Below are 141,966 nucleotides of genomic sequence, written 5' to 3'. Positions count from 1 at the left end.
TGTTTTCGTTGTGTAGGCCAAAGATGTTGCAATGTTTTTGATTTGAGTAAATGTTTCTCTAAAGCAAAAATTAGACCGTTTAAAAGAACAGGGAAACTAAAATAGTCAAGTGAATACTGAATAGTTGATATGTCACTGAGTCTGGACCTTCAATGTGTTTTCATGCCATTAACAGACATCCTGAAAACAAATATTGACACCCCACGTCACAGCCAGCTTACCACAGATATTAAAAAGTAGAACTAAGTAGAATACAAATCCTGGTTAATAAACAATCTGTCCACTTATTTAATTGTTTTATTGATTTTATTGTGCATCATTATTGCGGTTACAGTTCATCCATTGAAATATAAAATATGAAAGTGTGCACTAAAACATAAAGATTCATAAGTTATAGATAAACAGAACATAAATTGACACCACTTCATTAAAGTGTATCCTTAAAGGATATTTAAAGAATAAAAAGTTTCTTAAATTAAGCATAAGGAGGAAAAAAATAAATAAACCTGTTGTGACAATTTCGTGACGAACCTGCACCTTTTAATTACGATCACATGAATGAACTGAAGTGACCAATCAGGAGACAGACAAAGATGACGCAGAAGGTATGAAAAGGAAGCGGTAAGGAAATGGAGCGGGGACGGTAAACGTAAAGACAGCAGGGGACTGACAACAGACAGTCATAGCACACGGTTCTCTTCATTCACTGCATGAATCTTTCGTCTGCTACTAAAGATCTGCGTGGAAGTGAACATTACTAGTAACGCTAATGAGTCAAATCAAGTCAAGTCCGAACGTGGAACTAAACGCACACTGTTTCGAGTTGGTAGCCTACAGTCAACAGAGGGAACGAGCCAAAAGGGATTTAATCGCCGCATTTTTGGAACCTTCAGACACCAGCTGCCGAGCGTTGCCTGTTTTAAAGCCTTACCTCAGGTACTCACTCCAAATCCATTCCACTCAAGCCCGAAAGTCTCCTCTGTGGCGTTGTGCATTCACGTCAGTGATAAACGCACATAACGTTACACACACACACACACACAAACGAACATTCACAATTACTCATTCTAACTCTTTCCAGATACGCTCAGAGCGAGCGCTTTTCTTTTGTTCCTGTTTTGTATGATTATTTTTGAGCGGGACGATTTTTGCATATGGGTGTAAATGTGATATCTTGAGTTATATTTTGCAAATCATGGACTATTGATTACTGCGAGCCTACAACACTCGACCTACAAAGACATTGTGATTCGTTATTGTAACCTCTGTTGTGAGAAATGTTTTGTTTTTTGTTTTTTTTTGGTTTCGTAAAAGAATAATATAAATATTTACACTAAATCTTTCTTGTGGGATGTTTTGTGAAGAAGGTTAATGCTTATACAATTTGTGGTTGTGTAACTGGTGGCTTACGAGCTATCCTGGTATAAATTATTATGTGTGGTAGACCTTAATTCTACCTGGCGCCCGAATTAATTTAAAAATCCTTTTGCAAGGGCGTGCCACCGTTACATAAGTGGCGCCCGAACAGGGACTTTACTGACTTGAATGTATAATACTATATTTTGTTGTACCTTCAGATATTCTTATAATTGTGTGAGTCTATTATTTGATTTTGTGAATATAAATTTGAATGTTTTTGGGAAGATTGCATGACTTCTGTGAATAGTGTTAATGAATTGATAAGCTGAAATTTATTCCTTTAACACTGCATTTAAAAAAAATTTGTTATTATCACTTCTTATAATTTTCATGTAAAGAAATCATTTTTTATTGCTACAACTGTGTGGTGCTGATTTTGGAACCAACTGTTATTTTTGAGGCCTATGATAAGTGTTTTTGATAAGTGACAGACATAAGGGTGTGGCTTCTAAGCTAATGGACAATTGAAGTGATTTTCTATGCTAGAAAATTGAATGTGTAGGCCTATTGGTAATTGCTGTGGGGGATCATTTGAAAATTGTGACTTTTTGTGTGAGGGTGTATGTTAATTTTTGTACTTTTTTATTTTTTTGTGATTTACATACTCACCACACACATTGAAAAACAACACCTTTATTGAGCTTTTATACATTGACTGATATACATATGGCCACAAAACCACCCTCCCCGTCCACTTTGGTGGATATTGATCCTCCTCCGGACATCCCTACTCCAAGTGGGCAACCGGGGCAACTGCAGAATGCACAACGTTTCACTCACCCACTGCCAAGCCCTTCCATTTTCTACTCCACACCCACACTGCCCCACAAACATCCACAGGGATGGAATGTCCGTTTTGCTTCTACACCACCACCACCTGCTGACAACCTCCTTGACCAAGGCCAACCCTGGGAGCAGGTACTAGATCCTATGCATCTGTGCACCCCATCTGAAACCACTTCTCCAGAAATACAACATGGCTTACCTGGTTCCCTACCTGGTTTCTTTCCCACGCCTGGAAAAGAAATGCAACATCTTACTACACAACTACAACGGAATTGGGATCGTCTATTTGAAAGTCAAACAAATCAAGAAAAGACTGTAAGTGAACTTACCTATGAACTAAAACAACTGACTTCTCACACTGGTGGGCAACTGGATGCTTTGACTGTAAAAATGGAGTCCAACCATCAGCAACTCTTCACCACCTTAACTGCAACAAAACAACAAGAAGCAACCGAGACTGATCAATTACAGTTTTTCTCGATTGCTTAAACACTATAACCAGGCTTTTGAACTAAAATTTCAAAACCATAACGCCATTTATCAAAAAGCACACCCATTTCACTAAACTATAAACACTATTCCCTGTTTTGACACATGAGTCAGATTTGTTGAACTGTCACTGCAAAACTCTACACACAAATTCCTTCATTTCTCATTGCATAGACCATGTTGTCATTTAGAAAGCACTAGCATTCAATATTGTTCACTCAAGTCAGCACAGCTTCAGCTCAGTTAGCACACAATTATCCAGGTGGAAACACTAAGAGTCAAAATTTAACACACATCAATCAGAACCTTCAATAGATATATAAAAGGGCCCAAATCAGTTTATTGCGTTTTGGAACAATGGATCCAGAAAGACATGAAGGAAGAGCGATAAGAATGAGGAGGAAGGGCAAGGACAAGAAGACAAGCAGTCTCAGATGAAATTCAAGCCACTCTTGTTGCCCATGTCTTTGTCAATGGTGTGACTATGAGGGAGGCTCGGCTACGAGTAAGGCCAAATTTGAGACGCTTCACCGTCGCCTCGAGAACCTTCATGGTGTGGTGGCAAACAAAATTCTATCACTGAATAAGAGACAAACATTTCCAATAGTCTTTGATGAGGTGTATTTTCTTGCAAGAAAAGGCCAGCAGTCGTACAGTCACACAGTGTGGCTGCAGTGACAGTGAAGGGAGGGCATCCTTTCTCCTTTATAGTCTTGACTCCCAGAATGTTATCTTTCTAGGCAAATGATGGTATTTCAACCATATGTGGAACATTCTTAGACGTATCCATCATATTTTATCCTTGAGTGGAGACCTTCCTGTCACGTCCCAACACTCTTTACCATTCCAATACAATTCGAATTCCATATTAGAATATGGTTTGTGTGTGCTCTTTTACTGTCATATGTTGGTCACACACATCTTACTGTAAGTAAATATAAATAAATAAAAATTAGAGGAGAGAGTACAGTTTTTCTCGATTGTTTACACACATTTTCTGAAAGCATGCCTCATATTCTCAGAACTCTAAACACAAATCCAAAAAAACACACACAATTGGCAAAACCCCTCAATTCTCCTGCAAAATGAAACTTTACATTCAAAACAATGTTATTTCTTCTCAAAATGGTATTTTGTTTTCAAATGACACACACAAACCATCATATGAATAGACATTTATAAGAACCAGTTGAACACTGATGTGCTCAATGTAAAACACTATGATGAATGCAAAACACTTCTTCTCCATTCATCATAATGACTTTTTTGTTCAGTGTTACACTTACTACAGACAGTACATATATAAGTGTGTTGTAAAATATTTGAGAATATTGTTTTTATACTCAGAACACACAAATACACGGTAACAAATATATTTTATTTTTCCCACAAAAACAATGTACACAGTGTACATCCCAACCAACACAAAGTTGTACATACAGTGGTCTACATACAAAACAACAGAAGAATTTACTGTATACAGTTACAGTAAAAAAAAAAAAAAAATCCAATGTTGGCATCCATTGCTCCATTGAAGAGCTCACCTGTTGCTCTTTTATGCTAAAGCTCTGATTGCTAATTGTAAAACTGTGTGACGGGTGTTTGCCCATGTGATGAGTCAGTGTGCATATCTGAATGGCAGTGTGTTCCTTGTGAAAACAAGAGATTTTCTGCATGAAAATTGTGCCAAAAGCAGAGAATTGTGTGTAGTATTTTGAAAAAGGTGTGTTTTAGAACTGCAATTTGAGTGTAAAGCAGGAATTGTGCTTGTAGTTTAGCAGAATTGGTTCAGGCGGTTGGTGAATGAGTTACATGTTGTGGTCATTGTGTCTCAAGTACCAGAAAATGTGTGTAAACAATCGAGAAAAACTGTAAAAAAAAAAGAGTAAAAAAAAAAAAGAGTAAAACAGGAAAAAATATATATTTTTGTGTGTGTGTGTTTTCTGTGTATGAAAAATGTGCCAATGTATCCACTGGTTGTGTCTTTTGTGTTCATCATGTGAAAAGGTTTGTGAGGGGGGGACCACAAGCAACATAACTTACCAGTTTTGGAAATGTTGTTTTGAATTTATTGCACCAGTGTCTTAGACTATGTTGTAGTGTGTGTGATTTTGAGGGCTTGTGTGTCCTGTCTGAGGGCAAAGTTTGGTTTTTCAGCAAGAGTGAATGGTTTTGAGTGTAGAGCTTCATTTTGACCTGAAAATAGGATGTTTGGGGAATTGGGTGAGACGTTATGGATTTGTGTTTATAGTTTTGAGAATACGAGGCATAGTTTCAAGAAATGTGTTTAAGCAATCGAGAAAAACTGTAATTAAAGCCATGAGAATGCTACTAACAGAGAAACTACAAAAAACTGAAGCTACCATGTGTACTGAATTTCGCTTTATGGTGGAACAACTCCAATTGGAGTTACAGCAGGACATCAAGACCACCCAGCGAATTTTTCAAAAGGAGCATGAGCAACTCACTGCAGAAGTTACCAAAGGTAACATCAAGATGAATGAACTAGATAAGAAGATAACTGAACTTCAACTTGAAATGAACAGCCTCAAAACAATCAAGGGGGATATAGAAAGACAAAGTGAGTCCTCATCTACAACCCCACCTGACATACCTGCTGCACCAGTAGTAAGTCCAGCACATCTACTAACTCCTGCCATCAAAAGTGACCATTTAAGACTGACTTTTCCTACTTTTGGAAGATCATCTGATGACACTGACCCACTGCTATATCTAGCACGATGTCAAGAATTCCTAGCATTACACCCTCTTGCCGACATTGACATTTTAGCAACTTTTCGCACAGTCCTACATGGCACAGCACGAGACTGGTGGGAGGTCGCTAGATCTTCCATAAACACGTGGGATGAGTTTAAAACTGCATTTCTTTCTGCTTTTCTATCAGAAGATTATGAAGATGAGTTGGCGGAACGAGTTCGTACCCGAACACAAGGAGAAAAGGAGACAATTCGAGATTTTGCTTTCACATACAGAGCCCTCTGCAAACGGTGGAAACCAACCTTGACAGAAACTGAGGTGGTTAAATTGATTCTCAAGAACATAAAACCTCACCTGGCCAGTCAGTTACGTAGTCGTGTCACCACAGTAGAAGAACACGTAAAGTTGGGTCATCAACTGGAGAAGGACTATGAGCAACAACAGCAGTATGAAACTTGTGTGAGTAAACCATCATTCCCAGATGTGCCACAAAAGCCCACAAACAGAACTGCTGACAAACCATCTTCTGTACGATGCTGGAGATGTAAAGGATATCACGCACCTGGAAACTGTCCACATTATTCATCCACTTCTGAGAATCCACAGCACCCACCTGGTAACAGAAGAGCATTTCAACCTCACAAACATGGCAGCCAACCAACCAGTAATGCTGTAACTGCTACAACCATACCTAAAATGAAAACAACCCCGAAAATACCTTCATCTCCATCTCCAATCATTCCGCCACAGTTAGTAGTGCCTGTCTGCATTGGTGTTTGGGCAGGAAAAGCTATTGTGGACACAGGAGAAAGTTATATTATGGTGCAGGAGGAGGTGTGGAAAAAACTTACCCCACATGAGAAACTGCAACCTTGGACTTTGGGACCTTTGTATCTGGCAAATGGAGAAGCTGAAGTTCCTTTGGGATGGATACATCAACAAATTAATATACATGATCATTCTTTTACTTTACCCATTGCTGTCCTTTCTTCCAAGGCCCTCGCCTATTCAGTAGTTTTGGGTTTGGACCTCATATTCTTTAGTGGCATGCAAATCAACGTCATTGACCGACAATACTTTTTCAAGTCAAATCCAGGAGAACAACATTTGTTTCAACCTGGAAATGCTAATGTGCCTGCAAGTTGCAAATCCCAATGACAAAGAAATGAAAGAAAGCTGCAGAGTCTGTCCTTACTAAGTTCTATACCTCCTCAATCCACACTCATGTTACCATCTCCTGAGATTACAGACTTAACTCTGATTGAAAAGGCTGTGAATGATGCCCACTTACCTCCTGATAGTAAACAGCAATTGCAGGAACTTCTAGAGAGGAACACTCAAGTATGCACACTTCAACTTGGTCGTACTGATGTTCTGAAACATTACATCTACACAAGTCAGCAAGTACCCATTAAACAGAAACCTTACCGCATGTCTCCTGTCAAGCAAGCTCTGGTAAACGAACAACTGGAAGAGATGCTTAAGACAGGAATTGTGGAACCATCACACTCGGGTTGGGCTTCTCCAGTCGTTCTTGTCCCCAAGAAAGATGGCAGCATGAGATTCTGCGTGGATTACAGGAAGTTAAATGCCATAACCGAAACAGATGCTTACCCGTTACCGAACATTACCGAGATTCTCGAATCACTTTCAGGGGCAGCAATTTTTTCCACAATAGATCTCAACAGTGGTTATTGGCAAGTGGCCATGGACCCCTCAAGTAAACCAAAAACTGCCTTCATCACTCCTTCAGGACTTTTCCAATTTAAAGTTATGCCTTTTGGGCTTAGGAACACCCCTGCGACCTTCCAAAGGTTAATGGAGACGGTATTGGGAAAATTGCGAGGAGAACGGTGTTTTGTTTACATAGATGATATAATCATTTATTCATCAGACCTAAATCAGCATCTACAAGACATTCAGACTGTCTTCCATAAGCTACAAGAAGCAGGTTTAACCATCAACTTGAAAAAAAGTAAATTCTGCCTCCAAGAAATTTCATTCCTTGGCCATGTTGTGAACACTAAAGGTATTATGGCAGACCCAAGCAAAGTTGAGGCCATTCGGTCTTATCCAGTACCCACCAACCTTAAAGAGGTACAGCGGTTTCTTGGACTAGCCGGATGGTACCATCGATTTGTGCCGAATTTTTCAAAAATTGCAGAACCCATAAATGCTCTGAAAAAGAAAGGGAAAACATTTCATTGGTCAGATAAGTGTCAACAGGCATTTGAGCAGCTCAAGACATGTTTGTCGTCACCCCCCATTCTTAGTCATCCAAATCTGCAGCATCCTTTCACAGTATACACAGACGCTAGTGGCACGGGTTTAGGAGCTGTGTTAACACAAAGAAAAGAGCAAGGAATGGAAGAAGTTATAGCTTATGCAAGCCGAAGCTTAAACCCAGCAGAAACGAACTACTCCGTCACCGAGAAAGAATGTTTAGCAGTCATTTGGGCGTTAGAGAAGTGGCAACATTATCTTGAGTACAAAATGTTCACAGTTGTGACTGATCACTCAGCCCTTCAGTGGGTAATGTCCTCTACTAAAACCACTGGTCGTCTCATCCGATGGGCCCTGCGTTTACAAAAGTTTGACTTTGTCATCGAATACAGAAAAGGAAAACTAAATGCAGCGCCAGATGCCCTTTCCAGAGTGTCCAACTTACCTGCATGCACCTTGTTCACTAGCCTGAACAACGAAGTACACTTTCCCATTACTGCTATGGACCTGTGGGAAGAACAACATAAGGATCCGGAAATTCAAAAGATTTTCAAAGGAATAGCAGAGAACAAGCAAGCTACCCCTGAACAATTTGAGATTGTTGAAGACAAGTTGTATCTCAAAACGCAACTGGCCAAAGGACAAGTTCAGTACAGAATGTACTTGCCCTAAAAGCCTTATTCCTGAAGTTCTTCAGCATTACCATTCACATCCTCTGAGTGGACATGGAGGTATTTTTAAAACCTACAAACGTTTACAGGATGTTGTCTTCTGGCCTAAGATGTGGACAGATATCAAGAATTACGTTAAATGTTGTAAGAAATGTCAAACCTACAAATATGACAACCACAAACCTGCAGGCAAGTTACAAACTATCACCACCACACGTCCTATGGAAATGTTAGGAGTGGACATTATGGGGCCATTGCCCAGCAGCAGCCCACACCGTCACGAATACCTTCTAGTCTGTGTAGACTATTTCTCTCGGTGGGTTGAAATGTTCCCAATGCGTAAAGCAAATGCACAAAGCATTGCTCTGATTCTCCGCAAGGAAATTCTTACCCGTTGGGGTGTGCCAGACTTCATCTTGTCCGATCGAGGAACCCAATTCGTCTCATCACTTTTCAGAGAATTGTGTTCAAAATGGAACATTGCACAAAAATTAACGACAGCGTACCATCCACAAACGAACATGACGGAGAGAGTGAACCGCACCTTAAAATGTATGATTGCCTCTTACCTGGAGGAAAACCACAAAAAATGGGACCAGTACATACCTGAGCTTCGTTTTGCTGTTAACTCCGCATCCAAGAGAGTATTGGAATGTCACCTGCAGAATTACAACTAGGCCGAAAGCTCCAAGGTCCAATGGACAAGCTGCTCCGACCTCAGGGAAACAACCTCTCACCATGATTTGGAGTTATATGGTAAACAAAGACTCCAGGAAATTTTTCAAGAATCCTCAGATGAGGATACAGAATTCCGGGGATTTTAAAGCATATGACTCTCACAACCTTGTGGTTGTTTTTTTCCAGCGGGGGGGAATGTGACAATTTCGTGACGAACCTGCACCTTTTAATTACGATCACATGAATGAACTGAAGTGACCAATCAGGAGACAGACAAAGGATGACGCAGAAGGTATGAAAAGGAAGCGGTAAGGAAATGGAGCGGGGACGGTAAACGTAAAGACAGCAGGGGACTGACAACAGACAGTCATAGCACACGGTTCTCTTCATTCACTGCATGAATCTTTCGTCTGCTACTAAAGATCTGCGTGGAAGTGAACATTACTAGTAACGCTAATGAGTCAAATCAAGTCAAGTCCAAACGTGGAACTTTACCAAACACACACTGTTTCGAGTTGGTAGCCTACAGTCAACAGAGGGAACGAGCCAAAAAAGAAATTTAATCGCCGCATTTTTGGAACCTTCAGACACCAGCTGCCGAGCGTTGCCTGTTTTAAAGCCTTACCTCAGGTACTCACTCCAAATCCATTCCACTCAAGCCCGAAAGTCTCCTCTGTGGCGTTGTGCATTCACGTCAGTGATAAACGCACATAACGTCACACACACACACACACACACACAAACACAAACACAAACACACACACACACACACACACACACAAACGAACATTCACAATTACTCATTCTAACTCTTTCCAGATACGCTCAGAGCGAGCACTTTTCTTTTGTTCCTGTTTTGTATGATTATTTTTGAGCGGGACGATTTTTGCATATGGGTGTAAATGTGATATCTTGAGTTATATTTTGCAAATCATGGACTATTGATTACTGCGAGCCTACAACACTCGACCTACATCAAAGACATTGTGATTCGTTATTGTAACCTCTGTTGTGAGAAATGTTTTTTTTGTTTTTTGTTTTTTTTTGGTTTCGTAAAAGAATAATATAAATATTTACACTAAATCTTTCTTGTGGGATGTTTTGTGAAGAAGGTTAATGCTTATACAATTTGTGGTTGTGTAACTGGTGGCTTACGAGCTATCCTGGTATAAATTATTATGTGTGGTAGACCTTAATTCTACCTGGCGCCCGAATAATTTAAAAATCCTTTTGCAAGGGCGTGCCACCGTTACACTGTACTATCGTTTTGTTTGATTATGAAAACTGGGCAGTCATTGATAGGTTACTGTATATGACATCACTGTATCACTGATGTCACTGTTGATAGCTCTGACTGTTGCTAGGTGATGATCTCACAATGGAAGAACACAATGACATCATCACTCCACCAGCTCTGATGGACAGACAGCAGATGAACAGATGTGGAACATCAGATTCTGAGACAGACAAATAGAAAGACATAAAATACATTCACAGTGTTTATCAATGCATGTCTTATAGCAGATTCTCTATATACATCATTTCTCACCTTCACTTTTGTCTTCCATTTGATTTTAAGATTAGATGCATTCTGATGAAAAACCTGTTGAATCATAATTCACATTCTTATAATCATATACAGTAACAGTCATATACAGTAACTCCAAAATGTTAAATACCTTTTGACTAGTAACCAAAAGTCCAAATCATAGTCTCTGCTGCACCAAATTAACTGATATAAATACTAGTGTAGAACATTGCATAGAAATTGTGTCTATTCCTCGTTTAGTGCGATCAAATCATAAATCTACTGCAGGAACTAGGAAAAATCTAACTGTTATTAAAACAGAAAATGTTGCTATTAGTAAACAAAAACAATTTCTAAAGCTAGGTCTTTTAAACATTAGATCACTCACACCTAAGGCAGTTATTGTAAATGAAATAGTCACAGATAATAGCATCGATGTACTTTGCCTTACTGAAACCTGGCTTAAACCAAATGATTATTTCGGTCTAAATGAGTCTACTCCATCTGGATACTCCTATAAACACGAGCCCCGTCTGATTGGTCGTGGCGGCGGTATTGCAACAATCTATAGAGATTTTCTTAGTGTTACTCAGAAAATGGGTTATAAGTTTATTTCATTTGAAGTACTTGTACTAAATGTTACGCTCTTAGATGCTAAAAAAACATCCCTATTATCTTTAGCCTTGGCTACCGTATATAGACCGCCAGGGCCTTACGCTGATTTCCTAAAAGAATTTGCAGATTTTCTCTAAGACCTATTGGTCAATGTCGATAAAGCATTAATTGTTGGAGATTTTAACATACACGTAGATAATCAAAATGATGCGTTAGGGGCTGCGTTTATAGATTTATTAAACTCCTTTGGGGTTAAGCAAAACGTTACCGGACCAACTCATCGTTTTAATCATACACTCGATTTAATTATATCACATGGAACCGATCCAACCGATATAGATATCATTCCACAAAGTGATGATGTCACTGACCATTACATGGTCACTTGCATATTACGTACCCCTGTAATATATCATGCTGCGCCGCGTTATCGATTAGGCAGAACAATCCTTCCATCCACCATAGATAATTTTTCAAATTGCTTATCGGATCTGTCTCAGATGCTGCCTGAACCCAAACAAACAGATGAACTAGAGGAACTAACTAGCACTATGAGCACCATTCTCTCTGGAACACTGGATATTGTTGCACCTATTAGACTAAAAAAGGTCAGAGAGAAAATTAAAGCACCATGGTACAACAATACTACGCGTGTTCTAAAGAGAGAAACCCGTAATTTAGAGCGTAAATGGAAACAAACTAATTTAGAGGTTTTTAGAATCGCTTGGAAAGACAGTACGTCACGTTACAAAAAGACCCTAAAAGCGGCCAGGGCTGAGCACCTCCGCAAACTAATAGAAAATAACCAAAACAATCCTAGGTTTTTATTTAACACCGTGGCTAGACTAACAAATAAACAAGCGTCACCTGAACAAAATATTCCGTTACAGTTTAGTAGTAATGATTTCATGAATTTTTTCACTGAGAAAATAGAAAACATCAGAACCACAATTGTAAACGTTCAATCCTCAATCGTGCCTTATAACTCAGCCTCGATTATCACCCCGCAAGAACAATTACAGTGCTTTACAACTGTAGAACAAATAGAGTTAAATAAACTTATCACTTCCTCTAAAACAACAACATGTTTATTAGATCCCATACCAACTAAACTACTGAAAGAAGTGTTACCTATAGTGGAAGAGCCTCTCCTCAATATTATTAACTCATCTTTAACTTTAGGTCATGTTCCAAGAACATTTAAACTGGCAGTTATAAAACCACTCATTAAGAAACCACAATTAGACCCAAATAACCTAGCAAATTATAGACCCATTTCAAATCTTCCTTTTATGTCTAAAATACTAGAAAAAGTTGTGTCTGCCCAACTAGGCTCTTTCTTACAAGAAAATGACATCTATGAAAAGTTTCAGTCTGGATTCAGGCCGCACCATAGCACTGAAACTGCGCTCGTTAAAATCACAAATGATTTACTCTTAGCTTCTGACCAAGGCTGTATCTCAATACTAGTTTTACTTGATCTTAGTGCTGCGTTCGATACTATAGATCACACAATACTCTTAGATCGACTACAAAATTATACTGGTGTTCAAGGACAAGCATTAAGCTGGTTCAGATCATACTTATCTGACCGCTACCATTTTGTCTATTTAAATGGAGAAAAATCGATCATAACTCCAGTAAACTATGGAGTGCCGCAGGGATCTGTGTTAGGCCCTCTATTATTCTCAATATATATGATGCCACTTGGAAATATTATAAGGAAACATGGAATTAGTTTCCATTGTTATGCTGATGACACTCAAATATATATTTCATCACGGCCGGATGAAAACGCTAAATTATCCAAATTGACAGAGTGTGTTAAAGATATAAAAGATTGGATGACGCGCAATTTTGTTTTATTAAATCCAGACAAGACAGAGGTAATACTTATCGGTTCAAAAAACCACCCACAAAACCTCTCACAATACAACTTTAACATAGTAGGATGTCCTGTTACTTTATCATCTACAGTAAAAGACCTGGGTGTTATACTTGACTGCAACCTGTCTTTTGAAAATCATATTTCATATGTTACAAAAACATCCTTTTTCCACCTTAGAAACATTGCTAAGCTACGTAATATGCTATCTGTTTCTGATGCAGAAAAGTTAGTTCATGCATTCATGACCTCGAGTCTAGATTACTGTAATGCTTTATTAGCTGGTTGTCCTGCATCCTCAATAAACAAGCTACAGTTAGTCCAAAATGCAGCCGCTAGAGTTCTTACTAGATCAAGAAAATTTGACCATATAACACCAATTTTATCATCACTGCATTGGTTACCTATAAAGTTCCGTATTAATTACAAGGTATTGCTACTGACTTATAAAGCCCTAAACGGCTTAGCTCCAGTCTATTTAACGGATCTTCTATCGCCCTATAATCCATCGCGCTCTTTAAGATCACTAAATTCAAGGCTTTTGGTCATACCTAGGATATCCAGATCCACCAAAGGAGGGAGAGCATTTTCACATTTAGCTCCAAAACTCTGGAATAGCCTTCCTGATACTGTTCGTTGCTCAGACTCGCTCTCCCAGTTTAAAACTAGATTAAAGACGCATCTCTTCAGCCAGGCATTTATGTAATATTTTTAATCTTACAGTTAAATCCGGTCTCTAGTTCATAAATGCCAGAGGAGAACTGGCCCCCGACTGAGCCTGGGTTCTCCCAAGGTTTTTTTTTTCTCCATTAGGTCACCTGATGGAGTTTTTCGGTTCCTTGCCACTGTTTTACTGCTTGCTCAGTTGGGGATATTTGGGGATATTTAATTTAATTAATCAATCAACAATACTATTGATCAGCATTACCAAACGTGGACGTTTTACACTAGAAACAAACACTGATGTACTATTTTATTTAATACTGTGAAGCTGCTTTGATACAATCTGTATTGTGAAAAGCGCTATATAAATAAAGTTGACTTGACTTGACTTATATTTATTATACTTATTCACTTAATTGTATTCACTGTTCATCATTCAATTGTGAATTTCACTGGATGTTTTACTCACCACATCCACAGAGCCGCTATAATGAGAAACTGAGGTAAAAACACCAGCAGAATGACTGTATAATGGCTGAACACTGTGCTGTCCACTGGATCTTCACAACACAAAGAAGTGAATCATGACTATCAGAGAAACAATCATTTCAGACTAAAGCACACGTATCATGAGAGATGTGTCACCTTCTACAGCACAGGAATACTCTTGAAGCTCTTCATTGCTGACTGAGTCCAGGTACAGCTTGTTGGCTTTAGTGAATCCATCCGTTACCTGCCGTCCGTTCTTGTACCAGATGTAAGTATGTTTGTTGTTCAGAGTGCATTTAGTTGAACAGCTTAATATCACTTCTTGTCCCTCTGATATAATGTTTGGGCTGCTTATCACCTGCGTATCTGAAGAAAGCACACACACATACACACAAAGGCATATTAGAAATTATACAGGAAACATTTTGAACTCTATAATGTTTAAACTCTTTGAATTTTGCATAAGCAGTTACCTGTAACAGTTAGAATGACTCCAGGTGATCGAGTATTTTCCTTCTGTCCTGTCAGTGATGATCCTGAACTGATATTCTCCAGAGTCGTTCATCTTGAGCTCTTTGATTCTCAGTGTGTTTCCCTCATACTCCACACGACCAGCGAACTGATGCTCCTCACGCAGATCCGTGTAGTGACCAGGAGGACCGTAATGCCAGAATGTTTTATTTACAGTATAACCAGAGGGATGTGAGTATGTGCTGGAAATATCTACTGTTGAGCCCATCAAAGCACAGACTCTTCTAGAGGAGTAAGACACATCCCAGCAGCCACTCTTAGAAATACCTGAAAGAGACACAGAGTCCTGCTGTGAAAGTCATAATTAAGGCTTTATTAAGGCTTGATCACAAGAAGATGAATGTTTGTCACAAATTCAAGAAAAACATCATGCAAACAGATGAGGGGTCAAGTGCAAAGTCTGCAAGTGTGGGTATTGGGACAGACCCAAATGTCTCAAATGCACATTTTGATTTGAACAGACAAATTGCATGAGAAAATCGCAAAGAATTTTCATAATGAACAATCATCTTGATATGAAAAAACCTTTAAACGTGTCCACATAGACTCATGTATGAACACTGATATTATATGTGTGTTTATTAATAAGCATATTAAGTGTCACACTCACACACAGGAGAGGAGGAATTCTTAAGATCTGCAGTAAGAAAACAGGCGTAACTGCCATCAGCTTCGTTGGGTCGAACAGAAATGCTTCTGGAATTAATATTTATATATTGTCCATTTTTTTTCCAGAAGTAATTCTGCGGTCTGGACGTCAAATTACAGGAAGAATCACAGGTCAGTTTTACTCTCTGATCGCTCTGGTCTGTAGATTCAGGATTCATCCTCACTTGTAGGTCTAAATTAAAATAAAGAATTACAAAATAATTGATCCCATTACAAATGAAAACTCAAATGAGACTCAGTTTCACCTGTGACTGTTAGATTGACGGCGGCTGAGCTGAGACGTTTAACTCCGTCCTTCATGATGAACATGAGCTGATATTCTCCAGAGTCTCTCTCTCTCAGGTCTGATATTGTGAGAGTTGAATAGTCGTTTATGAACTCCTGCTTCACCCGTCCTGAGTAGTCCGAGTCTAAAGTCAAATCTTCAGGTTCATCACTCTTTCTCCAGTTTGAACTCTGTTTCCGGCTGAACCAGAACACAGTTTTGATGTTGGTGTTGGAATGAGAACATCTCAGCTGCACAGGGCTTTCACTCAGAGCACAAACATCTTCACGGGTCACCGAGAGGCAGTCCAGTGTTAGAGAACCTGATGAAAAAGGTAACACTTAGACCAAAGATTTTGATGAAGGAAAGATCCTCATATGACAAACCACATGACAGCAGTGAGGCAACTCTCCTTCATGTCTAAAATGTCTAAAGTATATTGATATTTTAATTTTGATAAGACATTGATACACTACAATCCATTAACACAATAATCTTACCCGAGATGTGTATAAGTAGGATCAGTGATATGAGTCTGAAGTCCATGCTTAAACTTTGAAAATAATTCACTTGTTTGTCCAGAATAAAAAAAAAATGTGGAGAGAGAGGCACACAATAATTTCAAATCATTTATCTCAATAACTCCTACATGAATTGTATTTGTTGAACATGGTTAAGACAATTTTCTTGAAACAAATTGAAATGATTGATTCACATACTTACATGTTGCAGATTTCTCCAGCTATGAAGAAGTTGTGTGCCGTTGCAAAAGTGCTGTCAGCGTCTGAAGTTGACCAGGCGAACAGATGATAATATTTCCTTCCTTTTTCTGAAGCAGAAAAAACCTCTTTACCCATTTGTTGTTGGGCAGCGACAGTTAACTCTCCACTACATGAGCATCTTCATGTTTTGTAGCTTCAAGTTCACTTTTAGGCTTTACGCTTCCCAAATGTTACATTACGTTTTCAAGTTAATTCACTGATTTAATGACACGTCATGTGATGAAACTATTAATTCACAAACATACAGTTTTGGAGGAGTCGCACCACATGACATTTTACAACCTAAAATAATCTTCCTTTGTCATAAACAGATCAAAGTTTCTGATATTTAGACATCGGTAGATATTTTATTAAAATCTGTTGACTTTAGCAAGCCTTGTTGCATTATACGGTATACGCCAACGGTGATAGTTCAGAAATGGGAAAAAGCACTTTACATTTTTTTCCCAAAGTTTGCATACCTGTAACTCAAGAATTATTAAAGATATTGCAATAGTGCCGTCAATTGACTAAAAATATGAACTAATTCATTGCAAACTTTTCTGTTATTAACATTAAAGTTTTTTAATATATTTTTATATTGCAATACTTACACATTGAATTTCATAAACAACATAAAGACTGTATATTTTAAATATTTGATTAATGGCATCTTTTTACTAAGCACTTGTCAGGGATATCTGGTTATGTTTATTCTTAGTTTTCACCACATGGACTCTGTTTAGTCCATGTTTGTTCCATGTTCCATTGTTCCTGGTCCATCCTGCAAGAAACTGTTTACTCAAGTTAAGTCATTCCAGTGCCTGATTGACACTCTGTGATATTACCTGTGTTTCCTGAGAATCCTCTTAAAAGTCCTGTGAACTGTCGTCCTGTTGCCTGTGCTTCAGTGTGGTGTGACAGGGATCTCAATGTGGCTCCATGAGTAAATTGTTAAATTGTAGACTTTATCAGAGGTCAAAAACCAATGTGGGTCACTTTGCATACTGTTGAGACTTTTTTCTTTTAAAGAGGAATATCGGAAAAGACATATATAATGTTGAAATTAAAAAATAGATATCTCGTTTCCCTCTATTGAAAGAATTGCATAGATTTGTAAAAATACAAAAATCATGCTGCAATCTTTATAAAGTCATTGTCCTCCTCATGTAATTTAGCTCCAAATCTCAGGTGAAATCTTTCATTTTGACCCCATTCCAAAAAATAGTTGATAACTCTGAAAATATTCATCTAGGACATAGTATAGTTTGGCTTTCATCACTATTTATGTCTTCAGAAAACATATTAACAAAATCAAAAATTTTAGCCAGGGAAGTTTCTGAAATCTGGTTGATTTGACACAGAACGACCCAGCAGTTTTGATTATAGTATTTTGTTTATTAGTATGTTCTATATTATCTTTTCAAGAATTTTAGGCATTTTCTTCATTATAATATCAGGGCAGTTAATATCATTTCAAAAAAAATATTTTCAGAAATTAAAAACAAATAATTATAGTGTAAATGATTACACAATACAACCAGATAGATAGGCAGTTTATGTACCTTTACATAAATGTTTTGCCATTCGGGTGCATGATTGAAGATTGCCAGTCTAATATAATTGGAAAACTAGTTGATCTGACTGTCCAAAATTTGATGCATATATGCACTGTAAATCAGTTAACAAATACCAGACTTAATCTAAAACCTCAATGGTGTCTTGCACACTTAAGTTATTAAAGGGATAGTTTACACAAAAATTTAAATTCTGTAATTGACTCACCCTCACGTCGTTCCAAACCCGTAAGGCTTTTGTACATCTTCGGAACACAAATTAAGTTATTTTTAATGAAATCTGAGATATTTCTGTCCCTCCATTGACAACCTTGGCAACTACCACTTGTGTGCGTTGATCAATGTTTATATGAATAAAAGCCTAAATTAAGTCTGTTCATCATATATAGTGATCGTGTCTCTTCAGAAAATTTGAACTAAACTGCTCTATTCAAATGGGTTAGTTTATGATCTCTTTATGAACTTTTTGAATGGACAAAATCTCTCAGATTTCCTCAAAAAGATCTTCATTTGTGTTCCAAAGATGAACTAAAGTCTTACGGGGTTCGGAAAATTTTTTTGGGGTGAATTTAACCCTTTAAAAGTGATCACTTAATATCAATCTTAAGCCTTAAAGGACCGTCTTATGACCAGTATTTAAGAAATTGTCTTATAAGAAATGAATTCTAAGAAACATAGATTTTTGTTACTTTAATTTTGTATTTTGCTCAGGTAATGCCAGGCTACAAAGAGATTATGTTGTATACCAGAATGTAATGTTTTCCCCAAAAATGAAGCTTACACCTTCTACTATTACTTTACTAGTCCAGATAGTGTTTGTTATATTTTGTTTATTTGACTGCTGATGCTACTGTTTTCTTTGTGTAGACCAAAGATGTTGCAATGTTTTTGATTTGAGTAAATGTTTCTCTAAAGCAAAAATTAGACCGTTTAAAAGAACAGGGAAACTAAAATAGTCAAGTGAATACTGAATAGTTGATATGTCACTGAGTCTGGACCTTCAATGTGTTTTCATGCCATTAACAGACTTTAAACAAATATTGACACCCCACGTCACAGCCAGCTTACCACAGATATTAAAAAGTAGAATTAAGTAGAATACAAATCCTGGTTAATAAACAATCTGTCCACTTATTTAATTGTTTTATTGATTTTGTTGTGCATCATTACTGCGGTTACAGTTCATCCATTGAAATATAAAATATGAAAGTGTGCACTAAAACATAAAGATTCATAAGTTATAGATAAACAGAACATAAATTGACACCACTTCATTAAAGTGTATCCTTAAAGGATATTTAAAGAATAAAAAGTTTCTTAAATTAAGCATAAGGAGGAAAAAAATAAATAAACCTGTACTATCGTTTTGTTTGATTATGAAAACTGGGCAGTCATTGATAGGTTACTGTATATGACATCACTGTATCACTGTGTCACTGTTGATAGTTCTGACTGTTGCTAGGTGATGATCTCACAATGGAAGAACACAATGACATCATCACTCCACCAGATCTGATGGACAGACAGCAGATGAACAGATGTGGAACATCAGATTCTGAGACAGACAAATAGAAAGACATTAAATACATTCACAGTGTTTATCAATGCATGTCTTATAGCAGATTCTTTATATACATCATTTCTCACCTTCACTTTTGTCTTCCATTTGATTTTAAGATTAGATGCATTCTGATGAAAAACCTGTTGAATCATAATTCACATTCTTATAATCTGAATTAATTTCATTATATTCACTGTTCATCATTCAATTGTGAATTTCACTGGATGTTTTTACTCACCACATCCACAGAGCCGCTATTATGAGAAACTGAGGTAAAAACACCAGCAGAATGACTGTATAATGGCTGAACACTGTGCTGTCCACTGGATCTTCACAACACAAAGAAGTGAATCATGACTATCAGAGAAACAATCATTTCAGACTAAAGCACACGTATCATGAGAGATGTGTCACCTTCTACAGCACAGGAATACTCTTGAAGCTCTTCATTGCTGACTGAGTCCAGGTACAGCTTGTTGGCTTTAGTGAATCCATCCGTTACCAGCCGTCCGTTCTTGTACCAGATGTAAGTATGTTTGTTGTTCAGAGTGCATTTAGTTGAACAGCTTAATATCACTTCTTGTCCCTCTGATATAATGTTTGGGCTGCTTATCACCTGCGTATCTGAAAAACAGAGTTGAAGTAAGATGAAATGTTAGGGCCTATCATTACAACAAGTCATGTAAAAAAAATTATTTATTTTTTATTTATTTTTTTACAATAGTTTTGGCTTGTGAAAAGCTTTAAAAGTGGCATTAAAATGTTGATCAAATCCATCATGATCAGTTACCTGTAACAGTTAGAATGACTCCAGGTGATCCAGAGTATATTCCTTCTGTCCTGTCAGTGATGATCCTGAACTGATATTCTCCAGAGTCGTTCATCTTGAGCTCTTTGATTCTCAGTGTGTTTCCCTCATACTCCACACGACCAGCGAACTGATGCTCCTCACGCAGATCCTTGAAGTGACCAGGCTTAAAGTAATGCCAGAATGTTTTACTTACAGTATAACCAGAGGGATGTGAGTATGTGCTGGAAATATCTACTGTTGAGCCCATCAAAGCACAGACTCTTCTAGAGGAGTAAGACACATCCCAGCAGCCGCTCTTAGAAATACCTGAAAGAGACACAGAGTCCTGTTGTGAAAGTCATAATTAAGGCTTTATTAAGGCTTGATCACAACAAGATGAATGTTTGCCACAAATTCAGGAAAAGTCACACAAACAGATGAGGGGTCAAGTGCAAATTCTGTAAGTGTGGGTATTGGGACAGACCCCATGTGTCAGGATTCAAATAGGGGAGACCCAGACACAGACTGAGCAAGGGAGTGATATTTATTAATAAACGACAGTACAAGAGAGTGTGAGGCAGGAACAGTCCAAACAGAAGGGTCAACAGGATACAACGACAGGACAGCTGTGGGTGACTGCTGGAACCAACTCCAGAGGACAACAGGTCGAAGAACTGCTGAGGACGTGACCAGGCCAGGCAGATGGTTGTGGTGAAGACAGGGCAAGGAACCATGAAGCAGAGAACTTATACTTGCTGCACACAGACCCTAAACCAGTCTAACTGTCAGGCAGAAGGAACCAGCACACAAGACAAGACTCAAGAGATAACAAAAACAAGACCAAAATAAAAACTGTCAAGAACTAGAACACAAGAAAACAATAAGAAACTAAATATAACTGGAGCTATAGCAAAGGGAAAATAAAATGTTATAAATTAATAACTGGAACTAGTAAACAAAGAAATGAAACAAGACTGCAACCTTGAAGGCAAGCTAAAGAGAAGATAATTAAAATATTATTTAATAAAAGCAAAAACAAGAGATGAAATAAAGCTTGGGAGAACTAGAGCAAAATAAAGACTAGGACTCGACTAAAAATCAGCAACAAAGAAAAGAATATCCATCAAAAAAAAATAATACAAAGGTAGACCTGACAGAAACACTAACTGTAGTACTGACTGACATGATGAGCAATAACACACGCACATAACAAACCAGCAAACACATGAGGGAAAGAGGCACAGTATAAAGGGAAAAGCACATGAGGATCAGGTGAAAACAATCAAGCTAGACAAGGACTAAACAAGGGAGCATGGTAACGGGAAACAAGGAGGCGAAACAAGAAGAGCACATGGCAAACACAAACAAAGACAAAGCCATGTGCTTACACACAACACAAACATAGAGACATGAAACAAAGACAACACAGACAAGGCTTCCAGGGCAGAACCCTGACACCATGTACACTTTGATTTGAACAGACAAATTGCATGAGAAAATTGCAAAGAATTTTCATAATGAACAATCATCTTGATATGAAAAAAACTTTAAACGTGTCCACATACACTCATGTATGAACACTGATATTATATGAGTGCTTATTAATAAACATATCAAGTGTCACACTCACACACAGGAGAGGAGGAATTCTTATGATCTGCAGTAAGAAAACAGGCGTAACTGCCATCAGCTTCGTTGGGTGGAACAGAAATGCTTCTGGAATTAATATTTAAATATTGTCCATTTTTTTTCCAGAAGTAATTATGCGGTCTGGACGTCAAATCACAGGAAAAATCACAGGTCAAATTTACTCTCTGATTGCTCGGGTCTGTAGATTCAGGATTCATCCTCACTTGCAGGTCTAAATTAAAATAAAGAATTACAAAATAATTGATCCCATTACAAATGAAAACTCAAATGAGACTCAGTTTCACCTGTGACTGTTAGATTGAAGGCGGCTGAGCTGAGACGTTTAACTCCGTCCTTCATGATGAACATGAGCTGATATTCTCCAGAGTCTCTCTTTCTCAGGTCTGATATTGTGAGAGTTGAATAGTCGTTTCTGAACTCCTGCTTCACCCGTCCTGAGTAGTCCGAGTCTAAAGTCAAATCTTCAGGTTCATCACTCTTTCTCCAGTTTGAACTCTGTTTCCGGCTGAACCAGAACACAGTTTTGATGTTGGTGTTGGAATGAGAACATCTCAGCTGCACAGGGCTTTCGCTCAGAGCACAAACATCTTCACGGGTCACCGAGAGGCAGTCCAGTGTTAGAGAACCTGATGAAAGCTTTCCTGGGGAAAGATCCTCATATGACAAACCACATGACAGCAGAGAGGCAACTCTCCTTCATGTCTAAAATGTCTAAAATGTCTAAAGTATATTGATAATGCTAATTTTGATAAGACATTTCTACACTACAATCCATTAACACAATAATCTTACCCGAGATGTGTATAAGTAGGATCAGTGATATGAGTCTGAAGTCCATGCTTAAACTTTGAAAATAATTCACTTGTTTGTCCAGAATAAAAAAAAAAAAAATGTGGAGAGAGAGGCACACAATAATTTAAAATCATTTATCTCAATAACTCCTTAATGAATTGTATTTGTTAGAACATGGTTAAGGAAATGTCAATTTAACAATTTTCTTAAAACAAATTGAAATGATTGATTCACATACTTACATGTTGCAGATTTCTCCACCTATGAAGAAGTTGTGTGCTGTTGCAAAAGTGCTGTCAGCGTCTGAAGTTGACCAGGCGAACAGATGATGGTATTTCCTTCCTTTTTCTGAAGAAGAAAAAACCTCTTTACCCACTTGTTGTTGGTGTAAAGACCACCCATTGGCCCAATGATGAAAATCCAACGGTGTGGGCGAAGGGATAATGTGTGTATGTCTTTTCAGCGCTCCAGTGAAGTTCACTTAATTTATTAGAATTTAGTTTCAATATTACTTTAGCTCTACGCTTAATCTGACTCCAATTTCACATGATAATCAAATTTAGATTGTGTTTCTTATTAGAAAATAATCATAAATATTGATTATGATTTAATTTAGATCTTTGATTATTCTGAGTATCCATATTTTCAATTATTCTTTCATTATGGACCCAATGCCGCACAGAGTCACACACCCCGGGTTTAAATGGATCTCACGGACACAAACTTGTAGTAGTTGATATAGGGGACCATGTGTCACTTTTGATTTATGACCCTTGATTTATGGTTAATGTTTATGTTGTTAATGTAATGTTTTTGTTATGTTGGCATGTTTATTACCGGATATGTCCAAATATGGGGGTTTTATGATGCCCCTATGGTATGTGAAATTTGACCCATGTGTGGTTCCCATTGGTTTATGTGTGTGTGTTTTATGCAACCCTGTATCACATGAAATACATTCTGAGGAAACTATTTTGCAAATCGCAATTACGTTACATGCCAACATATAAGCAGTGCTATTACGTTGGTCCTTAACCTAATATAAGCAGTGCTATTACGTTGGTCCTTAACCTAATATAGCCAATCTATTGCAGTGCTATTACGTTTGTCCTGAACATAATACATCCAAAGCAGGTTTCTTTTCACACGCAGCAGCTAATGCTGTTCATTTTGTTTAAATTATTTACTCCCTTTTTTCTCATTGGGCTACAAAATATTATCTATGCCAGGGCGAGTCAAATGGCGGCACCCAGATCATTTTTATCTGGCCCTCCAACTGGTTTTTGATGTTTAAAACCCCTCGCAATCTGATATCAAAGTCCCCGCAAAGGTTTAGCGCGTTCAGCGGTGAGTTTAACAACGCACGTGATCACTCAGTGGTGAGTTTAACAACGCAGCGGTGAATTTAACAACACTCAACTGCAGTTACCTGGAGTTAACGGCAGTTACCTGCAGTTAACGGCATTCAGAGGTGAGTTTGACCAAAGCAACCCTCAACTGCAGGCAAAACGACATTAAAAGGTGAGTTTAACAACGCTCTAAGACGCTTGCAAGTAATTGCAGTTTTAGCGTTTTCTTGTCATAGACACTGCTTTAAGAAGCTGGATAACGTATTTTTATCGGAGGTTTGATTAAAAACTGTTGAGTCAGGACAATAAGTTGTGTTTAGAAACTTTAGATTTGTAAGGTGGCCATTTCTTATGACGATAAATTATAGAAGAAATTATAAAAATATAGCTTTCTGCACATTTGGTGCAGAAAGCTATATTTTTATAATTTCTTCAATCATTTATCGAGAAGAGAAGCTGTTTAATCAACATTTATTCACGAGATCATATGTATTTTTATGTATTTTTTTTAATGTTATTATTTCGGTCTTATTGCCAGGGAAGCTGGATTGCTTTGCTGTTTATTGATATTTTTAAAATTATATTTTATCAGTAGGAAATCGCGCTGAAGAAGTCTCATTCCGAACCCTTTGCGATATTCGGCATCAGTTCACGTGTGTCAGATGTTGGTAAGTAAATACCTAAATACGCTGTCCTAATAATGTGTGATATAATGTCTTTTCTGTTTGTCAATATTAATCTGCCATTATATCTGCCATCTCCACGGAGACTTTGCGTTTCATTGCTTTCTAATTCAAAACAGGGTGATTAACACTGCCTGTCACGTGACGTGCATAGGCCTAGATAATCATATCAGATTAAAAATAGTACAATTAGTTCCAAAGTTGTATTTGTAGTAGAATCACAGTAAAAACAACACTTACCATGCTTTTACCACAGTAACATTAGTTTTACTGTGATAAGTGTAGTAAAAAGACAGTAATCACAAAACTTGCCATGCTTTTACCACACTATTTGTAGTTTTAATGTGGTACTTATTGTAAATGCACAGTAACCACAACACTTACCATGCTTTTACCACAGTAACCATAGTTTTACTGTGATTTGTTTAGTAAAGGACAGTAATCACAAAACTTACCATGCTTTTACCTCAGTATTGATATATAAGTGATATTTGTTGTAAATGCATATTAACCACAACACTTGCCATGCTTGTAAGGCTTTATAATGTAACATCCAATATTTGTAAGGTATATCAGTACTTTTTCCTTTAAATAATCCTATATATTATACATAATGATATTTTCTTTTCTCTTTTTTCAGCTGAAAAGACCAAAAGGGCCTTTCGGACCATTATTGTTGGAGGAGAAGTAAACGGAGGAGACGGACAGCTGCAAAGGCAAATATTCGCAATGGTATGTATCTGTTGGTTTTAACCCTAAATCAAACATTTTATCAAGCATTTGTTGTTTCTTAAAACTTTTCTCACAAAACCCATAGCCCAATCAGTACAAACATAGACTGAAAGTCTTAATAATTCACAAGATTTAACAAGTTGTCAAATTCGTACGATACTCGTACATATTTGTATACTCGTACACAATCCTGCAGCTTTTACTCTTAGTGCTGTCATTGGCTACTGCCTCAATTCCTGTACATATTTATCGCGATATTTGTAAATCAGTTGCGCCACTTCTTGGAAAGTTGTCGGATGTCACACACACTGTCAGAAAGTTTATATTAATTGCAAATTGGTCCCCGTCTGTTTATGTTCCAGTGATACATGATGTCTCTCCACACCTCATAACCTACCTCTGTTTGCAAGAGTGGAAAAGCTTATCTGACTTGTCACATGACATCAGATACTCGATTATTTTGTCATAATCAGATCAGTTACACTGCTGATAACTGTCCCGTTTGCATGTAAATCATTTTCATGATTATTGCTTGCTATTAAAGACATACTTTTATTCATAGAAATGCCCACATTTCAGTGAACTTAATACATAAAAATGCTTTTAACATTTAATTATGCAACACTCTTTACAGAAAACATATCCCACAGTTATGGATAAACTCACAACGTCATCAAGTGCCGTGCTGGGCACATTGGGCAACAAGTGTCCTCCAACGTATTCAATCCGTGGCCAAGTTCTCCACATCTTCCCATGGGACACTGACATTCTTCAGATCTTCGTGAAACATCTGTCTCCGTGTCTTCCTTGGTCTTCCCTGTCTCCTGCATCCTCCTGGCGGTGTCCTCTTCATCACTGTCTTTGGGTGTTGTTGTTTGGGCATGCGTAGGATGTGTCCAGCGAAGTGCACCCTTTGCTTTGTCACAGTTTCTGAAAGTCTTCATGTGGAGTCCCACTCCTCCTCTCTTTGATATATGCAGAACCAATATTGAAAATAGTGATTTATCTTTTTCCATATTGTTAAAGCATTTTGTTTTCTCTTTCAGCTTCATAAACTGTACTTGATTTCTGCCTAATGCCTTTATAAAAAAGGGTCAGTGCTCATCAGGTGTTTTGCTAAAGGACATATTCATTGCATAGTTACAATAAAAGTGACCAAATAATCACAAGGATATAGAATGAAAGTTGAGATTGTAAAATGTTGTGCTTATGTTTTTGCCTATTTGTTCTTTAAAGCAAAGAAACAAATGTATGTTCACATAACAAAGTTGAATCTTATCTCTTGGTTAGTAAATATATAACTTCATCATAGCAATTTTTTAACGTTAATGTATGTGTCACTATAATAGATTGTAGATAATTGATTTTTATACTTTTGTGCTGTAGTTTTGGCGCTACATTTGTCTTTAAACAGTTTGACATTAAATATTGGAATAAGCTTTCAAAATGGTGTACATTCATTGTGCTTTTGCTACATTTATTTGAATATAATTGATATACCTTTAATATACTATACATACACTGTAAATGTTAGAAGCACTTTAGTACATGTAATTATTTTTAATTAAAATACTGCAAAACTACCCCTGCTGTAGGACATTGCTTAGAAAAAAGTTTCCCTTTCAAATGTATTTATGCATCAGTCTAAGCAAATTTGTGTCATTGATCATGTGAACTCGTTTTTGGATGGTAACCACACAAAGGAGTCATTTGTTTTTAAATATGAGTTTTATAAATTAATTAGAAGGAATGCATGTTTAACAGCCTAAATATAAAATATTTATGGTATCTATTCCTGCAGGCGGAACCAGAAGAGATCTGTCATCATTTACCATAAATGGGCATGTAAGTGTGACGCATCTGTTCAGCTGGGTTTATATTGGCTGTGACTTTATCGCAGAACTGGCTGTGATTGGACAATCGTTTAACCCATATAAAACGGCGCTTCATGTTACAAAGTATGTTTTGGTGTTATTATTACGTTAGTTATACATTAAGCTAACTATACAGTGTCTCTATGTTGTGAGAAATTACTCCTTTACCGAGATCCTAACCCTAACCCTAAGCATGTCTGCACATTTCAATGAACTACAGTACAATGCTTCCTGCTCCACTGATAGAATGACAGAGATATGTGGGTAATGTAGTTTAAAACGTTTAGTAATTAAACAATAAATGTTAAATAAATAATATATTTAATGGACAACTGGATATCTAAATTTTTTATTGTGCAAACCTTTATGACATATATGAGGGACAGGCTGAAATTTGATATTTTACTGTGAGCACTTTAAAAATAACCTTTATGCCAGCTTTCCATATATGTCTGAAAACTGTGGCCAACATTATTTATTAAACATAGTATAAGCAGTTGTCCAGCCAATTTTCTCTTTGATAACCGGACTTTGAGTTACAGCCATTTGAAATGTGCATTTGTTTGCTCTTCTGGGGGCCCTTGCGGGGGCCTGGGGGTGGAAGGACAGTATAATCTACACAGATCTACACATACTATTACTATTACACAAGGATAATGCACCATTCAGTAAAACAACAAAAAAACAGTGCCAACATTTCCTTTTCACCGCCTCTTGCTGCTTATATTCCTGACATCAGTGATATATAGAGTATACTATATAGAGTATACTAGAATGATCAACATGGATCATCTTCAATTAAGCTTTAAGTATTTATAGCAAGATAGCCCACTGCAGCCTCTTGTTATTCACATAGCTTCCTTTTATTTCACTGCAAACTGGCATACATGCAAGTATGTGCAACTTTTGTTGCATTGTTGTCCCAAATATCATTAACCCTTGTGTGGGGTTCATATTTTTGTTACTCAGCCAGTGTTCGTGGGTCTGGTGGACCCGCTGCATTTTTGGGTTTTTAATTCAACACAATCAAAAATGTTATGTTAAAATACTCAACAGATGTTTACTTCATCCCAATTACAAGCAATATAAACAGCATATATGGTTAATATTTAGGGCCCAAGCCCTGAAAGGGCGAAGGCCCTATTGTTTTCGTAAGGATTATTATTTTTTATTTTTTATTTTTTATTTTTTATTTTTTTTCTTCATTATTTTTTTTTTTTTGCCTTTTTGCCACTTTTGGGGCCCTTAACATGCTCAAAAACTCTTGAAACTTTGCACACAGGTCAGAACCTGCGGCCATCAGGGCCGGACTTAAGCTGGTACCCGGGCGTGGCAGGGGGGCGTGGCAGGGGGGCTCGACAGCGCCCCCTGGAATGGGGTCCGAAATCTTGGTCCATATATCAAACACGCTTGCATGTAATAATATGAAACTCAGTACACATATAGATCTCATCGGGCCGCACAACTTTCGTGCTCTAAGTTTTACAAAAGCCCAACAGGAAGTCGGTTATTATACGTTGTTTGGAAAACGCATACAATGGAATGTGAAATACTCCTCCTAGGGAATTCATCCGATCGCCGCCAAACTCGGTGTGAATGAAGTCAAGACATTGAGGATGAATTCTTGCGAACAGATTTTTGATATCTCGAACGGTTTGGCCGTGGCGAGGAAACGAATTTATGGCAAATAATGGGACACAGGAAGTGTGTTATAACTTCTGCATACATTATCTGATCTTGCTGAAACTTCAGCAGTGTATTCGTTGTAAGAGGCCGATCACATGGATGTGACCTTTGTGAGTCAAAGTTATAGCGCCACCAACTGGCAACAGGAAGTGTGTCACTTTCAAAATGCTTTGAAATCACTTTCTTATTTTTACCCGATTTGCTTAATACTTTATGTGTATAATGTAGACACACGGCAGATGTAGACCTGTGAAAGGATTATTGATATCTTAGATACTGTTGCCGTGGCAACGCATCAAACTTTAATATTCTTTTCGGATGCTTTTGAGACTCTTCACATGCTTGAAAATGCATGAAACTCGACAGACACATCACATTTATTATACAGTAGACATGTGCAAAGTTTCAGAAACGGGCGTGGTGGAATGGCTCAGTAGCGCCACCTTTAGTCAAAAATGGGGGCTTAGTTTTTCCTAGAATCACAAAACTTGGTAGGTGTATTGTTCTCATCAAGCAGGACACCTTTCTAATTTACAGTCATAACCTCAGACCCACAGGAAGTCAGATATTTTGGTTTGAATGTGGATTTTCTGGAGAATTTTCTCTCTCTCTGTGTGTGTCTGTGTGTGTGTGTGTGTGTGTGGGGGGGGGGGGGGGGGGGGATTTGTCTATTCCATTTAATCTTTGTTTTTCAAGGTTTCAGGGGCTTTTGGGGCCCTTAACGTGCTCAAAAACTCTTGAAACTTTCCACACAGGTCAGAACCCACGGTCATCAGAGCCGGGCTGAAGCTGGTACCCGGGCGTGGCAGGGGGGCTCAACAGCGCCTCCTTGGACACGGTCTGAAAACTTGGTCCATATATCAAACACGCTTGCATGAATTAATATGAAACTCGGTCAAAGAGTATAGAAGCCCAAGAGGCGAAACTCTGTTGTGTTATGGGTAACAGTCTGTAGATGGCGCTGCGGAGGCGCGTCCGCCATTATGGACTGAAAGCTGCTGAAATCGTTAGCGCCAGTCAATGGCAAAATCCATTTTAGTAGGTGTTTATAGTTCATGTGTGCACTTGCTAGATTGCACATCTTTTTTGTACCTTTCTGCCTGTAATAGGACATTCACAGATTGTTTTTGTTCTTGCCATTGAAACGTTCACTGTGTGCACTTTCATTGAAGATGTTGAAAAGACAAGTTGTTCATATTTTTGTGATATTCTATGTAAAATATTAACTGTCTTTAGAAATGTTCATTTATAATTTTATTTATTTTTCCAAATCATATATATGGTGATGTTCACTAATTTCAAAATCAACATTTGAATAAATATCTTATTACTTATATCTAATTACTGTGTGTCTGCCTATAGCCTATATTATTTCTTGAATTTCTGTTATTCATATAACAAGGAAAATGCATAATAGAACATAAATATTGATAGATTAAAGTTTTGCAATAATTTTATAATTGTATCTTTGCAAACCGTAAGTGGTAGGCTAATGAAGCCGATTCGGTGGGGGACATACTCTTACTAAAAAGTACTATAGGAATCTTATAGTATTTTGGGACAAAATATTGTAGTAATCTTATAGGAATACTATAGTAATTTGGGACATACTACAGAAGTACGATAAGACTACTATATAAATACTATAGCAGCTTTAAAATATTATAGAGGTATTACAGAACATCACAGAAGTATGTTATGTTCTGTTATGTTCTGTAATACCTCTATAATATCCTAGAGCCGCTATAGTATTTCTATAGTAGTCTTATAGTACTTCTACTATTTTCCTAAGGGTAATTAGGCCATGCATAACCAACACATAGACGTATATTTTCTGTCATTTAACGTCATTTAACGTTGGTCATCCTCATTAATGTATTTTAAATTGTTTTCATATTTAGATATGACGGCCAGAAAAAATTAAGTTATGTTAAGTTTTTGTTTTGTTAAGTTTTTTAGTGCCATTGACTCCCATTATTTTTCGGCGTTTTCCTTCAGTTTTCAGTCCATAATGGCGGCCGCGCCGTCACGTCATGGGGGCAACTGTTGCTATGGAGCGTTCTATTGCGTTTCGCCTCTTGGGCTTCTATACTCTTTGACTCGGTACACATATAGATCTCATCGGGCCGAACAACTTCCGCATTCTAAGTTATTAGCTCCGCCCAACAGGAAGTCGGCTATTATGGGTTGTTTGAAAAGCGCATGCTGTGGAATTTAATGTACTCATCCTAGAGAATTCATCCAATCGCCTCCAAACTCGGTCAGCATGAATTCAAGACATTGAGGATGATAAATTCCGGACGGATTTTTGATATCTCGAACGGTTTGGCTGTGGCGAGGAAACAATGGCGAGAAAAGAGAAACACGAAGTAATATAACTTCTGCATACGTTAACTGATCTTGATGAAACTTCAGCAGTGTGTTCGTGGTAAGAGGCCGATCAGATGGATGTAACTATTGTGAGTCAAAGTTATAGCGCCACCAACTGGCATATATATATATATATATATATATATATATGCCAGTTAAATATATATGCCAGTAAATATAGCTGCGAGCAGCGATGGAGGGCCCAAGCCGGTGACACCGCCACCCCGGTGGCTTTAGTGTAATTAAAGGCACCAGGGTGGCGGTGCCACCGGCTTGGGCCCGCAATCGCTGCTCGCAGCTATATTTTCTCTTTACCTTTGTTAGATCACATTTAAGAATTGCAACCTCGTGTGGGAATGGCAGGAGTAGAAACACAAAACTCACTCTTGACTCTTTCACACTTACACACAATCTCTCTCTCTCTCTCACACACACACACACACACACTCATGCACACACATACACACACCCACAACACACACACACACACAAACACTCACTTGGATATGTGGTGTACGGTCACTCTCCATAGGCATAATGGTTTTTCTAATTTACAAACTGTATAATCTATTCCCCTACACTAACCCTACCCCTAAACCTACCAATCACAGAAAACTTTTGGCATTTTTTGAATTTCAAAAAACACCATTTAGTATGTTTTAGTATGAGGACACAGATGTCATAAACCATATACAAGAACATACACACACTAACAGCAAGCCCTGACAGGAGGAGGACAGAGTAAAGGTACACAGGACCTACAATTTCCACACTTTTATTAGCCCCGGGTCCAGTGGACCCGAACATCCTGTGTGTAATATAAATGTGTTGGGGGGGCGTACAGTGTGTTTTCATTGAAAATGTGTTCTGATATATATTCCTCACAGAAAATGAGCCAAGGCCAATGGGTCTCAGTTTGAAAAAATAATTAATTGTATCATTTTTCTTTTGATAAAAAATGAAAAAGGGTCCAACAGACCTGAACACCATACAAGGGTTAACCAGATCTGAAATTTTTTGTCCCAAGTAAAAGAATCATGGTCATTAATTATATGTAATTATTTATAAGTTATTAATTATATGTAGTTATTTTTAAAGAAATAAGAAATTAAAATTTCTCAAATAAAAATGTATATTTACTGTACCAAACACCACTTTCAATACACAATAGTCACTATACTTTATTAAACAACACTTTATTGGAGAACAAAGCATAAAGTTGATAAAGTAGCATAAAGACAAATGAGATTCAAGATAAATAAAAATGTGTCTTCAAAAATACATTAACATCATATGAATCCATTCACAGCTGCTGAAGCCACAAAACGAGTGCCAGATAATCATATTCAGTCACCTACAGAAAACAGATTTGATATTGTGTTGGAAAATAATGATTCATTATCACAGCTAAACTGGTTTCTTGCTCTTCCCTGTATGTCTCTATCGTGTTCTTCTTCCTCGTCTAAATAGTTTGTTCAGTTGAAGAACAGAAGATGTGATCACTGATGTGGTGTAGCTTTTTCTCAACCAGAAGAAGTCTCAATATCCCATTGTCAGGCGTTCTCCAGTCCTGGTCTGAAAGTAAAACAAAAAAACAGAAACCATTCAAATAAAGTTGTTTAATGGACAGTCGGGTCAGCTTATGTTCTGCGATATTTAAAGCAGTGATGGTTTACTCTGGCCCTCAGCGTCCACTGTCCTGCACATTTAGCTCCGACCTCAAACCCTCCTGCCTATTGTCTAGAAGTAAACCTGAAGACTTTGGTTAAAATTTTCAGATGTGCTCGATTAGGGTTGGAGGTTAACTCTTAACTAACCTCAAAAAGTAGAATGCAAAGGGCCAGAGTTGCCTGTTCCTTACAGAAATTTACAAAGCAGCAGTCAGTACATTATATAATATACACATTTAAGTATATATATATATTATATATATATATATATAATATTGCAGCACATAATATAAGCTAAGTACTGAACAAAAACAGTTTTACCCATATCAACAGCAACATATTTTAAAAGATTTTTAAGAAAGGCATGGTCTCTTTTGAGCCTTTGCCAGTGATGCTTGATTTCTTTCCAGACAACATACTCTTCTGTCAATTGTTTCAAGAGCTTCACTTGGTCAAAAACCAAGTGATAACCTGTACAATGTAAAATTGTCAACATCAAATTATGTACTACATATTACAGCATTGTTTCAATACAAGACATACCAATGGACTCGCGCACTTTTCTGTCGTCTTTGGGCACCAGATGTTCCTTCCTCACCCGAAACAAAAGACTTATTTGATTAGCTTGCGTTGATATAGGGACTGGTCTTCCTTCTCGGCTGTAAAACAAGAAAGTCTCGACTTACTCTATGTGCAATTACTATTGTTCTTGAAACATAAATTAAGACAGTTATAAATAAGTTAATTTACCATATGATTCAGGGGAGAACATTTGATGAGTAAATACTGATATATTTAGAAACTTTACCTGGGAAGGGCTGATCACGGCAAGATTCGCTGCGACTCACTAGTAGCTCTTGTGAGGGTTGAGTTTGATATTGGTAGAGCTTTAAAAAAAAAGGACTAAGTAATCCTGCAAAACACAAAGGAAGGTAATTTTAATACATTACTTGCAAATAGTCAGTTTATAACTGTAGGATATGTTTTCTGTAAAGAGTGTTGCATAATTAAATGTTAAAAGCATTTTTATGTATTAAGTTCACTGAAATGTGGGCATTTCTATGAATAAAAGTATGTCTTTAATAGCAAGCAATAATCATGAAAATGATTTACATGCAAACGGGACAGTTATCAGCAGTGTAACTGATCTGATTATGACAAAATAATCGAGTATCTGATGTCATGTGACAAGTCAGATAAGCTTTTCCACTCTTGCAAACAGAGGTAGGTTATGAGGTGTGGAGAGACATCATGTATCACTGGAACATAAACAGACAGGGACCAATTTGCAATTAATATAAACTTTCTGGCAGTGTGTGTGACATCCGACAACTTTCCAAGAAGTGGCGCAACTGATTTACAAATATCGCGATAAATATGTACAGGAATTGAGGCAGTAGCCAATGACAGCACTAGGAGTAAAAGCTGCAGGATTGTGTACGAGTATACAAATATGTACGAGTATCGTACGAATTTGACAACTTGTTAAATCTTGTGAATTATTAAGACTTTCAGTCTATGTTTGTACTGATTGGGCTATGGGTTTTGTGAGAAAAGTTTTAAGAAACAACAAATGCTTGATAAAATGTTTGATTTAGGGTTAAAACCAACAGATACATACCATTGCGAATATTTGCCTTTGCAGCTGTCCGTCTCCTCCGTTTACTTCTCCTCCAACAATAATGGGCTGACTGAGTCCGAAAGGCCCTTTTGGTCTTTTCAGCTGAAAAAAGAGAAAAGAAAATATCATTATGTATAATATATAGGATTATTTAAAGGAAAAAGTACTGATATACCTTACAAATATTGGATGTTACATTATAAAGCCTTACAAGCATGGCAAGTGTTGTGGTTAATATGCATTTACAACAAATATCACTTATATATCAATACTGAGGTAAAAGCATGGTAAGTTTTGTGATTACTGTCCTTTACTAAACCAATCACAGTAAAACTATGGTTACTGTGGTAAAAGCATGGTAAGTGTTGTGGTTACTGTGCATTTACAATAAGTACCACATTAAAACTACAAATAGTGTGGTAAAAGCATGGCAAGTTTTGTGATTACTGTCTTTTTACTACACTTATCACAGTAAAACTAATGTTACTGTGGTAAAAGCATGGTAAGTGTTGTTTTTACTGTGATTCTACTACAAATACAACTTTGGAACTAATTGTAGGCTACTATTTTTAATCTGATATGATTATCTAGGCCTATGCACGTCACGTGACAGGCAGTGTTAATCACCCTGTTTTGAATTAGAAAGCAATGAAACGCAAAGTCTCCGTGGAGATGGCAGATATAATGGCAGATTAATATTGACAAACAGAAAAGACATTATATCACACATCATTAGGACAGCGTATTTAGGTATTTACTTACCAACATCTGACACACGTGAACTGATGCCAAATATCGCGATGGGTTCGGAATGAGACTTCTTCAGCGCGATTTCCTACTGATAAAATATAATTTAAAAAATATCAATAAACAGCAAAGCAATCCAGCTTCCCTGGCAATAAGACCGAAATAATAACATTAAAAAAAAATACATAAAAATACATATGATCTCGTGAATAAATGTTGATTAAACAGCTTCTCTTCTCGATAAATGATAGAAGAAATTATAAAAATATAGCTTTCTGCACAAATGTGCAGAAAGCTATATTTTTATAATTTCTTCTATCATTTATTGTCATAAGAAATGGCCACCTTACAAATCAAAAAGTTTCTAAACACAACTTATTGTCCTGACTCAACAGTTTTTAATCAAACCTCCGATAAAAATACGTTATCCAGCTTCTTAAAGCAGTGTCTATGACAAGAAAACGCTAAAACTGCAATTACTTGCAAGCGTCTTAGAGCGTTGTTAAACTCACCTTTTAATGTCGTTTTGCCTGCAGTTGAGGGTTGCTTTGGTCAAACTCACCTCTGAATGCCGTTAACTGCAGGTAACTGCAGTTGAGTGTTGTTAAATTCAACGCTGCGTTGTTAAACTCACCACTGAGTGATCACGTGCGTTGTTAAACTCACCGCTGAACGCGCTAAACCTTTGCGGGGACTTTGATATCAGATTGCGAGGGGTTTTAAACATCAAAAACCAGTTGGAGGGCCAGATAAAAATGATCTGGGTGCCGCCATTTGACTCGCCCTGGCATAGATAATATTTTGTAGCCCAATGAGAAAAAAGGGAGTAAATAATTTAAACAAAATGAACAGCATTAGCTGCTACGTGTGAAAAGAAACCTGCTTTGGATGTATTATGTTCAGGACAAACGTAATAGCACTGCAATAGATTGGCTATATTAGGTTAAGGACCAACGTAATAGCACTGCTTATATTAGGTTAAGGACCAACGTAATAGCACTGCTTATATGTTGGCATGTAACGTAGGCTAATTGCGATTTGCAAAATAGTTTCCTCAGAATGTATTTCATGTGATACAGGGTTGCATAAAACACACACACATAAACCAATGGGAACCACACATGGGTCAAATTTCACATACCATAGGGGCATCATAAAACCCCCATATTTGGATATATCCGGTAATAAACATGCCAACATAACAAAAACATTACATTAACAACCAAAACATTAACCATAAAACCATAAATTGTGTCCGTGAGACCCATGTAAACCCGGGGTGTGTGACTCTGTGCGGCATTGGGTCCATAATGAAAGAATAATTGAAAATATGGATACTCAGAATAATCAAATATCTAAATTAAATCATAATCAATATTTATGATTATTTTCTAATAAGAAACACAATCTAAATTTGATTATCATGTGAAATTGGAGTCAGATTAAGCGTAGAGCTAAAGTAATATTGAAACTAAATTCTAATAAATTAAGTGAACTTCACTGGAGCGCTGAAAAGACATACACACATTATCCCTTCGCCCACACCGTTGGATTTTCATCATTGGGTCAATGGGTGGTCTTTACACCAACAACAAGTGGGTAAAAGAGGTTTTTTCTTCTTCAGAAAAAGGAAGGAAATACCATCATCTGTTCGCCTGGTCAACTTCAGACGCTGACAGCACTTTTGCAACAGCACACAACTTCTTCATAGGTGGAGAAATCTGCAACATGTAAGTATGTGAATCAATCATTTCAATTTGTTTTAAGAAAATTGTTAAATTGACATTTCCTTAACCATGTTCTAACAAATACAATTCATTAAGGAGTTATTGAGATAAATGATTTTAAATTATTGTGTGCCTCTCTCTCCACATTTTTTTTTTTTATTCTGGACAAACAAGTGAATTATTTTCAAAGTTTAAGCATGGACTTCAGACTCATATCACTGATCCTACTTATACACATCTCGGGTAAGATTATTGTGTTAATGGATTGTAGTGTATAAATGTCTTATCAAAATTAGCATTATCAATATACTTTAGACATTTTAGACATTTTAGACATGAAGGAGAGTTGCCTCTCTGCTGTCATGTGGTTTGTCATATGAGGATCTTTCCTCAGGAAAGCTTTCATCAGGTTCTCTAACACTGGACTGCCTCTCGGTGACCCGTGAAGATGTTTGTGCTCTGAGCGAAAGCCCTGTGCAGCTGAGATGTTCTCATTCCAACACCAACATCAAAACTGTGTTCTGGTTCAGCCGGAAACAGAGTTCAAACTGGAGAAAGAGTGATGAACCTGAAGATTTGACTTTAGACTCGGACTACTCAGGACGGGTGAAGCAGGAGTTCAGAAACGACTATTCAACTCTCACAATATCAGACCTGAGAGAGAGAGACTCTGGAGAATATCAGCTCATGTTCATCATGAAGGACGGAGTTAAACGTCTCAGCTCAGCCGCCTTCAATCTAACAGTCACAGGTGAAACTGAGTCTCATTTGAGTTTTCATTTGTAATGGGATCAATTATTTTGTAATTCTTTATTTTAATTTAGACCTGCAAGTGAGGATGAATCCTGAATCTACAGACCCGAGCAATCAGAGAGTAAATTTGACCTGTGATTTTTCCTGTGATTTGACGTCCAGACCGCATAATTACTTCTGGAAAAAAAATGGACAATATTTAAATATTAATTCCAGAATCATTTCTGTTCCACCCAACGAAGCTGATGGCAGTTACGCCTGTTTTCTTACTGCAGATCTTAAGAGTTCCTCCTCTCCTGTGTGTGAGTGTGACACTTGATATGTTTATTAATAAGCACTCATATAATATCAGTGTTCATACATGAGTGTATGTGGACACGTTTAAAGTTTTTTTCATATCAAGATGATTGTTCATTATGAAAATTCTTTGCAATTTTCTCATGCAACTTGTCTGTTCAAATCAAAGTGTACATGGTGTCAGGGTTCTGCCCTGGCAGCCTTGTCTGTGTTGTCTTTGTTTCATGTCTCTATGTTTGTGTTGTGTGTAAGCACATGGCTTTGTCTTTGTTTGTGTTTGCCATGTGCTCTTCTTGTTTCGCATCCTTGTTTCCCGTTACCATGCTCCCTTGTTTAGTCCTTGTCTAGCTTGATTGTTTTCACCTGATCCTCATGTGCTTTTCCCTTTATACTGTGCCTCTTTCCCTCATGTGTTTGCTGGTTTGTTATGTGCGTGTGTTATTGCTCATCATGTCAGTCAGTACTACAGTTAGTGTTTCTGTCAGGTCTACCTTTGTATTATTTTTTTTGATGGATATTCTTTTCTTTGTTGCTGATTTTTAGTCGAGTCCTAGTCTTTATTTTGCTCTAGTTCTCCCAAGCTTTATTTCATCTCTTGTTTTTGCTTTTATTAAATAATATTTTAATTATCTTCTCTTTAGCTTGCCTTCAAGGTTGCAGTCTTGTTTCATTTCTTTGTTTACTAGTTCCAGTTATTAATTTATAACATTTTATTTTCCCTTTGCTATAGCTCCAGTTATATTTAGTTTCTTATTGTTTTCTTGTGTTCTAGTTTTTGACAGTTTTTATTTTGGTCTTGTTTTTGTTATCTCTTGAGTCTTGTCTTGTGTGCTGGTTCCTTCTGCCTGACAGTTAGACTGGTTTAGGGTCTGTGTGCAGCAAGTATAAGTTCTCTGCTTCATGGTTCCTTGCCCTGTCTTCACCACAACCATCTGCCTGGCCTGGTCACGTCCTCAGCAGTTCTTCGACCTGTTGTCCTCTGGAGTTGGTTCCAGCAGTCACCCACAGCTGTCCTGTCGTTGTATCCTGTTGACCCTTCTGTTTGGACTGTTCCTGCCTCACCCTCTCTTGTACTGTCGTCTATTAATAAATATCACTCCCTTGCTCAGTCTGTGTCTGGGTCTCCCCTATTTGAATCCTGACACATGGGGTCTGTCCCAATACCCACACTTACAGAATTTGCACTTGACCCCTCATCTGTTTGTGTGACTTTTCCTGAATTTGTGGCAAACATTCATCTTGTTGTGATCAAGCCTTAATAAAGCCTTAATTATGACTTTCACAACAGGACTCTGTGTCTCTTTCAGGTATTTCTAAGAGCGGCTGCTGGGATGTGTCTTACTCCTCTAGAAGAGTCTGTGCTTTGATGGGATCAACAGTAGATATTTCCAGCACATACTCACATCCCTCTGGTTATACTGTAAGTAAAACATTCTGGCATTACTTTAAGCCTGGTCACTTCAAGGATCTGCGTGAGGAGCATCAGTTCGCTGGTCGTGTGGAGTATGAGGGAAACACACTGAGAATCAAAGAGCTCAAGATGAACGACTCTGGAGAATATCAGTTCAGGATCATCACTGACAGGACAGAAGGAATATACTCTGGATCACCTGGAGTCATTCTAACTGTTACAGGTAACTGATCATGATGGATTTGATCAACATTTTAATGCCACTTTTAAAGCTTTTCACAAGCCAAAACTATTGTAAAAAAATAAATAAAAAATAAATAATTTTTTTTACATGACTTGTTGTAATGATAGGCCCTAACATTTCATCTTACTTCAACTCTGTTTTTCAGATACGCAGGTGATAAGCAGCCCAAACATTATATCAGAGGGACAAGAAGTGATATTAAGCTGTTCAACTAAATGCACTCTGAACAACAAACATACTTACATCTGGTACAAGAACGGACGGCTGGTAACGGATGGATTCACTAAAGCCAACAAGCTGTACCTGGACTCAGTCAGCAATGAAGAGCTTCAAGAGTATTCCTGTGCTGTAGAAGGTGACACATCTCTCATGATACGTGTGCTTTAGTCTGAAATGATTGTTTCTCTGATAGTCATGATTCACTTCTTTGTGTTGTGAAGATCCAGTGGACAGCACAGCGTTCAGCCATTATACAGTCATTCTGCTGGTGTTTTTACCTCAGTTTCTCATAATAGCGGCTCTGTGGATGTGGTGAGTAAAAACATCCAGTGAAATTCACAATTGAATGATGAACAGTGAATACAATTAAGTGAATTCATATTATAAGAATGTGAATTATGATTCAACAGGTTTTTCATTAGAATGCATCTAATCTTAAAATCAAATGGAAGACAAAAGTGAAGGTGAGAAATGATGTATATAGAGAATCTGCTATAAGACATGCATTGATAAACACTGTGAATGTATTTAATGTCTTTCTATTTGTCTGTCTCAGAATCTGATGTTCCACATCTGTTCATCTGCTGTCTGTCCATCAGAGCTGGTGGAGTGATGATGTAATTGTGTTCTTCCATTGTGAGATCATCACCTAGCAACAGTCAGAACTATCAACAGCGACACAGTGATACAGTGATGTCATATACAGTAACCTATCAGTGACTGCCCAGTTTTCATAATCAAACAAAACGATAGTACAGGTTTATTTATTTTTTTCCTCCTTATGCTTAATTTAAGAAACTTTTTATTCTTTAAATATCCTTTAAGGATACACTTTAATGAAGTGGTGTCAATTTATGTTCTGTTTATCTATAACTTATGAATCTTTATGTTTTAGTGCACACTTTCATATTTTATATTTCAATGGATGAACTGTAACCGCAGTAATGATGCACAACAAAATCAATAAAACAATTAAATAAGTGGACAGATTGTTTATTAACCAGGATTTGTATTCTACTTAATTCTACTTTTTAATATCTGTGGTAAGCTGGCTGTGACGTGGGGTGTCAATATTTGTTTTCAGGATGTCTGTTAATGGCATGAAAACACATTGAAGGTCCAGACTCAGTGACATATCAACTATTCAGTATTCACTTGACTATTTTAGTTTCCCTGTTCTTTTAAACAGTCTAATTTTTGCTTTAGAGAAACATTTACTCAAATCAAAAACATTGCAACATCTTTGGTCTACACAAAGAAAACAGTAGCATCAGCAGTCAAATAAACAAAATATAACAAACACTATCTGGACTAGTAAAGTAATAGTAGAAGGTGTAAGCTTCATTTTTGGGGAAAAACATGCACTACATTCTGGTATACAACATAATCTCTTTGTAGCCTGGCATTACCTGAGCAAAATACAAAATCAAAGTGACAAAAATCTATGTTTCTTAGAATTCAGTTCTTATAAGACAGTTTCTTAAATACTGGTCATAAGACGATCCTTTAAGGCTTAAGATTGATATTAAGTGATCACTTTTAAAGGGTTAAATTCACCCAAAAAACTTTTCCAAACCCCGTAAGACTTTAGTTCGTCTTTGGAACACAAATGAAGATCTTTTTGAGGAAATCTGAGAGATTTTTGTCCATTCAAAAAGTTCATAAAGAGATCATAAACTAACCCATTTGAATAGAGCGGTTTAGTTCAAATTTTCTGAAAAGACACGATCGCTAGATATGATGAACAGACTTAATTTAGGCTTTTATTCATATAAACATTGATCAACACACACAAGTGGTAGTTGCCTAGGCTGTCAATGGAGGGACAGAAATATCTCAGATTTCATTAAAAATAACTTAATTTGTGTTCCGAAGATGTACAAAAGCCTTACGGGTTTGGAACGACGTGAGGGTGAGTCAATTACAGAATTTCAATTTTTGTGTAAACTATCCCTTTAATAACTTAAGTGTGCAGTAACTTAACACCATTGAGGTTTTAGATTAGGTCTGGTATTTGTTAACTGATTTACAGTGCATATATGCATCAAATTTTGGACAGTCAGATCAACAGCTATTCCTTAAAAACATTGCGTCAGGCATATTTATCATATTTTTTTACTTTATACTTGCTAGGAAATGAATTGAAATTGAAACTTTGTAGATATAAGAAAAGTACATTTTATAAAAGAAAAAGTACCAATTAATGACATTGTGTCAGAACACAACAAAAAGTGTAATACAAATTGTATACACTATTTGATTTTGGTAGGGAACACTGGAAACTAGTGTCTTTTAGCTTAATCTTTGGTTTTAAGGGAAATTAAATATTCTCGGGATCCCCACTGACCCCTGAAGTTATGACTTCTGAAGACCTTAAGACGAGTACAATTAAATATCCACTCAAGACAACTTTACTTATGCTGCGTCATGGACTACAGAGGCTTATGTGTGCTGATTTTCTAAAAGATACACTGTAAACCCTAACGCTCAAAATAATTAATTGGTTGAGTAGGGCCAACTTAAATTATACAAATTAGTTCAATCAAATGAACTTTTATGAGTATTTAGAACTTTCTTTTCTTTTGAGTTCACAAAACTTACACATTTTAATTATGTTGAATTGTTTAATTGTTTTGAGTTCTATGAACTTGTTTCTTTTAATTTAGACAAACTTAAATTGAACTGAAACTGGGCTGGGATCTCTATTCCCCAGCATGCTTTGCCATGACACTTAAAAGGGAGAGTAAATGCTAAAATTGTTTTGTAAGATTAATGTTAAGTGGGAGATTTAGTAATGTTTAATGTTTTGTTTTCTCCTCCTTGAACTGCCACCTTAACGTGGTGGAGGGGTTTGAGTACCCGAATGACCCTAGGAGCTATGTTGTCCGGGGCTATATGCCCCTGGTAGGGTCTCCCAAGGCAAACAGGTCCTAGGCGACGGGTCAGACTAAGAGCGGTTCAAAAACCCCTTATGAGAAAAATTAAACTGAGGACCGTGACGTCGCCCGGTATGGCGCAGCCGGGGCCCCACCCTGGAGACAGGCCCGGGGTTGGGGCTCGTATGCGAGTGCCTGGTGGCCGGGCCTCCCCCCACGGGGTCCGGCCGGGCTCAGCCCGAAGGAGCGACGTGGGGCCACCTTCCCGTGGGCTCACCACCTGTAGGAGGGACCGTAAGGGGCCGGTGCTGAGAGGATCGGGCGGCAGTCGAAGGCGGGGGCCTCGACAACCCGATCCCTGGACACGGAAGCTAGCTCTAGGGGTCGGGCGCTCGCTGGCGGGGAAAGAGCCTGAGATTGTGCGTGAGGTTGAGAGGTTCCGACTAGAGATAGTCGGGATCACCTCTACGCACGGCTTGGGCTCTGGAACCACACTCCTCGAGAGAGGATGGACTGGCGGGCTGGTGTGGGTTTGCTTATAGCCCCCCAGCTCAGCCGCCATGTGTTGGAGTTCACCCCGGTGAACGAGAGGGTCGTTTCCCTGCGCCTACGGGTCGGGGATAGGTCTCTCACTGTCGTGTGTGCCTACGGGCCAAACGGCAGTGCAGAGTACCCGGCCTTCTTGGAGTCTCTGGGAGGGGTGCTGGAAAGTGCTCCAACTGGGGACTCCGTCGTTCTACTGGGGGACTTCAATGCCCACGTGGGCAGCGACAGTGACACCTGGAGGGGCGTGATTGGGAGGAACAGCCCCCCTGATCTGAACCCGAGCAGTGTTCAGTTATTGGACTTCTGTGCTAGTTACAGTTTGTCCATAACGAACACCATGTTCAAGCATAAGGGTGTCCATCAGTGCACGTGGCACCATGACACCCTAGGCCGTAGGTCGATGATCGACTTTGTGGTCGTTTCATCTGACCTGCGGCCGTATGTCTTGGACACTCGGGTAAAGAGAGGGGCGGAGCTGTCAACTGATCACCACCTGGTGGTGAGTTGGATCCGATGGCGGGGGAGGAAGCTGGACAGACTCGGCAGTCTCCTGTCAGAGAGATCTTCAACTCCCACCTCCGGCGGAGCTTCGACCGGATCCCGAGGGAGGCTGGAGATACTGAGTCCGAGTGGACCATGTTCTCCACCTCCATTGTCGAAGCGGCCACTCGGAGCTGTGGCCGTAAGGTCTCCGGTGCCTGTCGAGGCGGCAATCCCCGAACCCGGTGGTGGACACCGGAAGTAAGGGATGCCGTCAAGCTGAAGAAGGAGTCCTATTGGGCCTGGTTGGCTTGCGGGACTCCTGAGGCAGCTGACGGGTACCGGCAGGCCAAGCGAACTGCAGCCCGGGTGGTTGTGGAGGCAAAAACTCGGGCCTGGGAGGAGTTCGGTGAGGCCATGGAGAAGGACTATCGGCTGGCCTCGAAGAGATTCTGGCAAACCGTCCGGCGCCTCAGGAGAGGGAAGCAGTGCCCTACCAACGCTGTCTACAGTAGAGGTGGGGAGCTGTTGACCTCAACTGGGGTTGTTGTTGGACGGTGGAAGGAATACTTCGAGGATCTCCTCAATCCCGCCGTCACGTCTTCCATTGAGGAAGCAGAGGCTGAGGGCTCAGAGGTGGACTCGTCCATCACCCAAGCTGAAGTCACCGAGGTAGTCAAGAAACTCCTCGGTGGCAAGGCACCGGGGTGGATGAGATCCGCCCTGAGTACCTCAAGTCTCTGGATGTTGTGGGGCTGTCTTGGTTGACACGCCTCTGAAGCATCGCGTGGCGGTCGGGGACAGTGCCTCTGGGATGGCAGACCGGGGTGGTGGTCCCTCTTTTTAAGAAGGGGGACCGGAGGGTGTGTTCCAACTACAGGGATCACACTTCTCAGCCTCCCTGGGAAAGTCTATGCCAGGGTACTGGAGAGGAGAATACGGCCGATAGTAGAACCTCGGATTCAGGAGGAACAGTGTGGTTTTCGTCCGGACCGTGGAACACTGGATCAGCTCTATACCCTCTACAGGGTGCTGGAGGGTTCATGGGAGTTTACCCAACCAGTCCACATGTGCTTTGTGGATTTGGAGAAGGCATTCGACTGTATCCCTCGCGGCGGCCTGTGGAGGGTGTTCCGGGAGTATGGGGTCCGGGGTCCTTTACTAAGGGCTGTCCGGTCCCTGTACGACCGAAGCAGGAGCTTGGTTCGCATTGCCGGCAGTAAGTCAGACTTGTTCCCGGTGTGTGTTGGACTCCGGCAGGGCTGCCCTTTGTTTGCCGGTTCTGTTCATAATTTTTATGGACAGAATTTCTAGGCGCAGCCAGGGGCCGGAGGGTGTCAGGTTTGGTGACAACACGATTTCGTCTCTGCTCTTTGCAGATGATGTTGTCGTGTTGGCCTCATCAAACCAGGACCTTCAGCATGCACTGGGACGGTTTGCAGCCGAGTGTGAAGCGGCTGGGATGAGAATCAGCACCTCCAAATCCGAGGTCGGAAAAGGGTGGCTTGCCCACTTCAGGTTGGTGGAGAGTTCCTGCCTCAAGTGGAGGAGTTTAAGTATCTTGGGGTTTTGTTCACGAGTGAGGGAAGGATGGAACGGGAGATTGACAGACGGATCGGTGCAGCTTCTGCAGTAATGCGGTCGATGTACCGGTCTGTCGTGGTGAAGAAAGAGCTGAGCCGAAAGGCAAAGCTCTCGATTTACCGGTCAATCTACGTTCCTACTCTCACCTATGGTCATGAGCTTTGGGTCATGACCGAAAGGACAAGATCCCGGATACAGGCGGCCGAAATGAGCTTTCTCCGCAGGGTGGCTGGGCGATCCCTTAGAGATAGGGTGAGAAGCTCGGTCACTCGGGAGGAGCTCAGAGTAGAGCCGCTGCTCCTCCACATCGAGAGGGGTCAGCTGAGGTGGCTCGGGCATCTGTTCCGGATGCCTCCTGGACGCCTTCTCGGGAAGGTGTTCCGGGCGCGTCCCACTGGGAGGAGGCTCCGGGGAAGACCTAGGACACGCTGGAGAGACTATGTCTCCCGGCTGACCTGGGAACGCCTCGGTGTCCCCCCGGAAGAGCTGGAGGAAGTGTCTAGGGAGAGGGAAGTCTGGGCATCTCTGCTTAGACTGCTGTCCCCGCGACCCGGCCCCGGATAAGCGGAAGAAGATGGATGGATAGATTAATGTTAAGTGGGAGATTTAGTAATGTTTAATGTTTTGTTTTGCTATAGTTTAGAAAAGTTTCTGGTATTTTGGTTTTTGGGGGATTACCACCATTGTGACGAGTGGAGCAATGAGCTTGGTTTGAGAACAGTGAATTAACCCTTTAGAACCTGAAGCTACAATTGGTGATTTTCACATAATTTGTTTTTTGACTGTAAAATTCTAAAACAATGTGTGCTCTTCAAGTGTAAGAATAGAAATAATATTTCATAAAAATCTTTAATATTGCCAAAGAAGTAAGGTAACACAAGTATCAAAAATGGTAGGCCTACATGCAGTCTTTAAATAAATGCACAAAATATAAAAAATCATTAAGCTGTCATTTTTGTGTATTCATAAAGTCAAAGGGTGTTCTAATGATGTGTTCTAAGTTTAAATGTTAGAAAAAGAAATCTGATCTTCAAAAGGTGTCAGAATTGTGGTGTCATTTTTGGGTTTCATCTTTCTTTCACGCGTTCTCCAAGAACAACAGGATGGGGGACAGCTCCCCCAGGAAGAGGACGATTTAGCTTATCAGAACAATCACTGGATAAGAGTAGGCTTTATAAAATGTAACTTCCTGGCTCTTTTGACCCCTGACTTTTTCCTGAAGACACTGGTATAAACACCTAATTATACTGATCTTACAGCCTGGTCCCTGTGAAGTGTCAAAATGGGCACATTTTGGGGTCTCCCTTCCTGACAGGAATGCTTCAGATAGGAGATTTTATGATAGGAGTCTGTGGCATCTTTGATTGTAAAACACCAGGTGACTGGCCTATCTTTTAATTGCTTGATGTTTTCTGAAACAAACTGTATATGTTAATACATAGCAACTACACAGAGAGTATGGGGAGGGCCTGTGCCCCTGCCATGATGGAAACAATCTTCATTTTCAATTTAGCAAACGGAGAGCAAACATCTCTGCACAGAAATTCAAGGATCTATGATTTTAACCAGAGACAAAAAGATGGTAAGTTCACTTCAACACATGTTTAAACCTACCTTTAAAATACTTGATAATTTAACGACTTATTTCAAACAAAACTATTATACACTATTTTATGTTTTATTTATCTATGCAAGTCAGTATATTGTGGTGTCCGCATGATGACTCTATATCACTGATGCAATGGATTAAAATACTTATACTTGATAATTTAACATCTTATTTAGTTTATTATATGTTTTGTTAATCTGTGTAAAACAGTATATTGCGGCGTCCACATGATGATCCTATATCACTGATGTAATTAGACTAAAATGCTTATACTTGATAATTCAACATCTTATTTCAAATAATATGAACTAATATTAACTATTTCATGTTTTATTTATCTGCGTAAGTCGGTATATTGCGGCGTCCACATGATGACCCTATATCACTGACGTATTAGATTAAAATGCCTATACTTGATAATTTAACATTTCAAATAATATGAACTAATATTCACTATTTGTTTTATCTATGTAAGGCAGTGTTTCGCTGTGTATTAGATTAAAATACTTATACTTGATAATTTAACATTTAAAATAATATGAACTATTATTCACTATTTTATGTTTTATCTATGTAAGTCGGTATTTCGTTGTGTATTAGATTAAAATACTTATACTTGATCATTTAACATCTTGTTTTATATAATCTCTATTGTTTATTTATGGATGTGACTGTGTAATCTGAAAACAATTCACTCTGACATACTTCTTCGACGCAGAAAAAAAACACGATCGGCTATTTATACACTCATGAGAGACTATCAGACAGACATTTGTATTCTTAACTCATATAATGTGGTGTTTAAAAGGTTAAAACTTACTTTTAGAAATAGTTATGCTTAAATAAATTTCATCTTATTTCACATTTCTGTTATTTTATATGCTTTTTAATTTGTTAATGCTATTTCTTAATTTCATTCACCCCGTTTTTTATTCTCCCACAGACATTATGGACGCTGCATCGTCATCTGAAAAACAAATCCATGACAGATTTGTTCATAATTTCACCAATCTGTGGACTTTATTATTAATTCCACCAATAATAAAAACATTCCTGAAAAAACATTCACTTCCTTGTCACACCAAACAGCTTACAGTCATAAAACCAACGCTGTATCACATGAAATAGCCTACGTTCTGAGGAAACTATTTTGCAAATCGCAATTACGTTACATGCCAACATATAAGCAGTGCTATTACGTTGGTCCTTAACCTAATATAAGCAGTGCTATTACGTTGGTCCTTAACCTAATATAGCCAATCTATTGCAGTGCTATTACGTTTGTCCTGAACATAATACATCCAAAGCATGTTTCTTTTCACACGTAGCAGCTAATGCTGTTCATTTTGTTTAAATTATTTACTCCCTTTTTTCTCATTGGGCTACAAAATATTATCTATGCCAGGGCGAGTCAAATGGCAGCACCCAGATAATTTTTATCTGGCCCTCCAACTGGTTTTTGATGTTTAAAACCCCTCGCAATCTGATATCAAAGTCCCCGCAAAGGTTTAGCGCGTTCAGCGGTGAGTTTAACAACGCACGTGATCACTCAGCGGTGAGTTTAACAACGCAGCGGTGAATTTAACAACACTCAACTGCAGGTAAAACGGCATTCAGAGGTGAGTTTGACCAAAGCAACCCTCAACTGCAGGCAAAACGACATTAAAAGGTGAGTTTAACAACGCTCTAAGACGCTTGCAAGTAATTGCAGTTTTAGCGTTTTCTTGTCATAGACAAGAAGCTGGATAACAATAGGTTACTTTCGTAACCCCGGTTCTCTGAAACATCGAGTGGAGAGATCCACCTATGGGAAGGGCATCCGTACCTGACCTCTGCAGAAGCATCCAATTGCACCAAGTCTGGCTAGACAGACAGAAGCGCGCAGCCAATGCCAAGTAAGGCCACACCCCTTACCCAGGCATATATAACTTCTCTGCGCGCTGCTATTCCTCAGTAAGTATATTCGCTTCTCGTGCGGCAAGCGGGGCAACGCTGGTGGATCTCTCCACTCGATGTTTCAGAGACCCGGGGTTACGAAAGTAACCTATTGTTCTCTTTCATCATCTCGTTTCGAGATCCACCTATGGGAGAGACATGGACAGCTCCCCGATTGCCCAATACACTCACAGAGAGGTTCTGAAGCCAGAGAAGGACGGTCACCTCAGAGAGGCGGTGCCTGACACGTCCCACAATCATGAACCTGCAGGGGTGACTCCACACCTAACTGCTGTAGATAAGCAGGGCATGAAACATGCATGTGACACATACACGATAACCCCAGCACACCAACGCATATAATTACACCTTTATGAATGAATAAAAAATGCTTGGTGACAGGAATGAGCATGGCCAACCAGCCCATTCATTCCTTATTGGTTCTACCCAACGAGGTTACAGGAAAGGGTTAAGAAGACCCCACTCCTAAAACCGAATGTGCTACCGAGGTTCTGGTGACATCCAGCCGGTAGTAACGCACAAAGGTATGAGGAGATGCCCAACTAGCAGCGGAGCAGATGTCCTGCAGTGACACTCCCCTAAACAAGGCCCAAGAGGCGGCTAAGCCCCTTGTGGAATGCGCCCTGATGCCCCTAGGGGGCTGCACTCCCTTTGCTTCATAAGCCATAGTTATAGCGCCCACAAGCCAATGTGAGAGGTGTTGCTTCGATATGGGACTCCCTCTGTGCGGGGGGGCCCATGAAACAAAGAGCTGGTCGCTCTTCCGGAAAGCACTGGTCCTAGTCACATATGTCTGTAAAGCGCGGACTGGACACAGAGCATTCAGCCTCTGATCCTCCGAGGAGGCAAAGGGTGGAGGGTGAAAAGCGGACAGCTCCAACACCTCCGAAGTGAACGCAGGAAAGCACTTCGGCATGAAGGCCGGGTTAGGCTTGAGGGAAACCTTATCTCCACTGAGGGAGAATTTAGTGCACGAGGGATGAACCGAGAGTGCATGTAGCTCACTGACCCGTTTAGCAGATGCCAAAGCCAAGAGCAAAGCTGTCTTGAAGGACAGCAACTTAAGGGAAATACTCCCCAGAGGCTCAAAAGGATATTGAGACAGCGCTTCCAGCACCATGGAGAGGTCCCACTCCGGAACAGTTTTCCTGGTGACTGGCAGAGAGCGGCGCGCACCCTTCATAAATCTGCGGATTAGAGGGTGCTGCCCGACAGTAGAGCCCTCAAAACCCACATGACAAGCTGAAATAGCAGCTAGGTAGACCTTAATAGTGGAAAAAGACCTCCCTTTTTCCATAAGGCCTTGAAGGAAACACAAAATATCAGGCACAGAGCACTGATAAGACGTGAGACCACGCCCATCGCACCACCCTTCGAACACTTGCCACTTACAGCCATATAGGGATCGTGTGGAAACGGCCCTAGCATTCTGAATAGTGGCAATGACACTCAGCGAGAGCCCCAGTGCATTTAGGTTCGTCCTCTCACGGGCCAGGCCCAGAGAGCCACCCTGTCCGGGTGGGGGTGGAAAATCTCCCCGTTGGCTTGGGACAGTAGGTCCGTGCGAAGGGGGAGGCGCCACGGCTCGGCGTGTAACAGAGAAATTATCTCCGCCAGCCAAGGAGCTTTGGGCCACCTGGGTGCTATCAGAATGAGAGACAGGCCCTGCTCTCTCACCCTGGCCAGTGTAGGCATTATCAGGCACAGGGGAGCAAAGGCATACAGGAGCACTTTGGGCCATGGGTGGGCCCAGTGCATCTATCCCGAGGGGCGCGTCCACGTCCCTTAGCGAGAAGAACATAGGACACTGGTAGTTTTCGCGCGAGGCGAATAGATCTACGGTCGCCCGTCCGAATCTCATCCATAGCATCTCCACTATCTGCGGGTGAAGACGCCAATCTCCGTAGATTGGGTTTCCCCTCGATAGAAGATCCGCACCTCTGTTCAGAATGCCCGGAACATGCGTTGCGCGTAACGACAGGAAAACTCGCCTGCTCCACACCAAAAGCTTGTAGGCTAGAGCGTGAAGTTTCGACGAGCGTAAACCGCCCTGACGGTTGATATAAGCCACGGCCGTGGTATTGTCGCACCGTACGAGAACGTGATGTCCCTGCAGGCGAGGCAGAAAATGATTCAGAGCTTTCCAGATGGTCAAAAGCTCTAAATAATTTATGTGTGCTGAACGCAGTCTGCTTGGCCACAGACCGTTCACCGTTCTGCCCTCCTGGGTGGCACCCCAGCCTGTTAAGGACGCATCCGTCGTCACAACTTTCCGCATTGTAACCGCCCCCAGAGGGGTTCCCCGTGCGTAAAAGTCTTCGCTCTCCCAGTGACGCACCGCTGCCATGCAAGCGTGTGTCACTGTTACAAAGCGGCAAAGATCGCGAAGCGGGCTGAAATGTAGTGACAAAACCCATTTCATGAACGCTCGCATTCTCAGAAGTCCCAATGGCACAACTTGGATGGATGAAGCCATGAGACCCTGCAGCCTGAGGCATGTGCGATATTGTACTCTCGCCCCTTCTCTGAACTGAGACAGACAGTCCATCAGAGAGCGAACGCGTTCTTGGGAGAGACGCGCTCGCATGGAGACTGAGTTCAGCTCCAAGCCCAGGAAAATGACATTTTGACTGGGCGTAAGATTGCTCTTGCTCACATTCACTCTGAACCCGAGGGATGTGATGTGCGCGAGCACACGACCGGTGTCCTGCAACACCTTCTCCTTCGATTCGGCTATGATAAGCCAATCGTCTATGTACGTCAGAATTCTCAGCCCTGATATTCTCAGCGGTGCCAAGCCCGCCTCCACACACAGACAGAATGACCGGGGGCTTAGACTGAGTCCAAACGGAAGAACTGTGAATTCGTAACATATGCCTTGGTAGGCGAAACGAAGATATTTTCTGTGTGGAGGATAGATGCTTATGTGAAAGAAGGCATCTTTCAGATCGACTGATGTGAACCAGTCGTTCTGTTTTATGGCACGGGCGAGTGAGCCCTGTGTCAGCATTCTGAAATTGTATTTCCTCAAATGTTTGTTCAACACTCGCAGGTCCATGATAGGGCGGAGAGAGCCGCATTTCTTTGGGACTAGGAAATAACGGTAATAAAAACCCTGATTCATCAGATTGGGGGGCACCACCTGAATCGCTCCCTTGTTTAGGAGAGAGGATATCTCCTCTTTCAGAATGTGTGAGGCATTTTCTTCTGTGTGAGAAAAGAGAACGCTGTTGAAAAGCGGGGGTTTCATTGTAAACTGCAGCCTGTAACCCTTGGTTACGGTACGCATCACCCACTCGGGAGCTGAAACGGTTTGCCAAGCCGCTTCGTGACTCGCGAGCGCCCCCGCCCGGGCCGGAGCGGAGCTGTGTGGACCTAGCTGGTTTATTAGTGATGCCATGGCGCCATCTAGTGGACACACTAGGGGCGGCATGCATGGGTTCGGAGAGAATTCCGCTCTCTGCAATGAGATGAGATCTCTTTGCGGAGAGAGGGCTTCTCTCCGAAACAAATTCATTTGATTCGTATTTTTTTGTGTTTTGTGTGTTTTTTGTATTTGTGCGAACACTGGGGCCGAAGCCTTTATAGACAGAGTGAGGGGAACAGAATGAGAGCGGTGTGGTGCCACTGTACTTAAACATTCCCTCACAATGCGTCCCCTGAACATGGGGGGAAAAAACACATTTCTTGAACACATAAACTGGGCAGTCTCGAGAGGCGGTGAGCTGACCCAGCCTCGGGAACCCCTGAGTCTTTTGGACGGGGGTCCTGAGCAAAGAGGGGAGTCCGGGGGGCTCGCGGCCCGTGAACATGGACTCAATGCCCCCATCCGGTGAACATCAGGCAGGCCGCTTTCGTTTCGCGTCGGTGGGGGTGGGATTAGTTGGTCTCCCGGTCGCGGCCGCGGCGGGAGTGGATTTCCCCCAGTGCTTGTTAGTAGGCGCTGGGCTGTTGTGCCGTGGGGGGGGTTTGTTACGGGGCCTTTCTTTGCCCTGACGAAACTGTCGTCCCGTGGCAGGTGGGTTAGGCAAACGCGCAGGGGGTGCCTGGCGTGGGGCCGCCTTCCGAGGAAGGCACAGCTTGAAAGCTTCATCCTCCTTTTTCTTATCGTCGCATCTTTGTTGCATCAGTGCGACGGCGGGACCAAAGAGAGCCCGGCCGGGCTCTACCGGTGCGCCCGCGATGCGCCGCTTCTCACTGTCAGGGAGTCCCGACAGGTTAAGCCAAAGCGCGCGCTCTCCCACCACGGAGAGCGCCATAGAGCGCCCGCAAGCTTGGACGGCCTGCCGGGCGTTACGGAGGACGAGATCGTTCACAGTAAGGATCTCCTTCCACAGCACTTCGGAAGGATTTCCCTTATCTAGCTGTTGCCCTAATTCGTCCAGGATCTCCGCCTGGTAGGCGGAGAGGAGAGACGAGACATTTAGGGCTCTGACGGCCAAAGCCGAGGACTTGTACGCTGCCTGGTGAACGGAAGCAGCAAAACGGTCCATTTTGCTAGGCAAGACCGGCTTAGGGGGAGCGAGCAGCCCACCCTGAGCGGGGTTAAGGTGCCTGGCGATGGAAGGTTCAACAGCGGGGGGGTCACCCATACCGTGAACTGCCATATCCTTGACTTCGAGTCCCATGAGGCCGTGTTTAAAGTCGAGCGGGTCGCTCCAGTAGTGCCTCATGTGCTTCGCACACGCCGGGAGGATGGGGAAGAGTTGTCTCCTCGGGCCGGGAGGGGGTCCCAGCACTTTCCCATCATAAATATCTCTCTCCTGGTCGGTGGCACTCTGCGGTGCCGGCCAATCGATGTTGAGACGAGCGGCCGCTCGCTCACACACTTCCAGGAGGATGGTTTGAGGCAGCGCCGCGTGGGCGCTAGCCTGGGGAACACCAGAGGGCGGGATGGCCTCCTCGTCCTCTGAGACCCCGAGAATGGCCGCATCCTCCTCTTCCACCGAACCGGGCGGTTCGAGGGCGAGAGCGAGGTTACCCGCGAAGATGTCCTCTTCGGGGAAAGCGGGATTGGGCTGGTCAGCCCAAACAAGAGAGGTGGCGCCCCGGGAGGCCCCCGGTAGCGCATCGTCGTCATCACCGTGTCCACCGTCCGAGTCAGACGGGCTGAGCTCGGAGCACTGAGTGACTGCTACCTTAAGACGGCGTTTTAGCAACTTCCTAGGCAGCATGAGACAAAATGTGCAGTTCTCCGGGTTCTCCAGGGCTTCCTGAGCATGCTTGAGACCCAAGCAGACCACGCAGAACTCGTGAAGGTCCTTTGCGGCAATAAGTGCACCACACGCGGCCGGGCAGGCCCGTGATAGGTTGTCACCTAGAGAGGCGGTAGGCTTAGATAGCGACATACCGGAGAAGAAGTCGGAGAAATCCGTAGCTGGCAGTTTCAGTGAGCGGAGGAACGGTGAATAGCGAGAGCGTGGGCGGCTCCGATGCAAAAACAGCAGGATTGAAAAGACAACTGTCACGTCTGGCGGAGGCTGATCTAGCTGATATTTCCTCCTGAAGACACGAGGTGAGCAGTGAAAAGAACAACCGAGCTGTGAGACGCAGAGATCGCGAGAAGCGAATGTCAACTGAGGAATAGCAGCGCGCAGAGAAGTTATATATGCCTGGGTAAGGGGTGTGGCCTTACTTGGCATTGGCTGCGCGCTTCTGTCTGTCTAGCCAGACTTGGTGCAATTGGATGCTTCTGCAGAGGTCAGGTACGGATGCCCTTCCCATAGGTGGATCTCGAAACGAGATGATGAAAGAGAACGTATTTTTATCGGAGGTTTGATTAAAAACTGTTGAGTCAGGACAATAAGTTGTGTTTAGAAACTTTAGATTTGTAAGGTGGCCATTTCTTATGACGATAAATGATAGAAGAAATTATAAAAATATAGCTTTCTGCACATTTGGTGCAGAAAGCTATTTTTATAATTTCTTCTATCATTTATCGAGAAGAGAAGCTGTTTAATCAACATTTATTCACGAGATCATATGTATTTTTATGTATTTTTTGTAATGTTATTATTTCGGTCTTATTGCCAGGGAAGCTGGATTGCTTTGCTGTTTATTGATATTTTTAAAATTATATTTTATCAGTAGGAAATCGCGCTGAAGAAGTCTCATTCCGAACACATCGCGATATTTGGCATCAGTTCACGTGTGTCAGATGTTAGTAAGTAAATACCTAAATACGCTGTCCTAATAATAATGTGTGATATAATGTCTTTTCTGTTTGTCGATATTAATCTGCCATTATATCTGCCATCTCCACGGAGACTTTGCGTTTCATTGCTTTCTAATTCAAAACAGGGTGATATCGCCTGCTCCATATCCTATCCACCAATCACAGCGTTTCTCGGATGAAAAGCCTCTTTAGTGACCCTGCTCTGTACGCAGCTGCAGCGCAGTTCTTTTAATTCTGTTCCTTCTGAAGAATTAACCGCAATGGTGAGTTAACTAATCTAATTTTTACTGTGTGGACTTGTGTGACAGAGTCCTGCGCGGGTTCGGGTAGCCTAACCGCAAATTTTGCTCAAACGGGTGCGGGTCGGGTCGGGTCGGACACGGGGGAAACACGGGTCTAAACACGGGTTTAAAACAATCATGTGCAAACGTAAAAATATATGCACATCTTTAGGAACACATCTACAAAAATATGCCCGTATTTCAAGTTTAAAAAAATAATTTAAAATCCACATCAGTTTATTTGTGCCCACGCCCTCCCAGGAGTCTCTAGTAGTCTATACCTACGTACTTTCACTTTTAAAAAGTCATCATAACCGCGCGCGCGCGCGATCTGATTGCAGTCGTCGAGATGGATGCTGAGGAGTTGAAGAAAAGAATAGCTAGTGGAGATGATAAAGTTGTCGACAAAACTGAAGAAAACAATGTTGTGAAAGGCTTTGCTGCATGCATTTTCGTGTTGGATAGCCGCAAATGTGGAACTTTATCGCGGAGGAAGCACGCAGATAACTGTTACTGTGGTAACAAACCAAGCAGTTCTATCGAACAGTATTTTTCAAATTTAACACTGTTAAGTGTCGGCCGCTGTCCATTTCCTAAGGTTCTGAAGTGCAAAAAAAATTTGACTTTTTTTTTATTTTATTTTTTTTAAAGGGCGTACGCCCATGAACACCCACGGAGGAAAACATAAATCGGCGCCTATGATCACAAAACTTGCCATGCTTTTACCACACTATTTGTAGTTTTAATGTGGTACTTATTGTAAATGCACAGTAACCACAACACTTACCATGCTTTTACCACAGTAACCATAGTTTTACTGTGATTGGTTTAGTAAAGGACAGTAATCACAAAACTTACCATGCTTTTACCTCAGTATTGATATATAAGTGATATTTGTTGTAAATGCATATTAACCACAACACTTGCCATGCTTGTAAGGCTTTATAATGTAACATCCAATATTTGTAAGGTATATCAGTACTTTTTCCTTTAAATCATCCTATATATTATACATAATGATATTTTCTTTTCTCTTTTTTCAGCTGAAAAGACCAAAAGGGCCTTTCGGACTCAGTCAGCCCATTATTGTTGGAGGAGAAGTAAACGGAGGAGACGGACAGCTGCAAAGGCAAATATTCGCAATGGTATGTATCTGTTGGTTTTAACCCTAAATCAAACATTTTATCAAGCATTTGTTGTTTCTTAAAACTTTTCTCACAAAACCCATAGCCCAATCAGTACAAACATAGACTGAAAGTCTTAATAATTCACAAGATTTAACAAGTTGTCAAATTCGTACGATACTCGTACATATTTGTATACTCGTACACAATCCTGCAGCTTTTACTCCTAGTGCTGTCATTGGCTACTGCCTCAATTCCTGTACATATTTATCGCGATATTTGTAAATCAGTTGCGCCACTTCTTGAAAAGTTGTCGGATGTCACACACACTGCCAGAAAGTTTATATTAATTGCAAATTGGTCCCCGTCTGTTTATGTTCCAGTGATACATGATGTCTCTCCACACCTCATAGCCTACCTCTGTTTGCAAGAGTGGAAAAGCTTATCTGACTTGTCACATGACATCAGATACTCGATTATTTTGTCATAATCAGATCAGTTACACTGCTGATAACTGTCCCGTTTGCATGTAAATCATTTTCATGATTATTGCTTGCTATTAAAGACATACTTTTATTCATAGAAATGCCCACATTTCAGTGAACTTAATACATAAAAATGCTTTTAACATTTAATTATGCAACACTCTTTACAGAAAACATATCCTACAGTTATAAACTGACTATTTGCAAGTAATGTATTAAAATTACCTTCCTCTCTGTTTTGCAGGATTACTTAGTCCTTTTTTTTTAAAGCTCTACCAATATCAAACTCAACCCTCACAAGAGCTACTAGTGAGTCGCAGCAAATCTTGCCGTGATCAGCCCTTCCCAGGTGAAGTTTCTAAATATATCAGTATTTACTCATCAAATGTTCTCTCCTGAATCATATAGTAAATTAACTTATTTATAACTGTCTTAATTTATGTTTCAAGAACAATAGTAATTGCACATAGAGTAAGTCGAGACTTTCTTGTTTTACAGCCGAGAAGGAAGACCAGTCCCTATATCAACGCAAGCTAATCAAATAAGTCCTTTGTTTCGGGTGAGGAAGGAACATCTGTTGCCCAAAGACGACAGAAAAGTGCGCGAGTCCATTGGTATGTCTTGTATTGAAACAATGCTGTAATATGTAGTACATAATTTGATGTTGACAATTTTACATTGTACAGGTTATCACTTGGTTTTTGACCAAGTGAAGCTCTTGAAACAATTGACAGAAGAGTATGTTGTCTGGAAAGAAATCAAGCATCACTGGCAAAGGCTCAAAAGTATGGAAGCCCGTTTCCGCCACGTTGAGTAAAAAAAAAAAGATTCTTTAAGTCATAATAATGAGAAACTTTCTCATAATAATGACTTAACATCTCATAATAATGAGAAACTTTCTCATAATAATGAGAAACTTTCTCGTAATAATGACTTAACATCTCGTAATAATGAGAAACTTTCTCGTAATTATGACTTAAACATCTCGTAATAATGAGAAACTTTCTCATAATAATGACTTAACATCTCGTAATAATGAGAAACTTTCTCATAATAATGACTTAACATCTCGTAATAATGAGAAACTTTCTCGAAATAATGACTTAACATCTCGTAATAATGAGAAACTTTCTCATAATAATGACTTAACATCTCGTAATAATGAGAAACTTTCTCGAAATAATGACTTAACATCTCGTAATAATGAGAAACTTTCTCATAATAATGACTTAACATCTCATAATAATGAGAAACTTTCTCGTAATTATGACTTAAACATCTCGTAATAATGAGAAACTTTCTCATAATAATGACTTAACATCTCGTAATAATGAGAAACTTTCTCATAATAATGACTTAACATCTCGTAATAATGAGAAACTTTCTCGAAATAATGACTTAACATCTCGTAATAATGAGAAACTTTCTCATAATAATGACTTAACATCTCGTAATAATGAGAAACTTTCTCGAAATAATGACTTAACATCTCGTAATAATGAGAAACTTTCTCATAATAATGACTTAACATCTCGTAATAATGAGAAACTTTCTCGAAATAATGACTTAACATCTCGTAATAATGAGAAACTTTCTCATAATAATGACTTAACATCTCGTAATAATGAGAAACTTTCTCGAAATAATGACTTAACATCTCGTAATAATGAGAAACTTTCTCATAATAATGACTTAACATCTCGTAATAATGAGAAACTTTCTCGAAATAATGACTTAACATCTCGTAATAATGAGAAACTTTCTCATAATAATGACTTAACATCTCGTAATAATGAGAAACTTTCTCGAAATAATGACTTAACATCTCGTAATAATGAGAAACTTTCTCATAATAATGACTTAACATCTCATAATAATGAGAAACTTTCTCGTAATTATGACTTAAACATCTCGTAATAATGAGAAACTTTCTCATAATAATGACTTAACATCTCGTAATAATGAGAAACTTTCTCATAATAATGACTTAACATCTCGTAATAATGAGAAACTTTCTCGAAATAATGACTTAACATCTCGTAATAATGAGAAACTTTCTCATAATAATGACTTAACATCTCGTAATAATGAGAAACTTTCTCGAAATAATGACTTAACATCTCGTAATAATGAGAAACTTTCTCATAATAATGACTTAACATCTCGTAATAATGAGAAACTTTCTCGTAATAATGACTTAACATCTCGTAATAATGAGAAACTTTCTCGAAATAATGACTTAACATCTCATAATAATGAGAAACTTTCTCGAAATAATGACTTAACATCTCATAATAATGAGAAACTTTCTCGAAATAATGACTTAACATCTCATAATAATGAGAAACTTTCTCGTAATAATGACTTATTTTCTCGCACTTCTACGCATGCGCAAAGCAGCGGAGCAGAAGGGCGTGCCACACTAGCGACATCCGCTGGTCAAAGCCGTGTAAATGCATCACAGCAAACATGGCACGCTCTGCAAAACAGTTGTTTTCATTAAAGTCAGTTTGATCTACTAAGTGCAATCTGTAGTATCATTAAATAACATCATCAGTAGGCCTATATCTTCCATACTTTTCCATGCGCACGATAAGGTGTGAAAGTGGAATGCAGAAGCAGGACGGTTACCATGGTAACGAAGGACGCCTGCTTGTGCACACTGATGGAAATTGTTACATGAATTTACAAAACTATCAGATTAAAGTTGGAATATTACATTTATTCGTCAAGTTTAAGTGTAACACATATGTGTGTTAATATAACACGTATTTTGCAGATGCTTCTAGGATATTTGATGTGCAGGTTCATCTGGAAGATATCAATACAGAAATCACCTTTAAGATGTTATGACTTTGGGGACATTTAAACATAAGTGGGCAGTGGAATGGGGGAAAACGCAAGGTCGAGACGTGTTTTTAAAAGCTGAACTTCTTTTCAATGAGCGCCGCGTTTTTAGAACGCCGTGTCATGCGCGAGACGCTGCAGAAGAGCGAGCGCAACGTCCGTCTAGTGCGCGTTTGCCTAGGAAAGCAATGAAAAAGCGCGTTCTGTATGAACGGACCCTTACACAGATCTCCAGATGAAGCGTTCTTAAACAGATTTGGAAAGGTGTGCTGTCTTATCATTCCTCCATCTATTTGAAATCCATGGATCACCCTTCTGTGTTGCTACTTGTTCATACACAAAAATACAAATGAATATTACAAATGAATAAAAGACTATCTAGTATGGAAGCCCGTCTCATATACTGATCATTTATCAATCATTAATGTTATTCACTGCAGAGCATGCCATTTGCTGTGATGCATTTACACGGCTTTGACCAGCGGATGTCGATAGTGTGGCACGCCCTTCTGCTCCGCTGCTTTGCGCATGCGTAGAAGTGCGAGAAAATAAGTCATTATTACGAGAAAGTTTCTCATTATTATGAGATGTTAAGTCATTATTTCGAGAAAGTTTCTCATTATTACGAGATGTTAAGTCATTATTTCGAGAAAGTTTCTCATTATTACGAGATGTTAAGTCATTATTTCGAGAAAGTTTTTCATTATTACGAGATGTTAAGTCATTATTACGAGAAAGTTTCTCATTATTACGAGATGTTAAGACATTATTTCGAGAAAGTTTCTCATTATTACGAGATGTTAAGTCATTATTTCGAGAAAGTTTCTCATTATTACGAGATGTTAAGTCATTATTACGAGAAAGTTTCTCATTATTACGAGATGTTAAGTTATTATTACGAGAAAGTTTCTCATTATTATGAGATGTTAAGTCATTATTACGAGAAAGTTTCTCATTATTATGAGAAAGTTTCTCATTATTATGAGATGTTAAGTCATTATTATGAGAAAGTTTCTAATTTTTTAATAATGACTTAACATCTCGTAATAATGAGAAACTTTCTCGAAATAATGACTTAACATCTCGTAATGAAACTTTCTCGAAATAATGACTTAGCATCTCGTAATAATGAGAAACGTTCTCGTAATAATGACTTAACATCTCGTAATAATGAGAAACTTTCTCGTAATAATGACTTAACATCTCGTAATAATGAGAAAGTTTCTCGAAATAATGACTTAACATCTCGTAATAATGAGAAACTTTCTCGAAATAATGACTTAACATCTCGTAATAATGACAAACTTTCTCGAAATAATGACTTAACATCTCATAATAATGAGAAACTTTCTCGTAATAATGACTTATTTTCTCGCACTTCTACGCATGCGCAAAGCAGCGGAGCAGAAGGGCGTGCCACACTAGCGACATCCGCTGGTCAAAGCCGTGTAAATGCATCACAGCAAACATGGCACGCTCTGCAAAACAGTTGTTTTCATTAAAGTCAGTGTGATCTACTAAGTGCAATCTGTAGTATCATTAAATAACATCATCAGTAGGCCTATATCTTCCATACTTTTCCATGCGCACGATAAGGTGTGAAAGTGGAATGCAGAAGCAGGACGGTTATGGTGCACACCGATGGAAATTGTTACATGAATTTACAAAACTATCAGATTAAAGTTAGAATATTACATTTATTCGTCAAGTTTAAGTGTAACATCTTCATAAAATATATGGGTATGTGTGTTAATATAACACGTATTTTGCAGATGCTTCTAGGATATTTGATGTGCAGGTTCATCTGGAAGATATCAATACAGAAATCACCTTTAAGATGTTATGACTTTGGGGACATTTAAACATAAGTGGGCAGTGGAATGGGGGAAAACGCAAGGTCGAGACGTGTTTTTAAAAGCTGAACTTCTTTTCAATTGAGCGCCTCGTTTTTAGAACGCCGTGTCATGCGCGAGACGCTGTAGAAGAGCGAGCGCAACGTCCGTCTAGTGCGCGTATGCCTAGAAAAGCAATGAAAAAGCGCGTTCTGTATGAACGGACCCTTACACAGATTTCCAGATGAAGCGTTCTTAAACAGATTTGGAAAGGTGTGCTGTCTTATCATTCCTCCATCTATTTGAAATCCATGGATCACCCTTCTGTGTTACTTGTTCATACACAAAAATACAAATGAATATTACAAATGAATAAAAGACTATCTAGTATGGAAGCCCGTCTCATATACTGATCATTTATCAATCATTAATGTTATTCACTGCAGAGCGTGCCATATTTGCTGTGATGCATTTACACGGCTTTGACCAGCGGATGTCGATAGTGTGGCACGCCCTTCTGCTCCGCTGCTTTGCGCATGCGTAGAAGTGCGAGAAAATAAGTCATTATTACGAGAAAGTTTCTCATTATTATGAGATGTTAAGTCATTATTTCGAGAAACTTTCTCATTATTACGAGATGTTAAGTCATTATTTCGAGAAACTTTCTCATTATTACGAGATGTTAAGTCATTATTTCGAGAAAGTTTCTCATTATTTTGAGATGTTAAGTCATTATTACGAGAAAGTTTCTCATTATTACGAGATGTTAAGACATTATTTCGAGAAAGTTTCTCATTATTACGAGATGTTAAGTCATTATTTCGAGAAAGTTTCTCATTATTACGAGATGTTAAGTCATTATTATGAGAAAGTTTCTCATTATTACGAGATGTTAAGTCATTATTTCGAGAAAGTTTCTCATTATTACGAGATGTTAAGTCATTATTACGAGAAAGTTTCTCATTATTTTGAGATGTTAAGTCATTATTACGAGAAAGTTTCTCATTATTATGAGAAAGTTTCTCATTATTATGAGATGTTAAGTCATTATTATGAGAAAGTTTCTCATTATTATGAGAAAGTTTCTCATTATTATGAGATGTTAAGTCATTATTATGAGAAAGTTTCTCATTATTATGACTTAAAGAATTTTTTTTTTTTTACTCAATGTGGCGGAAACGGGCTTCCATAAAAAAGGGAGTAAATAATTTAAACAAAATGAACAGCATTAGCTGCTACGTGTGAAAAGAAACCTGCTTTGGATGTATTATGTTCAGGACAAACGTAATAGCACTGCAATAGATTGGCTATATTAGGTTAAGAACCAACGTAATAGCACTGCTTATATTATGGCGCTTTTCCACTGCATGGTACGGCTCGGTTCGGCTCGGTACGGTTCGACTCGGCGCGGAACGGTTCGGCTCGCTTCGCTTTTCCACTGCGTGGTACGACTCGACTCAGTACGGCACGGTTCGGTTCGCTTTAGCTCAGTTGCTTTTCCACTGCAGTTAGTACCGCTTCAAAGTGGGTGGGACTGATCGCCGTCTCTACTGCCATGACATCATCATATTAAATGCGAATTTTTAATTCCGTGTTTCCCCATCCACTCCTCGGCAACCAACGAGAGGAACGTCTGCACCTCGTCCACTGACCACGATTCAGCCATTTCTTTTTTTGAAGTTTATACTCTTTTTTTTTTTTTTTTTTTTTTTTTTAACCAAATACTTTTAAAACAGGCGCTACAGCGTTGGCTGTTGTCTACTGGCTATTTAAATCTAGCGGGTTTAGTGTCTCGTGTCGTAAATACAATGACGCTGGTAGTGATGATGATTCTGTTTGACCAATCAGTGATCTGCAGTGTTTTCACGTCACATTTTAGTATCGGTACGGTACGCTTGGAACCTCAACAGGTTCTTATATGTTGGCATGTAACGTAATTGCGATTTGCAAAATAGTTTCCTCAGAACGTATTTCATGTGATACAGGGTTGGTTTTATGACTGTAAGCTGCTTGGTGTGACAAGGAAGTGAATGTTTTTTCAGGGATGTTTTTATTATTGGTGGAATTAATAATAAAGTCCACAGATTGGTGAAATTATGAACAAATCTGTCATGGATTTGTTTTTCAGATGACGATGCAGCGTCCATAATGTCTGTGGGAGAATAAAAAACGGGGTGAATGAAATGAAGAAATAGCATTAACAAATTAAAAAGCATATAAAATAACAGAAATGTGAAATAAGATGAAATTTATTTAAGCATAACTATTTCTAAAAGTAAGTTTTAACCTTTTAAACACCACATTATATGAGTTAAGAATACAAATGTCTGTCTGATAGTCTCTCAGCAGTGTATAAATAGCCGATTTTTCTGCGTCAAAGAAGTATGTCAGAGTGAATTGTTTTCAGATTACACAGTCACATCCATAAATAAACAATAGAGATTATATAAAACAAGATGTTAAATGATCAAGTATAAGTATTTTAATCTAATACACAACGAAATACCGACTTACATAGATAAAACATAAAATAGTGAATAATAGTTCATATTATTTTAAATGTTAAATTATCAAGTATAAGTATTTTAATCTAATACACAGCGAAACACTGCCTTACATAGATAAAACAAATAGTGAATATTAGTTCATATTATTTGAAATGTTAAATTATCAAGTATAGGCATTTTAATCTAATACGTCAGTGATATAGGGTCATCATGTGGACGCCGCAATATACCGACTTACGCAGATAAATAAAACATGAAATAGTGAATATTAGTTCATATTATTTGAAATAAGATGTTGAATTATCAAGTATAAGCATTTTAGTCTAATTACATCAGTGATATAGGATCATCATGTGGACGCCGCAATATACTGTTTTACACAGATTAACAAAACATATAATAAACTAAATAAGATGTTAAATTATCAAGTATAAGTATTTTAATCCATTGCATCAGTGATATAGAGTCATCATGCGGACACCACAATATACTGACTTGCATAGATAAATAAAACATAAAATAGTGTATAATAGTTTTGTTTGAAATAAGTCGTTAAATTATCAAGTATTTTAAAGGTAGGTTTAAACATGTGTTGAAGTGAACTTACCATCTTTTTGTCTCTGGTTAAAATCATAGATCCTTGAATTTCTGTGCAGAGATGTTTGCTCTCCGTTTGCTAAATTGAAAATGAAGATTGTTTCCATCATGGCAGGGGCACAGGCCCTCCCCTTACTCTCTGTGTAGTTGCTATGTATTAGCATATACAGTTTGTTTCAGAAAACATCAAGCAATTAAAAGATAGGCCGGTCACCTGGTGTTTTACAATCAAAGATGCCACAGACTCCTATCATAAAATCTCCTATCTGAAGCATTCCTGTCAGGAAGGGAGAGCCCAAAATGTGCCCATTTTGACACTTCACAGGGACCAGGCTGTAAGATCAGTATAATTAGGTGCTTATACCAGTGTCTTCAGGAAAAAGTCAGGGGTCAAAAGAGCCAGGAAGTTACATTTTATAAAGCCTACTCTTATCCAGTGATTGTTCTGATAAGCTAAATCGTCCTCTTCCTGGGGGAGCTGTCCCCCATCCTGTTGTTCTTGGAGAACGCGTGAAAGAAAGATGAAACCCAAAAATGACACCACAATTCTGACACCTTTTGAAGATCAGATTTCTTTTTCTAACATTTAAACTTAGAACACATCATTAGAACACCCTTTGACTTTATGAATACACAAAAATGACAGCTTAATGATTTTTTATATTTTGTGCATTTATTTAAAGACTGCATGTAGGCCTACCATTTTTGATACTTGTGTTACCTTACTTCTTTGGCAATATTAAAGATTTTTATGAAATATTATTTCTATTCTTACACTTGAAGAGCACACATTGTTTTAGAATTTTACAGTCAAAAAACAAATTATGTGAAAATCACCAATTGTAGCTTCAGGTTCTAAAGGGTTAATTCACTGTTCTCAAACCAAGCTCATTGCTCCACTCGTCACAATGGTGGTAATCCCCCAAAAACCAAAATACCAGAAACTTTTCTAAACTATAGCAAAACAAAACATTAAACATTACTAAATCTCCCACTTAACATTAATCTATCCATCCATCTTCTTCCGCTTATCCGGGGCCGGGTCGCGGGGACAGCAGTCTAAGCAGAGATGCCCAGACTTCCCTCTCCCTAGACACTTCCTCCAGCTCTTCCGGGGGGACACCGAGGTGTTCCCAGGTCAGCCGGGAGACATAGTCTCTCCAGCGTGTCCTAGGTCTTCCCCGGAGCCTCCTCCCAGTGGGACGCGCCCGGAACACCTTCCCGAGAAGGCGTCCAGGAGGCATCCGGAACAGATGCCCGAGCCACCTCAGCTGACCCCTCTCGATGTGGAGGAGCAGCGGCTCTACTCTGAGCTCCTCCCGAGTGACCGAGCTTCTCACCCTATCTCTAAGGGATCGCCCAGCCACCCTGCGGAGAAAGCTCATTTCGGCCGCCTGTATCCGGGATCTTGTCCTTTCGGTCATGACCCAAAGCTCATGACCATAGGTGAGAGTAGGAACGTAGATTGACCGGTAAATCGAGAGCTTTGCCTTTCGGCTCAGCTCTTTCTTCACCACGACAGACCGGTACATCGACCGCATTACTGCAGAAGCTGCACCGATCCGTCTGTCAATCTCCCGTTCCATCCTTCCCTCACTCGTGAACAAAACCCCAAGATACTTAAACTCCTCCACTTGAGGCAGGAACTCTCCACCAACCTGAAGTGGGCAAGCCACCCTTTTCCAACCTCGGATTTGGAGGTGCTGATTCTCATCCCAGCCGCTTCACACTCGGCTGCAAACCGTCCCAGTGCATGCTGAAGGTCCTGGTTTGATGAGGCCAACACGACAACATCATCTGCAAAGAGCAGAGACGAAATCGTGTTGTCACCAAACCTGACACCCTCCGGCCCCTGGCTGCGCCTAGAAATTCTGTCCATAAAAATTATGAACAGAACCGGCAAACAAAGGGCAGCCCTGCCGGAGTCCAACACACACCGGGAACAAGTCTGACTTACTGCCGGCAATGCGAACCAAGCTCCTGCTTCGGTCGTACAGGGACCGGACAGCCCTTAGTAAAGGACCCCGGACCCCATACTCCCGGAGCACCCTCCACAGGCCGCCGCGAGGGATACAGTCGAATGCCTTCTCCAAATCCACAAAGCACATGTGGACTGGTTGGGTAAACTCCCATGAACCCTCCAGCACCCTGTAGAGGGTATAGAGCTGATCCAGTGTTCCACGGCCCGGACGAAAACCACACTGTTCCTCCTGAATCCGAGGTTCTACTATCGGCCGTATTCTCCTCTCCAGTACCCTGGCATAGACTTTCCCAGGGAGGCTGAGAAGTGTGATCCCCCTGTAGTTGGAACACACCCTCCGGTCCCCCTTCTTAAAAAGAGGGACCACCACCCCGGTCTGCCATCCCAGAGGCACTGTCCCCGACCGCCACGCGATGCTTCAGAGGCGTGTCAACCAAGACAGCCCCACAACATCCAGAGACTTGAGGTACTCAGGGCGGATCTCATCCACCCCCGGTGCCTTGCCACCGAGGAGTTTCTTGACTACCTCGGTGACTTCAGCTTGGGTGATGGACGAGTCCACCTCTGAGCCCTCAGCCTCTGCTTCCTCAATGGAAGACGTGACGGCGGGATTGAGGAGATCCTCGAAGTATTCCTTCCACCGTCCAACGACAACCCCAGTTGAGGTCAACAGCTCCCCACCTCTACTGTAGACAGCGTTGGTAGGGCACTGCTTCCCTCTCCTGAGGCGCCGGACGGTTTGCCAGAATCTCTTCGAGGCCAGCCGATAGTCCTTCTCCATGGCCTCACCGAACTCCTCCCAGGCCCGAGTTTTTGCCTCCACAACCACCCGGGCTGCAGTTCGCTTGGCCTGCCGGTACCCGTCAGCTGCCTCAGGAGTCCCGCAAGCCAACCAGGCCCAATAGGACTCCTTCTTCAGCTTGACGGCATCCCTTACTTCCGGTGTCCACCACCGGGTTCGGGGATTGCCGCCTTCGACAATGGAGGTGGAGAACATGGTCCACTCGGACTCAATATCTCCAGCCTCCCTCGGGATCCGGTCGAAGCTCCGCCGGAGGTGGGAGTTGAAGATCTCTCTGACAGGAGACTGCCGAGTCTGTCCAGCTTCCTCCCCCGCCATCGGATCCAACTCACCACCAGGTGGTGATCAGTTGACAGCTCCGCCCCTCTCTTTACCCGAGTGTCCAAGACATACGGCCGCAGGTCAGATGAAACGACCACAAAGTCGATCATCGACCTACGGCCTAGGGTGTCATGGTGCCACGTGCACTGATGGACACCCTTATGCTTGAACATGGTGTTCGTTATGGACAAACTGTAACTAGCACAGAAGTCCAATAACTGAACACTGCTCGGGTTCAGATCAGGGGGGCTGTTCCTCCCAATCACGCCCCTCCAGGTGTCACTGTCGCTGCCCACGTGGGCATTGAAGTCCCCCAGTAGAACGACGGAGTCCCCAGTTGGAGCACTTTCCAGCACCCCTCCCAGAGACTCCAAGAAGGCCGGGTACTCTGCACTGCCGTTTGGCCCGTAGGCACACACGACAGTGAGAGACCTATCCCCAACCCGTAGGCGCAGGGAAACGACCCTCTCGTTCACCGGGGTGAACTCCAACACATGGCGGCTGAGCTGGGGGGCTATAAGAAAACCCACACCAGCCCGCCAGTCCATCCTCTCTCGAGGAGTGTGGTTCCAGAGCCCAAGCCGTGCGTAGAGGTGATCCCGACTATCTCTAGTCGGAACCTCTCAACCTCACGCACAATCTCAGGCTCTTTCCCCGCCAGCGAGCGCCCGACCCCTAGAGCTAGCTTCCGTGTCCAGGGATCGGGTTGTCGAGGCCCCCGCCTTCGACTGCCGCCCGATCCTCTCAGCACCGGCCCCTTACGGTCCCTCCTACAGGTGGTGAGCCCACGGGAAGGTGGCCCCACGTCGCTCCTTCGGGCTGAGCCCGGCCGGACCCCGTGGGGGGAGGCCCGGCCACCAGTCGCTCGCATACGAGCCCCAACCCCGGGCCTGGCTCCAGGGTGGGGCCCCGGCTGCGCCATACCGGGCGACGTCACGGTCCTCGGTTTAATTTTTCTCATAAGGGGTTTTTGAACCGCTCTTAGTCTGACCCGTCGCCTAGGACCTGTTTGCCTTGGGAGACCCTACCAGGGGCATATAGCCCCGGACAACATAGCTCCTAGGGTCATTCGGGTACTCAAACCCCTCCATCACGTTAAGGTGGCAGTTCAAGGAGGAGAAAACAAAACATTAAACATTACTAAATCTCCCACTTAACATTAATCTTACAAAACAATTTTAGCATTTACTCTCCCTTTTAAGTGTCATGGCAAAGCATGTTGGGGAATAGAGATCCCAGCCCAGTTTCAGTTCAATTTAAGTTTGTCTAAATTAAAAGAAACAAGTTCATAGAACTCAAAACAATTAAACAATTCAACATAATTAAAATGTGTAAGTTTTGTGAACTCAAAAGAAAAGAAAGTTCTAAATACTCATAAAAGTTCATTTGATTGAACTAATTTGTATAATTTAAGTTGGCCCTACTCAACCAATTAATTATTTTGAGCGTTAGGGTTTACAGTGTATCTTTTAGAAAATCAGCACACATAAGCCTCTGTAGTCCATGACGCAGCATAAGTAAAGTTGTCTTGAGTGGATATTTAATTGTACTCGTCTTAAGGTCTTCAGAAGTCATAACTTCAGGGGTCAGTGGGGATCCCGAGAATATTTAATTTCCCTTAAAACCAAAGATTAAGCTAAAAGACACTAGTTTCCAGTGTTCCCTACCAAAATCAAATAGTGTATACAATTTGTATTACACTTTTTGTTGTGTTCTGACACAATGTCATTAATTGGTACTTTTTCTTTTATAAAATGTACTTTTCTTATATCTACAAAGTTTCAATTTCAATTCATTTCCTAGCAAGTATAAAGTAAAAAAATATGATAAATATGCCTGACGCAATGTTTTTAAGAAATAGCTGTTGATCTGACTGTCCAAAATTTGATGCATATATGCACTGTAAATCAGTTAACAAATACCAGACCTAATTTAAAACCTCAATGGTGTTAAGTTACTGCACACTTAAGTTATTAAAGGGATAGTTTACACAAAAATTGAAATTCTGTAATTGACTCACCCTCACGTCGTTCCAAACCCGTAAGGCTTTTGTACATCTTCGGAACACAAATTAAGTTATTTTTAATGAAATCTGAGATATTTCTGTCCCTCCATTGACAGCCTAGGCAACTACCACTTGTGTGTGTTGATCAATGTTTATATGAATAAAAGCCTAAATTAAGTCTGTTCATCATATCTAGCGATCGTGTCTTTTCAGAAAATTTGAACTAAACCGCTCTATTCAAATGGGTTAGTTTATGATCTCTTTATGAACTTTTTGAATGGACAAAAATCTCTCAGATTTCCTCAAAAAGATCTTCATTTGTGTTCCAAAGACGAACTAAAGTCTTACGGGGTTTGGAAAAGTTTTTTGGGTGAATTTAACCCTTTAAAAGTGATCACTTAATATCAATCTTAAGCCTTAAAGGATCGTCTAATGACCAGTATTTAAGAAACTGTCTTCTGAAAGAAACTGAATTCTAAGAAACATAGATTTTTGTCACTTTGATTTTGTATTTTGCTCAGGTAATGCCAGGCTACAAAGAGATTATGTTGTATACCAGAATGTAGTGCATGTTTTTCCCCAAAAATGAAGCTTACACCTTCTACTATTACTTTACTAGTCCAGATAGTGTTTGTTATATTTTGTTTATTTGACTGCTGATGCTACTGTTTTCTTTGTGTAGACCAAAGATTTTGCAATGTTTTTGATTTGAGTAAATGTTTCTCTAAAGCAAAAATTAGACCGTTTAAAAGAACAGGGAAACTAAAATAGTCAAGTGAATACTGAATAGTTGATATGTCACTGAGTCTGGACCTTCAATGTGTTTTCATGCCATTAACAGACATCCTGAAAACAAATATTGACACCCCACGTCACAGCCAGCTTACCACAGATATTAAAAAGTAGAATTAAGTAGAATACAAATCCTGGTTAATAAACAATCTGTCCACTTATTTAATTGTTTTATTGATTTTATTGTGCATCATTACTGCGGTTACAGTTCATCCATTGAAATATAAAATATGAAAGTGTGCACTAAAACATAAAGATTCATAAGTTATAGATAAACAGAACATAAATTGACACCACTTCATTAAAGTGTATCCTTAAAGGATATTTAAAGAATAAAAAGTTTCTTAAATTAAGCATAAGGAGGAAAAAAATAAATAAACCTGTACAATCGTTTTGTTTGATTATGAAAACTGGGCAGTCACTGATAGGTTACTGTATATGACATCACTGTATCACTGTGTCGCTGTTGATAGTTCTGACTGTTGCTAGGTGATGATCTCACAATGGAAGAACACAATGACATCATCACTCCACCAGCTCTGATGGACAGACAGCAGATGAACAGATGTGGAACATCAGATTCTGAGACAGACAAATAGAAAGACATTAAATACATTCACAGTGTTTATCAATGCATGTCTTGTAGCAGATTCTCTATATACATCATTTCTCACCTTCACTTTTGTCTTCCATTTGATTTTAAGATTAGATGCATTCTAATGAAAAACCTGTTGAATCATAATTCACATTCTTATAATATGAATTCACTTAATTGTATTCACTGTTCATCATTCAATTGTGAATTTCACTGGATGTTTTACTCACCACATCCACAGAGCCGCTATTATGAGAAACTGAGGTAAAAACACCAGCAGAATGACTGTATAATGGCTGAACGCTGTGCTGTCCACTGGATCTTCACAACACAAAGAAGTGAATCATGACTATCAGAGAAACAATCATTTCAGACTAAATCACACGTATCATGAGAGATGTGTCACCTTCTACAGCACAGGAATACTCTTGAAGCTCTTCATTGCTGACTGAGTCCAGGTACAGCTTGTTGGCTTTAGTGAATCCATCCGTTACCTGCCGTCCGTTCTTGTACCAGATGTAAGTATGTTTGTTGTTCAGAGTGCATTTAGTTGAACAGCTTAATATCACTTCTTGTCCCTCTGATATAATGTTTGGGCTGCTTATCACCTGCGTATCTGAAAAACAGAGTTGAAGTAAGATGAAATGTTAGGGCCTATCATTACAACAAGTCATGTAAAAAAAAATATTTATTTTTTATTTATTTTTTTACAATAGTTTTGGCTTGTGAAAAGCTTTAAAAGTGGCATTAAAATGTTGATCAAATCCATCATGATCAGTTACCTGTAACAGTTAGAATGACTCCAGGTGATCCAGAGTATATTCCTTCTGTCCTGTCAGTGATGATCCTGAACTGATATTCTCCAGAGTCGTTCATCTTGAGCTCTTTGATTCTCACTGTGTTTCCCTCATACTCCACACGACCAGCGAACTGATGCTCCTCACGCAGATCCTTGAAGTGACCAGGCTTAAAGTAATGCCAGAATGTTTTACTTACAGTATAACCAGAGGGATGTGAGTATGTGCTGGAAATATCTACTGTTGATCCCATCAAAGCACAGACTCTTCTAGAGGAGTAAGACACATCCCAGCAGCCACTCTTAGAAATACCTGAAAGAGACACAGAGTCCTGTTGTGAAAGTCATAATTAAGGCTTTATTAAGGCTTGATCACAACAAGATGAATGTTTGCCACAAATTCAGGAAAAGTCACACAAACAGATGAGGGGTCAAGTGCAAATTCTGTAAGTGTGGGTATTGGGACAGACCCCATGTGTCAGGATTCAAATAGGGGAGACCCAGACACAGACTGAGCAAGGGAGTGATATTTATTAATAGACGACAGTACAAGAGAGGGTGAGGCAGGAACAGTCCAAACAGAAGGGTCAACAGGATACAACGACAGGACAGCTGTGGGTGACTGCTGGAACCAACTCCAGAGGACAACAGGTCGAAGAACTGCTGAGGACGTGACCAGGCCAGGCAGATGGTTGTGGTGAAGACAGGGCAAGGAACCATGAAGCAGAGAACTTATACTTGCTGCACACAGACCCTAAACCAGTCTAACTGTCAGGCAGAAGGAACCAGCACACAAGACAAGACTCAAGAGATAACAAAAACAAGACCAAAATAAAAACTGTCAAAAACTAGAACACAAGAAAACAATAAGAAACTAAATATAACTGGAGCTATAGCAAAGGGAAAATAAAATGTTATAAATTAATAACTGGAACTAGTAAACAAAGAAATGAAACAAGACTGCAACCTTGAAGGCAAGCTAAAGAGAAGATAATTAAAATATTATTTAACAAAAGCAAATACGAGATGAAATAAAGCTTGGGAGAACTAGAGCAAAATAAAGACTAGGACTCGACTAAAAATCAGCAACAAAGAAAAGAATATCCATCAAAAAATAAAATAAAAAGGTAGACCTGACAGAAACACTAACTGTAGTACTGACTGACATGATGAGCAATAACACACGCACATAACAAACCAGCAAACACATGAGGGAAAGAGGCACAGTATAAAGGGAAAAGCACATGAGGATCAGGTGAAAACAATCAAGCTAGACAAGGACTAAACAAGGGAGCATGGTAACGGGAAACAAGGAGGCGAAACAAGAAGAGCACATGGCAAACACAAACAAAGACAAAGCCATGTGCTTACACACAACACAAACATAGAGACATGAAACAAAGACAACACAGACAAGGCTGCCAGGGCAGAACCCTGACACCATATCTCAAATGCACACTTTGATTTGAACAGACAAATTGCATGAGAAAATTGCAAAGAATTTTCATAATGAACAATCATCTTGATATGAAAAAAACTTTAAACGTGTCCACATAGACTCATGTATGAACACTGATATTATATGAGTGCTTATTAATAAACATATTAAGTGTCACACTCACACACAGGAGAGGAGGAACTCTTATGATCTGCAGTAAGAAAACAGGCGTAACTGCCATCAGCTTCGTTGGGTGGAACAGAAATGCTTCTGGAATTAATATTTAAATATTGTCCATTTGTCTGGACGTCAAATCACAGGAAAAATCACAGGTCAAATTTACTGTCTCATTTTTCGGGTCTGTAGATGCAGGATTCATCCTCACTTGCAGGTCTAAATTAAAATAAAGAATTACAAAATAATTGATCCCATTACAAATGAAAACTCAAATGAGACTCAGTTTCACCTGTGACTGTTAGATTGAAGGCGGCTGAGCTGAGACGTTTAACTCCGTCCTTCATGATGAACATGAGCTGATATTCTCCAGAGTCTCTCTCTCTCAGGTCTGATATTGTGAGAGTTGAATAGTCGTTTCTGAACTCCTGCTTCACCCGTCCTGAGTAGTCCGAGTCTAAAGTCAAATCTTCAGGTTCATCACTCTTTCTCCAGTTTGAACTCTGTTTCCGGCTGAACCAGAACACAGTTTTGATGTTGGTGTTGGAATGAGAACATCTCAGCTGCACAGGGCTTTCGCTCAGAGCACAAACATCTTCACGGGTCACCGAGAGGCAGTCCAGTGTTAGAGAACCTGATGAAAAAGGTAACACTTAGACCAAAAAGTTTGCATTGATGAAGGAAAGATCCTCATATGACAAACCACATGACAGCAGTGAGGCAACTCTCCTTCATGTCTAAAATGTCTAAAGTATATTGATATTTTAATTTTGATAAGACATTGATACACTACAATCCATTAACACAATAATCTTACCCGAGATGTGTATAAGTAGGATCAGTGATATGAGTCTGAAGTCCATGCTTAAACTTTGAACATAATTCACTTGTTTGTCCAGAATTAAAAAAAAATAAAATAATGTGGAGAGAGAGGCACACAATAATTTCAAATCATTTATCTCAATAACTCCTACATGAATTGTATTTGTTGAACATGGTTAAGACAATTTTCTTAAAACAAATTTAAATGATTGATTCACATACTTACATGTTGCAGATTTCTCCAGCTATGAAGAAGTTGTGTGCTGTCGCAAAAGTGCTGTCAGCGTCTGAAGTTGACCAGGCGAACAGATGATGTTATTTCCTTCCTTTTTCTGAAGCAGAAAAAATGGAATTTTTAACATAATTGTGTGTGTTATGGTCAGTTTAGTCTATGTTTAGTCTGAAAAGGAGAACTCAAAGTGCGCTCCAGTACAGATTTGAGTTCTTTTTTGCGTCTTATCTTGCTTAAGTGGTTTAATAGCACTTGAATGAATGAATGTGTGATATTGTCAAAGGATGACAGAAAAACAACGGATGTTGCAACGCATTAAACTGAAGAACAAAAAACGCAAAATGAACGTATTAATTTTGACAGCTCTAATTGTAATAAAATCTTGAAAGTCCTGTGAACTGTCGTCCTGTTGCATGTGCTTCAGTGTGGTGTGACAGGGATCTCAATGTGGCTCCATGAGTAAATTGTTAAATTGTAGACTTTATCAGAGGTCAAAAACCAAATGTGGGCCACTTTGCATACTGCTGATACTTTTTTCTTTTAAAGAGGAATATCGGAAAAGACATATATAATGTTGAAATTAAAAATAGATATCTCGTTTCCCTCTATTGAAAGAATTGCATAGATTTGTAAAAATACAAAAATCATGCTGCAATCTTTATAAAGTCATTGTCCTCCTCATGTAATTTAGCTCCAAATCTCAGGTGAAATCTTTCATTTTGACCCCCTTCCAAAAAATAGTTGATAACTCTGAAAATATTCATCCAGGACATAGTATAGTTTGGCTTTCATCACTATTTATGTCTTCAGAAAACATATTAACAAAATCAAAAATTTTAGCCAGGGAAGTTTCTGAAATCTGGTTGATTTGACACAGAACGACCCAGCAGTTTTGATTATAGTATTTTGTTTATTAGTATGTTCTATATTATCTTTTCAAGAATTTTAGGCATTTTCTTCATTATAATATCAGGGCAGTTAATATCATTTCAAAAATAAAATTTTCAGAAATTAAAAACAAATAATTATATTGTAAATGATTACACACTACAACCAGATAGATAGGCAGTTTATGTACCTTTACATAAATGTTTTGCCATTCGGGTGCATGATTGAAGATTGTATAATGGGAAAACTAGTTGATCTGACTGTCCAAAATTTGATGCATATATTACGTAAATCAGTTAACAAATACCAGACCTAATCTAAAACCTCAATGGTGTCTTGCACACTTAAGTTATTAAAGGGATAGTTTACACAAAAATTGAAATTCTGTAATTGACTCACCCTCACGTCGTTCCAAACCCGTAAGGCTTTTGTACATCTTCGGAACACAATTTAAGTTATTTTTAATGAAATCTGAGATATTTCTGTCCCTCCATTGACAGCCTTGGCAACTACCACTTGTGTGCGTTGATCAATGTTTATATGAATAAAAGCCTAAATTAAGTCTGTTCATCATATATAGTGATCGTGTCTCTTCAGAAAATTTGAACTAAACCGCTCTATTCAAATGGGTTAGTTTATGATCTCTTTATGAACGGACAAAAATCTGCCAGATTTCCTCAGAAAGGATCTTAAGCCTTAAAGGATCGTCTTATGACCAGCATTTAAGAAATTGTCTTATAAGAACTGAATTCTAAGAAACAGATTTTTGTTACTTTGATTTTGTATTTTGCTCAGGTAATGCCAGGCTACAAAGAGATGATGTTGTATACCAGAATGTAGTGCATGTTTTTCCCCAAAAATGAAGCTTACACCTTCTACTATTACTTTACTAGTCCAGATAGTGTTTGTTATATTTTGTTTATTGACTGCTGATGCTACTGTTTTCTTTGTGTAGACCAAAGATGTTGCAATGTTTTTGATTTGAGTAAATGTTTCTCTAAAGCAAAAATTAGACCGTTTAAAAGAACAGGGAAACTAAAATAGTCAAGTGAATACTGAATAGTTGATATGTCACTGAGTCTGGACCTTCAATGTGTTTTCATGCCATTAACAGACATCCTGAAAACAAATATTGACACCCCACGTCACAGCCAGCTTACCACAGATATTAAAAAGTAGAATTAAGTAGAATACAAATCCTGGTTAATAAACAATCTGTCCACTTATTTAATTGTTTTATTGATTTTGTTGTGCATCATTACTGCGGTTACAGTTCATCTATTGAAATATAAAATATGAAAGTGTGCACTAAAACAAAGTTTCATAAGTTAAAGATAAACAGAACATAAATTGACACCACTTCATTAAAGTGTATCCTTAAAGGATATTTAAAGAATAAAAAGTTTCTTAAATTAAGCATAAGGAGGAAAAAAATAAATAAACCTGTACTATCGTTTTGTTTGATTATGAAAACTGGGCAGTCATTGATAGGTTACTGTATATGACATCACTGCATCACTGATGTCGCTGTTGATAGCTCTGACTGTTGCTAGGTGATGATCTCACAATGGAAGAACACAATGACATCATCACTCCACCAGATCTGATGGACAGACAGCAGATGAACAGATGTGGAACATCAGATTCTGAGACAGACAAATAGAAAGACATTAAATACATTTACTGTGTTTATCAATGCATGTCTTATAGCAGATTCTCTATATACATCATTTCTCACCTTCACTTTTGTCTTCCATTTGTTTTTGAGATTAGATGCATTCTGATGAAAAACCTGTTGAATCATAATTCACATTCTTATAATCGGAATTAATTTCATTATATTCAATTGTGAATTTCACTGGATGTTTTTACTCACCACATCCACAGAGCCGCTATTATGAGAAACTGAGGTAAAAACACCAGCAGAATGACTGTATAATGGCTGAACGCTGTGCTGTCCACTGGATCTTCACAACACAAAGAAGTGAATCATGACTATCAGAGAAACAATCATTTCAGACTAAAGCACACGTATCATGAGAGATGTGTCACCTTCTACAGCACAGGAATACTCTTGAAGCTCTTCATTGCTGACTGAGTCCAGGTACAGCTTGTTGGCTTTAGTGAATCCATCCGTTACCTGCCGTCCGTTCTTGTACCAGATGTAAGTATGTTTGTTGTTCAGAGTGCATTTAGTTGAACAGCTTAATATCACTTCTTGTCCCTCTGATATAATGTTTGGGCTGCTTATCACCTGCGTATCTGAAAAACAGAGTTGATTCAAGTTGGGCTTAACATTAATTTTGACTGACATGGAAAACAAAAAACTTTATCAAATGGAATATAGTATACTTGATGGCAGTACATTTTCTGTGAATCTTCTAATTAAAATGTTGATCAAATCCTTCATGATCAGTTACCTGTAACAGTTAGAATGACTCCAGGTGATCCAGAGTATTTTCCTCCTGTCCTGTCAGTGATGATCCTGAATTTATATTCTCCAGAGTCGGTCATCTTGAGCTCTTTGATTCTCAGTGTGTTTCCCTCATACTCCACACGACCAGCGAATTGATGCTCCTCACGCAGATCCTTGAAGTCACCAGGCTGAACGTAATGCCAGAATGTTTTACTTACAGTATAACCAGAGGGATGTGAGTATGTGCTGGAAATATCTACTGTTGAGCCCATCAAAGCACAGACTCTTCTAGAGGAGTAAGACACATCCCAGCAGCCGCTCTTAGAAATACCTGAAAGAGACACAGAGTCCTGCTGTGAAAGTCATAATTAAGGCTTGATCACACCAAGATGAATGTCAAGTGCAAAGTCTGCAAGTGTGGGTATTGGGACAGACACCATGTCTCAAATGCACACTTTGATTTGAATAGACAAATTGCAAGAGAAAATCGCAAATAATTTTCATAATGAACAATTATCTTGATATGAAAAAACCTTAAAACGTGTCCACATATACTCATGTATGAACACTGATATTATATGAGTGCTTATTAATAAACATATTAAGTGTCACACTCACACACAGGAGAGGAGGAATTCTTAAGATCTGCAATAAGAAAACAGGCGTAACTGCCATCAGCTTCGTTGGGTGGAACAGAAATGCTTCTGGAATTATATATACTAGTGCAAAATCAGTTTTTGTGTGTGTTTTTAGTAATTGTTGGTTTGGTGCCCGTGAAAGAGACTGTGAATGCATTGAATTCAGGGAGCAGGCTAGGTTACTACAATTGATGGCCGTGAATGAAATATAATATTCAGAAGTAAACAGTATAGCTAACAGAGTGTTTATGTCAGAATGTTTATTTTTAAACCACAACCTTCTAAGTGCTTCTTTTACCGATATATTTAAGAAAACGCTATGCTTGAGCAAACAGCTTGTGAATAGGCAACTACAAATGATGCCCGTGAAAGAGACTGTGATCGCATTGAATAGGATATGTTTAGTTGGTGAATAGCATAGGCTATATTACACAGTAGCGATAACGTTAAGCGCACCAGAATCTATCTATAAATTACAGAAGTAAACAGCATAGCTGACTTATAGATTCAGTTTACATCCACAAATGAATATGAATTACATCCACAATGAATTACATCCACATCCGTCGATTCAGGGAGCAGTGCAAAGTGCCCATGCAAAATCAGTTTTTGTGTGTGTTTTTAGTAATTGTTGGTTTCTTGGTAAAGAAAACTATAATATTCAGAAGGAACCAAACTATAATATTCAGAAGGAACCAAACTATAATATTCAGAAGTAAACAGTGTAGCTGACTGAGTGTTTATGTCAGAATGTTTATTTTTAAACCACAACCTTCTTGGGGCTTCTTTGACCGATACAACCCTCTAATGTCAGAATGTTTATTTTTAAACCACAACCTTTTAAAAATGATATATTTAACGATATCTTTAGCATTTCTCATCCAAACAACGTCAAACTTGGCACTGCACTTACTCGTGCCCGTGGCAAGACACCTGTCGAATATCCATCAGACTAACGGTTCGAGAGATATGTGGTTAACAGACACACACACAGACAGACAGACAGACAGACAGATGTTTCTGTAATTTATAGATAGATTTGTATATTGTGCATTTTTTTTTCAGAAGTATTTCTGTGGTCTGGACGTCAAATCACAGGAAGAATCACAGGTCAAATTTACTCTCTGATCGCTCAGGTCTGTAGATGCAGGATTCTTCCTCACTTGCAGGTCTGAATTAAAATAAAGAATTACAAAATAATTGATCCCATTACAAATGAAAACTCAAATGAGACTCAGTTTCACCTGTGACTGTTAGATTGAAGGCAGCTGAGCTGAGACGTTTAACTCCGTCCTTCATGATGAACATGAGCTGATATTCTCCAGAGTCTCTCTCTCTCAGGTCTGATATTGTGAGAGTTGAATAGTCGTTTCTGAACTCCTGCTTCACCCGTCCTGAGTAGTCCGAGTCTAAAGTCAAATCTTCAGGTTCATCACTCTTTCTCCAGTTTGAACTCTGTTTCTGGCTGAACCAGAACACAGTTTTGATGTTGGTGTTGGAATGAGAACATCTCAGCTGCACAGGGCTTTCACTCAGAGCACAAACATCTTCACGGGTCACCGAGAGGCAGTCCAGTGTTAGAGAACCTGATGAAAAAGGTAACAATTAGACCAAAAAGTTTGCATTGATGAAGGAAAGATCCTCATATGACAAACCACATGACAGCAGTGAGGCAACTCTCCTTCATGTCTAAAATGTCTAAAGTATATTGATATTTTAATTTTGATAAGACATTGATACACTACAATCCATTAACACAATAATCTTACCCGAGATGTGTATAAGTAGGATCAGTGATATGAGTCTGAAGTCCATGCTTAAACTTTGAAAATAATTCACTTGATAATTGTCCAGAATAAAAATAAAATAAAAATAAATAAATAAAAAAATGGAGAGAGAGGCGCACATTAATTTCAAATTATTTATCTCAATAACTCCTTAATGAATTGTATTTGTTAGTTAGAATATGGTTAAGGAAATGCCAATTTAACAATTTTCTTAAAACAAATTTAAATGATTGATTCACATACTTACATGTTGCAGATTTCTCCAGCTATGAAGAAGTTGTGTGCTGTTGCAAAAGTGCTGTCAGCGTCTGAAGTTGACCAGGCAAACAGATGATGGTATTTCCTTCCTTTTTCTGAAGAAGAAAAAACCTCTTTACCCACTTGTTGTTGGTGTAAAGACCACCCATTGACCCAATTACGGAAATCCAACGGTGTGGGCGAAGGGATAATGCGTGTATGTCTTTTCAGCGCTCCAGTGAAGTTCACTTAATTTATTAGAATTTAGTTTCAATATTACTTTAGCTCTACGCTTAATCTGACTCCAATTTCACATGATAACCAAATGTAGATTGTGTTTCTTATTAGAAAATAATCATAAATATTGATTATTATTTAATTTAGATCTTTGATTATTCTGAGTATCCATATTTTCAATTATTCTTTCATTATGGACCCAATGCCGCACAGAGTCACACACCCCGGGTTTACATGGATCTCACAGACACAAACTTGTCAGTTCTGAAATAGTCAGAGGATGCAGGGTTTGCTAATACCTCTAAAGTCGGTTGCCTACTGCTCACTCGTACAAAAAAGTGTAGTTTATTTTAGCCACTTCCATACAACTTGCTAAATCAGTGATAGACAGAAATCAAAAGGTCTTCAGATGACGTGCCTACTGCTCCGTTCATACATGCGCCTTTAGTTTGACCTATCCTGGACACAGATCTGCGGTGGCACCTCCTCATAATCTACTGAAATAATGATTTCAGAATACTTCAGAATAAATCAAGATGTAACATTTATTTGTCAGGTAAATATGTATCATGCCAATTACAGAAGTAAATGATTAAAAGCCAATTCAGAAATAATAAATGCAAGACATAAATTACTCAAAGATTACTCTAAAAGTAAGCAATGCATTCCTGACAGACACGCAGTGGTGTGTGAGTGTTTTCCAACGGGAAAACACTGAAACAGCACTGTATGGGGGTTTTCCCTGGTTACAGGTTCCCACAGACTGCTCTGCCACTTACCATTATATACCCAGACCAGAACAAAGGGTTATACCAATATTTTTTAGAGTTGTTCTGGGTCAATTCACGTACCCCAGGGGGTAGCACCTGGTTTCGGGGGAGATGAGAGTGTGGTGTGATCTTGAAGAGACATCACCCAAAGAGCAGAACAGGATTCTTCTGAGTTCTCAATCTTTCTCATTATACCAATGATTGCAATGAAATTAAGACCATTTTACCAATCGCACTGAGACATTTAAAATGATACCAAACATGAAAATGAAAAACAATAGATTCACAATATGTGATATATAGACAATCTCAGTGAATTTTCAGTGACTTGAGGAGGGAGAGGGGGGATGCAGATATAAACAAGGAGATAAGTTTGGACAAGACAATGTCCTGTGCTCTTTCTTTGAGATCTTCTGTCCAGGGTGTGTTTTATTGCTTTATTGCAGGGTGAGTTTTATCTCAGCTTAGCAGGAAAATCAGTTCTTACATTGGGCAGCGACAGTTAACTATCCACTACATGAGCATCTTCATGTTTTATAGCTTCAAGTTTTAGGCGTTACACTTCCCAAAAAGTCGAGTCAATTTTGTCTCAAGTCATGCAACAAGCAACTGGTCGCAGATGGTTATAATCCCCTTTATTTAACATTAATTTACAACCCTATAATGTGTCATTGATTTGTTATTCAACTCAACATACATCTAAATAATATCACATCAAGCCCCAGGGTAATCAGTGATGTCATCATATATGACATCACTGTGATGTTGATGCTGCTCCAGACAGTCCTGGATGGTTTGAATGACTGTTGCCAGGCGACGGTCAAGAGCCAAAAGATGTGGCTCAGTAAGGAGGGGTGCCACTGCTGCAAGGGGATCCTGAGACAAAGATGCACGCATGACATCACTCAACCGATACGTCGGGAGAGAGAGCAGACGTAAACGAAGCAACGTGGAACGACGGATCCTGAGGGAAAGAACGAGGAAATAAGAAGCTGATAAAAAACACAACCCCCTTTAAATTGTTACTTACAGTATGTTCACTCTACCTGCAGCACTGCACAAGAGGAGCCAAAATGGAAGGTTCATCTTTGGAGTGACGTCCAAACCTACAACACATAAGTTGCGCACAGAAGTATCACGCCCGTTCAAACTGAGCCAACAAAACTTCGTCAGAAAACCTCTTGGACTCTTGATTTTGAATACTCACGCTCTTCCATTATCTAAGTGTATAAGAAATGTGTCATTGCCAAACTTCTCAAATGTTTCATAGTGGTGCCTATCCATGTTACCTGAAGATGGTAGATAGAAAGTATCATGAAAACATGAAGATTTTAAAAAAGAGAGTAGATTTTAAAAAGGAAAGCAAGGTAATTCAAAGAATTTCATGATTCGAGTCCAAAAACATTGTATTTCTGTGATATACATAGAAAACTATAGTACTTTTTTGTAAGTGTTCACCCTTGAGTTATCTTAACTGATCCATTACTCACTCATGAGAAAGTCGAGAATGCTCATGTCAATCAGATCCACCAATCGAGTGCCTCGGTCGTAGGGAGGAGACTTTTTTACTGAGTCACAGTAGTTGGTTTCTGTCTCCCACCTGTTACAGAAATAATCATTGGTTAGCTACTGTGGTTCCTCAATTGTGAATCACACCAAATATTTACAAAAACACAACAAAGACGAACATAAAAAAGAAACTTTGAAAGTCAGTGGGGTCCAGAAAACAACTGTGGACCCCATTCACTTTCACTGTATTAGTGATATATCCATATTTCCAAAATGTATTATTTTGTGTTCAACAGAAGAAGCATACAGATTTAGAATGTCTTGAGGGTGAGTAAATGATGACAAAGTTTTTATTTTTGGGTGAACTATCCCTTTAAATAACACAAACACACACTCCACCCACAGAGCCAGATTGCTTCGACTGTAGGACCGCTTCCAGGGGCTCTTCCACGAGCGGCGATGTGCCAATGACAGATCTGGCAGCATAGCAGCCAAAGACCCCTCAATCATGACGGGACACCCACAGATAGCATGCTCCGTGGAGCAGTAATAGGAACACTGGCCGTAAAAACACACATTCCCCACTGCAGAAAGAGAAAGACAGATGGTGACTTACAAATACACCATGCTTCAGAGGAAGGGATGGAGAAGAGTCAAGTGGGACGAACCTGGGGACGTGAAAAATGTTGTGACCAGTCTATGGTCAGTGGTGATATCTTTGATCTCTTTTATTACATTAACAAGCCTCCCAACCACTGGAGGCATCCTCCTGAAACCCAGTATCCTTAAAGTGAAAGAAAAAGAGTTATGTTCAGTACTGAATACAGAATGTGCAATATAATGTCTACTATAAACCTTTTTTTTTAATGTAAAATAGCAGAAAATATTCAAAGGTAAACAGTTTTAAATAGCTGTAATTTTATTGTCACGTGATATTATTTCCAGTGTGGGGGTATCACATTACAAGTAATGCAAGTTACATAATCATAATCAGATTACTTTAACAACGAATCTGATTATGTAACTTGCTAAAACTAAGTAACTAGTAAAGTAACGCATTACTTTTAAATTTACAACAAAATATCTTTTTCCAATCCTTTTTCAAATAAGTAACAAGTTGTTTTCTCATTTATTGACTGAGAGTCAATAGTCAGCTGCTCTTCCCTGGTGGAGGGCCGGGCGGAATATCTTTTGTTTAATCAAATTCTGTTCCGCCGCTGGCATCTCAGTCAGCGGTACACATATTCTCAGTAAGAGCAGCTTCTCTATCTCTGGGTCTCAAGAGGGCACAGATGGCAGTGAGCGACGCTTCCATGCCTTGCCACTCCTGTCCCCCTCTATCACCAGCGGGCAGCAATGTGCATTTCGGGGACCGCACCAGGCCTTCCCACACACCCTCTGCCCCACCCTGGAACCAGGTAGTGTTGCACAGCACACTCAGACCCCACTTCGGGCCGCCTCAGTGCCTCCTGAGTCGAGTCCCTGTGTTTCACCTCGCTGCTCCACCCCGGGTACATCCTTGGTTCCGCTTGCACGGTGTCAGGAAGCCTGGCTAGCGCCCCCAGCCCGACTCGCTGGCTCATCCGTACCATCAGACTCGGCTATGCGATTCAGTTCGCCCGGCGCCCTCCCAAGTTCAGGGGCATCCACTTCAGCTCCGTGTGGAGCAGCGATGTCCCTGTCTTGCGGGCAGAGATCTGTCCTATTGGCGAAGGACATGATCAAGCTGGTCCCTCCAGCCGATATGAAGACAGGGTTCTACAGCCCCTACTTCATTGTACCCAAGAAAGGCGGTGGGTTATGGCCAATCTTGGACTTGTGAACCTTGAGTCGGGCCCTGCACAAGCTCCCGTTTAAGATGTCAACGCAGAAACGCATTTTCGAATGCATCCGCCCCCGAGATTGGTTTGCAGAGATCCACCTGAAGGACGCGTACTTTCATGTCTCGATTCTCCCTCGACAAAGACCGTTCCTGCGCTTTGCGTTCGAGGGACGGGCATATCAGTACAAAGTCCTACCCTTCGGGTTGTCGCTGCGTGTCTTTGCGAAGGTCGCGGAGGCAGCCATTGTTCCACTCAGAGAACCCGGCGTTTGCATTCTCAACTATCTCGACGGCTGGCTGATTCTGGCTCAGTCACCAGATCAGTTGTGTGAATACAAGGACATGGTGCTCAGTCACCTCAGCCTGTTGGGCTTTCGGGTCAATTGGGACAAGAGCAAACTCTCCCCTGTGCAGAGGATCTCTTATCTCGGTATGGAGTTGGGTGTATACGTGCGTTTATTTGCTCAAGTACTGTTCCCAGAAATGGGTACTCTGTTGAGTTCCTCAGACGTTGCTTCTACCCCAGAGACTGCCATATGTTGCACTACCCTGCTCGGCTAGTCCATATGTGTAACCGCCACACTACCTCCCTCCGGGGTAGGACGTGGCTTCCGCAGCTTCCCCTTCTCCAAGAGTATTATCCAATAAGTCACACTGAGTGGATCTTGCGAAACAGCAATGACTGACCTTCTCTGCTTAGAGCTCCTACTTCTGCCCAACACGGCGGTCAGGCCAGGAGACTCAAGCGGAAATCTGGAAGCGCAGCAGCAGTGGCGTGTTGGTAGATACACCCAATTCGCCAGCATCTCTGACGTACGTAGAGAGTGACTGATGAAGGGGAACATCTCGGTTACGTATGGTAACCCTCGTTCCCCAAGGAGGGAACAGCGACATATGTCCCATCGCCACAGTTGCTGAGCTTCTGCTGTACGGCCAAGTCACAAGTCCGGCTCCTCAGCGGAAAAACAAAGATGCGACGCACCTGCTGCTCATTATATGCTCACACCGCGATGCACAGCAGCTGGTGCAATTATCGCATGCCATTGTGCATTGGCTCGTTTAGTTTACACTCGAAGTGGATTGGTCTCTCATGCGAGATCCCCAATTCATCATACGTACGTCTCCGTTCCCTTGTCGGGGAACGAGGGTTACCATACGTAACCGAGACGTTTTCAACTGCAATGAATGCAGAGGAAATGTCTCTTTAAATGGCGACCACCACTGACGTGCCGTCACACCAACACTCTCTGGACAGCTTCTTCCGGGTTTGTAGAACACTCATACAAATGATTGCAGAGCAGATGGAACAATGGAACATTCAGCTCCGAAGCGAAAGTGCAACATGCATCCTTATATACCTGCTTCGTGGGGGCGTGGCTCGTGATGCAAATCTCGCTTGCCAATGTTCATTGGCTTGTTTTGTTTACACTCAAAGGTGATTGGGCTCTCAGGCTAGATCCCAATTCGTCAGTTTACTTCTGACGTAACATTGAACGTGATTAACTGATAGGGAACTAAGTAATGCAATTAGTTACTTTTATACGCATTACTTATAAAAAATAACTTTCCCAAACACTGCATATTACATGATCAATTTTAGAGAATTAACTTTTGGACGTCATTGCTTTGATTACTGGAAAAGGATTTTTTTATATATCATTTTGATTCAGAGTGATTAGCTAATTAATCATTCAGAGTGATTTGTGAACCAGTTTGACTGATTCACTGAAAAGAACTGACTCATAAAAACAATTCACTTACAAATTAATTATATGGATGTACATGTAATATACAGTCTCTCTTACCTGTCCAGGTGGAAGGCTGCGATCTCAGCATTGTGCCTCTCAAAGTCAGAGAAATAATACAGATTCACATTGGTCTCCTCCTGCCGTTCCTGTCTTCAGTTGAACAAGAATGATCTTGAATTACATTAACATATCTGTGCTACTTTACTGTTTTCTTACAATGTCTTAGGGGTGGTTCAATAGTTCAATAGTTCATTAGAGCAACCATTGCACAATTTTGCATTCCAGTGTTTGATTGTTGCACTTGACACAACATTCGAAAAAAGTTCCATTCAAGTTAAATATATATATATATATATATATTTTTTTTTTATTATTATTATTATTATTATTAATTTTTTTTTATTATTGTCTCTATACCTTATGGCTTTTTTTCATTCCACTGCCCTGTGTTTCATGTTTTTAAATCCTGGTTGGGGCCAGTTCACACAGAGCCCATTTTTGCATTTAAAAATGTGAGACACAGGGCAGTCAAATTGAAAAAGTGCAAATTTATTTTAACCTGAGCGCAAGGGCGTAGATTTGGTTTGAACATTGGGGGGGTTGAAGTTTGGGTCTGCATGTTTTTCATGTGATCATGGTATAAATATTTGGGGGGGTTGTAATGCATAGATTTAAATATTGGGGGGGTTATATCCCCCCCAACCCCCCCACAAATTATGCCCCTGCCTGAGCGCTACATTTTTAGATCACCGTGCCATGCGTGAGATGCTGCAAAAGACACAAGCACAATGTCTGTCTGTGTTTATGTTAAAAAACAATGGAAAAGCAGTGTAGTGCAATGCAAAAATGCATTATGTACTGTATAAACAGCCCCTAAGTTTTTAAAAGTCTAAAAGTCTGTGGTTTAAATCAGAATGTCTCACTCATTACAGCACTGAATGCTTTTAAGTATTAATATGTAAACAGAAAATGTCTCTATCAAACAGTCACTTAAACTATACTCATACACAAATAGACAAATATATGACTTGTTCTACTAAGAGGCACATGCTTTGGTCTTACTTCATGGGTTTGAAGAGTGCCTGTCCATAATTACGAAATGACATCACCAACTTCAGCTGTGTCCCACCTGATTTTTGCACTGAAAATTACCATAGAAACCTGTAAATGAGACTTCATATCTCACAATTACAACTTTATTTTTTCATATTTGCATCTTTATTTCTCACATGTAATATTCATTTTATGTTAATTTCTCATAATTTCATGTCTCACAGTTGACCTCATAATTTTGACTTAATTTTTCATAAATGCAAAGTTCAACCAATTCATCTCTCTTTCCTATCTATACACAATCTTATTCATTTTCATCTCAACCTGGTCCAGTTCAGTACTGAACCAAGAGAATTCTACTTTGCCCTCCTCCTCCCCAGCACCACCTGTCAAGATCTTCTACTACTTTACCTTCCTAATCCCTGTAATTTTTTGAATGTTTCAGCAGAAAACATCATCTCAGAAAACATCATGTGATCATGTCCAGCAGCAGTGTAGCAGATCGAGTCCTCCAAGATCAATTCTACCTACTCTTCCAAGATGGCGCCGCGGATGGCTGCCTCGGTGTTGAGCTCTCCAGTTGTTACACTGTTTTTGTTAGTTTGTCCTGTTTTATGTTTGTCATTCGCTATCAGTTATACCAGGGACGAACTGCTGAACATTCGGCAGTGCACACCAACTGATCACCAACCAGTTTTTGATTCTTCTGGCGTTTTGCGGAACATTGTCGTCGGTTGCGCCGCTGCACTGTGGAAACAGTATAAGACGCGCAGGCGTGGGAAGCGAGCCGGCACACTCGTGAAGCTCAGGCAGCGCGGATTCAGAACGGCGCTGCCTAGCATCCATCTGGCGAATGTCCGCTCTCTCCCTAACAAAATGGACGAACTACTTCTGCTCTCACGCAAAAACAAGGACTTTACCAACTCTGCTGCTCTGTGTTTCACGGAAACCTGGCTGAACGAAGCCATTCCGGACAGCGCGTTACATCTACCGGACTTTCAGCTGTTCAGAGCGGATCGCGATATGGAGTCAACGGGGAAAACGCGCGGTGGTGGGACATGCTTTTACATCAACAGAAGGTGGTGTACTGATGTAACTGTGTTAAGGAAGATGTGCTGTCCTGATGTGGAAGTGCTTTTCATTAACTGTAAGCCGTTCTACTCGCCGCGGGAGTTTTCCTCGCTCGTTCTCATCAGTGTTTACATTCCACCGCAAGCACACGTGAGTACGGCGCTGCAACAGCTGGCTGATCTGATCACAGAAACAGAACAACAACACCCGGACTCTGTTCTTATCATTCTCGGAGACTTTAATCAGGCAAAACTCACACGTGAACTGCCTAAATTCAAACAGCACATTACATGCCCCACCAGAGACAATAATATTTTGGACCATTGCTACACCACAACAAAGGATGCATATCGCTCCGTCGCCAGAGCAGCTCTAGGACTTTCCGATCACTGCCTGGTTCATCTTCTACCAACTTACAGGCAAAAACTTAAAACTGCTAAGCCAGTAATAAGGACTGTAAAGAGATGGACCAACGACACAGAGCAGGTCTTACAAGCCTGTTTTGAATGCACTGACTGGAGTGTTTTTGAAGCTGCTGCCAGCGATCTGGACGAGCTCACAGAGACTGTAACATCATACATCAGTTTCTGTGAGGATTTATGCATCCCTACCAGGACTTACTTATCATTCAACAATGATAAACCATGGTTCACACCAAAACTCAGACAGCTTCGTCAGGTCAAAGAAGATGCCTACAGGAGTGGGGATAGGATCTTGTATAATCAGGCCAGGAACACATTGACAAAGGAGATTGAAGTGGCTAAGAAGAGCTATGCCAAAAAGCTGGAAAACCAGTTTTACTCCAACGACCCTGCATCAGTGTGGAAAGGCCTGAAAGACATTACCAACTACAAGACACCATCCCCCAGCATCGACAGCAACAAGCATCTTGCGAACGAGCTGAATGTCTTTTACTGTAGATTTGAGACCCCCGATCAGACACCCCATACCCGCCCTGACCATCTCTCTACACAGCCATCAACACCTCCAGCCATCCCCCTCCCCTCCCCCCCTGCACTTCAGATCAGTGAGGATAATGTGCGTCAGATCTTCAGGAAACAGAAGAGAAGGAAAGCACCAGGCCCAGACGGTGTTTCACCAGCCTGTCTGAAAACCTGCGCTGACCAGCTGGCCTCTATCTTCTCACTGATCTTCAACAGATCACTGGAGCAGTGCAAAGTCCCTTTCTGCTTTAAACGCTCCACCATCATCCCAATCCCGAAGAAACCAAAGATCACAGGACTCAATGACTACAGACCTGTTGCCTTAACATCTGTGGCCATGAAGTCATTCGAAAGACTGGTGTTAGCATATCTGAAGGACATCACTGGACCCTTGCTGGACCCCCTGCAGTTTGCCTACAGAGCAAACCGGTCTGTGGATGATGTGGTCAATATGGGACTGCATTACACCCTACAACATCTGGACAAACCAGGGACCTATGCAAGGATTCTGTTCGTGGACTTTAGTTCTGCCTTCAACACCATCGTCCCATCACTGCTCCAGACCAAACTGACCCAGCTCTCTGTCCCTAGCTCCATCTGTCAATGGATCACCAGCTTTCTGACAGACAGACAACAGCTAGTCAGAATGGGCAAAATCACGTCCGACAGCCGCACCATCAGCACCGGTGCTCCACAGGGATGTGTTCTCTCACCACTGCTCTTCTCCCTGTACACAAATGACTGCACCTCTAAAGACACCTCTGTCAAGCTCCTGAAGTTTGCGGACGACACTACTGTTATCGGACTCATCCGGAACGGTGACGAGTCTGCGTACAGACAGGAGGTGGAGCAGCTGGCTCTTTGGTGCAGTTATAACAACCTGGAGCTGAACACGCTCAAAACAGTGGAGATGATCGTGGACTTCAGGAGAAACCCCCCTGCACTCCCTTCACTCACCATCATGGACAGAACTGTGACTGCAGTAGAGTCATTCAGGTTCCTGGGCACCACCATCTCTCAGGATCTGAAGTGGGACACTCACATAGACTCTATTGTGAAGAAAGCCCAACAGAGACTGTACTTCCTGCGTCAGCTGAGGAAATTCAACCTGCCACAGGAGCTGCTCGTACAGTTCTACTCAGCTGTCATCCAGTCCATCCTCTGCACTTCCATCACCGTCTGGTTCGGCTCTGCTACCAAAACCGACCTCCGTAGACTACAGCGGATAGTTCGGACTGCTGAGCGAATCACTGGCACTACCCTTCCCACACTCAAAGTACTGCACTCATCCAGAGTGAGTAAAAGGGCTCGCAAAATCACTCTGGACCCGTCACACCCAGCACACTTTCTGTTTGAACTGTTACCGTCTGGTCGACGCTACAGAGCACCGAGCACAAAAACAACCAGACACAGGAAAAGTTTCTTTCCCCAGGCCATCTACCTCATGAACACTTAATGTTCCCCTACTGTGGAACAAACATGTGCAATACTTCCCTCAGACATTTCATTATAGCACCTTATAACTTTATATATATTTATAATTTATAATCTTTTATTTTTATTTTATTTTTATTTTTTCTATTTTTTATTTATACCTATGTTACTTGTCACTTGTCTTGTCACTTTATATTGTATGTGTACTGGAAGCTGTCACCAAGACAAATTCCTCGTATGCGCAAGCATACTTGGCAATAAAGCTCTTTCTGATTCTGATTCTGATTCTGATTCTCTCCATTCTTATCAACAAAATGCTGTTAAATCTATTTTGAGAGTTGCATGGTTGAACTGCTTTTTAAATCTCACAATGGGATTTTACCTTAAACTTTGTCTCACAATTTACTTACTTATTACATTACTGGAAGATGGAAACGTCTATACACCTCTAATCCTCCTCCCTCCTTCTTTCTCACATTAAGGCCTTGCTTTGCAAAATGTAAGGTCACCTACCTGCACTGACAATGCGGTGGGAGGCCAGTTGCTGAGTCAGCGCTGACAGGTTGGGATCTTTGTGCTGATACATCTGCCAGCGAGATATACCAAGGTGAAACCGGAGCCAAGGCGGATGTGTCTCAACACTGGCGTTCCAGAGGATAGGATCATAGCCGTCCTCATTAGCACTCAGCCTAAGAATGGGAATCACTTGTGTGTCTTTGACTGTACAGCAATCACAATTAAAGGTGCACCAATTAATAACTTTATACTGACATCTAGAGGCCAGGATGCTGGATCACACAAAAAAAATTTTTTTCGGTGATTATCTTGATACAGACTGATTTGTGAACAAGTTATACTGAATCATTGGCCCTGTTTACAGCTGGTATTAAGAAGCGATTTGGTCGATCGGGGTCTAAAAAGTTTTGAGCTTTTCCACTTCCGACCACTTCCAGAGGTAGTTGAAAACGCATTCGACCGGATTGCTTTCGTAGTGTAAACGCTCATGTGGTCAAATGTGTTCAAACAGCCACAAAAGACAGTTCCCCTACTCTCCCCCTACTGACCTAATGCCAAAACATAATGCGCTAGCCAGACGGGATTTAAACTTTACCGGCTGAAAACCCAAATTTGGTTTGAAGACGAAAAACATACCAAGCACAATGTTCTCTCACCATTCCAGATTTCTAACACACACTCACAGTGTTCGGCGTGGTCTTGCGGCTATCAGAGCAGAAACGAAAGATGCTTCTCCCCGTATGTTTTTCTGTCGTCTCCTTTTGCGTTCATATGTAAATTGCTCTAGCTTATTTCGTCCATTAGATCGAAAGATCTGAAAAGCCCATACATTTACCCTCCCCTCGAAGAAATCAGGACAGAAGTGGTCGAAAGTGGACAAAATAGACAGATTAAAACACCAGGTGTAAACGGGAATGTGTCTCCCTCGTCTTCTTGTGATCTGATCAAACAAAACACATTTGAATACCAGATCTCACTCGAAATTCACTCACAAATTAATCATCACTATGATTTACAAGTAGGTTTTACTATAGCCTGGATCGGAAGAACAAGCAAAGCCACATGTAGCCAAAAATAATAAAAATAAATGACGTGATAAAGTCCCCACCACTGCTGTATGTTACTCCCTTCCTCTTTTCTCTTCGTTCGAACTTTCAGCAACCAATCACCATCAGGCACAGGTGGGGTGGGCATATGATACAGCGGATGGGAGTACAGAGCCTCCAGTTTGGCAAGGTCACCTGCTGCGCTGTCTATTTCCACCTCCAGGGTGTCACTTCCTGCAGCAGCCATTGTGTTTGTTGAAGTAGATGTATTCTGAATGAAGAAGCTGACGGAGGTCTGGATGTCAGGGTGTGAGCGGGGCTCACAAGTAGTGTGGTATGTGGACAGGACAAGTGAAACCACAAGCAAATGCAGACTCAGGAAGACAATAAATAGCCACATACGCAATGTCTGTGAACGTCGACGTGTGCATACTCGCATTGTACTGAAATGAGATGCCAAAGGTAATTAATTTCAACTGTACAGTCGTCCGTATTAGAGAATATAGAGCAAAACATACCCGGCTTCCAGATTAAGGTGTTTTCGTCTCCGTCCGCCTGGACTAAAAGGAAGCACAGTTTGTCCTTTAGACCTTCATTCCCCTGTTTGCTCCCTTGCACTCCCTGTCTCTCTCAAACATTACAGAGGAGAGGTGCCAGGTTAGGCTGATCTGAATGGATGTGTTTACTTTCCCCCCTGCAACGTCTAGCACACGTCAGAGTTGTAGTCTGTTCTCTTCTCAGAAGAACCTGAATTGACTGTTAGGGGAGAGTGGGGTAAACTGTGCCACTTTTTACCAAAGTTGTTCTCTAGCCTCCTACGACCCAGCACATTTTTGCACTTTTTTTGTCACGTCGGGAATTTATGAAGACGATATGTACTGCATTTTCTTACAGAGGCTTTACACTGATTCCAAATTTTGGGGGTTTGGCCATGAAAACTTACACTTAAATTAAATTTGTACTTACAAAAAAAAAAAAAAAAAGCTAACATTCACACTGAATTATTTATTATTATATCTTATTATATATTATACTATATATTATTCATTCATTATTTATATATTTTTGCCATACAGTATGCTTCATACACTCAATAATTCATAGAATGCAAAACTATAATGATGTGGGGAGGATATTTTTTTTTTTCTGTGCCAAGAAGCAAAAAGGCAAGGCCCTAAGAACAAGATTATACAAGAAACAATTGAATAACAAATTATCCAGTTCCATCTACAGTATATCAGATCAGCCAAGACAACGCTATTAATATTGATGAAAATAATTGAGTTAATATTACCAAAAATTATTTAAAAATAAAAAATAAAATAAAAATATATATATATATATATATATATATATATATATATATATATATATATATATATATATGTATGTATACACTCACCTAAAGGATTATTAGGAACACCTGTTCAATTTCTCATTAATGCAATTATCTAATCAACCAATCACATGGCAGTTGCTTCAATGCATTTAGGGGTGTGGTCCTGGTCAAGACAATCTCCTGAACTCCAAACTGAATGTCAGAATGGGAAAGAAAGGTGATTTAAGCAATTTTGAGCGTGGCATGGTTGTTGGTGCCAGATGGGCCGGTCTGAGTATTTCACAATCTGCTCAGTTACTGGGATTTTCACGCACAACCATTTCTAGGGTTTACAAAGAATGCTGTGAAAAGGGAAAAACATCCAGTATGCGGCAGTCCTGTGGGCGAAAATGCCTTGTTGATGCTAGAGGTCAGAGGAGAATGGGCCGACTGATTCAAGCTGATAGAAGAGCAACTTTGACTGAAATAACCACTCGTTACAACCGAGGTATGCAGCAAAGCATTTGAGAAGCCACAACACGCACAACCTTGAGGCGGATGGGCTACAACAGCAGAAGACCCCACCGGGTACCACTCATCTCCACTACAAATAGGAAAAAGAGGCTACATTTTGCACGAGCTCACCAAAATTGGACAGTTGAAGACTGGAAAAATGTTGCCTGGTCTGATGAGTCTCGATTTCTGTTGAGACATTCAGATGGTAGAGTCAGAATTTGGCGTAAACAGAATGAGAACATGGATCCATCATGCCTTGTTCCCACTGTGCAGGCTGGTGGTGGTGGTGTAATGGTGTGGGGGATGTTTTCTTGGCACACTTTAGGCCCCTTAGTGCCAATTGGGCATCGTTTAAATGCCACAGCCTACCTGAGCATTGTTTCTGACCATGTCCATCCCTTTATGACCATCATGTACCCATCCTCTGATGGCTACTTCCAGCAGGATAATGCACTATGTCACAAAGCTCGAATCATTTCAAATTGGTTTCTTGAACATGACAATGAGTTCACTGTACTAAAATGGCCCCCACAGTCACCAGATCTCAACCCAATAGAGCATCTTTGGGATGTGGTGGAACGGGAGCTTCGTGCCCTGGATGTGCATCCCACAAATCTCCATCAACTGCAAGATGCTATCCTATCAATATGGGCCAACATTTCTAAAGAATGCTTTCAGCACCTTGTTGAATCAATGCCACGTAGAATTAAGGCAGTTCTGAAGGCGAAAGGGGGTCAAACACAGTATTAGTATGGTGTTCCTAATAATCCTTTAGGTGAGTGTATATTGAAATTACAATAAAACTTTAAAAATATTATAAAATGTTATAAAAATATATTACTAATATATCAATATATTTATACATAAATTTATAAAAATGTTTTATTTTATTTTTTTCAGTATTTTGTTTTTTACATTTTTATAAACATTTTTTATTTATTTATGTTTGTTCATGATAGAAAAAAACTAATTTGATTTTAAAAAGCTGTTGTCAATGCTAACATTAATGAAAATAGGCTAATTTTTCTAATCTAAATCAAATTAATAAAATATGAATATTTTAACAAAATAATAATATAAAAAATTAAAATATAATAAAATATTTATAGTATTATTCTATATCTTTTATTTTCAACAATTTGTTTTTCCAATGTTTTAAACATAAAACAATTTACATTCTTGATAATAAAAAAGCAAGCAAAAAAATAATAAAAAATCCTCGGTGGGACTGAACAAACAAATGATGAAATGTTGCTCCTTCACTGAAGTCTTATTTTCCCCAGTATTCCCTGTTATATGCTTTCACATTAAAATCATTTTTAACTGCCATGTAGAGTACAATCCAAAGTCTACTAGACCATTCTGAATCAGGTGGGACAGGTGCACAAATGCTCTTTTGGGTCTCATAATCTCACCCTGTATATCTGATGGGGGACCTCCTCACCATGGTAAATCTGAGACAGATAGGCATGTGCATCTCTCAAGCACACATGCACCCACATTCACATCTAATCATGCCCCAGCAGATGAATAACCCGGAGAACACCTCACACCGCCTGGTGCTTTTGTGATCAAATCTGCATGTTTGCTAATCTTGCATCATGGCATGCAATCAGAAATCAGATACACAGCAAAAGGCGAAGTGTATGGCGTTACTCTAAGCCAATGATGATACAGATATAGATAAACACACAGAAGTGCATGTACACATATATAATTAGTTATCATTCAGCACCTTGTATAAGTGGATGGTCTATTATGTCTTTATCTGGGTTGCTAAGTAACAGTTTTGAAATTAAGCTGATCAAAAGGGAGACGCCAGAAGGCCAAACGATTAAAGCAAAGTTGTTTAGAGTGTGGGAGGCTGTTTTCATTAAGTGCTGCAGACCAAAAGATTGGCTATGGTTTTATAATATGCCAGGCAGGAACGTGCATTTCACCATTTCAAGCGCACACAAAAGTGAAAATTCTTACAAACCCATTACGGGGTGATATTGGTGCCTGCAAATGTACAAATCATAACCGTATATTTCATTAAGTGATATAATGTTAATATACCAATCTTTGCCTATCAAAATCGTTCACGCAGGAACTTCCTTTTACTGGTTTTATCATATATTATTCAGTAATTTATAGCTTTTACTTGAAAAAAAACCACAAAAAAAAACCCAGATTTGGCAATATTATACAGTAAAATTATATGCAATGTTAATTTAGTTTTCACTGCACAGTTACAATTAACAAATAAACATGTTTTAGTGTAGAATTTTCACTTTTTTACAGTGTGGTATTGCCTTTTCATTCATATTTGAATTTACATGAATGCAAATAAGATTTGAAAGCTGCAGCAGAGTGCTCGAAACAACTTTTATTACGAGGCTCATTTTTTTTTTTTTTTTTTTTTTTGGAGCTTGACAGCAACCGTGCCCATGCACTTTCATTGAAAGTAAAAGAGCAGCATGAACATTCTGCTAAATATCTGTTTTTATGTAAATGATGACAACATTTGGTAAAGTATTACTTAAGCATAATGTGCAATACCTGATGCACAAGTGGATGTACTTTTGCTGTAGGTATGAAGGTGAGCAAAGAAAGGTTATTGTGTGTATATGGGAAGGAGGGCACAGTAACCTGACAGCAGGTCAGTGTGTGTGTGTGTGTGTGTGTGTAAACAGATGCTCTGAGCCAGATTTCTACACTCCCTTGTGCAATAATGTGTCAATAAAATGAGCCTCAACAACTCAACATTTGAACCCATGCTCTTTAAAACCACTTAGATCCACTCAACGCATACATATAGGCTAAACAAAATAAATCAACTGCCCGACACAGGATGTGGTTTAGACCAAAGGATCATGGTATTTTTCTCCACAGACAACCATTTAAAAGCAGTGTTGGGGAAAGTTACTTTTACATGTAGGCTAATGTTACAATTAGGGATGTGCACGAATACGAAAAATTTCAATGCTTTTGCGTTCTCTCACAATTACATAGGTAATTATTTTGTACATAATTTGAGGGTATCAGGGATCAATATGAGTGGTATTGAGTGGCTTATCTTCAAGTGAGAAGTGAAATCTGATGTACTGTATGTAACCGACTACCGCAGCAAGACTCACCATGTCCCTTTAGGGCGTAGAATGTATTACTCATTTTCCATGCATTTCCGAATTCAGATTTAGCTTCGACCACATCCGTACCAATATTGCGTTACTCACTAAAAAAGCAACTAATTGAGTTACTTAGTTACTTTATATGGAAAGTAATGCTGTTACTTTTGGATTACTTTTTCCTCACCTGGGCTGGCTTGTTCGTTTCTTAATAACAAGAATTTTTTTTAATATTTTTGTCAAATGTTAAAGGGCCTATATGCAACTTTTTCCCCAAAATAAACGTAACAATAGCCTTTTTATTTGACCATTTATGACTCAAACATCTCCTGATGAGCATACTGACACCTTGTCAGCTCACAGTGGGTGCACCTATAAGCCTGTATCCTATTTTTCCTATTTTCTGTCGGGTCGGATTTTTCGCGCGCTGTCTGCGGATGTGACGTCAAGCGCGTTCATGTTAAACGTTTCAGATCACTCTGCCACCACCGCTAGTCAGCAAACAAACTTAGTTTCTCAAACAATATATGTATTTGACTGTTCTTACCTCTGTAAACATAATGTAGACTTCTTTGCAGCGGATGACTTGTGAAGTGTGCACGTACGAGAGCGAGCAGAAAGGAAGAGCAGTTCCGTTTTTTGGCCACAGGTGTCAGTCGCGAGTTTAAATTTCAGAAAAAAGCATATAGCCCCTTTAAAGGCCCTTTCACAGCAAAAGTGAAATGAATAAGCCACAGGTTAAATGAAATACCTGTACAGTAGAGGGCGCAGCTCAAACACAGACATGCTGCTTCTCTAAAGTCATTTTTGCTTATTAGTATGATTGAACTGGATCATCAAATGTCAACAGTTAAGACATTGGTTAATAAATTGAGATTAAATAAAGTATATTTGTGTTATTTAACATATTTAATAATGGTTTGCGTAATATTACGAGTTTGCATTTCACTGTTTTTCATATTGAGGAATACTGAATCTATCTTTATGCAAGTGAGATTAGTACAAGAAACAGTATTAAAAGTACTAGTGAAAAATAAGTACTAGAGTTTTCATACTACAAAAGGTTCTTTAAATTTTTAAGATGTTTTTCATTCAAAGAAAAAAAATTAACAACTGTTCACTGAAAGGTTCTTTGGGGAACCAAAAATAGTTCTTTATTGCCATATGGTGCACAAAAAAAACTCGCTTAAGTAACTTTATTTTTAGTGTGTGTGTAAAATAAAAAGGTACAAAAGAGTTTCACTCTATTGGGGTTTTATTACACAAGACATAATAAGTCATTAATAAAAACAAAAACACATTGCAGTTGTGCAAAATTTACAACTCTTATAAAATATCGGAAATATTAAAAACAGATCATACGTATTCACATATTAATTTAAAAAATAGCATTCTGTCTTATAAAAATACTTTATCCATTCAGAAAAAAAACGGAAGGAATAGAAATGATAAACAGGACGGACAGAAAGGAGACAGATGGAGAAAAGGAGTGGCAGAGATGGACAATAAAACCCACAGATGGCCTGTCAGCCAACTGTTAATATGAAGAGGAAAACATAAAATGCTACATTCATGTACAAAATGATGCACCCTGTTCAGTACAGGATATATAATCAAACAATAAAGAAACATATACATACTTGTGGCACATCCTTTATAAAGTCAGAAAGCACGTGAAAAGTGAGTCATTCAGGAACACTTCCATACGCACACCGCCAAACTTCCACCGAAGAACATGTAAAGAAGATTCTTCACTTCGTGTGTAATTTCGAAACCAAAGCCCTCGCCAATCACCACATGCCAAGAGTTCCCAAACTTCTTATCCATCGACTCCTTAATCATTTTAGCGGCACTCTGTTGAGAAGAAAATAACGTTACGAATCACAAAGGAGATCTTATTAAAATCTCAACAACTTCTTTTAGATGGGAATGTGAGCTAACCTCATTATTAGAGGCAAACTTCTCGCACGCCGTAACGCAGAGCTCCATGGTTTCCACCCGCATCTCCTCAGCCATATCTGTGTGCTGTGGAGGAAATACATGTAGCGGCTCAATTTGACCCACATCGAATTTTGGTGGTTTGATGGGCTTTTTTTTATAAAGGGTCATGAACATGCCTGCAAAGTGTCGACACTCTGACGTATTGTGGAATGTGCGTACAAAATTTATATTATAATTATGATGTTTCGACCCGCATATATCATGGTTAAAGGCAGCTGCACAGACACAAAATAAACCCTTTTTTTGTTATGCCAGTTTCCCACATACTTTCTGAGGGTACTATTGACAGTAGAGCTATATGATTCTGGACAAACTGAAAAATCACGATTTTTTTGTTTCAAATAGAGATTGCGATTCTCCCATGATTCTGAACAGACAACTAAACAAAATAACGTAATTTACTAGAGGTTCTGACAAAATGTTAATTGCTGCAGTCTATTTAAAATGTTTTATTAATTTGAATGAATAAAAATAGTTTTGAATAAATGATTCAATGACTCGCTCATAAACACTTGTTTCATTACTGGATGAATCAGTGTTTTTGAACGAATCTCTTGAGTGAATGATTCAGTGACAAATACAATTTTAACAGTCACTTGTCGCCACCTACTGGTGTAACGATGTAATCGCTACAATCGTTATTTAACGTAAATATCTGCTCTGTTTTAATCACTACTAGGCCTGTCACGATTATGAAATTTGGCTGACGATTAATTGTCTAAAAAATAATTGCGGTTATGCCGATTAATTGTCAGTTTTAGGGCTTTGGCGATTATGCCGATTAATTGTCTGTTTTAGGGCTTTGTGCTTCATTCATTAAATAATTGTGATTAATTTAATCCTTTGTAAGTTATCATTTTGCAGTGTAAGATTACAGTTAACACCTTTAAATATTAAATAAATATATTCAATAGCTATGACAATTTGTGTATTAAACTTAGTAAGTGTATAAATCAGCAGCAAAAAGTAATTTTTGAAAACATCTGCACAGTAATTTAATAAAATCTAAACATGTTAATAAAAACAAATGTGCACAAACCATGATAATATGATGCACTTCAAAACAGAGCGGAACAAAGCGCGTATGCGCATCGCGGGTGCAGAATGATGTGCTTAATGCAACATGGAGTCACAGTGCGCAGTGCTGCACAAGTGCGCATTTAAAAGTTCACGGCACAAAGCGAAGAAATGTCGAGGGCACAAATCCTAGTGTATATCAGTCCAACAGTTTATTGATCATTTGTTTCTTCACAGTTTTAAACTCCAGTTATTGTGCGTCTGATGCCAATTCATAGTCCTTGTGCTGTGTAGGCACACGGTAGCGAGCGAGTCATTTAGAAACAGCAAAAAACTCCAGCAAAATAAAGTCATTTTATGCAAATCCACAGCCCTTTATCTACAGATCAAGCATTATAACGTCAATGTCACATTGGAGAAAGTTTTACCGAGTATCCTGTCGTAACCGGACGACGCGCGCTGTTTGAATGCTGAACGGAATGATTGACAGCTGCAGAGTTTGAATGCTGAACGGAATGATTGACAGCTGCAGACGAGTTTGTGAACTTTAATTTAACAATGTAAATATACTACTGTCCCTCACATTAAGCTATGGAATGGCTTTAGATGACTTTGAATATATTGCTGGAAAACGTAATTAGTGCTTGTCTATTTATTTTGGTCCATGACTCCCCCTTGTGCCATAGGCCTATAAAAGAGCAATAATCGCGGTTGTCTGAAACAATCGCGGTTAGATCAAATAATCGCGATCAGACGGTTATTTAATTATCGCGACAGGCCTAATCACTACCGTAGACATCAGTGTTTATATCTGAACAATAAACTTTTATCCAAGTACTTCTATGATATTATGAATATTTGTAGCACAGAAATAATGATACTGTGATTTTGAAAAGACTGTGAAGCAGCGCAAACGCAGATCTGAATGTTCTAGTGTGATTTTGTTAAAGGTTTAATAGACACATGAGAATCGTTGTCATTTAGGAATAAGATCGCATATGTTTCAGTCGAGATTGTAATCTTTTAACGATTAATCGTGCAGCTCTAATTGACATTTACATTTATGCATTTGACAGACAGAAATAAAAAAGTTAATTGCAACTTTTTACCTCACAATTCAGACTTTTTTTCCCCACAGAATTTTCTATATCTCTCAATTCGAACTTTATAACACTCAACTGCGAGTTTATGTCTTACAATTCTGAAAATTCTGAAAAATTAAAAAGGTCATTCTGGCTTTTTTTGAAAAAAAATTTCTCAGAATCGCGAGATATTATTTTGCAATTGTGAGCTATAAAGAGAGAAAAATTAAGAGATGTGAGATATAAAAATTGCAATTGTGAGGAAAAAAGGTGGAATTGTGAGAAATACCTTTTTTTATTCTGTGGCAGAAAGAAGCTTCTATAGTTTATAATATTCATAACTTGTAAAAAAAAATATTTGTATAATGATTTTATACTTCAAATGTTCTCATGTTTTTTTTTGTAAAAACTTCACAATATAATGTCATAAGTTAACATTAGTTATCTATAGTTAAAATGAACTAAGAATGAAAAATACAGCATTTATTAATCTTAGTTCATGTTAATTTCAACATTTACTAATACACAAATACAAAAGTTGTATTTGTTAACATTAGTTAATGCAGTGTGAATTAACATGAACAAAGTTTTGTATAAAACTAAATTAACAAAGATTAATAAATGCAGAAACAAATGTATTGCTCGTTGTTAGTTTATGTTAGTTAATACAAACTATTGTTAACAAATGAGACCTTATTGTATGTAAAGTGTTCCCTTTTTTTCTTTTTGTAGTGTGTGAGAAGTTTTAAATGTTAATGGTTTTTACCAGATTTTTGCTGGTTTCCAAAGTGTGATTTTTGGTGAATTGTATTTGACAAGCACCATAAAAATCACACCCAGAATTTGAACCTAATATAATGAGATTCAGGAAAATTAAAATCCATTTAAGCAACAGTTTTTACCCGTATGAGAGGAAAGCTGTGTAGTCTCTTATAGTCTACCTCGTCCTTCTTGCCATCAACTGTCTCTGCCATGATGTTAAGCTCTAGATGAGGAAACATTAACAGATGTAAGATACCAGAAATCATATCTAATAAATCTAAGATGGGTATGGGAAACTGTGGTATCATTAATACCATGGTATTTTGATATATACTATAGTACAGCAAACGTACTTCAAAGAATACAATGCCATTTCTATTATAAGGGTTTAATGATATTACCATGGTACATTGTCCAAACAACGTTAACACCATAGTACTTTTTTGATAATATAAATGTAATATAAAAACATATTTTAAGGTGGTTACTAATAGTTCTGCATGTTTATGAAGCTAGCTTTGCTTTGGAAAGCAAACAGTATAATATTAGGAAACCTGCTAGCTCGTTAGCATTGTTAGCTCACTTGATTTGCTCGGTCTCTAGCTTTTATTTCCATTAGTCTTTTCACTACCTAAGCATTTAACGTTGCATATAAACGAACGCGGAAGGTGTGAAGAGACATTTACGTACCGTAGTGAAAGAAAACTCAAGTTATATGAGCTTAAACCGACGTCGCTAAGGAGACATGTCCACCATAGCAACCACTCCTGCGCGTCAGCTGAGAGCGTAGCCCCGCCTCTCGCAAAGAGAAGCTACTCTTGATTGGTCCTTTGGCGTGTCGGTCAAGGAGTTCAAGAACACGTCATGCACCTGTATTTTGTCATTTGGCGAGATTTTCTTTATTTCGTAATGTCTATTTGGGACAAAGCATGGAAAATGCACATTAAAGACGTATCTGAAAACACTACATAGGATTTATACAGTTAATAATGTTTTGGGGGAAAAAAGAAACAATTTTGAATTAGTTTTATTATCATTGCATTAACTCAAGATTATTTTGGAAGGATTATTTTGAAAGAAAACTGGGGTGTATGATATGGAATGTAAAGATGAATAGCCTATACATTATGCTATTTTTTTTTTTAAAGAAAATACAAAGCTAATTGCAGCTAATTGTGATAATAATGTAGGCGAATACCTCTTGTTCTTGTGGCGTTGAGTAATAAATAATGGTAATTTCATTGGGGTATTCTTAAAAAGGTTACTGTAAAACATCCAACGGATCACATCTGTTATGTATAAAGTCAGCATGAATCAGAAGTCATGATAATCTTTACTTCCCGAATGTGACATATATTCGAGTTAAATGGCTTCTCAAACAAGAACAAATGTAGGGCGGGACTTGGTTTTTGTCCATTGCAAATCGTTTGGATGGCTGGTTTGTTATTGGTCAATCTCATGTGAGTGACAGGTTGCCCCGCCCTCGTGCCAGTAAACGCATCATCAAAGAAAAGAAGAGATGTCACTGCAAGAGGGAGAGGAAGATATTTTGATTTAGGATTAAGGGCACATGGATTTTAGTAACATGATGTGCATAGACAAATCATTTATAATAAATACTGCAATATTCCTTTAAAAAATAAAAATAAAAAATGCCAACTTTCACAGTGACTTTAAAATATATAATTAACATTATTACTTGCTTTTTAAAATAATTCACCCAAAAATTAATATTAGCTATGTTATCATGTCATTCCAAAACTTTACGCTGCATATTTACACATCTTCTATCCACACAACAAGTAAACTATCCATTTAAGCTCAGTATTTTATGAGCCCAGACAGCAGCTGTGTCACGTCCCCATTCAACCCCTGCACTGCATGATGAAAACTGCCCTCTAGATGCTGCATCCGTCCCGCCGCATTCATCTTTGTTGTTTTCTCTCACTTTTTACTGACCTGCATTAAGCTCTAGACACATCTGTGCACAGCTGCTGAGTTTGGCCCAGATAACTGTCACTCTGATCTGAGACCTGTCAGCAAGAGTTCATAGTTATGTTATATTACATTACAATTCACACTAGTGCAGTACTGTCACTTTTTGTAAAATAATCACTTACTTGACCTAATAAAAACCTTTTTAGTTCCCCATTTCAGTCAAATAAAAGGCATGAATTATAGATGTGCTCTGCGGTTAAAAGTTAACAGCAGATAAACTTTACAACAGTGCAATAAAGCTCAAATGATCTTAAATACTTTCTCCTATATATCCCAATTTAGTATTCAGGGACAGCATTAAGATAGCCATTTGTAGGTTAGGATATACATTATTTAAATGCATTCGGATTTTGCGGCACAGCGTTTGATCATCTAAAAGCTTTCCGTGACTTTCCCAGACAGACCATGCTTTGATTTGTGGATTATAGGGGATTTTCAGTTACTAGATAGATTTACAAATAAAAGCAGGGGGAGGGGATAATCTAACCTCTGATGTGAGCAAGAATATAAAAGGAAGTTAAGAATGGTACCTTATGAGAAGAAGAGAAGAGGCTTGCAACAGATGGAGTCTGTCTGCGCATTGAACACAGTGACACTTACAGAGCGTCACTTTATGAATGTGTCAAACAGCAGGGAATAAAGGTAGCCTTTGTACACCATCCTTGTTATGGTATTATTTTTTTATGTGATTGTGTTTTCTTGCCCAGCTGCTTGTTTATGATTGTTAAACTTTAAACATTATTGAAAAGATGAAATTAATTGAAATGGCAAATACAGATTGTACAGAGCAGAGGAAATGCACACAGAGAGAGAGAGAGAGAGAGAGAGAGAGAGAGCGAGAGAGAGAGAGAGAGAAGAAAAGGTTTCTGGTGGGAGAGAAGCTTCAGGGGTCAAGTGAGTGTGATGGAGGGGGTGATAAACACACATCTATAATTCAGCAGCAGCATGAAGAGAGTGAATGAGAGGATGAGAATGAGAATAACCAGGATTTGCATAAATTTTCATTCTAAACACTGAGCCAATTATAATCTCATTGTGCATGTACAGTGTTACTTCATGTATATGTTTTGCTTTGGATTGGTCTAAGGAGTAGTGAATGATAAATCCAATTTAAGACAATGCACTCTCATATTTATTTTCTTCACCTTTTTAATATTTTCATCCACATTTGTCACAATATCATTGTAGATCCTTGGTGGTGCAAATATGAAGAAGCACTACACTGACATTACAGCTGATCATCAACCAATTGCAAGAGTCAAATAAACAGACAGGCACTTCCCTAAGCTGTTCTCTGTGATGGGGCAAGGAGGGCTATAGGTACAATGCAAAGGTAACACGACAAGATGCTAAATACTGTTTTACATTCATATTTTCATAGTGAGTGGGCTGCATATCAGATCTTCAAAATTTTGTGTGACGTTTAAGATACTAAGCTTCAAATAACACATTTTGGTTCAAATATTTGTGGATCTCGCTGAACCTGTGAGAGAAAATACATTGCAGAGTAAGTACCCATTTCACCAGATGCAAAAATAACAAAATGTTAAGACATGTTCTGATAAAGATAAGACGTTGTACACCTTTAGGTGCTGCCGGACCGAAAGTGACCCTAAGGAACTGGAAATAAAAACAAGAAAGCAAAAGGCTGCTCTGGGGAAAAGCGAAAGCTCCACTTTACACAAATAATGAAACAAGAGCAAGACAAGTGCTGTGATAATGAGTCAAATCCATCTTATTAGAAAAACATTCTCTAAATCTGAAGGGACCACTGTGCGGTAATGCTTTAAGAAGGGCATGAAATAACACAAGCAACACGAGACACAAACAGGCCTTTAAAAGCCATCGGCAGCAGCTCTATCCGAACGAACACAATCACACACACAGACAAATCCCTTTCCTGTAGAAATGAACACTCAGAGAGAGTGTAGCTCTACCGTAAATACATTCTTTACTTAAACCGGGACCACAGCACAATTGTCATACATTTCAAGCCTTATTTTTTCTTATTTACCACCTCCTTAAAAAAGAAAGGTATGAACCCATGGTCCCGTTCATTGCCGGGGATGGGAGCTCTGAACACAGGGGTCCACGTGGTCCTTGACAGCCCCACCAAACACGTCCACATCTCGGTCCGTCCAGGGCACCACGTTTCCCAGCCGTGGCGATTCTGGGCAAGCCGCCAGAGCGGCCACTTCTGTTGGCGACAACACCCGGTCCCAAAGGTTAAATAAGGAAAGCTCCCCAACAAGAGCCTGGGATGCATCAAACCGCCCACCAAGGGTGTCCTGCAGTGAAGCCAAGGAGAGCCGAAGGGTTACACATTGATAAACACAATGTTGCATCAAAAATAATGTGCAGAAATGGTTCCTTCAAGGAACAACACCTTGTGAAAGGGGTTGTACCCTCAAAGGTACACCTTTGTACTTTAACGACTCCTGAAGGACGCAAACAGTGTCAGGGAAAAAATGTCCAAAAATTGTACCTTAAGGGGTAAAACAGCTTGGACAACTTTGTACCTTATCTACCCCTAAAAGGTGCATGTTAGTAGCTTAGAGCTGAAAAATGTACCATTTAGGGTGCTACTAAACTTTAAGGGGTGCGAAGGGTACTGCCCCATTGACAAACTGTTGCACTCCTAAAGGTTAAAAATTTTAGCAATTTTTTCTGAGAGTTAAGGTGTACTTTCGAGGGTGTATTCAGACACTTCCAGAACTTGCTCACCTGTTCCTGTCCCAATACCAAGACGCCCCCGGATTTGATTGGGTGCCATGCGGATAACCCTTCACCCCGTCCTCTCAACTTTCCGCTTTGATATGCTTTCCAAACTCCATCCCGAAGGGTCCAACTCACACATATGTGCTGCCAGATGCCCTGCGGCAAAGATAGAGGCAGCTGTGCCACCTGTAAATGGAGGGAACGGTTGAGTCCATCAACTGTGTTCTGCAAGGTTGTTGCGGATGGAAGGTGTGGCGATGTGTCTTACCTTATCATTGATGAGTAGTTCTGCAGGATTATGAATTCCCTGCAACAGGACAATTTCATTGGGTTGTTCCGGTACAGCATAGGAAAATGGTGTCCCAATTCCACTCTCGGCAGGCTTGAGCCACAGACATGCCGTGAAGGCGTACATCTCTGGAATATTCCGCCTGACAAGCCCATACATGTAGTTAGTTCGCACAGGGAAGGAAAGTTTATACCCTTGGGGGTAACTGTAATCTGTAAGACCTGAGGAGAAAAGATTAAGAGAATGAGTTTAAAATCGAGAGACAATTTCACCCCCTTTCCCCTGAGTTGGACCCAACCCTCCTGCTTACTCTGTTCCAGCTCTGCAATACGCTCTTGCAGGGTGTTGAGTCCCTGGTCGATGTGCTGGTGGTGGCTCTGGGTCTCTTTGCGCAGGTTCTTCCTCTCCTTCTCCAGTAGTCTAATCTTCTTTTCCAGCTCTCCCTCCAGATCCTCCACAGGCCTGCCAGGCTCGCCCACCACTACGCTCCCCAATGTGCTCACAGTGTGCTCAGTGTGGTTCAACGCTGCAGGGCCGATTTCCAACTGAGAGAGAATTATGCAAGAGGTCATTATTGCAAAACCTAATGTATCCTGTTTAGCGTGTTTATCTGATTAGGCTATATTAGATTCATTTGCATTACAAGAACTTAAAAAATGATGTGCTGTTGAATTAGAAAAACTTTTAACATTCAAAGAGAGCAAGATGTTAGTATTATTTCTGATCCTCAAACACCTATTATTTTTAGAAGACTTGAAATATGATGCATGAGTTGTACAAACTACCTTTTTAAATCTTTTATGTTGCTTTCACATCCTTTTGGAAGCTTAAGCTCCTTCTAATTGCATAGAAAAGAGCAACCACTACATTCTTCAAAATATATTATTCCTCAGAATAGAGTCATATGGCTTTGGAACGACATAAGGCTGAGTAAATTCAATTCACATTTATTTGAATAGCACTTTTTACAATACATATAGTTTCACAGCAGCTTTGCAGAAAATGCATGTTTCAATGATAAATAAATTTTGCCCTAATGAACAGGAAATCTAGCATAAAATCAAGATATTTCCTTTAACCTCTTTAAATGATAACAGAATTTTCATTATTGACTATACTAATCCGTAACATTGTTATTTTAGTAGTATGTATTTTATAAAATATCTTAAAATATCGTATATTTAAAATTTTCGTTTAAATTTTACTTTTTGTAATTTGTTGTCCTTTTGTCATTTTTATAGTTTTAGTTTTTTATATTTCTTAGCTTTAAATGTATTTTCTTTTTCTATTTCAGATATAATTTTAGCAATTTTAGTACTTCAACTTATTTAATTTCAGTTAGTTGACCAGTTTTCCATTTAATATTATATTTTATTTTATTCCAGCTTTATTTCAATTAATAAAAACGATTTTTAATAGTTTTTTTTTTTTTGTTTCAGTTAACAATAACAACTCTGATCCATAAGTCTATATCACAACATCTACAAATCAGGTGTAGCCAAGAACCTGTACTATTCTCTCCTCCCTCATGATTTATGTATATGCCTTTCAGGAGATGAACAAGATGGAGGGGAAAGGAATCACTGTCAAGGTGAGAAAGAGACACAGAGACATACTACAATATCTGTGAACAGGGACACTTCTCCTCAAAATCCCCAAGAATTTTGATGCGTCTTTGCAAACGAGTTTATTTACAAAACTGTTTTCCCTGCCCCGCCACCAAATTCCCTTTCAGACAGAGAATTATACTGTAAAGACTTAAAGAGTTTATTATTACCAACCTCCAACTTCTCTATGCGATCTTTAAGTTGAAGGATCGCTCTCTCCAGTTCCTCCACAGCCCGCGCCGTCTGCAGCTGTACTGCAACCGAGCTGCTCACATCATCCCCGGCCATGTGGCGCCGGTTGCTCGCCCACACTCCCATACTCCGCTCGTGCAGAGTCCTCTCCTCCAGTCCGTTCTCACACTCCGTGAGCTTCCCGGTTAACTCCGTGATGGTCTTCTGGTCAATGAGGATCTGGTCGTTTTGTTGCATGACGATCTGTCGGAGCTCCTCAGCAGTGATGCGGAGGCTCCAGTCCTCCTCGTCGACAAACGGGTCATCGGCTTGTTGTCTCAAATCCCTTGATTTGCAATCACTGATGGGAACAGGGGTACAAATGAGTCGATCGAGGGTGAACTGTTTGGGACTCGGCCCAGTCACGTCCCCAGTGCTCAATTCATTGAGCGACGGTATCTCCAGGCCGATGTCCAACCCGCCTCCTTCATAGGATTCAGCACCATGGAGAGCTCCGAGCGGGCCGGCGCGCGCCACGGATCCCGGCAGCGGCTCCAGCAGTGAGAGCGAGCTGTTGTCGGAGAGCGCCTGGGGCGCGGCGGCCGATGATCGCGAATACACGCTGGCGATGATGCAGATCCCCACGCCAAGAAAAGCCAGGAGGCCGGCGGACACCAAAACCACGACGAACTTCATCGCACCAATTGAGATTTACAATAAAAGCGCTGAATGTACCTTTAAGTGTGTTTAATAATTACAAAACAAAATGTAAACGAGATCACATTCAGTTTACATCAGAAGCAGGTGTGGATGAAATAAAGGTCGATGCATCGGTTGTTTTTCCTTCGCTCTCGGTAGATGATGCTGTGCCTCCTCCTCTCGTGTTGCTAAGCGCTCCTCCGACCGGTTACTATAGCTACTGCGCGCGAGACTGTGATAAAAATGCGTGTCACGCATGTGTCACATAGATATAATAAACACTTTTTGGTCTCTTCATCATCAATGAATGCTTTGGCAGAACATGCGAACAGACTGAGATGCTGAAAAGAAAATGCATAGCCTATTAGAACATAATGAGTGAATAGAATTGTTATACCAAAATTTAGTGATTCCATTTTGAACACAATCATGATTGTATAGGACACAATTTATGTATACCTTTTAAGTTTACACCATTTAATGGTTTGGGGTTCGTAAGATCTTTAAATGTTTTTGAAAGAAGTATCTTATGCTCACCAAAGGCTGCATTTATGTAATCAAAAATACAGTAAAAACAGTAATATTGTGAAATATTATTACTAATTAAAATACATAGCCTAATCGATTTGAATATATTTTAAAATGTAATTTATTCCTGTGATCAAAGCTGCATTTTCAGCATAATTACTCCAGTCTTCAGTGTCACATGTCATTCTATGATTATTTTTTTATAATCAAGAAACTTTTCTGATGATTATTATTGTTGAAAGCAGTTGAAATACAACTTTTTTGGGGTTCTTTGATTAATAGAAAGGTCAAAAGAAGAGCATTTATTTGAAAAAGTCATTTCAACAATGTAAACGTTTAGTCACTCTTGATCAATTTAATGCATCCTTGCTAAATAAATGCATTTTTTTTTTTTTTTTTAAACAGTAGTGTATGTGTGTGTATTTATCAGGTATTTATATATAATATAGAGTATTTTAGACACAGTAAATTATTTTGTCTATTTTTGCTCCATCAACGACAATAGTACCAAACCAAGCCAAAGCCTATCTCTATTCTGAGACAGTGAATAGTTGATTAAGTAACTCACTGCCTCTTGTTTCATTCCTGAATGAATTTATATTAAAGGGGTGGTTGATTACGATTTCACTTTTATTAACTTTTGTTAGTGTGTAATGTTGCTGTTTGAGCATAAACAACATCTGCAAAGTTATAAAGCTGAAAGTTCAAAGCAAAGGGAGATATTTGCTTTTACAGACATTTTTTTAAGGACTACAACAAACGGCTGGTAGACATTCATCCCGGCATCCTGACATCACCAACCCTAGAATTTACATAAACCCCGCCCCCTGAACGCGGTTTATAGACTATCAAGACAGAAAATGCTAATCAATGACTAGAAGATAACTACACATAAGCTACATAAATTCATCAACTAACCATTCAGAAATGTCCTGTTGCATTCTACATGTTGTCACTTCTTCTTGAGTCTCTCCATCATTGTCTGAATCCGATTTGAACAATAAAGGCTAAATTTTCAGTGCATTGTCTGTGTGAGTGCAAGCTGTTGAAGCTCCGCCCCCTGTGCCAGGAGAAGCAGCTCATTTGCATTTAAAGGAACAGACACAAAACGGTACATGCACCTTAAAAAAAGTGACAATTGTAACATGCTATATAAAAATATCTGTGGGGTATTTTGAGCTAAAACTTCACATACACACTCTGGGGACATCAGAGACTTATTTTATATCTTGTGAAAAGGGCATTATATCACCCCTTTTAATCGAATCTGCTGGATAAATGATGACTTTCTTATGAAGACCAGTCAGTCGTCGCCACCTACTGTCGAATCGACGTCAACTCCAGATATAGATTTGTAACTGTGGAAAGTGGAAGTGATGACCGCTTTACACTTATATATATATATATATATATATATATAAGCTTTGACGATTTTTTTTAAGGGAGTTTAAGAACATTTGAAGTATCATGTTAACCATGCGATTATATGGCAGACAATTTTTTTAAATTACCTAAAATCTGAAATTGTGATATGACATATAAAATGATACATTATAAAATAAAATATTTTTAATATATAAAACATGCCCAGCCATGACAACAGTTGTCTCCACAGTTGCTTTGACTGTAAATATATTTTTCTATTTTTTTAAAAATCACAAATGCAGATTTATGTATTTTTTTTAACTTGAGGTCAGTGCTGATTTATTGAATTTGTCTTATTAAAAAAAAAAAAAAAAACACATAACAATCTGATAAAGTATGGATGCAGTGCATTGAAATTATAGAGGTGCACAAACACAGTCCAATATTTAGACTACCTATCAACAATTTATCAAACCTTTATTTATTGAAATGGTTGAGGTATATCTTGAAAGACATATCTATGGGTGAAAAAAAAGAATAAACAATTACCAAAACAGAAAAAAATACATCAGTCTTTTATGACTCCAAATGTAAGCTGATGTAAGCTGCTGCTTATCCACTCAGTGTAGTTCTGCTCGTCTCATTAAAGCCATTAATGTTCAATATAAATAAAATAAATCTTCAGCTGCATCGAATCGCTGCATGAAAAATACTTTCTCCACAGAGAAAAACAAAGACATCCACTTGGCTGCTCAGAAGTCCAGCCACTCAACCATGTAAACACAGTTAGATGGAGAGATTTCACCCCCTTCATGACAGTCATCGAACACCTAGAAGACAAAGAGTTAACTTAGCACATTAAACCACATGATGTAATCAACTAAAATATGCTTTATCCTATTTATTATTAGGGCTGTCAACTGATTAAAAGATTTGATCCAATTAATTACATGATGTGCCATTTAAAGGAGAACTCCGGTCAATTTTAACATTGAGCTCATTTTATTGTACATTTGGAGTGCTGTCAATACAGAGAACAACGACAAAAATCGGTGTTGCCTACACCGAGTTATTCTATTTTTAAAATTTGCACCCTGTTGACTTCAATGGGGCAATGTTTAAACCTGCTTTTAGCCTCTTAACATCCTTGATGTGTCATTACAAGTGCACAGAAAATGTGAGTGATTCCTTCTGAGTGAACACGAGTGGATCTGACTGCGGTAGATTTAAAAGATATGTATAAAAATTATGTTATTTAAGCCAGCGCAAATACCTGTTTACATCCTGTTTTTCGGTTGAAGTCCAAAGTAGTCAATTGCCGAGTTCACGCGCGTGATCATTGGTAACTAAACCTATGCGCGTGAACTCGGCAATCGACTACTTTGGACTTCAACCGAAAAACAGGATGTAAACAGGTATTTGCGCTGGCTTAAATAACATAATTTTTATACATATCTTTTAAATCTACTGCAGTCAGATCCACTCGTGTTCACTCAGAAGGAATCACTCACATTTTCTGTGCACTTGTAATGACACATCAAGGATGTTAAGAGGCTAAAAGCAGGTTTAAACATTGCCCCATTGAAGTCAACAGGGTGCAAATTTTAAAAATAGAATAACTCGGTGTAGGCAACACCGATTTTTGTCGTTGTTCTCTGTATTGACAGCACTCCAAATGTACAAAAAAATGAGCTCAATGTTAAAATTGACCGGAGTTCTCCTTTAATTGGCCAACAAGTTGCTCCCAAAAGAGTCATTATTGTGTTAAATGAGAGAAGCATCAAAAAGATTGAATTATTTGATTTAAGAAAGAATTTATTACACAAACTTTTAGGCAGCAATGGCCATGACTTTTTTTTCAGAAGCTGCATCAGAATTGGTATTTCGATTTTTATTTCATGAAAGCATTTACACGGCAATAACAATTAAATAATGGCATGAGATTAATGGGTTTTAAATGGACATTAAAGGGATAGTTTACCCAAAAATGAAAATTCTGTTAGTAATTCTAAATATATAAACATTACCGGACACAATCCACATGGTGTTTTGACCAGGCCTGTGGGTTGAATTATGGGATTCACTCCCCTGTAGAGCTTCATCTGTCCATCGACACTCCCCACCGTCCCCTCTTTAGCAGCGATTATGGTCATCTCCACCTTGCCATCAAAGATCAGTGTGTTTAGGATGGTCTCGATGTCTTCCATGGACAGATCTACCTGCGTGCAGGAACATCACCATATAATAAACCTATTCAATTCATGTTTAATAACTCTGCAGCATTAAGATATTATTCCCACTCACTTTGCTGATGCCGAGCTCACAGATGTACTTCCACACTTCATGAGACGTGGCAAATGAGCTGTTTCTTTGCACCATGGGGCTCTGCTTACTGTCTCTCGCTGCTTCGGCCTAAAAACAAACATTTCTATTAACTCTTTCCCGGTCATTGACAGAATTTTCCATCATTTACAACACATCGCTTCCCAATTATTGACGAAATTTTCCGTAATTGACAACACAACGGTACGCAGCCGTTGATGGAACTTTCCGACATTTGCGACACAACGCTTCCCCTCCATTGACGGAGTTTTTCATCATTTATGACACAATGCTTCCCAATTATTGTTGGAATTTTCCGTAATTCACAACGCATTGCTTCCCGGCCATTGATGGAATTTTCCATCATTTATGACACAATACTTCCCAATTATTGACGAAATTTTCCATAATAACCAACACAACACTTCACAGCCATTGATGGAACTTTCTGTCATTTGCGACACAACGCTTCCCCTCCATTGACAGAATTTTTCATCATTTATGACACATCGCTTCCCAATTATTGACGAAATTTTCCGTAATTGACAACACAACGGTACGCAGCCGTTGATGGAACTTTCCGTTATTTGCTACACAACGCGTCCCCTCCATTGACGGAATTTTTCATAATTTATGACACATCGCTTCCCAATTATTGCCGAAATTTTCCGTAATTCACAACACATCGCTTCCCAATTATTGATGAAATTTTCCGTAATTGACAACACAACGGTACGCAGCCGTTGATGGAACTTTATGTAATTTGCGACACAACGCGTCCCCTCCATTTACGGAGTTTTTCATAATTTATGACACAATGCTTCCCAATTATTGACGAAATTTTTCATCATTTATGACACAATGCTTCCCAATTATTGACGGAATTTTCCATCATTTATGACTAGTGCTGTAGCTATCGATTATTTTAGTAATCGAGTATTCTACTGATTATTCCATCGATTAATCGAGTAATCGGATAACAAAAATTGTGGTAATAAAAATAGATCCAAGTGAACAACAGCCTTTAAAATGACTTAAAATACAAATAGGTAACACTTTACAATATGGTTCATTAGTTAACTACCTTAGTTAACATACTAAGAATGAACAATACTTCTACAGCATTTATTAATCTTAGTTAATATTCATTTTAACATTCACTAATACATTATTAAAATCACAAACTCACAGCACGCAGAGATGGAGTTTGAGAAACCCGAGACGCGCTCCACGCATATAAATAATAACAGTGCAACTATGAAACACGCGTCCGAGGTTTTGCGTTTCCAAATGCACATTATTGGAAACCTAAACCAACAGCACATGCAGAGACTGAGTGTGTGTGGAGCAGCGTTTACTGTGAACGGAGCTGAGCTACTTTTAACACAATCTGCACGCATGTAAATAATTAAAGCATTTTGCTTCTCTGTGAAAAAAAACAAAAAAAACACAAAAGCGCATATATTTTTTAAACTGAATTACAGCCTTTGTGATTTCATGATAGCACTATGCTATATTATGATTGCAAATGGTTTTATATAGATCGCGTAGCCTTAGAAAACGGTGTAATAATGCGGTTCATGGATTCTCGTCTGTGGAAAGCCCAACTTCAGGTAATTTGCCGGTTACTCAACATGGGTAAGTTGCAATCGAGGATTTTTTTAAATCGAGTACTCGACTTTAATCGAGGAATCGTTACAGCCCTATTTATGACACACCGCTTTCCCGCCATTGACGGTTTTTTTCATTAATTTACGACACACCGCTTCACCGCGAATTTCCAGCAATTCATGTTTTCACTGTTATACGGTACGGTACGGTATGAAACGGCCATGAAATTTTTGTGAAAATGATTAAATGTTGGCGCTGACTGGTAACTTTTTTTTTTTGTTATGCTAACGAATAAAGAGCAGAATTCAAAGTGTGAAAAATTCAAGATCACAAAGATTAAGAGGAATATGAAATGTTACAATCTAACCTTACTTTGCAGGAACTTAAAGCACTGTTGGTTGAGAACCTCAACAAACTCGGACTCGAAATCTTGATCGCTATACCAGGCGCCTCCTGTCACAGATCGGTCCGGCTGCAGGTTGTACAGCATGTAGACCTTCTTCTTAGAGGCCTGGATGGGAAAAATCCATGACTTTTCAGTAGGTCTAAGGAAAATTAAACATTTTAAATGTCTATATGTTTGGAGATCAACTCACTGCAACAGACTTCACCGCTTTGATGAGTTTCTTACTCTCAAGATTCTTAAGGATTTTATTGATTTCTGTGAGTGGAAGGTTACTCTTATATCTGATGTCTCTGCTCCAAATTCCTTTAGAAAACAGAAAAAGCTATTAAAAATAAACTCTTTATCAATATAGATCAGTCGCTTAATAAAACAATGCTAAACGCAAACAATAAAAAATGCATTTTACCTTTATTCCCAGCATCCTCTATGATTTGGTAAACTAGTTTTTCTTGGTTATCAGAGCCTTTTACTTTACTGTGAAAAAATAAATGCATAAATGATACATTATACAATTTTTATTTATTATTAATTATTAATTTAAATGCCTTTTTTAATTACATTTAAATGTATGTGCACATATTTGCAAACATATTCACTAAATTTGTGTGAAATACATTTTAATTCACTAAGCTTGTGTTCACATTTATAAAACACACACACGCATTTGCATTTATATATATATATATATATACAGTGAGGAAAATAAGTATTTGAACACCCTGCTATTTTGCAAGTTCTCCCACTTGGAAATCATGGAGGGGTCTGAAATTGTCATCGTAGGTGCATGTCCACTGTGAGAGACATAATCTAAAAAAAAAATCCAGAAATCACAATATATGATTTTTTAACTATTTATTTGTATGATACAGCTGCAAATACGTATTTGAACACCTGTCAATCAGCTAGAATTCTGACCCTCAAAGACCTGTTAGTCTGCCTTTAAAATGTCCACCTCCACTCCATTTATTATCCTAAATTAGATGCACCTGTTTGAGGTCGTTAGCTGCATAAAGACACCTGTCCACCCCATACAATCAGTAAGAATCCAACTACTAACATGGCCAAGACCAAAGAGCTGTCCAAAGACACTAGAGACAAAATTTTACACCTCCACAAGGCTGGAAAGGGCTACGGGGAAATTGCCAAGCAGCTTGGTGAAAAAAGGTCCACTGTTGGAGCAATCATTAGAAAATGGAAGAAGCTAAACATGACTGTCAATCTCCCTCGGACTGGGGCTCCATGCAAGATCTCACCTTGTGGGGTCTCAATGATCCTAAGAAAGGTGAGAAATCAGCCCAGAACTACAGGGGAGGAGCTGGGACCACCGTTTCCAAGGTTACTGTTGGTAATACACTAAGACGTCATGGTTTGAAATCATGCATGGCACGGAAGGTTCCCCTGCTTAAACCAGCACATGTCAAGGCCCGTCTTAAGTTTGCCAATGACCATTTGGATGATCCAGAGGAGTCATGGGAGAAAGTCTTGTGGTCAGATGAGACCAAAATAGAACTTTTTGGTCATAATTCCACTAAACGTGTTTGGAGGAAGAAGAATGATGAGTACCATCCCAAGAACACCATCCCTACTGTGAAGCATGGGGGTGGTAGCATCATGCTTTGGGGGTGTTTTTCTGCACATGGGACAGGGCGACTGCACTGTATTAAGGAGAGGATGACCGGGGCCATGTATTGCGAGATTTTGGGGAACAACCTCCTTCCCTCAGTTAGAGCATTGAAGATGGGTCGAGGCTGGGTCTTCCAACATGACAATGACCAGAAGCACACAGCCAGGATAACCAAGGAGTGGCTCTGTAAGAAGCATATCAAGGTTCTGGCGTGGCCTAGCCAGTCTCCAGACCTAAACCCAATAGAGAATCTTTGGAGGGAGCTCAAACTCCGTGTTTCTCAGCGACAGCCCAGAAACCTGACTGATCTAGAGAAGATCTGTGTGGAGGAGTGGGCCAAAATCCCTCCTGCAGTGTGTGCAAACCTGGTGAAAAACTACAGGAAACGTTTGACCTCTGTAATTGCAAACAAAGGCTACTGTACCAAATATTAACATTGATTTTCTCAGGTGTTCAAATACTTATTTGCAGCTGTATCATAGAAATAAATAGTTAAAAAATCATACATTGTGATTTCTGGATTTTTTTTTTTAGATTATGTCTCTCACAGTGGACATGCACCTACGATGACAATTTCAGACCCCTCCATGATTTCTAAGTGGGAGAACTTGCAAAATATCAGGGTGTTCAAATACTTATTTTCCTCACTGTATATAAATACACACACACACACTTCTATAGCAAATTAAGATGATGTGCTTGCATTTAAAGAGACAAACCTTGCAGACTGAACATCTTTAAGCCTGTATAAAAGGCCATTGCTGTTCTTGAGCAAGTCTAACTGACCCTGAGAACAGAAATGAAGAATCACACATGAGTATAAAGAGCAGAGACACATGTTTCATGCACCGTCAGCTGGAGCTGAACATCTCACCACAGATAGCAGTCTGTTGATGGCCGAGGCTCGCTGCTGCGCCTCAACGTGCGGCATGTCATTCTGGATGACCTGGTCTGTGATCCCTTGTGGAAACTGCTGACACAGCTCTTTTATCCTTTAACAGAGGAAAAAATAAGGTCCTTGAGCAATATCAACTACATTTCCCGAAATTCTCTGCACGGCACGAAAAAAAAAAAAAAATCTTCATTATGTTAAAAGGGCAATAAAAATCTTCCTGTCTCAGTTAGTACAAAAAGAAAGATCAAAACTGAACATTTAATTACGACCAAAAGCACTTAAAGGGATAGTGCACCCAAAAATGAAAATTCTGAAAAATAATTTACTCACCCTCAAATTGTTCCAACCTTGTTTCTTCTGCTGAACACAAAAGAAGATATTTGTAAGAATGTCGGTAACAAAACAGTTGATGGACCCCATTGAATTTAATAGTATTTTTATTTTATTTTTTCAATGGGGGCCCATCAACTGTTTGGTTATCCATATTCTTCAAAATAACTTATTTTGTGTTCAGCAGAAGAAAGAAACTCATAAATGTTTGGAACAACATGAGGGTGAGTAAATGATGACAGAATTTTTGTTTTTGGGTGAACTGTTCCTTTAAATTTTCTCAACATTAAAAACATTCACATATCATTACCACGTTCATCATCTGGATCTAAACTTGGTTCGTTTTGCCATTAACTCAAGTACTTACAATAAACAAAGTCTACAAAATAGCTTTGATGTTAACTTTAATTGCTTCTAAAAATCCATCCACGCGTTATGTTGTGTTTACAGGCCAAGACTCGCATGTTAAAACTGCGCTGAACTCACCGATTCTCGATATCTACAGGGTCCGTTGACTCTTTTTTTACTTTAACTTCTGTCATTGTTCATGAGAAGGGAATTACTTGAGGATAAAGTCAAATGTCAAGAATAATACTAATAATACATTCATATATCCATTTGAAATTGAAGTGCAACGCTGTAGAATGTCAGTCTGCACCATAGGTCTGCACTCCTCAAGTCTCGCGGTAGGCGGGGAGAGTTTACAGGCGGCTGGGTTGCCAGGTCGCGCCAAATAAACGTGCAAACGGGTTATCAAACACTAGCAAAAATGAGCGACTTTCTTCTTCTGAATAAGTTAAAATAAGCTATTTCTGTCGTTAACACCGACTTTAATCTGGAAGTATGCCGATAAATCCCACAAACGCGATTTACAATATGTATAACCAAAACAAGCTCAAAGTAAATAATAAAAGGAAGACATGGCAACACAGACAGGCAGATTGCGAACCAAGTAAAAGCTTCATACCGCCACCTACTTTGCTGGAGTACGAGAAGAATTAATATTAACATCGGGTGTTGTTATTTGTTAAATGACATTCACCATCATAGAAAGATTTTGTTGTTTTTTATTTCTTTCCTATTCCTAATGACACTTATCTTCTTTTATAAGTATAATTAAATAAACCAGCACAGGCATTTCAGTTAAAAGGGTTTGTGGGAAAAACTCAAATGAAGCATCAGTGTGTTTACTTTGCCATTGACGGGCATATCTTATGAAATACATAATTAAATACATAAGACATAGGCCTACTTATCTATACAAAATGTGTTCTGTAATATAATGTATCGTTTCACATGCATTATTGAGAAATGCATAACTGGCCTGTAGGGGGAAGCATTGGCTCACACAAAATAATAAATGTAGACACTTTTATGCAGTATTATTATTTTTTTTTTAATATATATATAATTTATAATAAATAATAATTAATGTGTTCACTTTAGGTAAATATAGCCTTTCACATTTCTGCTTGTAACTCCACTGTTGCCATGATGACGTTATTATTCTTTTATATACGCATGGGGGGGGGGGGGGGGGGGGCGCATGCGTACCAGGCTACTCAGTTGCTATGGGATACGTGACGACTCAACAGCGTTTATCTTTACAGACTAGTGTCATTGGATACAGCGGTGCACTGCGAGTTCATTTCGCTTATGGTTCAAATTTTTACAGGTTCGAGCTACTTAAAACACACAAATAGTCTGGATAGTAGCTCATATTTTCTACAGCCTAATGTACTTCACCTTTTAATGCATGTGCTTAATTAAACGCATCTGTAGTTCTGTAAAAATGTATTTTCCCTCCTATATTGCAGGTTGAAGAGTGCAAACATGACAGCAGGTTCAGTGGCAGCACCTCAAATAATCCCCATTCGCATGCCTCCTCCAGGTAAAGCCAAGCATGAGATTGACTCCTGCACTCCTGTGGAGATCAAATCAGGTGAGTGTGCGGTTTTAACACACGCTTGTTTGTTGCTCGTCATGTGATTGATATGGATATGGCACATGATGTATCCCAGAATCCTCTGATGTGAGTGTGCTGCTGTACACGCTGGATGGCAGTAAGCCTGAGGAGATGAAGAGACTGGGCTCTGGTGGCAACAGCACTATGAAGTTCACTGAACCTATTCGCTTACCTGTGGGGAAAGTGTCTGTGAGAGCCATGGCTGTCACCACGTGGGTACATTTTATAGTTGTGTTGTTTATAACATTGCTGGGTGTTTCTTCAACTTACTATGGGTACAAAATTATGTCCCAGGGCCAGGGGTTGTTTCTTTTTGTTATATTCTGTGCATTACATTAAAACTGTCTTGGAACTTTTTTTTTTTCTACCATTTATTAAATTTTTATTTTTTACTACTTTTGCCTTGAATGTATTTATTTATTTTCCAAAACCCTACAGAGCCCCTAAGATGACATGGCGTTAGAAAAGATGATATGGGAGAAAAAATTTCAATGCTTTTGCATTCGCTCACAAAACGTTTGCGCTCTCTCACAAAAGTATTGCGTCCCCGAGAAACTTTGCATTCGATTGCAAAAATATTTGAATTCTCTTTCAAAGTGTTGGTTTACCCGACAAACTTTGCGTCAGCTCACAAAATATTTGAGTTCCCTTTCAAAAGTATTGAGTTCCCCTGACAAACTGCTTTAACTCACGAAAATATTGCGTAATCTAAAGGAAACTTTCCGTCCAGAAAAGTATTGCGTTTCCCTGACAAACTTTGCGTTCGTTTGCTAAATGTTTTTGTACTTAACAAAACTATTGCGTTATCTAGATAAACTTTGCCTCTAGAAAAGTATAGAAGTTCCCCCGGAAAACTTTGCGTTCTCTTACAAAACGTTCGCGTTACCTCACAAAAGTATTGCATTAGCAAAAGTATTGTGTTTCCCTGACAAACTTGATGTTTGCTCCCAAACTTTGTTCTCTTTCAAAAGTGTTGTGTTCCCTTGCAAAACATTTGCGTTACCTCACAAAAGTATGTGTTCTCTAAAGAAACTAGCAAAAGTATTGCTTTTCCCTGACAAATTTGGTTCGCTTGCAACATATTTGCGTCCCTCTAAGTCCCTCCCTTTGCGTTCTCTTGCAAAGGCACTGAAATTTTGTTTTTTTCCTTCCACCTCATCGCAAAAGTTTTGCGAGCGAACACAAAGTTTATCTGTGAAATGCAAAAGTATGGAGCCCCTAGGGACATGGTGATGGGAAAAGCATTGGAAAAAAATGTCAATGCTTTTGCATTCTCTCGCAAATGTTTTGCATTCCCTCGAGAAACGAGGGATTTTTAAAGAGTTATTTGCCAACAAAGACAAACTTTCTCGGGGGAACACAAAACATTTGCGAGAGAATGCAAAAGCATCGAAATATAATTTTTCCCTCCCATCTCATATTTTTCCTTCACCATGTTACTTTAAGAGATCTGTTCTATGTGGAGACATGCCAGACAAAAGAGATTTCCATTTTATTCCAAAAATGTGTAAAATGTCATTTTTGTCACTGTCATTTCCGTAACCGAATGTTATTAAAGATACTACATTATTTAAAATGGGGTGGAAATATTACGAAATTTTTTATAAAAACCACAGAATTCTCATTTGATGCGTGAGAGTTTATTCTCTAAAAGTCAAAAATGCCCTGGTGGGGAAACACCCAGCAACAAATTTGACTTCAAATTGACCCAAATAAAGAGCATTTGTAATGTAATACAGCGATGGCCGACAGAGTGCTGTCGTCACCAAGGTTTTCATAGTGGATCCTGGTTCAGATGAGGATCAGACTGCGGATCACGAGGATGACTCTTTGAAGAATGGCAGATCGATCAATGGCAAGAATGTCAGTATTAAATCCATTATGGATTTTTTTTTCCCGTAATAACATTGCATGGATTTAAGAATGTATTATAAACAGTACTTTATGTTGAACAGGATTCATCAAGGAATTTGAAGGAGACCGAAAATGGAGCTGGCATTTCCTCTATTAAATTTTTAGGTAAATCATTTGGTATAAGTCCAGTGTGCATTTGTCACAAATTATTATGCATTATCATTTAAAAAATACTAATAATTGTTCCTGCATTACGGTAATGAGGATAATATTATTTACATTTCAGTAGGCTATTTGGCCAAGGGAGTTTTAATGTGCCAAACAATGTAACAATGCAAAAATAAAAATAAAAACAACTTAAATATAGGCTTCTATATTTTCTTTATGTGAAAAATGATTTACTTTTCTCTTGATTTTGGTGGGAAATAAGACCTGAACATTGCTTGAGAGATTTAAAAAATATTTATAATCCATGATTTAAAAATAATTGTTAATCTCAGATTCGTACTCAGTTGCACTTTCTTGTGCCTTTTTTGCATTCTTTTATGCCAGATATTCCCAGTAGTGAATCTCGAAGAGCTCTGAAAGGTCCTCGATTCCTCTCACAGCGTCTCGGCCCCGGTTCATCTGCATGGCCGACAGTTGAAAACCAAATAAAGGTTTACAACATACACAAAACACTCTCCAACAACCCTCACTATCAGTGTCATCTCAAGCAGAAAACTGAAACAGAACACTTCCTGTTTAACGTCAGCATTCTCAATCCCACCAGAACCAGAGTGCAGATGTTGTGGAAAGTCCCTTAAGAAGCTTGACAAGCACTCAGACATCACGGATTCAGAGAGAGACGGATTTCCTTAGGTGAGCGAGAGGGAGAGATGTTACTTTGAGCATGAAATTATTTAATTGATAATATATGTAACTCCCCTGTTTCTACTCGGATCACTGTCTGGCCTCTGTTACGCTCACTCCCATCCGGGTCACGGCACCAATGTAACCCCTCCGGTTCTACTCGCACTGCTCCAAGCGGGATTCAAACGGATGTTTCTGGCACGGGAGGTTGGCGGACATACAAGAACGCTAAAGGCCACAGTCTGTAGCGTCAGCCGCTAGTGCGCCTCTTCAGGGGAGTGAGGTTTACATGCACCGCTTTTACTAGCTGGCCTCAGTTACGTACATAGTACATACATATATTAACAATTAAATCATTTCATGCTCAAAATAACATCTCCTGCTTAAGTTTTTTTGTTTCTGAAGTGTCGGAAGTGTCCAAAGCTGTATTTATTTGATAAAAAATGTCACATGATCCTACAGAAATCATTCTAGCATGATTGTGTGTGTGTGCAATATATATCTTTCTGAAGATGTCCAAAGTGCCTGAATCATCGCCCTTCAGACCCTTTTGCCCGATTCTGTCTGCACTGTGGATCACCAGTACCCCCAATACCTGGTCAAAGACTCCCCCCTACTGAAGGAGGACAGGTAATACATACTTTGTTACTACACAATACCATGGTATTCAGATCATCAGTGATCAATACCCAATAATATGAGTATTTGCTGTGCTTTTTCACAGATGGGTCTATGCGTGCACTGTAAAACCATGGTGCCTCTCAATACGGCCACATGTGTGGTGTGCGAGTCTCCATTGGCTCAACAACTGCAGCCGCAGGCTAGTCTGAGACTACAGGTACATGTCTATCTGTAGTGGATCACTGTAGTGAGTCAATTAAATGTATTAATTCAATTAAGTATATTAAATCGCTATTATTCTAGGATAAGTTAATCTGTGGCTCGTGTGGGACAGGAAACCCCTCTCACATCACACATTGTGTCACTTGTGAATCCCAGCTGCTTCAGCAAACCACAGTAAGAGCCCCGCCTACCTCAAATTCAGCATTAGCCAATCAGAAGTGTGCTGAATCATTACTAGGATTGTGATAGGACACTACAGTGGTTATAATGGTGCTTTATCATTCCACAGCCTGTTTTAAGTGGACAGAGAGCTGCGCCTGTACCCAGTTCACAGGGCAAAATGGTCTCCTGCTCCAAGTGCAATAGAGTCAACCACTCGGATGCTCGATTCTGCGACTGGTGTGGTGCAAAGGTGACAAAAAACTTGATTTCATGGGGACTTTAAAGGTGCAGTCGCATTTACCATTGTTTGGGAAATTTTTTACATTTGAAGGAAGATTTTCCCATGCAGATTTCGCAGGTTGGTCACAAGGATTTGTTGTGTTGGCCAACAGAATGCTGTTGAATCGGCCCAAAAAACCCCAACGGCGTCCGACTAAAGTCAACGGTGCGAAACACACCGGAAAACGAAGTCAGCCGATGCTCAAAAACGCCCTGACGTTGCCCGACGGTTGGCTTTGTGTGTCCCTGGTTTAAATTTTCAAAAACAGTTAAAGGGATTTACTATTATTTTTAATCAGGAACCGACTAGAGCCTTTTGATATGTACCGCCTCGACTTCCTGTGTCAATAGGAAATACATCAACGTTGGAATGTAACTGCATCATGAAGCAGCTTCATGGGACCTTTTTTCTCACAGAACGTTTTTTTTCCACCAGACTAGATATTTGGTGTTAATTATAATATGGAGATTTTTTTTCATCAAACTATCATTGTGTATATTTAACAAAGTTTGTACTATATAAACGAAATGCTGTGTGGTTTTGTGTTGACGCATGCAGCCGGGCCACAAAGCCAGCGCTGTGACGTGTTCTCAGTGTGGAGCTAGCAGTCACCCGTATGCTAATCACTGTGGTGTGTGTGGTGTCTTCCTGGACGGCCCACCCAGGACGCCCTCACAAGTAAAGCAGGGACAGGACGCACAGGAAGCTGATCAGGTACAGCGCACGGACTGTTTGGCGCTCATTAAAAACTTACAGTGTGTTATATCATTCTCTCTCTCACTCTTTCTCATGTAGCCCTCAGCCACCTGGCAGGCGGTTCCTGCGCCCGAATCTACAACCGTGCCTCACGCTGCGGGTTTGCGCATGTGTGCAGATGCACAGACGCAGACAGTCGGTCTGTTTTTCCCATCCAGCACTGAGCTGAAAAAACAGAGCCAACAGAGGGAGGCGGAGCTTAGCAGACAGGAACAGATGAGTGACAGGAAGCCCCTCCTCACTGCCATTAGTCCAGGCCGAGGTAGGCTACTTTACAATACGATTTTTTTTTTTATAAACAAATAAATATGCATGACTTTTTGTATTTGCTTTTAATTCAGGGTTCTGGAGGAAGCAGGTGGACCACATCTGCGCTCATCTGCGCAGTTACACTCAGAATAATAATGAGTTCAGAGCTCTGATTGGAGAACCTCGGCTGGGCAGAGTAGGACCACTAAAAACTATACTTTTTACGTGTATTTTTTATTCCTGAAATGTATTTATTTACTTGCACTACTGCTATTGTTATTAATTTTATATACTTTTTTTATTTGATTCCTGTATTTTTATTTTTATGATCATTATTTGCATTTCCTAAACATGTTTTTGCTCTCCAGATGATCTCTGCTGTTATTCAGGAGGACAGCTATGAAGTCAGTCTGCACATCAATTTCATCTGTGCCTCACCGGAGGGATCCAGGGTAAGAAACACTCCTGAGAGCTTTTATATAGAGTCTGAAGAGAGTCTCTTGAGCATTGCATGTTTTTCAGCGTGTGTGTTGTCTTTTTCCAGTCGTCTTCTGCAGGACAGCAGAGCCGATCTGTGGCATCAGAGTCTGAACCTCAGTGCCGTGACAGAAGGCAGGAGTTCAGCCAGTCCGGGTAAAAAACATATGACTGGTTTTCTGTCATGATGGGGCCTTTACATTGACTACTACTGCTGTTATACTGAACTAATGATATTTTCTATTGCCTACTAAGCTTCAAACAAATGTCATCAAGAGGCCGTTTACACGACATAGTTTTCAACGCGAATTTGTGAAAACGGTGACATCATGCGCATGTGTATTACGTGTTCAGTCTATAGGCGCGTTGTGTTTCTTTACAAAGTAACATCGCCAACTACTGGCCTGGCATGAATAAAGCAGCGTTTTAGTCGTTTTCGCGTATCACTGTGAACGGGGAACGTTCTGACAATGTTGTCGTCTGTACACGAAAAAACTTTTACGTTTTTAGTACATCATCGTCATGTAAACGTACCCTAAGACATTGTATTATTTAGTGTGTTTATTAAGCCATTTTCATGGTAAATAATACAAATAGTAAACTATTAATCATTTAATGGTATAATTTATAATAACAATGAGATATTAAGCATCATAATATTTATTAATAAATTAGTAGTAACTAATTAGTAATCTTCATTTTTTTTTTATATATTCCTTGTGGAGACATAACTGAATATGCTAAAGACAACTGACATACTAAATAACTTAATTTATTTCATTATTTCTTGTTTTAATTATTATTACCATTTGAATTATTAATTATAATACATACACTTTTAAATAATAGTAATTGTTTTATTAATTAATCATTTAATTATAATTTACAATAGTAATAAAACATTAAGCATCAAAATATTTATTAATAACGAATATTAACCATGTATTTGTTTCTCTTACTACTTTTTGATACATCTATTATTTATTCATTAAAAGAAAATGATAAAAGTGATAATTATGACTATTTTTCTGTATCATATGTTGTTTGTACAGAGAGTAACATTACTACAGCAGGATTGTCAGCCAAAAGAAAGAAGCCGAAAAAGACCTGGACCTCAGACGCTACAGAAAAGCAGTCGGTCAGCATCACACACACAAACACTGACATAATAACCCTTTTCATTTATAAGACTAGAATAGAATGTTAATGTCTTTCTCAGGAGTCTAAAGACAGTGTTCTCCTTAAGGAGGTGGGGCCTGAGGGGCGGGGCCGGATCTCAGTGGTGCAGCAGCTATTGGATGAGGTGAGGCTAAAGAGCCAATCACAGCACTCCAAACATCAGCAAAATTCATAGTTTCAGATGACGTAAGGTGCGGTCACAATGTTTGTCGGCAAAATCAAGAAGAATCGCGAAATCTCGAAATAAACTTTCAATTGCGAGAAATAAAAACTTGCAATTGTATGCGAGTTATACAGTCAAAATTGTGAGATAAAAAGTCACAATTACCAAAATTTGCAAAAAGTGTTTACTTTTTTTCTTGCAATTGCGAGTTTATATCTCGCAATTCTAACTGTATAACTCATCTAGACTATATCTAACAATTTTAAGAGAAAAAAAGTCAAGAATTGCGAGTTATAAAAGTCAGAATTACCTTCTTTTTTTATTTTTTATTCCATGATGGAAACAAGCTTTCATAGGGTTAATTGTGTAGCTGTATAAACCTGTAAAGGGTGTGTTTTGTTCTGCAGGGTGCTGATCCAGCATGTTTGGGAAGTGATGGGCGTCCTGCTCTGGTTGCTGCAGTGCTAAACGGGCATCATGATGTCATTCCTGTGCTGGTGCAGAGAGAAGCCGACGTTAACCAAGCATCTGGACCGTGAGTTTGAAAACAAGCTTCAAGCTCATCCAGTAATAATCTGAGCTAAACTGCTTTTTTTATCATCTGTGTGGGTCGCAGGTTGAATAACACGGCCCTGCATGAGGCTGCGGCTCTGGGAAATGAAGGTCTGAAGAGCGCTGAGATACTCCTGGGGTGAGATTCACAAACACAAATGGTGTTAAAGTTACACAGGCTTGATTTAAAAAAAAATCTTGGTCTTGTATAGGTGTAACGCAAGTATCAGAAAGCAGAATGATCGGGGCCAGACGGCGTATGATATTGCCGTGGCCGCCGGGAGCAGTTCTGTGGTCTCTCTGATGGCAGCTCACATGGGACAGGGTCTGCTACAGCGCCACACCAAGGCCAGGAGCGTGTCTGGACTGGATACGTTCTCATGAGACATTCCACATCTCACTCAAACCAAATCCCATCAGTGCAATACAGTACTTGGAGATTTGTTTAGGTCCTCCTTTTAAAATTGCCACCTGAACCAAAACAAGTCAAGATACTCATCTCACCAGCAAAACTGACGTTCAGAACTAATTATTGCTTATTACAGCCATATGGACTAAACATTTATCATTGACCATATAGATGCAAAATTCTTATTTCTAAATATATTTGATGTGATTTGATCATTTTAAGTAAAAGTGTGATTTCCTGATTATCACGGTTTACAAATAGAGTGATTAAATAGATGCATTATTCAGTAGTTCTAACTTCTAGCATTAATATTTGTACTCTTCTTTTAGCAATACCACAACGGTGTTAGTTTGGGGTCACGTTAGCAAAATTTTGCTGGCAAAAAAGGTCTATTAGCATTAGTGTAGCAATATATGAAGCACACAGAGCTCACACACAGCTCACACACAGCTTTCTGTTGGTTTGAGGGTTAGTTCACCCAAAAATGAAAATTCGAATTACTCACCCCTCGTGTCGTTCCAAACCTGTAAAACTTTCGTTCATCTTCAGAACACAAATAAAGATATTTTTTAATGCAATTGAGAGCTTTCTGTCCCTCCATTGACAGATACTCAACTAGACTCTTTAAATAGTTCATAAAGAGATTGTAAATCTAATCCATATGAATCGAGCGGTTTAGTCCAATTTGTATGAAGAAACATGATCGCTTTATATGATGAACAGATTGAAATTATGCTTTTATTCACATAATCAGTGAACATAAACAAAAGCTCAACCGAACCTGCTTGACGCGCGAAAACAAACCTCTTTGGTTCTAGCGGAAGCCCAAACGTGCTGCGTAACACGAGAATGAACCTCATTGGCTCTCACACGTCAAGCGAACAGGCTTGCGCTTCCGTTTACCACAACTGATGTGTTGATGAATGTTTATGTGAATAAAAGCCTACATTTAATCTGTTCATCATATAAAATGATCGTGTCTCTTCAGAAAATTTGGACTAAACCATACAATTCATAGTTTTACGATCTCTTTATGAACTTTTTGAAGCGTCAAAGTATCAGTTGCGTAGCTGTCAATGGATGGATAGAAATCTCTTAGATTTCGTCAAAAAGATCTTCATTTGTGTTCCGAAGATGAACAAAAGTCGTATGGGTTTGGAACGTGAGGGTGAGTAATTAATGAAAGAATGAAAACATTTTGGTGAACTATCCCTTTAATGCGGCAAATTTGCGTAAACAACTTGAACGCGTTGCATCTCTCCCAAGATGTCCTTGCTATACAGTCTTCACCATCACATGGACTCCTGTTGAAAGTATTGATTTTCGCCCACGAAAGCTCGGAGAACAACACTGAATTAAAATCTGAAATTTATTTAAATTACACATATAGCTAGTGAGTTTCATTTCCTTTCCTTACCCGTTCAAGAAAATGCAGCAACTTGGGCGTTTCATTGTGTGTATGCCGTACCGTTAATTACACACGTTTTTTTGAGACTGTACAGGTACTGATTCTCCCATTGTTTCCGCTGATGAAGCAAGATGATAATTGTGTTCTGTTGTCTAATTTTCGCTCTTTGCAACCTACACTGCGCTATTGGTGTATCTAGAGGCGGCAGCCAGCCTGAGGATTTTCTCCGACCTGCACGATATACTCTATAATTAAAACACTTACTGTACTCGTAGAAAAAATATATATTATGAGTAGTCTTCATCTTATGTGAGTAAACACCATTCAGATGACTCTTCACAAAAATGCAATTCATTTCAAAATGTGTGGAACTTATAATATTAGCACCAAATTACTGATTTGCAGCTTTAACATGAAAAAAACAAAAAAAAACACAATATTGAACATTTCAATATTTAATTAACAGGTGGCAACATTTTTATAATTGTGTGTGCATACAAAAACATGAGTGTTAAAAATAAACACCAATTTTTTTAACTACAAAAAAGATGCTTGATGTAAAGAAGGAAGAGAGTTATCATCATGGTGTGTATACAGAGAAATAAAATATCCTTTGCTTTGTTTTAAACATCGAACCACATATAAAATGAAATAGCATGTCAAACTAAGCCTCAAATGGGAAGTAACGCAACAAATTTGACTGAAAACACCAACAAACACTCCCTGACTTACATTTCAGACTGTTTCCAGTTTGTGTTGTGCATCATGTCACGTCCTCAGCGGCGCAAGCGCAGGAAGAATGCGTGTCTGCACTCTTTGCTGTCCACCGGGTAATATTTATCATAGAAGTCCAGGATGTACTCCTCTGTCTTGAAGCCGAACTTCTGGTAGAGCAGCATGGCAGGGTTGCTCGCCGATACGTGAAGGGTCACATCCTTTCCCATACATGTCTACAGAGACGAGACAAGAAAGAGATCCCTGTATGATCTAGGGCTGCGTGATTTGAGAGGGAAAAAATCGAAGTGCGATTTAAGGCGAGACACTACAGGTGAATAGGGTACTTTTTTTTAACTAGCAGATATCACCATGAAACTTTCCCAGTTGATTACCTACATTAAGATGAGAAAAAAAATGTATTACAAGTTTTCTGTAATTTAATGTTTAAATATGCAAATTAGGCAATATCTAATTAAATATGTGCTAATTTGCATATATTTTAAAAAACGAAATCAGTTTTGGATAAAGCCAGGTTAAAAATTATTTTTTCATTGTGTTCACATATTAGATGGGAAAAAAATTACAGAGGGATTTATGGATATCTACTTTTGTTATCCTGTAAATCAGAAAATACTGTCAATAGCCTTAAAAAAATTATTTTCGCCATGTTTTTTGGAATAAAATGTTATATAAATCAGGCTAGGAATAATATATTTACAAATCCCTCTGTAAATGTCTTCATAATATAACTAGGTACAAGACTGGAAAGTTTGGTGTATATCGGTGCTACTGAAGTGGAGATTTCGGACTTGGAGTATGAGAGAAAAGTAATTTTGAGAAAACGGGCTTTAAAGATTTATCATCAGCCAATGAGATTGCGCATTCAGTCCTTTTACTTTCACGATTGGTTGCTGATAAAAAAGAAATGACCATATTTGGATCCGACAGCACTGTACAGGAGAGAGAGAGCTATCCAGCGGTGCGTGTGATGACAGGAAGAAGACAGAGATCGCGGAGCAGCGTGTTGATTAAAGGACAACTCCGGTGAAAAATGAACCTAGGGGTAATTAACACATGGGAGTCGATCGTTCCCTGGGATGCGTTTTCATGAAAATCGGATGCAAAGAGTTTTATCTCTAAAAACAGATTAGCTTATAACGCAAGTATATGGGGCACAGAGTAAGTAAAAGTAAATCGCTAGTTAATACCACTAACAAGGCTCAAAACAGCCTCACACTAACATGGTAGCATAATGAGGGTCCCTACATGCAAACCGAAGCATTGAGAACTTTGTAACTGTACAGACAGTTTAATAAGAAGATACTTTATAAAGACAGTACATTACGCGTTTACAGACAGGATCCATCTTGGAAAACAGTCTCGACTAATCGAGTCACGAACGCCGTGCTAAGTGAGCTGGTCGATAGGAATTACGTTTGTGAAATCTAGCGTAGCACGGCGTTCATGGCTCGATTAGTCGAGACTGTTTTCCAAGATGGATCCTGTCTGTAAACGCGTAATGTACTGTGTGTGCCCTTTAAATGCAAATAAGCTGCTGCTGGACGACCCAGGGGGCGGAGCCTCATGAGCTCGCGCTCAGTCTCTCAGGACAATTTCATCTCACGGAATGATGATAATATCAGAAACTCTCAGTAACGGTGTTCATTTCGAGTCGGACAATAATGCCTACAGAGTCAGAGTGCTGTATAGAGATGAAACAGGTATAGTTTAGTAGTTTAATTACGGTTATTATAACGTATTTGTCATCTGCTTGTATGTATCCATTATTTATTAATAGCCTACAAGTCTGCTGTCTGAATGATGATCAAACATATACTGATGAGTTTAATAAAGTTTATTGTACATCACACAAAAGATGAAGCGTCAGTTTTACTTCAGAAAATCACCGTAAGAGCTGAGTAAACACAGTAAGTTATAAGAAGTGCGCAAGTAGGCTACATAAACGAATTTCGGTAGAGTTGAGGGAGCATTCCTGTGGGCGGAGGTTAGTCAAAAAACGGTTCTAGTGACGTCATTAAAGAAGGAAGTAGAGGGATGTAGTCCAAACGGGCCGTTCACTGTAGGCGACTTCTGTTAAATAAAATATCTCGCTTGGCATTGAACTTTGAGCTTTATAATTTTACAGATATTATTTATACTTTAACAACAACATTACACACTAACTAAAGTTTGAAACATGGGATCACGAAGAACGGGACCTTTAAGAACGCCAACTTTTGTTGAATTTATGAGAAATCTACAGACGCAAACAGACAAAGTGTAATAAAATAAAGACCTAAATGTGTATTTCTGACTTTTTTTCACCACAAGTCTGAAAGAAGACATGTTATTGAAGACAAATATCCAAAAATCTCAAAATTGACCAGTTAAAAAAACAACAATATTTTTGCCTGCCATGTCTCGCCTTAAAATGCACTAAAAACTATGAGCTGCTCACGTGTGAACATTGCCGTGCTTTACTCTAAAACGTGCAGCGCATTTATTTAATTAATTAAATGACATCCTAAACCATATCACGATTTCAGTTTCTCACCTGAATGAGATGGTAAATCATGAACGTGGCGATACCAGCTCGCCTCCATTCCGGATGCACCAGCAGGAAGGAGATGTAGGCCTCGTTGTACTTCACATCTGGCACCATGAAACCAAAACCGATCACAATTTTCTTGTAAAGCACAACTACGCTGAAGTCTGGGTACTGGAGGCACTCTGATAGGTCGATACCTGACGGGCAAAAGACCCCATTTTTATTCCTTCAGGAACTAGTTTTATCCAAAAATCTGTATTTGACAGGATGAAATGATGATTACCAGGCCAGAAGATTTCTTGGCACATGGAGTTGACAGAAGGGATGTGATTGGGCCGTACGTAGCAGTAGTCTATAGGCGCGTCAGGTTCAGCTACCCAAGTCGGGTCCTTCTTGTGATGGTACGCACGGATCTCTGAGAGTAAACGCATCTTCAGCGGCCGACTCTCGTAGTCTCTCCTACACATAAACACACACAAAGCTACTGAGCAGGAATCATATGTTAATGTCCTCAAGGCTCATAACTGTGACTTAGTTTTGCAGCTTAGTTTCCATAAATTATTTGGGTGGACTGAACATCAACTAGGGGTGTATTTGTAAAAACCATGGTCATTAGGAATATACTAAATTTTACTACCATTCATAAGTTTGGGGTCAGTAAAAATTGTTTTTCGAAAGAAATTAATCCTTAAATGCAATAAATTGATCAAAAGTGACAGTAAAGACATTTATAATGTTGCACTAATTTCATAAATGTGGTTCTTTTGAACCTTCTATTTATCAAAAATATGAATATGAAGCAGAACAACAACACTGATAATAATAAATGTTTCTTGAGCAGCAAATCAGCATATTAGAATGATTTCTGAAGGATTATGTGACACTAAAGACTGGAGTAATGAAGCTGCAAATTTAGCTTTACATCACAGAAATAAAATGGATCTTAAATTTTAAAATAGAAAACAGTCCTTTTAAATTGTAGTAATATTTCACAATATTACTGTTTTATTGTATTTTTGGTCACATAAATGCAGCCTTGGTGAGAAGAAGAATGCAATGCAATAGGAATCCAAATAAATGGTAGACTATTTCACAAACCTCAAGTATAAAATATTTGCTAAATTTCAAGACGGACTTGCCACTTTTTGGACATATAGTCCTTTTATCTCATTCAAAAGAGCAAGAAAATATGAAAAATCCAAACAGCCTCTAATAAGAAGAAATTAACATTGAGTAAATGCTCAGATGTGTCCATGCGTGTACCTGATGTATGGCTTGAGCACTCTGGATGTGTAGGGACTCTTGATGGTCTGATCCATGCAGGCATCAGAACCCATTAGCCTGTGCCAGAAGGACACTGTGGGCTGATAGAACCCTTTCCTTATGGACACTGTTGACTGAAAAAACAAAACACAAGACATCTAAACAAGTTTCTCACTTGAAGTTAAATTACATACCATACAGGTTTTCTTATGGCTTACCTGAAAGCGATCGAGTATACGAAGGTCCTGGCTGGTGGTTCTGTATTTCTCCTCTCTGCTCGTCCTGTGGCTGGCCAAACCCCCTTGTGCCCCGTACACGCCCCCCACCAGGCTGAGTGTAGCACTCACGGCCTGATCCACATCCAGCAGGGGAAGCCCTCGCTCTCGTTTCGCCTGGCGCACGAGTAGCTTGCGATGCAGCCTTTTGGCCTGTGGCGTGACGGCTAGCGCTTGCGGACAAGCCTCTAGCTTGTGGAGCAGCACGCGCTCCTCGTAAAGGCTGATGAACGTGTAACGAGGGGCGGGCAAAGGCACGCAACCCTCACCCTTATCCTGGAGAACCTTCCTCCGCTCTATACCACACCCCCGTCCCGTCGGCAACAAGCTTTCGTCCTGGCCCTCGTCTTCCTCGCCATCTCTACCCCGCTCCTCGTCTTCACTCTCCAGTTCTTGTTTGATCAGCTCGGCCGGACGTAGCTTTTTCCTGACCATAATGGTGCCAGTGGCCAAAGGCATGCTGGGAGGGGGTATATACTCCATCCCGGGGTCGATAACACCCTCAGCATCCAATTCTTCATCGTCTGATGGAAAGTCATACAGTGATTAGAGATGAAGTGAATGAAAGTGCTGCGACTAAGTCTGTTTTTACCAAACATATGTTTAAAATATCAATATATGAGCTATAAAACAAGGAGTGGTTGGTAGGACATTACAAGGGTGTTGCAAAGGTGTTCTGGTTGGGCACTAGGGCATTTCTAGGGTGCTCAAGGTGGTACTCTTGCCATGTGGTTGCAAGGGTGTTATGAGTGGTTCGTAGAATGTTACTATGTGTATGTACTAGTGCTACCTGGTATCAAGGTAAAGACCCCTCAAGGTAAGTCTATGCCATCTTTTCGCCCATCTTAGCATCTATCAGGTGGAAACTGTAAGACCCTGTGTCCACCAAAGCGTTTTTTGGCGGATTTTTCCAATTGTTTTCAATGGGAGCGCTGCGTTTTTAAAACGTCAGGAGCGTAAGGAGTGTCTATTTCACGCTGAAGCGATGAGCGTTTTTTACCAGTCACGAGAGTTGAAGAATGTTCAACTTTGGGTAAAACGCAGCGCTCATCACTGTCACTTTTTACCAAGCCGTCCAATCACAGTGGAGGAGGGGCGGGACTAATACCACACCGACCAACCATCACATTCTGCTTGTACAACGTCAACAGATGACAACAACAAGCATAATAATGGAACAAAATAATTTAAAACAAGAGCCAGAGAAAATACTTTACAACGTATCGACATTTTTATATAAAAAAAACAACACAGAAACAAACTATCTGTGAAATGAGATAGTAACACTTCTGCTGATATTCCTTATCAACTGAACAAAACACTCTCAAGCGCCCACAGCTAAGCGTTTTCAACTGTTGGACACGCGGCCTAAGTTTGTTTAGAAAAGTAAGTAAGTGTTTGGCCAGTAAGCATGAGCATCAACTCACCGTGGAACAGAGCTTGAGGGGGCATGACATCCGGGATGAGATCGGCCTCTGACAGCAGGCTGGGCGTAGCAGAGTGTGAAGCGGGCGTTCCAGGGGCGGAGAAGTCGGGCGAGGGGGAGGGGGAGGGAGAGGTGAGCGGGGTCCTGTCCGATGAGCTGAGAGAGGAAAAGTCAATGACTTCACCCTTCTCCAGATACGGATCCGAACGCCGCCCACGGTTGCCCAGTTTTACAGGTGTGGATGAGGCACTGCGGTCAAGGAACCCGGCCGCCTCCTTCTGTGCACGCCGGATCTCCTTTGCCTCCTGTGTTCGGGAACGCTTTTCTTTCAGTTGCATAGCGCTCTCCACTGGGTTCCGACTTCCACGCTTCCTCAAACCCTCCACAGTGATTATGGGGTCGAGGGACGGCTTCGACACAGCTGGAATAACAACATGCAGACCCCAAAATGTTACATTTACATTTAAAATGAAGGAAAATATACAGCATTACTAGAGTTGTCAAAAGTACCGACTTCGGTACCAAGTCAGTACTGAAGTTTAAAAAATGTGATGATACCAGCATTTCCCTCTAGCATTTTGAGCGCTGTTGAACGGATTTTCTTAAACACCTCTGATTGGGCATTGTGTCGACGTGCTCAACATATATGTCTCTGATTGGCCATTGTGTTGACATGCACAACATATATGTATGTGATTGGCTACAATGATAAACGCTTCAAAACATGTTGTCTTTGACGCTCTTCATCGAGTGCTTGAAAGCAGCGTCTATCAGCTGATCCGTCTAGAAGCGGATATATTAGGGATCTGCTGATAGATGCCTGCTTTTAAATGCTCCCCTGTGTATCTATGCAAGCGCTCGCTGAAGAGCGTCAAAGATGTCATTGTAGCCAATCACAGATATGTTGAGCGTGTCAACCCAATGGCCAATCAGAGGCATTTAAGAATCAGATCAACAGTGCTCAAAATGATAGAGGGAAATGCTTGGATTGGAAATGGATTGAAATGTTGTTCCAGGATCAACAAAGATGCTGATTCAACAACATGTTGTACTTGGTAAAATCACGTTCACCAAACTTCTACTACCTTTGGCCTTTATTGAGGCCGCAGAGCTTTTCTCCCCCTCGGGCCGCAGAGTCGGTGGCCGGTTCTGGACTAGCTTCCACCAGCCGGGTTCTCCGAATTCCTGCGCACCGGAGCGGAAAAATGTTGGGCTGCCGACAGACAGACACCCTGCCACGGTGCTCCACCACGTGGACGTCTTCTTTCTGAGCATGAATAATCATAAAATATAAACATACTCGCCTTTAAAAATCAGGTGATTTTAAAAACTAAATATAACAGTTTTGATACTCAGTCTCACCTGGAACCAAGTAGGAACGTCCAGTGCCGACTGATAAACGCACAAATATCTTCCTTCCATCTGAAGTAACCTTGTCGTCCGGTGCCCTCTAAAGACAGGTTATACATGGCCAACATAACCACCTATGAGCATAAAATCAAACAATTCAGACCCTTTTATTACCAGAATGCAGAATCAAATCAAGTCTTTATTTGAATATTATGAGATTTCCCATTTTTGTAATGCTATTTTAGGTATATAAACACAGATTTCCTTTCAGGACAAATCCTGAAATGTGTTTTCAGATACGTTTTTTGTTTATTTCCATTGCTCCCGAGTGCGTACCTGCTGCCAGGTCAGCCTCATCCTCTCAAAATTCTCCTTCCCGTCTTCCGCACAATCCGAGCAGGTGAACTTGAAGAAGTTGTCTCCTTTCAGGTAGCTGGGCTGCTCTCCGCGTAGCTGAGCTGAACCAAACAAGGAAGAAAAAAAAAAAATCACGAAAAAGACAGCTCTGAGACGAAGCACACTTTTTTCAGATCAGTCTTTATTGAGTGAACAAATGCAGCCCAAGTTGAACATCACATCTTAAACTGGTCACATATCAGACATGTCGTCCCTTGTTAATGGTCTTCTCACCGGCCGGGATCCATTTGTGGCACTTGTCGCAGTAGAACGACATGTCCTCGTTCCAGCTCCCCTCTCCGTCCTCACCGACGTCGCTGTTCAGAGAGTCTCCGCTCTGGTCATGAGACAGATCCACAGACGCCTGGTCCTCCGATTCCACAATGAGGAGAGTTTCTCCCTCCACCTCGCCTTCCTCCAGACCCTCAGAGGCTGACGTGCACATGGTCTCCTCGTCCTGTGCCGTGAGACCCCTCTGGTCCCCACTGTCCATTTTTCCACCTAACAGATAAGAGGAAGCGATTAGATACAGGGCTCAACAATAAGGGCTGCCCGATGGACCGGGACCAGCATGAAAGACGCTCAGGACAGCTGACGGAATTGTTTCGAATTTCCACTTAATTAAGTCTTGCCGATTTAAACATTCAAGACACGAAAGAGATTATTCTTCATTATGCATTATTTTTTTGTTCATTTGACTGTTTATTTGTCTTTAATAATGTTTGAACTTCTTATTAGCTATGCAAGTAGTTTTCGCTGTGGTATAGGAATTACCTAGAAGGGATCTAAAATGTTGGTGTCATAACAACCTTATTTATTAGAATACAAGATTACAATGGGTCAAATACAACGGAAACAATAACATTTATTATTAAGTTGGCTTGGAGAGCCAATTTACTGAAATCCTATTTAAACTTATTATTATTATTATTATTAAGTTGGCTTGGAGAGCCAACTTACTGAAATCCTATTTAAACTTATTAAGTTGGCTTGAGAGAGCCAACATACTGATATTGTACTTAAACTTATTATTATTATTATTCTTCTGAGCGGAAAAAAATCTGACTCAAACTCCTCCTAGAGCTTTAACTCTACATACTCCAAACTCGGCTCAGACACTCAAACTGTTCTGACTTAGTGTGCTATATCTTTTCAGACTGATTGGACTTACGGTTTTCCTAAAAATGACGATCAAAACTCGGAAAAACTCCCATTGACTTACATTGGGGAGTTCTAAAAAATTCAAATCCAGATTCAAACTCACCAACCGACGAAAATTCAAATCAAAATACCTTGAAGACTAAACCAAACTGCCGTTCTATATACTATATTAGCCAATGAGACTCATTTAAACTAATGAACTCTAAACTCATACACTTATAAACTAATTAACTTATAAACTCATGAATTCATAGACTTATGAACTCTTAAACTCATAAATTAATAAACTCTGAACTCTTAAACTCATTTAAACTTATAAACTCTAAACTCATTAAAACTTATAAACTCTAAACTCATTTAAAACTTATAAACTCTAAACTCAAAAACTCTAACACTTATAAACTCATCAATTTATACACTTAAAAACTCTAAACTCATAAACTCTGAGTGTGTGTGTGTGTGTGTGTGTGTGTGTGTGTGTGTGTGTGTGTGTGTGTGTGTGTGTGTGTGTGTGAACACACACACACACACACTAAACTCATTTAAACTTAAACTCAAAACTCGTAAACTACTTTAAACTTCAAACCACTTTAAACGTTTTAAGTTTAAAGCTTCAAGCTCCCAAGCAACTCCATAGCAACCAAACTTGAGTACCCTAGCAACCGTTTTGCAAGACCTATATCTCTGTATCAGAACATCGTATAGAGATGAGGTTTGGCTCTTTTGACTCATGCTAGCAAACAGCACTTCCAACATGCTACACATGCTAGCAGTGAATAGCTACATGCTAATATCAATTAGTTAAGTGCTAAATCATACCAAGATCATGCTAAGGACTCTATAAAAACTCCATAGTAACCATCTATGACAACTACCAACCACCTAGCAACACCATAGCAACCGCCCAGAACACCCTAGCAACTGACTAGCAACCGCCCAGAATACCTTAGCAACCGCCTAGCAACATCATAGCAACCACCCAGAACACCCTAGCAACCGCCTAGCAACACCATAGCAACCACCCAGAACACCCTAGCAACCGCCTAGCAACCACCCAGAATACCCTAGCAACCGCCTAGCAACACCATAGCAACCACCCAGAACACCCTAGCAACCGCCTAGCAACCACCCAGAACACCTTAGCAACAGCATAGCAACCACTCAGAACACCCTAGCAACTGCCTAGCAACCACCCAGAATACCTTAGCAACCGCCTAGCAACACCATAGCAACCACCCAGAACACCCTAGCAACCGCCTAGCAACCACCCAAAACACCCTAGCAACCACCTAGCAACCACCCAGAATACCCTAGCAACCGTCTAGCAACAGCATAGCAACCACCCAGAACACCCTAGCAACCGCCTAGCAACCACCCAGAATACCCTAGCAACCGCCTAGCAACACCCTAGCAACCACCCAGAACACCCTAGCAACCGCCTAGCAACACCATAGCAACCACTAAAAAACCCTAGCAACCGCCTAGCAACCACCCAGAACACCCTAGCAACCACCCAGAACACCCTAGTAACCGCCTAGCAACCACCCAAAATACCTTAGCAACCGCCTAGCAACACCCTAGCAACCACCCAAAACACCATAGCAACCGCCTAGCAACCACCCAGAACACCCTAGCAACCAACCAGAATACCCTAGCAACCACCCATAACACCCTAGCAACCGCCTAGCAACCACCCAAAATACCTTAGCAACGTCTAGCAACACCATAGCAACCACCCAGAACACCATAGCAACCACCCAGAACACCCTAGCAACCGCCCAGCAACACCCTAGCAACCACCCAAAATACCATAGCAACCGCCTAGCAACCACCCAGAACACCCTAGCAACCACCTAAAATACCTTAGCAACCGCCTAGCAACACCCTAGCAACCACCCAAAATACCCTATCAACCGCTTAGCAACACCCTAGCAACCACCCAGAATACCCTAGCAACCGCCTAGCAACACCATAGCAACCACCCAGAACACCCTAAACTAAACTTCAAACTATTTTAAACTTTCAACTAATTTAAACTTTAAACTAAATTAAACTTCAAACTACTTTAAACTTTCAACTATTTTAAACTTTAAACTAAATTAAACTTCAAACTATTTTAAACTTTCAACTAATTTAAACTTTAAACTAAATTAAACTTCAAACTATTTTAAACTTTCAACTAATTTACACTTTAA

At 39.6% G+C, this 141,966-nt stretch overlaps 11 protein-coding genes and 2 long non-coding RNA genes across 23 annotated transcripts; 3 read left to right on the top strand and 10 right to left on the bottom strand.

Annotated features, from left to right (window-relative positions):
• Positions 1–14,321: 14,321 nt before the first annotated feature.
• Positions 14,322–16,424, bottom strand: LOC311084449 (uncharacterized protein). Of its 3 annotated transcripts, none has more exons than XM_084116472.1 (6): positions 16,353–16,424; positions 16,130–16,198; positions 15,610–15,951; positions 15,306–15,536; positions 14,638–14,962; positions 14,322–14,530 (listed from the first exon to the last, which is right to left on the bottom strand). In XM_084116472.1, exons 2-6 carry the CDS (start codon positions 16,173–16,175, stop codon positions 14,461–14,463), a joined length of 1,014 nt encoding a protein of 337 aa, XP_083972598.1. In that variant the 5' UTR covers positions 16,176–16,198; positions 16,353–16,424; the 3' UTR covers positions 14,322–14,460. The 3 variants fall into 3 exon arrangements, with proteins under 3 accessions (XP_083972598.1, XP_083972597.1, XP_083972599.1); XM_084116471.1 differs by having other exon boundaries at positions 16,349–16,416; XM_084116473.1 differs by having other exon boundaries at positions 16,130–16,182; positions 16,349–16,401.
• A 2,680-nt stretch (positions 16,425–19,104) lies between these two features.
• LOC311084447 (sialoadhesin-like) lies at positions 19,105–26,688 on the bottom strand. 4 transcript variants are annotated; one of them, XM_084116464.1, is made up of 10 exons: positions 26,191–26,688; positions 22,999–23,108; positions 22,761–22,829; positions 22,253–22,609; positions 21,949–22,179; positions 20,319–20,645; positions 19,943–20,152; positions 19,767–19,857; positions 19,615–19,668; positions 19,105–19,522 (listed from the first exon to the last, which is right to left on the bottom strand). In XM_084116464.1, coding segments are annotated over exons 2-9 (1,338 nt in total). In that variant the 5' UTR covers positions 23,000–23,108; positions 26,191–26,688; the 3' UTR covers positions 19,105–19,522; positions 19,615–19,616. The 4 variants fall into 4 exon arrangements, with proteins under 4 accessions (XP_083972590.1, XP_083972591.1, XP_083972592.1 ...); XM_084116465.1 differs by having other exon boundaries at positions 23,003–23,108; XM_084116466.1 differs by lacking the exon at positions 21,949–22,179.
• Positions 26,689–32,622: 5,934 nt separating this feature from the next.
• Positions 32,623–35,615, bottom strand: LOC311085391. The gene is made up of 5 exons (XR_014606807.1): positions 35,508–35,615; positions 34,746–34,847; positions 33,933–34,037; positions 33,668–33,783; positions 32,623–33,029 (listed from the first exon to the last, which is right to left on the bottom strand). It is a non-coding gene; the product is annotated as an uncharacterized lncRNA (long non-coding RNA).
• A 1,500-nt stretch (positions 35,616–37,115) lies between these two features.
• On the top strand, positions 37,116–41,116 carry LOC311085081 (sialoadhesin-like). 2 transcript variants are annotated; one of them, XM_084117499.1, is made up of 9 exons: positions 37,116–37,222; positions 37,394–37,462; positions 37,629–37,970; positions 38,044–38,274; positions 39,577–39,903; positions 40,070–40,279; positions 40,365–40,455; positions 40,554–40,607; positions 40,700–41,116. In XM_084117499.1, the coding sequence occupies exons 2-8, from the start codon at positions 37,417–37,419 to the stop codon at positions 40,603–40,605; spliced, it is 1,299 nt and encodes a 432-aa protein (XP_083973625.1). In that variant the 5' UTR covers positions 37,116–37,222; positions 37,394–37,416; the 3' UTR covers positions 40,606–40,607; positions 40,700–41,116. The 2 variants fall into 2 exon arrangements, with proteins under 2 accessions (XP_083973625.1, XP_083973624.1); XM_084117498.1 differs by having other exon boundaries at positions 37,614–37,970.
• Positions 41,117–56,686: 15,570 nt separating this feature from the next.
• Positions 56,687–58,024, top strand: LOC311085622. The gene is made up of 3 exons (XR_014606889.1): positions 56,687–56,795; positions 57,504–57,608; positions 57,758–58,024. It is a non-coding gene; the product is annotated as an uncharacterized lncRNA (long non-coding RNA).
• Positions 58,025–71,150: 13,126 nt separating this feature from the next.
• LOC311085385 (uncharacterized protein) lies at positions 71,151–75,046 on the bottom strand. The gene is made up of 8 exons (XM_084117896.1): positions 74,995–75,046; positions 74,764–74,832; positions 74,239–74,580; positions 72,321–72,647; positions 71,945–72,154; positions 71,769–71,859; positions 71,618–71,671; positions 71,151–71,525 (listed from the first exon to the last, which is right to left on the bottom strand). The coding sequence occupies exons 2-7, from the start codon at positions 74,807–74,809 to the stop codon at positions 71,620–71,622; spliced, it is 1,068 nt and encodes a 355-aa protein (XP_083974022.1). The 5' UTR covers positions 74,810–74,832; positions 74,995–75,046; the 3' UTR covers positions 71,151–71,525; positions 71,618–71,619.
• Positions 75,047–77,110: 2,064 nt separating this feature from the next.
• LOC311085384 (uncharacterized protein) lies at positions 77,111–81,028 on the bottom strand. The gene is made up of 8 exons (XM_084117895.1): positions 80,977–81,028; positions 80,712–80,780; positions 80,187–80,528; positions 78,309–78,635; positions 77,941–78,150; positions 77,765–77,855; positions 77,627–77,680; positions 77,111–77,534 (listed from the first exon to the last, which is right to left on the bottom strand). The coding sequence occupies exons 2-7, from the start codon at positions 80,755–80,757 to the stop codon at positions 77,629–77,631; spliced, it is 1,068 nt and encodes a 355-aa protein (XP_083974021.1). The 5' UTR covers positions 80,758–80,780; positions 80,977–81,028; the 3' UTR covers positions 77,111–77,534; positions 77,627–77,628.
• A 1,542-nt stretch (positions 81,029–82,570) lies between these two features.
• Positions 82,571–93,739, bottom strand: fam20cl (family with sequence similarity 20 member C, like). Its single transcript, XM_084116761.1, has 11 exons — positions 93,635–93,739; positions 93,179–93,559; positions 92,068–92,243; positions 88,115–88,193; positions 87,110–87,202; positions 84,151–84,266; positions 83,886–84,066; positions 83,464–83,573; positions 83,181–83,262; positions 83,020–83,079; positions 82,571–82,937 (listed from the first exon to the last, which is right to left on the bottom strand). Exons 2-11 carry the CDS (start codon positions 93,553–93,555, stop codon positions 82,688–82,690), a joined length of 1,524 nt encoding a protein of 507 aa, XP_083972887.1. The 5' UTR covers positions 93,556–93,559; positions 93,635–93,739; the 3' UTR covers positions 82,571–82,687.
• Positions 93,740–98,463: 4,724 nt separating this feature from the next.
• dnal4b (dynein, axonemal, light chain 4b) lies at positions 98,464–103,754 on the bottom strand. Of its 2 annotated transcripts, none has more exons than XM_084118021.1 (4): positions 103,613–103,754; positions 103,063–103,145; positions 100,002–100,085; positions 98,464–99,914 (listed from the first exon to the last, which is right to left on the bottom strand). In XM_084118021.1, exons 2-4 carry the CDS (start codon positions 103,132–103,134, stop codon positions 99,750–99,752), a joined length of 321 nt encoding a protein of 106 aa, XP_083974147.1. In that variant the 5' UTR covers positions 103,135–103,145; positions 103,613–103,754; the 3' UTR covers positions 98,464–99,749. The 2 variants fall into 2 exon arrangements, with proteins under 2 accessions (XP_083974147.1, XP_083974148.1); XM_084118022.1 differs by having other exon boundaries at positions 103,102–103,145.
• Positions 103,755–106,339: 2,585 nt separating this feature from the next.
• Positions 106,340–110,586, bottom strand: nptxrb (neuronal pentraxin receptor b). Its single transcript, XM_084116952.1, has 5 exons — positions 109,709–110,586; positions 108,238–108,472; positions 107,907–108,148; positions 107,645–107,824; positions 106,340–107,208 (listed from the first exon to the last, which is right to left on the bottom strand). The coding sequence occupies exons 1-5, from the start codon at positions 110,399–110,401 to the stop codon at positions 106,975–106,977; spliced, it is 1,584 nt and encodes a 527-aa protein (XP_083973078.1). The 5' UTR covers positions 110,402–110,586; the 3' UTR covers positions 106,340–106,974.
• Positions 110,587–112,757: 2,171 nt separating this feature from the next.
• On the bottom strand, positions 112,758–120,177 carry polr3f (polymerase (RNA) III (DNA directed) polypeptide F). The gene is made up of 9 exons (XM_084117991.1): positions 119,972–120,177; positions 119,135–119,252; positions 118,980–119,047; positions 117,043–117,110; positions 116,827–116,939; positions 116,598–116,741; positions 114,602–114,709; positions 114,325–114,516; positions 112,758–113,127 (listed from the first exon to the last, which is right to left on the bottom strand). Exons 1-9 carry the CDS (start codon positions 120,025–120,027, stop codon positions 113,050–113,052), a joined length of 945 nt encoding a protein of 314 aa, XP_083974117.1. The 5' UTR covers positions 120,028–120,177; the 3' UTR covers positions 112,758–113,049.
• An 874-nt stretch (positions 120,178–121,051) lies between these two features.
• Positions 121,052–129,202, top strand: dzank1 (double zinc ribbon and ankyrin repeat domains 1; the record flags this gene model as incomplete). The annotated part of the gene is given in 22 exon segments (XM_084118470.1): positions 121,052–121,160; positions 121,303–121,427; positions 121,507–121,663; positions 123,191–123,314; positions 123,407–123,470; positions 123,858–123,964; positions 124,078–124,166; positions 124,670–124,787; positions 124,882–124,995; positions 125,082–125,174; positions 125,290–125,412; positions 126,001–126,156; positions 126,238–126,460; positions 126,540–126,643; positions 126,816–126,899; positions 126,992–127,035; positions 127,037–127,080; positions 127,977–128,062; positions 128,144–128,227; positions 128,674–128,801; positions 128,883–128,957; positions 129,031–129,202. Coding segments are annotated over 22 exon segments (2,418 nt in total). The 5' UTR covers positions 121,052–121,056.
• Positions 128,573–139,103, bottom strand: kat14 (lysine acetyltransferase 14; the record flags this gene model as incomplete). 4 transcript variants are annotated; one of them, XM_084116791.1, is made up of 11 exons in its annotated part: positions 128,573–128,760; positions 131,368–131,585; positions 133,907–134,097; positions 134,184–134,359; positions 135,164–135,297; positions 135,382–135,962; positions 136,866–137,285; positions 137,950–138,131; positions 138,227–138,348; positions 138,551–138,672; positions 138,845–139,103. In XM_084116791.1, the coding sequence occupies 10 exons, from the start codon at positions 139,101–139,103 to the stop codon at positions 131,412–131,414; spliced, it is 2,361 nt and encodes a 786-aa protein (XP_083972917.1). In that variant the 3' UTR covers positions 128,573–128,760; positions 131,368–131,411. The 4 variants fall into 4 exon arrangements, with proteins under 4 accessions (XP_083972917.1, XP_083972918.1, XP_083972919.1 ...); XM_084116792.1 differs by having other exon boundaries at positions 128,591–128,952; XM_084116793.1 differs by lacking the exon at positions 128,573–128,760 and adding an exon at positions 129,274–129,289.
• Positions 139,104–141,966: the final 2,863 nt, after the last annotated feature.

The sequence above is a fragment of the Abramis brama genome, assembly GCF_963993115.1.
Source record: "Abramis brama genome assembly, chromosome: 6".
Classification (NCBI taxonomy): domain Eukaryota; kingdom Metazoa; phylum Chordata; class Actinopteri; order Cypriniformes; family Leuciscidae; genus Abramis; species Abramis brama.
The sequence above is the reverse complement of the archived record's forward strand: the minus strand, read 5'-3'. Positions and strand labels throughout refer to the sequence as shown.

What these genes read in the sequence shown, in the direction of transcription:
- LOC311084449 (XM_084116471.1), bottom strand. An exon ending in CCTACTTATACACATCTCGG is followed by an intron (nt 15,952 to 16,129) that starts GTAAGATTATTG and finishes CTTTTTCATCAG; the next exon opens with GTTCTCTAACACTGGACTGC. An exon ending in GAATTCCTCCTCTCCTGTGT is followed by an intron (nt 14,963 to 15,305) that starts GTGAGTGTGACA and finishes TGTCTCTTTCAG; the next exon opens with GTATTTCTAAGAGTGGCTGC.
- LOC311084447 (XM_084116464.1), bottom strand. An exon ending in CTTCAATCTAACAGTCACAG is followed by an intron (nt 22,180 to 22,252) that starts GTGAAACTGAGT and finishes ATTTTAATTTAG; the next exon opens with ACCTGCAAGTGAGGATGAAT. An exon ending in GTATTCCTGTGCTGTAGAAG is followed by an intron (nt 19,858 to 19,942) that starts GTGACACATCTC and finishes TGTGTTGTGAAG; the next exon opens with ATCCAGTGGACAGCACAGTG.
- LOC311085081 (XM_084117498.1), top strand. Translation starts at nt 37,417, where the DNA reads ATGGACTTCAGACTCATATCACTGATCCTACTTATACACATCTCGG. An exon ending in CTTCAATCTAACAGTCACAG is followed by an intron (nt 37,971 to 38,043) that starts GTGAAACTGAGT and finishes ATTTTAATTTAG; the next exon opens with ACCTGCAAGTGAGGATGAAT. An exon ending in AGTCATTCTAACTGTTACAG is followed by an intron (nt 39,904 to 40,069) that starts GTAACTGATCAT and finishes TCTGTTTTTCAG; the next exon opens with ATACGCAGGTGATAAGCAGC.
- LOC311085385 (XM_084117896.1), bottom strand. Translation starts at nt 74,809, where the DNA reads ATGGACTTCAGACTCATATCACTGATCCTACTTATACACATCTCGG. An exon ending in CTTCAATCTAACAGTCACAG is followed by an intron (nt 72,648 to 74,238) that starts GTGAAACTGAGT and finishes TGTCTCTTTCAG; the next exon opens with GTATTTCTAAGAGTGGCTGC. An exon ending in GTATTCCTGTGCTGTAGAAG is followed by an intron (nt 71,860 to 71,944) that starts GTGACACATCTC and finishes TGTGTTGTGAAG; the next exon opens with ATCCAGTGGACAGCACAGCG.
- LOC311085384 (XM_084117895.1), bottom strand. Translation starts at nt 80,757, where the DNA reads ATGGACTTCAGACTCATATCACTGATCCTACTTATACACATCTCGG. An exon ending in GTATTCCTGTGCTGTAGAAG is followed by an intron (nt 77,856 to 77,940) that starts GTGACACATCTC and finishes TGTGTTGTGAAG; the next exon opens with ATCCAGTGGACAGCACAGCG. An exon ending in ATAGCGGCTCTGTGGATGTG is followed by an intron (nt 77,681 to 77,764) that starts GTGAGTAAAAAC and finishes ATGATTCAACAG; the next exon opens with GTTTTTCATCAGAATGCATC.
- fam20cl (XM_084116761.1), bottom strand. Translation starts at nt 93,555, where the DNA reads ATGCGAGTATGCACACGTCGACGTTCACAGACATTGCGTATGTGGCTA. An exon ending in CCACCGCATTGTCAGTGCAG is followed by an intron (nt 88,194 to 92,067) that starts GTAGGTGACCTT and finishes GGTAATTTTCAG; the next exon opens with TGCAAAAATCAGGTGGGACA. An exon ending in AGTCGAAGCAATCTGGCTCT is followed by an intron (nt 83,574 to 83,885) that starts GTGGGTGGAGTG and finishes TTTCTGTAACAG; the next exon opens with GTGGGAGACAGAAACCAACT.
- dnal4b (XM_084118021.1), bottom strand. Translation starts at nt 103,134, where the DNA reads ATGGCAGAGACAGTTGATGGCAAGAAGGACGAGGTAGACTATAAGAGA. An exon ending in ACAGCTTTCCTCTCATACGG is followed by an intron (nt 100,086 to 103,062) that starts GTAAAAACTGTT and finishes TTTCCTCCACAG; the next exon opens with CACACAGATATGGCTGAGGA. An exon ending in AGTTTGCCTCTAATAATGAG is followed by an intron (nt 99,915 to 100,001) that starts GTTAGCTCACAT and finishes TCTTCTCAACAG; the next exon opens with AGTGCCGCTAAAATGATTAA.
- nptxrb (XM_084116952.1), bottom strand. Translation starts at nt 110,401, where the DNA reads ATGAAGTTCGTCGTGGTTTTGGTGTCCGCCGGCCTCCTGGCTTTTCTT. An exon ending in ATCGCATAGAGAAGTTGGAG is followed by an intron (nt 108,473 to 109,708) that starts GTTGGTAATAAT and finishes ATTCTCTCTCAG; the next exon opens with TTGGAAATCGGCCCTGCAGC. An exon ending in AACTACTCATCAATGATAAG is followed by an intron (nt 107,825 to 107,906) that starts GTAAGACACATC and finishes CTCCATTTACAG; the next exon opens with GTGGCACAGCTGCCTCTATC.
- polr3f (XM_084117991.1), bottom strand. Translation starts at nt 120,027, where the DNA reads ATGACAGAAGTTAAAGTAAAAAAAGAGTCAACGGACCCTGTAGATATC. An exon ending in AAAGATGTTCAGTCTGCAAG is followed by an intron (nt 117,111 to 118,979) that starts GTTTGTCTCTTT and finishes ATTTTTTCACAG; the next exon opens with TAAAGTAAAAGGCTCTGATA. An exon ending in CACCATGTGGATTGTGTCCG is followed by an intron (nt 113,128 to 114,324) that starts GTAATGTTTATA and finishes TTTGTCTTCTAG; the next exon opens with GTGTTCGATGACTGTCATGA.